This window comes from Erpetoichthys calabaricus, chromosome 12, assembly GCF_900747795.2.
Source record: "Erpetoichthys calabaricus chromosome 12, fErpCal1.3, whole genome shotgun sequence".
NCBI lineage: Eukaryota > Metazoa > Chordata > Cladistia > Polypteriformes > Polypteridae > Erpetoichthys > Erpetoichthys calabaricus.
In genome coordinates, this window is record NC_041405.2 from 5,955,879 (window position 1) to 6,091,396 (window position 135,518).

The 135,518-nt window shown below is 41.3% G+C and overlaps 5 protein-coding genes across 7 annotated transcripts; 4 read left to right on the forward strand and 1 right to left on the reverse strand.

Annotated features, from left to right (window-relative positions):
- The first annotated feature begins 6,738 nt into the window (after positions 1 to 6,738).
- phkg2 (phosphorylase kinase, gamma 2 (testis)) lies at positions 6,739 to 11,962 on the forward strand. The gene is made up of 11 exons (XM_028814972.2): positions 6,739 to 7,097; positions 7,226 to 7,559; positions 8,827 to 8,942; positions 9,043 to 9,218; positions 9,517 to 9,571; positions 9,678 to 9,743; positions 10,478 to 10,641; positions 10,732 to 10,822; positions 10,898 to 11,051; positions 11,151 to 11,276; positions 11,371 to 11,962. Exons 3-11 carry the CDS (start codon positions 8,851 to 8,853, stop codon positions 11,701 to 11,703), a joined length of 1,257 nt encoding a protein of 418 aa, XP_028670805.1. The 5' UTR covers positions 6,739 to 7,097; positions 7,226 to 7,559; positions 8,827 to 8,850; the 3' UTR covers positions 11,704 to 11,962.
- A 78-nt stretch (positions 11,963 to 12,040) lies between these two features.
- cfap119 (cilia and flagella associated protein 119) lies at positions 12,041 to 89,555 on the reverse strand. 2 transcript variants are annotated; one of them, XM_051934719.1, is made up of 11 exons: positions 89,477 to 89,555; positions 84,748 to 84,834; positions 15,925 to 15,956; positions 15,784 to 15,849; positions 14,441 to 14,604; positions 13,750 to 13,820; positions 13,543 to 13,659; positions 13,208 to 13,268; positions 12,990 to 13,079; positions 12,834 to 12,902; positions 12,041 to 12,750 (listed from the first exon to the last, which is right to left on the reverse strand). In XM_051934719.1, exons 4-11 carry the CDS (start codon positions 15,825 to 15,827, stop codon positions 12,563 to 12,565), a joined length of 804 nt encoding a protein of 267 aa, XP_051790679.1. In that variant the 5' UTR covers positions 15,828 to 15,849; positions 15,925 to 15,956; positions 84,748 to 84,834; positions 89,477 to 89,555; the 3' UTR covers positions 12,041 to 12,562. The 2 variants fall into 2 exon arrangements, with proteins under 2 accessions (XP_051790679.1, XP_028670809.1); XM_028814976.2 differs by lacking the exons at positions 84,748 to 84,834; positions 89,477 to 89,555 and adding an exon at positions 17,289 to 17,607.
- LOC114661774 (E3 ubiquitin-protein ligase BRE1B-like) lies at positions 23,750 to 44,991 on the forward strand. 2 transcript variants are annotated; one of them, XM_028814970.2, is made up of 20 exons: positions 23,750 to 23,844; positions 28,561 to 28,791; positions 28,878 to 29,045; positions 29,215 to 29,404; positions 29,496 to 29,699; positions 29,781 to 29,902; positions 29,984 to 30,130; positions 32,007 to 32,081; positions 34,276 to 34,395; positions 34,569 to 34,748; positions 34,832 to 34,967; positions 35,120 to 35,298; positions 36,588 to 37,078; positions 37,192 to 37,309; positions 41,024 to 41,173; positions 42,471 to 42,683; positions 43,457 to 43,582; positions 43,674 to 43,814; positions 43,895 to 43,996; positions 44,093 to 44,991. In XM_028814970.2, exons 2-20 carry the CDS (start codon positions 28,651 to 28,653, stop codon positions 44,267 to 44,269), a joined length of 3,180 nt encoding a protein of 1,059 aa, XP_028670803.1. In that variant the 5' UTR covers positions 23,750 to 23,844; positions 28,561 to 28,650; the 3' UTR covers positions 44,270 to 44,991. The 2 variants fall into 2 exon arrangements, with proteins under 2 accessions (XP_028670803.1, XP_028670804.1); XM_028814971.2 differs by having other exon boundaries at positions 35,120 to 35,241.
- Positions 56,862 to 119,087, forward strand: LOC114661778 (interferon-induced very large GTPase 1-like). The gene is made up of 3 exons (XM_051934705.1): positions 56,862 to 61,696; positions 115,954 to 118,151; positions 118,307 to 119,087. Exons 1-2 carry the CDS (start codon positions 56,997 to 56,999, stop codon positions 118,061 to 118,063), a joined length of 6,810 nt encoding a protein of 2,269 aa, XP_051790665.1. The 5' UTR covers positions 56,862 to 56,996; the 3' UTR covers positions 118,064 to 118,151; positions 118,307 to 119,087.
- On the forward strand, positions 69,887 to 78,631 carry LOC114661771 (interferon-induced very large GTPase 1-like). The gene has a single exon (XM_028814968.2). It carries the CDS (start codon positions 69,924 to 69,926, stop codon positions 76,746 to 76,748), a length of 6,825 nt encoding a protein of 2,274 aa, XP_028670801.1. The 5' UTR covers positions 69,887 to 69,923; the 3' UTR covers positions 76,749 to 78,631.
- Positions 119,088 to 135,518: the final 16,431 nt, after the last annotated feature.

A 135,518-nucleotide genomic window follows, 5' to 3' on the forward strand; every position in this document is an offset into this window, starting at 1 on the left:
CCCCCCGCGAAAGGTGAAAATCCGCAAAGTAAAAACCCTATGTTTATATGGTTAATTTTTATATATATTAAGCCCTTATAAACATTTCCCACAGTTATACAGCATAAACCCTTTGTATTCTTAGATATTAGGTAAGACTCGTTGAAATTATGTATGTAAACACAGTTTATATACAGTAAAACCTAAATATTTTAAAGATACCAAGCGTCTCTGATATCATATGTTACAGCCATTACGATAGACAGGCCGCCAGCAGTAAATACGTACAATGCAAGAAAAATTGTATACAGTAAAATGTGTACAGTGACACTAAAAGTATGTACATGTAATAAGTACAGTGGGGCAAAAAAGTATTTAGTCAGCCACCAATTGTGCAAGTTCTCCCACTTAAGAAGATGAGAGAGGCCTGTAATTTTCATCATAAGTTTACCTCAACTATGAGAGACAAAATGAGAACAAAAAATCCAGAAAATCACATTGTCTGATTTTTGAAGAATTTATTTGCAAATTATGGTGGAATATAAGTATTTGGTCAATAACAAAAGTTCATCTCAATACTTTGTCATTGCCAACAAAGGGTATATAACAGAGGTCAAACGTTTTCTCTAAGTCTTCACAAGGTTTTCACACACTGTTGCTGGTATTTTGGCCCAGTCCTCCATGCAGATCTCCTCTAGAGCAGTGATGTTTTGGGGCTGTCGCTGGGCAACACGGACTTTCAACTCCCTCCAAAGATTGTCTGTGGGGTTGAGATGTGGAGACTGGCTAGGCCACTGCAGGACCTTGAAATGCTTCTTATGAAGCCACTCCTTCGTTACCTGGGCGGTGTGTTTGGGATCATTGTCATGCTGAAAGACCCAGCCACGTTTCATCTTCAATGCCCTTGCTGATGGAAGGAGGTTTTCACTCCAAATCTGACTATACATGGCCCCATTCATTCTTTCCTTTACACGGATCAGTCATCCTGGTCCCTTCGCAGAAAAACAGCCCCAAAGCCTGATGTGTCCACCACCATGCTTTACAGTAGGTATGGTGTTTCTTTCTCCTCCAAACACGACGAGTAGAGTTTTTACCAAAAGACCATATGACATTCTCCCAATCCTCTTCTGGATCATCCAAATGCTCCCTAGCAAACTTCAGACGGGCCTGCACATGTACTGGCTTAAGCAGGGGGACACATCTGGCACTGCAGGATTTGAGTCCCTGGCGGCGTAGTGTGTCACTGATGGTAGCCTTTGTTACTTTGGTCCCAGCTCTCTGCAGGTCATTCACTAGGTCCCCCCGTGTGGTTCTGGGATTTTTGCTCACCGTTCTTGTGATCATTTTGACCCCACAGGGTGAGATCTTGCGTGGAGCCCCAGACCGAGGGAGATTATCAGTGGTCTTGTGTGTTTTCCATTTTCTAATAATTGCTCCCACAGTTGATTTCTTCACACCAAGCTGCTTACCTATTGCAGATTCAGTCTCCCCAGCCTGGTGCAGGTCTACAATTTTGTTTCTGGTGTCCTTTGACAGCTCTTTGGTCTTGGCCATAGTGGAGTTTGGAGTGTGACTGTTTGAGGTTGTGGACATTGATAACGAGTTCAAACAGGTGCCATTAATACAGGTAACGAGTGGAGGACAGAGGAGCCTCTTACAGAAGAAGTTACAGGTCTGTGAGAGCCAGAAATCTGGTTTGTTTGTAGGTGACCAAATACTTATTTTTCCACCATAATTTGCAAATAAATTCTTTAAAAATCAGACAATGTGATGTGAAATCGGTAAACCAGCAAAAAATCTGCGTTATATATTTGGATATACTTGCATATAAAATCCGTGAAAGTCAAAGCACGATATAGTGAGGGATTACTGTACTTTGATTTCGGCCCGTCTGAAACTGGTAGCAGAACTTTACCACCTTAATAAGTGTCTATGTGACCCTCTGCTTGCAATGTCGAATTCTAAAAGATGACACACAACGTATTTTTTATTCTAGCAGATGGTACATCCACAAACATAGGCACTGCTGTTGTGGCCCCCATACCAGCACTGGGTGGTGCGCTGCGAACGTTAATGCTGAGGTCAGTGTTGATCTCTGAGATGGCTTCAGTGGGTAACGCAGCTAGTGGCCACATAACAAATCAACATCTGTTAACTGGAATAAGGGAAGCTGTAGAATTTATGAATCTGGGTTTATGTGAATAAGTAAGTTCTCAAAGTGCATTTAAACACACTTGGTGGGCTTCTGGAGAAGGTGCTGATGTCACTGGCCCCGAAACCCTCTGGCTGCAGTTTCCTGATCCCCAAGGACACAGGTCTAGAAATTTGATTGAGGGATATTAGATAGATAAATCATCACTTGTCCAAAGGGGGTATTTGGGTATTTATTATTTATTGACCTTCTGTAAAAAGCTGAACATCAAACCCCCTCCCAAATACACACCAGTGTGACTAAAGTGACAGAAGACACGTAAACGTCACATTCCACATCTGCCCGATGTATGTTCACGGAAGAGGTGGAGCAGCCCATCTCGTGTGTCGTCATGTCTGTGTGTCACAGGCACCTCACTGCCTGTTGGTGTCACTCTGTCTCTGTCCATCCGTTATATAGGGTCACATAGTGCCTTTCGCTAGTGTGCCAAGCATCAGTAGGTTAAAGGCAGGAGCAAGGTGGCACTCTGTTACCATATCTTTACTTTTCACACAGAATCTCTCTGGTGCCACCAATGCATAAAAAAAAATCCTATTGGCATAGTCGGAAGATGGCAAGGAAAGACCACAACCATAAAAACACAAAACGGGCAGGGGGTGGCAGTGGGGTATTTTCCGCACATGTTTTGAGTGAAGTGGGCCGCCACATTCACATATAGCAGTTTGGAGTGGTGGGAGCGTCGCCATAGCAATGATGGAGTCAGAAGTCTGCCAGAACATACCATCTGCTGTCGCCTGCTAAAGGAGGACACAAAACACCCCGTGACCATTAATACACATAGTATAGCTTGAAGATCGGTTGGTTTTCACGGTGCAGTCCTGAACCCCTTTCCCCCACCTTGCTAAAGAAGCCAATAACCCTGGAGTAACGCCTCTGCTTTTTCCTGCCAGTTCACGTGTGGCGTACACATATTTTTGCAGTGCATTTAGAGCGTACTCTGCCCACTTTTTCCTTGTTTTGTTCTGTTGCAGTATCGTGCTGAAATCATTTAAATTCATTCAAAATCCCAGAACGACAAAGCGACAACAGGAAAAATCATTTAAAAAATAAACCAAAATATCCCACTAACACAAGTATTCTGACTCCGTACTTCGTTGAAGCCCCTGTGGTGACCATGCCAGCCTGCAGTCCGAGCGTCACACACCTGCATTGGCAGGTTTCCTGCCTTTCGAGCTCTGCTGTCAGAGTCAATGGGTTACGCAACTATTGTCAGGTCTCCCCAGAGATGTCCAATTAGGTCCACCTTCAGGCTGCGGCTGGGCCACTTGAGGAGGAACCAAGAGCTGACCCCAACTCACTCCTGTGTTGCCTTTTCTTTGTCCTGGTGAAAGGGGAATCGTCGGCCTAGTCTGCAGTCCAGAGTGCTCTGAGCAGGTTTTTGTTGAGGATATCTCCAAACTTGACTCCATATTGTATTCCCCTCAGCCCTGCCTAATCTCCAAGTCCCTAATATGGCCACCACCATGGGACAGTGCAGGTGAGGAGCAGTGTGCGAGTTTCTCCAGGTATGATGCCTAAAATCGAGGCCATACAGTTCAATCTTGGTTTCATCAGACCAGAGAAGTCTCATTTCTCACAGACGACGTCAATCCTTCAGGTACCTTTTTGCAGGTGGGCAAAGGTGGGCTTCACTGTATTTATTTTTAATGAGGAGAGCGTTCTCTCTGGCCCCTGTGTCATAAAGCATAGATCAGTGGAGAGTTGCAGTCGTGGCTGTCCTGGAAATTTCTCCCATCTCCCCAAGGGTTCGCTGGTGCTCAGCCAGAATGCCCATCGCATCCTTGGTCACCACTCATACCAAGGCTGTTCTCCCCTGATTGCTCAGTTTAGATGGACAGTCTGCTCTAAGTATAATCCTGGTTGTTATTTAAGAATTCTGGAGAAGACTGTGCCCCTGGGAACCTTCAATGCTGCTGACGTTTCGATTGTTGGTTTCGTTTTTGTAGCCTTCTCCATATCTGTCCTTCACCACAATCCTGTCTCTGAGCTCTGCAGGCAATTCATTTGACTTCATGGCTTGGCTTCTGCTCACCTGTGGAACCTTCTCTAGACAAGTGTGGACTTTAGCCAGTGATGTCCAGTCACTTGAATTGACCACAGCTGGACTCCAAACAAGTTGTAGCAACATCTCAACGATGGCCCAAAGAACGGGACGTGCAGGAGTCAAATCTCCATTGTCAAAGCAAAGTGTCTGAACACTCGTGTCGATGGGATATTTTAGTGTTTTTTCTATCATTTTACGACAGTCTTAGTTTCGTGTTGCCATGGAAGTTATTGAGCATTGCTTGATATCAGAAAAATGAATTTAAATGACTTTAGTATGTAACAAAATGTGAAAAAGGGAAGGGCCTGACTTGTGAATGCGATGTTTATTTATATTTCAGGAAGTTTTTCCTCCTTTGTAAAGTCAAGTGGGCTCCAATTAGTCCTGGTGTCCAGTCCAATATGAACCTTGTGGAGGCCAAATCTCATTTTCTTAACAGCCCTTCCTGTTGGAGACCACTGCGGCAGAAGGTCAGCTTGGACTTCCTTGTCCCCAGCTACCGATTCCTGGCATTCCGAAGCCACCTATGAAACACAATCCTCCAGCATAGCCTGTGACCCTAAATACTTGGATCGACAACGTCAGGAAACAGAAGGTTGGGTAAGTGGACCGTGTGCCCAATTAAAGATGATCAGTCGGCTGCTCGTTGTTTCCTGCTACAGACCATAAGAGTCATTTGGAGTGGAGTGGGACAAGTGCGAAGGTCAAGGTGGCCGTATCTAAACTGACGTCTACTGGCTACACCCCTCACCTTCTAATGTGTTACCAGTGTTAATAAGAGCTGGTAACTGGGGTGGCATACATTCTGGTAGAGAACCACACTGCGACCACTTGTGGTTTTCTGTTTGAAGATCTTAGTCACACTAAACGTCACGGTCAAGACAATTCAGTGTTGGTAACAAAAATGAGGTGCAGTACAGTGAGACTGGAATGGAGGATACCATGAAGACAAGTCCAAGGGGCGAAAGATAAGTAGCGGAAGATACCATGAAGACGCTCTCTCGTTCTTTTATACAAATTTCATTGGGCCGGCGCTTATTAACATTTTGTCTCTTAAGCTAATCTCACTTTACCCAACGTCTTGTTGCAGGGTTTGTCAGATTTGCACATCACAGTTGATGTTGTCGCTGCACCTCGTCAATACACACGACTGAACATTGTGGCCCACGTCACAGTTACTGATTGAACGTGATGCGGCCCAGCTATGGCCAGCCACAGCTCCACCAATTGGATTGCAGGATTTTGTTACTTGGTTTACTTGACTTAAGCCATATAACCCCCCGCAAGGCCCTAATCTTAACTATTGTGTAACCACTGATGTATAATATAAAGTGAGAAGACAATCTCCTCAGTGGAGTGGCGCTCTGGTGGGCCGCAGCTAAGAGACTATTGGACTGCGCCCCAATCTTCTGCTCAGTCGTGCTCGCCCCTTTCTGTAGCAGCCAATTGCTAACTTCCTGATGGAGTCAGCAGTGTTTGAAGGGTTAACTGCTGCAGTGAGGTCAGCAGCAATCTCGGCCCTTTTATATTATTAGTTGTAAAATACGAGACGTCAGAGATAAATGTGTGCTATGTGAATTTCCCCTTGGGATTAATAAAGTATCTATAAGAGCTTCACCTCTGTTTGTGGGGTCCTCAGCCCCCATGCTATCTGACGGAGCTCAGCCACAGTGTGCGCCACCACATCATTCTGTCCTGCTACCTTAAACATCAGACAGACAGACTGATGAGCTCCTCTTCTATGTGCGAGGCTCGACCTCCCCGTGTTCATCATTCCTTGTCACTGCATTAGATGAATTGTACTTTCGGATGCGCACCCATTGCTCGTCAGGTCTCATGCACACAACGCCCACCTCCACCACTAAAGACAAAATTAAATCAGGTTCTTGGTCTCCGTCATCAGGTAGGTCTCATTAGTCCAGTGTGTCTCCACCCCTTTAGTGTCGTCACTCACTTTAACACATTTACACGTCTGAACGACCACCAAAAGGGAAAGTGGGGGTTGACAGACAGAGCACGACATCAGTGGTGGTCTCCCTTTGGTGGATCGAGCACAATAGTCGGAGTGGCGAAACCACCGGTTATGAAACGCCATTTTAGGCGATCGTCGCCCTCGCTGACATTATGTACATGAAGGCTAAGACGGAAAAGTCGCATAATGTGACACGGGCTTTAGATGTCGCATTGCGTCTGCCCGTTAGACAGCGAGACTCCACCAACACACACAGACCCTACCGCTGGTGGTCGAACGCTGTCTTTTTAGCGACCGTCTCTTCCTCTAAATTGACTCAGCCTCGGCTACCCCCGCCCCTCGATTGTAATTCTTTAATGCGTTTGGCTACAGCTTTCACAGCCGGACTATGTTTGTTGTTTCTATTGGTCAAGTACGCTGCCTATCTTGTTCATTCACAAGCTCTTCGTCTACCCGTTTACAATCCTCCCCTACAATTGGATGCTCCCTTTGACGCGTGCCCCCTTTACTTTCTGTAATTGGTCGAGTCTGCGCTTGATCCGCCTTGTCACGGCAAAAACAATTTCACTCAACTTTATAGACAGCGCCTAAGAAGAACAAACAGACGTGCCGAAGGGCACCCCTGCGCTAGAAATCTGCATTTTGATTTTGAAAGGAGCCCGGAAAATGAGCGCTGAATAACGCTGGACGATAAAGGCCGGCACACAGCAGACATGACTGTGTCGTAGTCGCGTATCGGCGTGCCCTCGATTCCTCCCATTTCATCTGTACGCCTGTGGCGCTGACATTCTACGATCGAGGAGACGGCGGAACACTTGGCCTTAGGGCGATCCCCCCCCTATCCAGCCGTCAACCTCCTAGATTGTCTTCGTGAAGGGCGGCTGTGCGAGGTGAGGTGCAGTGCCGGAAGATACACTCGGCCGGCTTGGAGGTTTCTGTAAAGTATGACATGGCCGGGCTTCTAGATGTCGCCCCAAAGTTGATCGAGTTGAGCTGTTTTTGTTGATTTTTGTTTTAGGCCGTCATCGAGGAAAAACAAAAAGAGATGCATATTAAGGTCCGATCGAATGGAGAAGCACTGGAGATGAACGGAGCGCAGAGCGCCTAAGCTGCGGGGCAGAATAAATCGGAAAACAAAAACGGAAGAGAAGATCCGTGACAGTCCAAGCCTGAGGAAGTCGTCGCCTTCGATTTGCGTGTCGTCGCGCGCCAGGGCTCCATCGTTTAGGGCGAAAAAGATACATCGGGAGATGCGGCGCCAGTAGATAAGTGAACGGCAGCAGAAGAAAGAAGAAACTCGAACACCCCCAACCACACCTTGGCAGACCACCGGACGGAGGACACCTGAGCAGGTGAGACAAACCCAGGGGTCTGGAAGGGGCGGAGCTTCCGAAGGCTGTAATGGTTTTCACAATGTTTAAAATCTTGGGCGACGGTCTAATATTTCTTTTGTTTGCCTCCTCATCCTCTTATCGTTCATTTGCCTTCCCTTATATCTATGAAATACCGACTACTCGTGCAGAACCCGAGGTTCTGGTGTCTCTGCACTCCGGAGTCTCCACCGTGGGGCTCCAAGTCGCTGGAGTTGGCTTCATGGACACTCGTCATTATTTCTGAAAGGCAGCTCTGCAAATTAAGAACACCTCTGAAGAGCCTGTTTGATTGCACGTTTATGTCACTTGGTGTATTCGACCGTTGTCATTGAGTCTGGCAACCATCCCACATCCATGATCTTAACCACAGTGTAACTGGACACATCCCATAACGTCCCCGTCGTTTAATGCAAACCAATAACCTCCTTAAAGGACCGGAACTGTGCTGTGCGTGATTTGAGTCAGGTGACCCCCAAACTGTAATCTTGACCAGTGTAACTGGTGCAGCTCAGGGGGTCTGCATCTGGTCTCAATGGGCGCCCATTGGAGTCGGCTCCACCTACTTGAAGCTCCACAGTGGAGGCTCCAGGCTAAAGAGGACGAGTAACAGAGAAGTATGAGGGCAGCGCCCCAAGCAGAGACAAATGTGGCTGTGACGTGGATTTGCTCCAAGGTGGTACGGGTGTTGTGAGGCCGAGGGAGGGTCTGTCACTACATAAGAGGCAACTGCATACTTAGCAACTCAAATGGCTATTGAGCTGTGGCTTACCTGCTCAGAGGTCCTGAGTTTGTGGCTGGCCTCTCCACGCGAGCAGTTCCTTGGGTGATGGGCCCGATGTTCTCAACTCATTTCCAAATGTGTCTCCTGCTGTTTGTGTCACAAGGTGGTCTTGAGGACATAATTATTGTTGAAGTGTCTGACTTGAAAGTCTTCCAGGTGGTGAATGGTGGCCACTTGAGGCTTCAGGGTGCGGTTTGTGAATCCTGCTTTTAAATGCTGAACACAATAATCGGACAGCAAACGGTGGTCTGCCTGTTCTGCAGTGGTTCCTTGATGTTTGTTTGGGTCTGTAGAGGTTTTAATCAACTTCTACCTGCTCTTCTTTTCAGGTTTATTTCAGCATTGGGGGCACCCCAATGTGTTGTTCATTCTGCTGTTAACGTGTATGGCGGTCGTGTTGGGACATTGTGTTTTTGTCACATCTTGCTACTCATCCATGACTTATCTGGGTAATTCCTTTTCCAGGTTTCCATCAACGTGACCGCCAAGATGACCCGCGACCTTCAGCTGGACGACCTGCCAGACTGGGCAGGCGCCAAAGAGTTCTACCAGAAGTACGAGCCGAAGGAGGTGATTGGCAGGTGAGAGCCTTCAGATGAAGCACAGAAGGGCGACAGCCCAATGTTGCGTCTGTGTCGGTCTCTAGTGTGTCTTTTTCACCGAGAATGTCCAATACTGCAGGGGGGTGAGCAGCGTGGTGCGGCGCTGTGTGAACAAGCAGAATGGCCGCGAGTACGCTGTAAAGATCATTGAGATCACTCCCGAGAGGATGACTGCCCAGCAGCTTCATGAAGTCAGGGAGTCCACCATGAAGGAGATTGACGTCCTCAGGAAGGTGTCAGGGCATCCGTCCATCAGTGAGTGAAGCCACCAGTGACCCCTCCTTCATTTTCTCATGGACTCCTCTATCACTGCTACACTCTTCCTTTCATTCTTTCCCTCTGCACCGTGTACTAAACTGTTTAATTTTTCTTCTCATCCCGTTTTTTTCTGACGACATGGTGTCGTCCTCACTTGGCCTTCCTCTACTCTTGGTTTCTCATCTGTACTGTTTGACTCCTGTGGTCACTCCTTGTCCATGCGTCTCTGATCATGAAGGTCTGACATTTAACTGACTGACTGACTTGCCCTCTCTCTCTCTTTCTCTTTCTCCAGTCACACTAATCGACTGCTATGAGTCGTCCACCTTCATATTCCTCGTCTTTGACCTGTAAGTCGATGCAAAGCTGTAGTGTTTTATGAGCTGGTAGACTTAGGTGGTGCCTACTGCTGCCCTGATTTTCTCACGATGGTCGTTTCTTTCTCTTGGTGCCCAGGATGCGAAGGGGAGAACTGTTTGACTACCTGACAGAGAAGGTGACGTTAAGTGAGAAGGAAACAAGGTGAGCCCCTCGTTCGTCTCACACAGAACATAAGTAATCTCACAAATGTCAGGAGACCGTTCAGTCCATCAAGCCTGTGTGTTTAGCTAACAGTTCAGCTGTCACAAAGTCTCATCCAGTTCCTCCTTAAAGGTTGTCAAGATCTCTTCTTCAACTCCTTGTCTTGGTAGCTTGTTCCAGATTCCCACAATTCTTGGTGCAGTGCTCCCTGATTTAGTCCTAAACACACTTCTCCCTAATGTCCACTGGTGTCCTCGAGTACATGATTTACCGTTAAGTTGAAAGATGTCTACTGGATCTACTTTATCAAGGCCTATTGAGAATTCAAAGACTAGACCTGGATGAGGTTCCCACTCTGTCTTCTCTGCTCATTGCTTGACAGGTTTAATTCGTGGATTCTGTCGGAGTAAATCTTCCGTTTTTAGTGATGAATGTGCAGGTACAGGTGTCATATCGATCTTGACAAGTCGTGGCCTAAACAGAAAAACCGAGATTGAATAAAATCATAACAAGCAAGATTAGCTAATCTGATTAATTCCCATGTCTAAAACACACAAAGACTTTCTGGACTGACTCAAAGTAGAACTAGAAAATAATTTTTAATTTTGTTATTAATGAAGTTGATGGAAAAATACAAACCTGCAGACAAAGGTTTCCCCAAGTCCAAGTTCGAGAGCCACCCGTTTATTCTAATGACGCACTTTACTGTCCGTTTCTTTGCCTTTGACCCTCAGGAATGTCATGCAAGCTCTCCTCCAGGCTGTTCTGTACCTCCACTCGCAGCGCATTGTGCACCGAGATCTCAAACCCGAGAACATCCTACTGGATAACGATGGCAATGTCAAGCTCTCGGACTTTGGATTTTCTTGTCAGCTGCAACCAGGCCAGCGCCTCCGAGGTGAGTTTGTATGCCTAGTGGGGCCTGTGGATTCAGGGACCCTTCGAAACACCTCCATGATTAACTAACTATCTGACCGGTTACTTTTAGAGCTGTGTGGGACCCCTGGATATCTGGCCCCTGAGATCCTAAAGTGTTCCATGGATGAGACTCATTCTGGCTATAGTGAAGAGGTGGACCTGTGAGTACCCATCAGTTGTACCCCTCTGCTCCGTCAAGTAAGGCACACACTGACCTCCTGTTTGCTTCTCCGTAGCTGGGCCTGCGGCGTTATCATGTTTACTCTTTTGGCGGGATCCCCCCCATTCTGGCACCGTAAACAAATGCTAATGCTACGAATGATCATGGAGGGCCGTTATCAGTTTAGCTCTCCAGAGTGGGATGACCGTTCAGACACCGTGAAGGATTTGGTAAGTTGTGGCACTAGTGCCGAGTTAGGGTGAGGAACTGATTGTCCAGTTCTGGTGAGTTAGGGAGAGGAACTGATTGACCTTTGACCCCCTGTACAGATCAGTCGCCTCCTAGTGGTGGATCCTATACAGCGTCTCACTGCCGAGCAGGCCCTGGCTCATCCTTTCTTTCAGCGTTATGAACTAGAGGAGGTCCGTCATTTTAGCCCATACCGCAAGTTTAGGGTAAGTCCAGGTTGCAGTAGAATTGCCCACTCTTAACACCAACTGATCTTTGCCACTGAATGTCCTGGCGGTTTATTCTCATTTGTCTCCCCAGGTGATGATCTTGACAGTTCTGGCTTCTATCCGAATTTACCTCAACTACCGCCGGGCCAAACCTCTTACCAAGGAAGTGCTTATGCGGGACCCTTATGCAATTAAGGGGGTCCGCAAGCTGATCGACGCTTGTGCCTTCCGTATCTATGGGCATTGGGTAAAGAAAGGAGAGCAGCAAAACCGAGCGGCCCTGTTTGAAAATAGCCCAAAGGTGGCACACCTAGCCATTGGCTTAGAGGAAGAGGAGGGACATCTAGTGCCATCGACCATGGGTAGTGGCTGCTTAAGCCCCCTGGACATTGGTGGGATGGGAGGTGGGTTTTGGGGTATATAGGGTGTAGTTGTTTCAAGCAGGTTTACAATTTGTGACTTTCTGGGACCTTTATGTTAGACCCATGGGGACAAATGTTGGCTCCCAAGGCACAACTCTTCACAGTACTGTAACTCAGCGGACCAGCAGTAGTGCAGGGTTCTCATTTCACTGAATGTTCATTTCTCTTATCGACTGCAAGTGATGGCATATGCAGGTAACCATCTGTCACCCGCTATTGTATATTTTATAATATATTAATAAATTTTAACAATCCGCGCCTGCTGAAACTTAGTTTGATGTTTTTGCATGCCAGATGAACCATTTACAATGAACGTGTCTTCTGTTATGTGTATTCATGTGGCAGCCATCAATGCCAAGAACAAGCCATGACCTTCTAAGCGTGAATGTAACTTTGTGTTTTTTTTTATTTTGGTCACAAACAGTGCATGAAATGAATCCATTCCAGTCATATCTGCAATAAAATCCTGGGACCTAATCAGGTCCAGCCAATAAAACCCAACAGCACTGAGCGGATATCATGGCTAACTAGGTTACTCTTGTTATGAACCCACAGACGACGACATAACCAGATGGTGAGTGATGTGGTGATTGGGGGGGCCCTTTTCCAAAAGTACAGCCAAATGCAGAGCCTATCACATGGTCTAATGCTCTCATTGATACTGTATATATACAAGGTGGTCAGATGCTGTTATTTTTAGATCTTCTGGTCAAAAAGGCAAAATGTCAGTTGACCCAAACAGTAAGAACATTCAAAGCAGGAAGAAAGAAGATGGTTTAGCTGGGGATGTAAGGATCAGTTTTGTGGAAAAAGGTCCTCCATGGACCTCCCCTCATTGCTTGCAGTCGAGTGCACTTGCTTCTATTTCTTGCGTGCGGATTTCTGGTTTTTCTCCTTCTGCTTCCCATTGTCCTCCAACTGAGCCAGCTTGGAATTCAGCATCTCGGCACTTAGCTTGAGCTTCTCTTCCATGTTTTCTCGTAACTTTGCCACCTCCACATCAAGCTGTGACTGGATGAATTGTTGGAGCTCCGCTTTGGGTGACGTGGCTGTAGGAGAAGACAAGTAAATTGCATGTGTTAAGGTGAGGTGAGAAAATGAATGCCATGAAAAGCAAGTGCCTTTCAAGTACCTGGACGTTCATCTGTGGCAGAACTTTGTAGGGGAGTTGAAGCTGCTGCTTCTCCGGTGGCATCCGCACCTGCAATGCCATTTACAACTCCTTTTATCTATCTATTCACAGTATCAGTGTGTGTATAAAGCAGACATCATTACAACTCTTGTGTACCTTGCTGCTTTTCAGTCTCTGATGGGGTCACCTCCCCTTGGTGGTCCTCAGCTTTTCCTGTCTCTTCAGTTGGCAGCTCTGTGGTACTTTCTAGCAGAAGAGACATTTGAGTATTCATATTAGAATGCCTAGACTTTTGTGAAGAGCTCTGCAGCATCTCCTGCCTACAGTGGTGGTGTAGTATGGTGGTGCAGTCTGTCAAACCAGTTCTAACTTACCATCTCCTGGCAATGGCTCCTCTTGCAGTCCAGTGTAGGTCAATGTCAGGTCAAGCCGCACCTGTAAGAGAAACGATCATGGCAGACAGCAGGTGCCAGTCCTCTGCCCCATCTCTCTTAGGTGAGGCGGTCTGATGAACACTAATCAACATGGCAGAATCAGAAACTGAGCCCTCAAGCTAAATGACTCCATCCCATGGCACAGTTGCCAAAAAAGCTTGGAGGCTCTTTTTCAGACTGCAAAGGTCCGGGTCAATAAAAGAAAAGCACAGTAGGCAGAATTTGTCCTTAAGCTGGCAGAAGCTGACCACGCAGCGTACTGTAGGTGGACTCACCTGAGCAGTGAAGGCATATTTGTAGAGTTTGAAGTGACGGAAGTAAGTGTTGACCACGTATTCAGATACCAGCCTCACTTGGTGCATATCAAACAAGTCCACGCTGAAAGGGGGACGCTGGTAAGATGGAAAGGGCAGCGCCTTTTAACTACCAAAAGTCAGGAGTTTTCAAAACCATTTGTCCTAGTACATCCACATCTTACTTACCCGCACAGAGTGACAGAGGACCAGTTCTCGGAGGAGCTCAAAACACTGTGACACGTTCCCGAGGGGCGTTTCTGAAACACATAGGAGGGCGCACACCTTGACTACATGAAACACAAAAAGTCATCGCTCCAACACCCCCAATCAATGGCCGCAGAGTCGTCAGGACTGGGTGGCCGCTTACTGTTGTTTTGTGTTGACAGGTTGGTAGATGGGGCAGCCAAACCCAAAGTGATGAAAAATGAGTTGGATTACACAAACTGTAAAACAGATAACCGTTAGCTGGTTTGCCTTTCTAAGACAGCAAGTGTTGTGTGCGTCATGAACGGCGGGCAGCTCGGTGGCAGAGAGTCGTTAGTCAACCAGCCATGGGATTAAAATCGGGATGTTGGATCTGTAAGGCAACTGTGTAGCCCACGTCAAGTTAATTAGACACTATACATTGTCCCCAGTGAGGGTAAAATACACAGGCGCCCCTCCTTGTACTGTTGGCATCATCTCTGACTTCCATATTTCTGTATTAGACTAAGTGGTCTTAGAAAAGGGATTGATGGATGGTGGCAAATATGGTATTCTGCAGAATTATGAAGGATGGATAGATAGATATTTTAGTGTAGTTGACGGGATTAGATAGCTAGATACCGTAGTTAGATAAAACTTTATTTGTCCTCAAGTGAGACTCAACCCCACTTACCCATGCAAGCCTCATGCACCAGCTTAACAATAGAGAAAAAAGCTGACGTCTGCTCTTTGTTGAAGTGGTGGTCCCGGCAGAACAGCACGTTGTATACGTACAAGTCCAGTAGGATGCCATCTCGGGGATTTGAGGGCTGCAGATGAAACAGCTTGGCCAAAACCCTGGGATATGAAAGAGGCAAGAGCAAAGTCAGGAAAGCTACTGTGTAGGACAAAGGGGACATTGCCCATTCTGTTAGGCTTTAGTGGCACACCAGGCCTGTTAAGGCAGCAGATATAGCAGACATCCAGCCATGTCTTCTCACATTTACATTCCAAAGTCAGTGACTGAACTCCAGCTTGTACTAGGATCTACCTGGACTTCATCTGATATCAAAGGTGCAAATCAGACTTGAACTGATATCTTTCCATTTCCAGAGGCCCCCTCAGCAAAGTTCATGAACCAGAAGGTGTAAAATGGAGTCAAGCCAGAACAAAGAGCTGTAAATCAATGAACGACAACTCTGATGGACAAAATAATACACCTATGTGAGGGCATTGGTTTTGTAACTGGAAGTGACTTTAACCCAATTAGGAGAGGTTAGAATTCCTTCTTAAAAACCAGCTGCACCCATTCTCTAGACACACTCACAGATTCTCTGGAGAATTCTGAGGTAATTTGGGGGATTCTCACTCCTGAGCTCACTCTCCAAAATGGCTGAAAATCTTTGAAGCCACTCTCTTTCATCAGAGAACTGAAAGCTCGGACAATCTCTCCTCTTTGAGACCAGGAAGCTGAGATTCCCCCTGTCAAGTCCAGTCCTGTCCCAGTTGTCTCAGAAGACTGAGAAGCAGCCATTACTTCAAGAAGAGGAATTCAGCATCTTAAACTCTTATACCAGAAAGAGCAGTGCATTTTGTCAATGACATTGCAGATGACACACCAAAGAGCCAAACTGAGAAAAGCACAGAACACCACAGACAAAGAATCACACAGCAAAGTGAAAGAGTGCACTCCAACGTGAGGAGAATCTGCTACTTGAACCCAGAACAGCAACAAAGTAACTATTCCACACAACATCAGACTGCATCTTCAAAGACAATGTATTCTAAAACTATCAATCTGTGCCAAGATAAATTAGAACTCTGAATAACAAGTAAACAGCCAGTCAGTATGTTATACAGTAGGTTTGTCTAGTCTGTCTGTGAAGCACCAGTTTACAGACCAGTTTTGTAGACCAGGGCATCAGTCTTGGGGACAAGTCAGGGTATTAGCTGTACAGTTTGGCTGTGTATGTGCAGATGTGCCACAGCAAGGCCAAAGCAAGGAAGAGGCAGGCAGATGCTGTAAACTGAACTCACGCTTGGAGCTGCTCCATAGTCCTGGCATCTTCAACAAGGTCCATGTCACTGAAGGTGAGGTCAGCCCTAAATGAGACGACACAGGCACACTTAGCATGTGACTTAAAATTAGAGAAGTAAAAAAAAATCAATATAACTTACCAGAGAAGCACTTTGGCTTTGTGAAGCTGGGGCTGAAAGCAGACGAATACATAAGGTGAGAATTTGAGAGGTGGAATCCAATAAAAAATGAGACTGCCATCCTGATGTGACAGCACTGAATGTCAAATTAAGAAAAGGGAATTATAACTTGGATGAAACATCTCCACAGAAGAGAGAATATGGAGAAATGGAAGGAGTTTCAAAGACAGATGATAGATAGATAGATAGATAGATAGATAGATAAAACTTTATTTGTCCCCAGGGGGAATTTTGACTTTTTACAGGAGCTCAATAAATAAATAAATAGGTATATAAATAAGTAAATGAATAAACACACACACGGTCCATATATGAAACATAACATTTTCAAACCTGCTTCATTTAATTAATGGTCAGGGATAAGGGTGGGGTGGTGTTGTGGGTTTGTGCTGAAATCATCCTAGATGGCCCCGCTTTATATATTGCCTTTACTTAAAGTGAGGTATCTCAACAATGCAATGAATAGAATAAGCTAATTGATATAAACACACCATCTTTCTCCATACAACACCTTCTGACGAAAGAACACCTGAACCTAAAACTCCTGAATGAAACAGCAACCCATTAAACTGAAATACTGACACTCAAACAGAATCCTCTTTGGAGTTTCATAATGAACCATCTGACGATACTTAGCGCATCGCACTTCGTTTTTATTACTATTTACTTTTTGACATTTTTATTGAAAGTATTAGCTTGTGTGCCCTGGGACAGACTGGCACACTGTCCAGGTACATTTCCTCTTTTGTTACGCACACAAGCCAGCTGGGTAGAAGTGAGAAAGTGATAAACTGGCTGCCATGCTGACGATGTATTCTTCCTTTTCCCATACCCTACAACAACACAGAGCATCTTCAGATTTGTTCAGTGTATCAGTCATACTATTAGAAGTATCATTTCTTAAGCATCATATTTCAGACTAGCAGAAACATTCATTCATATATCCATTCACGCACTCGTGCATTTCTAATGTTACGGTGACACACTCCACAGATAACAATCAGGTGCAGGTCACAAACCAAGAGCAGTGAATCCCTGAAGCAGGTAGCAGCGCATTCTGTGCCACTGCAGCACCCATAAAAATACAATAATCATTAGTAGTGAAACAGTTACCTGTGCAATTCACATTCAGCAATCAAATTAAATATTAAAAACGAAAGGTTAGAGCTGCAGCTTTTAAAACCTCTTTAAATTGTGCCGTAGTAAAACACAAAAACTGGCATAACCAACCCCAGCTCCTCATGATCGCTGTATTCAGACACGGTGTTTGTCCGTCCCCGCATTGCCCCCCTCGTCCTCCTCATTACGGTCACTTAATTTGTTACCTTCTCCAATTTGCAGCTCTTCATCTCTGCTGTGACGCTCGCCAATCGATAGTTCGGAATCTCAGGACTCTTTCCGGCCTCGGCGAGTGACTGCCGACCCGCTTCGTCTCCTAGCAACTAGACGCTGCGTTTAAGAGTTTCTACACTTCCTGCTTGTGTCTATGTGTCAAAATAAAAGTTTATTCAAAAATAGTTATTTTCTTTCTATTAGAGTTCTAAAAGTACAATGTGTTTAATTAGACTCGTTAGCATGCACAGGTAATACTAACTTTGTCTGCCCAACTGTTTGAGCGCAGGTCGTAGAAACAGAAGTATCGCTGACATCTGAAACTTTTTTGTTCATCCATTCCACAGCACGAGGGAGGTAGGCGGAGCTAATCATGAAGCCTCTTGTATCGCGATTCTTTTCAATTTATTATCGCAAGCCCCTGTCCCTACTCAGGACATAGCAGTTTTAGGAAATGGATGGATGGATGGATGAATGTTATTCGGACTCTTGTCTGTGCGGATTGTGTCTTTTCTCCGTATCTGTGTGGGGTTTTCTGCATTTAAGAAACTGAGCGGTATGTATCAATATGTTCTGCAGCGTCGCATTTCTAAAATGGACAGGAGGGCTGGATACCGAAAGGACGGAATTGTAGATGTGTAATTACCATATAATGCTTGATTTAATAGAGTCTTCGATAAATATGAAAAAAAAACTAAGTCAGTGATGTAGACAAAGGGAATTGTTTCTTTACAAATTCACACAAAACATACTTTTCGGTTTTTAGTCTGAGAGCAGTTTGAATAAATTCAAATTCAGAAATCATATTCAACGGGCAAGAAAACCTTTATTTTATATAGCGCCAAACAGTAAATGCTATCCCATAGCATTTCAGAAGTACAGGACATTATTAAAATGGTTTAATTTATCTGTGCAAGAAAAAATTCAAACCAAAATAAATTGTAAGGAACGAAGTATTGTTAATGTGTTAGTTTTCAACATTGTTTAATCTAAGGCAGGGTTGCGGGGATGAAAACCTATAATTGCAGTATTGGGAGCAACGGAGAAACCACCTAAAACCGTGGCCCCTTCTGCAAGTATAAAAGATCACTGGACATCTTGTGCAGTGAGTACACTGCATCCATATGAAGGTTCCAGAAAGATCTTTTATTTATTTAGATCAGTAATAATAAACAGATAATGACAGATTTATGAAATAACGAGTTCCTGATATGAAAAGGTCTCTCGCTTCCAGGGCTAGTTCAAGTTTTCTTGATCTGTTGTATCCAGCTAGGTATTGTACTGGACATTAAAGATTTCTGTTATGTCCAAATATTAGGAACCTTTTCAAAATCCAAAGATACAATTTAATATGCAGCAATCTCTTCACAGAATGAAATGGTTCTTTGTCAGGCTCTAGTTCTCTGAAGAACCACAAAACCCAGTAAAGTCCTATTACAGAACATTTAGTTGTTCTAAGTGTGCAGGGTGTACCCCCAATGTCCTGGCTAAACTGCCCATCATGGCCCTGACCATTCGGACCCTAATTGTCCACCGTGTCTAATTGGCTCTCTCTTACAATTTCACCACCTAATAGCTAATGTGTGGTGAGTGTACTGCTGTAAAAATGGTTGCTGTCACATCATTGATGGGGGTTGAAGTGGCACCCCATTGTCTATTTAAAGCAACTCAAATGTCTAGAAAAGTGCTTTGTAAATGTAACTATCTGTTTAACCCTGGTGCTAGTAATCACATTCACCCATATTTGTCAGCATATAGATACCAATTAACCTAATCGGAGTATCTGCGGGAAACGTAAGAAAAATGGAAAAGACACAGGGAGAACATGCACTCTTCAAACAGAGTGCCAGAACTGGGATTGGAACTAAAGTAACTGAGGCAGAAGAGTCACTTTGGTGCCCATCACAAATATTCAACTTCTGCAATCTTTCCATTTATCCCCCATTAATTTTGCTTTTTCATGGACTTTTATGGGCACTTTTGTGTCAATATGGAGACCAATCACTTCACATTCCAGATGAGGCCTCACCAGTGTATTGTGCAGTATGTCAGACTTTACTCCACAACGTGTGAGTTCTGTATAACCATGCAGCCTCCTAGAAATGTACTGTCCTGAAAAAGGAGAAATACATACAATGAGTGCAGTGTGGTAATGGAGCTGTGAACACAATGCAGGCTTTCTGGGAAGTCACCAGTGCAACCTGGTGGCCAGGCAGTGGATTTCTGATGTTGCTTGTCTTGACTTTTTTCTCCTCCTCCTTTCTTTCTTTCTCTGACCTTTTACTGAACTTAAAAAGTTAATCTAGGTATGAGGTGGTCATCCAACCTCCAAGACATCATTGCTTTTTTTTTTTTTTTTTAAATTAAATTTGTCACCAAAAATTCTATCAGGGTTCATATGCTTCTGCCATTAGAGTCAGGAGGCTATAGTGAGGACTACTTGTGTAACTTAGAAACAGACGTTAGAAGAAGCACATCAGAAAATCATGAAACTAAATTCATAGTTTTAAAATCAGCTGCTTTAGCTCATGCTTCTGACATCATAAATGGGAGCCAACAGCAGCTTGCTTGTATAACTGATACAGAGCTTATGAAACCATACAGGTGTTACAGTATCAGTTTTATATCATAGACAGCAGCAAAACATGCATAGCGAAGCAATACTTTAAATTTACAATGCTGCAGAGCTTTTACACTTTAACCTAATTATCCAACCATTCAGATCATTTTTAAGCAAACGCAAAAGCATTACCAGACAAGGTTTAATTTCAGTAATTCAGCACAGCATCCTAGGTCAGTGCAGAAAAGGAATAACCTTTATTTGTAAATAGACCACTTTTAAAATGTTACACAAAAAGTTTTACTCTTTCCTCCAACACTAGTTTCAAAGAATGGATTTATTCATTAATATTAGTGTTGAGCTATGGACGATTGACATTTGTAGATTCAGATTTTCAAATGTATGTAAATAGAATAAAATATAGTTCATTTCAGCAAAATTACAAACTTATAATAAATGCCTCTCTCTCTCTCTATAAGCATATAGTGTGGACCACCAGGGGGCATACAGCTCCCCAAACACCCGGACACGGCAGACACAGGGATAAGTGTTGTCCAGAACAAGACTTTTATTTCAGTCCTACACCAAGCCGAGTCCCAAACACAGTATAACATATCAACCCTTGGTTTTTACTCCTCACTTGTCCTTCTGACTCCACAAGCTTCATCTTTTTCCTCCTGACACAGGCTCCCAAATGAAGTGAGGCTGCTCCTTACAGTATATTCTGCATCTCAGGAGTACTTCCAGTGTTGTGTCCTTGTGACCCGAGAATACTTCTGGGTAAGATGGGAGCCCTATACACAAGGGCTCAACAATCCCTGCAGCAGCCCCTGGTGGTCCCCACAGAAGCCAACAGGGCTGGAGTGTACTCCAACTCCCAGTGTGCTCAGTGGGAATCTGTGGAACCGTGGCAACCCAGGGTGATGACAACTAATTGTTCGGGAGAGGCAGTGCCCTTCATAAGCTACCTCTCCTGTCCTTCCATTCAGGAGGCGTCCTGGCCAGGCAACAATGCTGGCTGCCTCTTACTATATATATATATTAGTGTCTGCAGTTCCAAAATAACAATTACTCCTCCAGGATGACTATTTATGATCTTTATCTTTCTCTGATATTAGCTATGTGGCTGGAGATAGACAAAATTCTTTTTAATGTCTTTACAAATATGATTAAGTCCCTTAATGCAGATTAGCATTAGCATAAATTTAGTTAATTAGGCATTTTTGCCATGGAAAATACCTAAAAACTGCTAAAACATTGTGAAAAATATCCTAAAAATAGCACTCTGCCTAAGCCCTTCACCTGCACTGGTCCACTTGGCAACAAATGACTGGTGATTCTATGCCACTGAGATTAAGTTTTAAATTACGAACTCCAATTAAATATTTTCATTGTTAGAAACAGACAGCCTATTTGTGGGCTTTGCCTCATCTTCAGTTAAATCATCCTAAAATATTTGTGTAAAGGCAGGGACTGTGGGGGCAACAGTGGAGCACCTCAAGGATCAGGCCTGTCTCCTTTTGTCTTCACTGTGTACACCTCTTGACTATAAATATAACAGTACGTCAAGTCACTTGTAGAAATTTTCAGATGATTCTGCACTTATGTGGTGCACTGATAAAGGAGATAAGACAGAGGAGAGGAGTCAAGTGGGGGACTTTGTTTCTTGGTGCAAAGAGAATTGTATGCAACTTAACATCAGCAAAATCAAAGAATTGGTTATTGCCTTTCACCTCACCGAAGAGCCTCTATGTCCTGTCACTATTCCGGGAGTGGATGTACAGTTGGTCCACTCCTACAAGTATTTGGGAGTCCACATCAATGACAGACTGGATTGGTTCCATGACATCGGGGAACTTCATGAGAGAGGGAAGAGCAGACTCATGTTTATCCTAATATTGTGCTCCATTAATGTGGGTAGAGACATCCTTCATATATTCCACAACCCTGTGATGTCCAATGCAATATTCTACCCTGTGGGGTGGTGGGCTGGTAACATCACTTCAAGAAAGGCCCACTGAATCAACAAACCAATTAAAAGAACAGGCTTAGTTATGGGACACACTTTGGACCCCCTGGAGGTCACAGCTAAGGAGAGAGAGAGAATTGCCATTATGAACAATGCTGCACATCCTCTCCATGACTGGGGGTTCTTTATACCAACAGCAATACGCCTGTATAGCAGATCACTGCTATAATTGTTTTTATAATTATAATAACTTTATAGGACTCTCTTAATGACTGATGATTTTTAGCTAGGAAAGCAAAACTGAAGGTAAAATTATTAGACATGGATATATTTCTGCACTGCAATAATATAACAGTGACAAAAAAAACCCACTTTGTTAATAATATACGGGAGATTTCATACTCGTAAGAAAATTGAGCAGAAGAAATTAGAGATCGCCTCGTCTTACAATATTGAAGTTTGACATGCCTCACTGTGACTGTGATTGCCAAGTCAGAAGTTTTTGTAATTAGGGTGTTGATGAACCCATGGAAAAGGTGGGTGCTGCACACACCACATTGTATATCAGTGTGGTGGAGATGGGAATATTGAAAACCTTTAAATTTCTCTGCGCTTGTATTAGTGAGGATCTTACCTGGTCTCACAACACTGTTCAATTAGTTGAGAGATTTCAAGGGTGTTTGTACTTCCTGAGAAAGCTAAAGAAATTTGGCATGGCAGCCAGAATCGTTGGTGGTTTTTACAAGGCTACTACTATTGACAGCATTCTTACCAATGCCATCACAGTCTTGTCTGGTAACTGATCTGCACAGGGTCACCAAGCCCTAGAGCAGGTGGTCAGGAATGCCTAGACCATTTCTCTTCCATCTCTGGAGGACATTTACTTTACTAGAGTTATCAGGGGGCCCACAGCATTATAAAGGCCAGCACCCAACCCTGATACATCTACTCACACTCTGAACTTCAGACAGATGCTATAGGAGTGTGAAATTGAGGACCACAAGACCAATAGTTCCTGTCCATTACCTCTTTCCTTCACAATATCTGACTTTACTAGCACACACTGAAGCTCTAGTCACTAATTTATCTGTTCCATTTACCTTTTACATAAAAATTATTACATAATCTTAAATGTTTACATAACACTCATAGAATTTGCACTATATATGCTTTTATTGCACTGCTGTATTTATTTAGGGATTTTTCTTCTTCTTATCTATTGTTTACATTATAAGTGACCCTGTTGTTTATTGACAATTATTCCATCCATCATCCAACCTGCTATATCCTAACTACTGGGTCACGGGGGTCTGCTGGAGCCAATCCCAGCCAACACAGGGCGCAAGACAGGAAACAAACCCAGGGCAGGGCACGCACGCACACACACACACACACACCAGGGTCAATGTAGATTCGCCAATGCACCTAACCTGCATGTCTTTGGACTGTGGGAGGAAACCGGAGCACCCAGAGGGAACCCACGCAGACACGGGGAGAACATGCAAACTCCACGCAGGGAGGACCCAGGAAGCGAACCCACCTCTCCTAACTGCGAGGCAGCAGTGCTAGCCACTGCGCCACCATGACAATTATTAGCACGTTAAAAGTATAGTTTTGTGATTAATTTGTGTATTGACTGACTGTCTACTGTGCATTACAATACATTCTTAACTCATCTGAAAATGTAATGTTATTCATGTTGTTTCTTAATTGTCACTACATTGATTTGAATACAAACCCCGAAAGTGGATCACTTATAATGTAAATCTCACCCATTCTATGTCCATTTTAAGATTTGTGTTATCCGTGACGCAATTTATTCCCTGCCATTCTCTCTAACATTCCAGCCTTATCCCCATATCGCTTTTTCGCCGTCAGCTTTTTGCCGCCAGGTTTCCTTGACTACGGCCACTTCCGCCTTGCTAACTTCCTGTCTCGGGCTCTTCCGCTCTGCGACGGTTTAGTTCCGGGTATAGGCTGGACGTCGATGGCTGTTGCTTTTGATTATCCTGCAGCGCAGGTTTGTATGACCACTTTTTTAGTTACTTCACTTAAAATGTTTAAAATTCCTGTTGAGATCGACCACCGCTTGCATTTTCGGCAGTGCTAGGTAATTCACAAGGCGCCTGAAATGCCTGCGAGTTAGCAAGGGCTTAAGTAGGCCCGGCAGCTTTGAGGCGGACTGCCGAGGAAGCCCAGACGGTAGCGCAAAGCGGCCAAGGGGATGTGCCCTTCAGCCGGCCGGGTGTCTAGATAGTAAAGGTAATAACCATAGCCAACTGCAAAAGGAACATTCATTTCACAAATGTCCGTCAGTGCGGATGATAATCATTTATGCTAAAACGACTTTAGGTAATTAAAACGAGCTAAATCTGCCTCATATTTGCCATAATGTCATCATCAGTTAAGGAATAAAAGGAGAGGAACCGAGGTATTAACTGCATCAGTAGGGCGATAAGTGTCGGACTGCAAGAGAAAGTAAGGGATGGAAGTGGAACAAGTGCACTTAGTCTGTTGTACTTCACAAGGGGGTGCGTGCGGTAGAGCTGCATTAAACTGACACAAGGTGTAGCCCACCAGTGCCCATGCCAGCGGCCAAGCTAGCTTGTGTTCACGTATAGCAAGGATGGGTACATTATAGGGTTATTAGCGTCAAGAGTACAGATGGTGACCTTCCCAAAGTGGCACCCGGTACTCCAGCTGAAAGGAATAAACAGAATTTTAAAATAAACGGGCTGTGATTGTGCCACCTTTAAACCTGGTGAGGGTGCTACAGAGGAAAGATGAGCGGCCCTCAATTTAAGTTTTGTGAAAGCGTGGAGAAATAAAATTACATATTTAGGTATTAATTATTTCCTCACTGTAAAGGAGAAAAGCTTAAAGATGCAGTGTTTGCGACTGTACTGCCATCATTAGGTGTGCAACTGAAAAGGAAAGAGTAGGTAACATATTGGAAGGGAAGGAGGGCACAAAGGTAGGACACAGAGTATAAGAAATTTGACAGACGAGAGGAGACCATTCAGTCTACATCAAATCCATTTGTTTAGCTAATAGCTAAGCTGTCCCAATATCCATCCATCCTCTTCCACTTATCCGAGGTTGGGTCGCGGGGGCAGCATCTTGAGCAGAGATGCCCAGACTTCCCTCTCTCCAGCCACTTCTTCTAGCTCTTCCGGGAGAATCCCAAGGCGTTCCCAGGCCAGCCGTGAGACATAGTCCCTCCAGCGTGTCCTGGGTCTTCCTCGGGGCCTCCTCCCGGTTGGACGTGCCCGGAACACCTCACCAGGGAGGCGTCCAGGAGGCATCCTGATCAGATGTCCGAGCCACCTCATCTGACTCCTCTCGATACAGAGGAACAGCAGTGGCTCTACTCTGAGCCCCTCCCGGATGACTGAGCTTCTCACCTTATCTTTAAGGGAGAGCCCAGACACCCTGCAGAGGAAACTAATTTCAGCCGCTTGTATTCGCGATCTTGTCATTGATTGATTGATTGCTGTCCCAATATCCCATCCATATTCTTGAAGATTGTCAAAGTTTCTGTTTAAACTCCACATCTTGGTAGTTTGTTCCAGATTCCCACAAGTCTTTATGCAGAGTAGTGTTTCTGGGCTTCAGTCCTGAATGCACTTCCCTTTAGTTTCTACTGATCTCCTTGACTACATGGTTCACCCTTCAATTGAAAGAATTCTGCTGAATTTACTGCATAAATGCCTTTGAGGGTGTTAAATACCTTGATTATGTCCTCACACGGTCTCCTCTGCTTGAGACTAATCATGTTTAATTTTCTGAGTCTGTCACAATAGGACATATCCTTAAGTCCTGGGATACACTTGGTTGCATGTATATTTACTCACAAGTTGAATTCATGTAGTGTTTTGAATTTGTTTGGCAGAGTGCTGATACACGTGCACTAGGCAAAAGCATACAAACTGTAAAAGTGCTTAATTTACGTGACGTTCTGCTCCTTTCAAACTCGCTGTTTGTCTCTTAACTGAATATATTTAAGACTTCACCTTAATCTGTTACAGCCGTATACCTTTTAAATATCAGTCGTATGCATATGAAATATGTTGCTGCATCTGTAAGCAGTTTGTGGCAAATACCCGTAGAAGATTGTCATATTTTACAGTGTTTCACTGTTTTCTTTATGTTATCAGTTGGTAAGAGCATTGAAGAAGCCACCATCCATAAGGTAGTGAATCTCTACAAAAGACAGATAGATATACACAAAAAACAGAGCATTTGGCAAGAGAGAGGAAGGAAACAAAAGTCCACCAATGACTATTCGAAACAACTTAAAAATGAAGACTACCACTATTATTGTATTAATACCAGACAGTCTTGTGGTTCTCCTTTATTATGTCATTTCTTTTGTTAGTTTAGTATGGTGGAATACACTAGAATGGTGGGGGAAAGAACCTGTTAAGCCAGACGTGTGTGTGTCTGAGTGCAGAGAAGAGAACTGCTTTAGAAGAAATGATAATTAAGACAGTTGTGGAAATTTAAGATAGAAATGACCAACAGGTTGGTGCAGGTTATCTGTCATTTAATTACTGACTGGTGGGAATTGTACCACTGTTATACTGGTAATGGAAAAGTACTGTAAAACCCAAATTTTAAAAGGTATGATAACCAACATTTCTGCAATTTTGGTACTGGAAGTATTTAGTACCGGGAATAATGTTGGCTTTCTTCCAAACCCAGCCCCGATACAGTGTAGATGTGGGGAAACATCTGCTTTGCAGACTTCATGACACAAAACCACAGGCTTCAACACCATCGTGACTTCACGGGTGACAACCACCAACACTCGTTAATTCTTGGACATGATCTGACTACCAAGAGGGAGTCGGTGCATATTTTGATCCAATGGTGGTGGCACACCAGGGAGGCTGTAGTAAGACCGGGTTGGGAGTTATTTGCTTCGGAACCGTTTTGGTTCCAGTACTGAGGTCCGAAAGCTGGTAACGATACTGTCAAAATTTTAGTATCAGTCTTACACTAGTCGGGGAGGATTTAGCAATGTAAAGGCAGTAGTATGTAGTGGATATGGCTCACTAGGATGTCATGCTGAGGCATGATGGGAAAATTATGTTGCAGTTTTTCTCTCTTCTGGTCTGTGAACACTAATTGGAAAGTGCTGTATAATAGAATTATAATGATATCTTCTAAAAATCTGACACAATATGTTTCTCCCTTACCTCTCTGTTTATACAGTTTATTCTGACTTTTCTGTGTGAAATTTCATATTGATTCAAATTGGTTAAAATTTTCTGCATTAGAGGTAATGTGTTTTTAATTTTATGCATGTAGTGGCATTTAAGATACTCTAGTACCATAACAATAACAGTCATGTGGATATTGATTTGACAAAGCTCACAAAAATAAAACCTCAACAGTGTTGTTTCTGACATGAAATGGTTGTGGGGCCTTGCCAGAATTGTGCAGACTTCTCTACAGTTAGACATTATTATTTTAGTAAGTAAATTGCTGATGACTAGGTCACACACCTTTTAATGTCCCCAAAAAAAGAAAAATCAAAACAGTGGGATGCTGGCACCTGCTATGTACCGGACACTGTCCTCCTCTGACAAAATACAGACATAAAGATTTAAATACTGTATAAAAGGTGAGAGCCTTACTACCAGTCAGTGCTAAGAAAAACAGATGTGTTGCTATTTCAGTTTAAATAATTCAACACCAGTATAAGTGTTAGAATCGGATGGTTTTGAGGTGAAAAAGGACAGGCTGCAGTATCATTAAAAAAATATGCAGACTACACCCACTGCACATCAGTAGGTCAAGTGTTTGCTTGTTAGGGCCAGGCCAGCAAACAGTTAAAGATAATTTTCTACATAAATACTTCTTTAAACACCAGAATTCCGTGCTTTTTTGAAACAAGAGTAAAAGTACCACTCACAGTCTTCTTTCATGGCCATTTTTCAAATTTAGCACTGCCTTTCTTCTCGGTGATGGGTGAAAATTTAGATGCAAAATAATGCCTCGTGAAGAGTAAATTTCTGATATTAATCTCCTTTCTTTTTTAAAATTATTGTGGCTACTTTTAAGGAAGCAAATAAAATTGGGCTTTTCCTACCTCTTGGCTGATATGCACTGCATGGCCTACACTGGGAAAAGTTTGAACCAGAAGTGCAAGCATGTAATTTAAAGAAAGATAATTGGCTATCATTTTAGTATGGGTGACCTTTGAGCCACATCCCTACACCTGAAAGTTCAAGTTACACATGCGCACGCATAACGTAGGGTATAGAGAGCATGGCAAGGCCAATTAGTCAGTCCAACCCTCAACCAGAAACAGGTGTTTCACATACTACAAGAACCAATATCTTTAGAGAAATAATTATATTGGAGATGTGATATAAAATTGGAAAACAATTTGCATAATTAGAATGTTTATAGCAGCCCTCAGCTTTGTCTAAGTTAAGTTGCTGAGCTAGGCTTATGACTTATTTAGGGTCCTTATTTCAGAAATGTAATAACCTTATTTGCTGGCATCTTTGACATCTATTTTTTCATGTGCAAGATATCTATCCCTTCTCAGTTTTGGAGCCATTATGCTAATAAAACATGACTACTGTTTACTGGTTATCCAAACAATATTTTTCTCATAGATCTGCTTCTATTATGGGACTCTGTCATGTGCTTTGTTAAATCTCAACTCCCTGCTCTTAATTCTTCATGAATTCTTTAATAGTACTAATTTTCTGTGTTTTAGCCACCTTGCTAGTGAAAGAGCATTTGGGTGCCCAGAGGAGCTTGGCTCTCAGAAGCTACACAGGGTGGCGTCAACTTTGTTAGAGGTGCTATGTCGGGGGCGGGAGGAGGAAAGCGTGCTGCCGTTGGGGGGGACAGCCCCTCTGGCCCCCCCGAGAAGAAAGGCAAGAGAGAAGAAAAGACAACTACTACCTTGATTGAACCCATTCGACTGGGAGGTATCTCATCCACAGTGAGTATAAGGTGCACGCATTGCCATTCAGAACTGTATTGCTCAGCTCTCTCGCTTTTCTAAACACGTTTCACCCCTCTTCTCAGGAAGAAATGGACTTGAAAGTGCTGCAGTTCAAAAACAAGAAGCTAGCAGAACGGTTGGAGCAGCGGCAAGCCATTGAGGATGAGCTGAGAGAACGTATTGAGAAGCTAGAAAAAAGGCAGGCAACAGATGATGCCACACTTCTTATCGTGAACAGATACTGGAGGCAGGTATGTGTCTTCATGCCGTGATGGGTAATTTCTTTATTATGTCGACACTATATTTGTAGGGTTTACCCTGCCCCTGGACAGTGTGCTTGGTGTTGGGCTTTTTGCCTGTTGTCTCCATTACAGATTTGCAGTGTTTGGTACCTACTGTATGTTAATTTTTTCTGTTCAGCTGGATGAGAATGTTAAGGTTTTGCTACGACGGTATGATACAGAAGAGTCTAGCACTCAGCCACAAGTCCAAGCTGCTGAGGAGACAAAGCCAGCTCAAGAAATCCCTGAGCCACCACCTGAGGGTCTGGATGGCCAGAGTGAATCAGAAGAAAGGAGTGAGGATGTAGCCGGTCCAAAAAGCACAGAAGGTAAACATCTTTTACCGGGTGTAACTTATTGCAAACTGTACTATTGAACTAGTTGTGCTGAACTAAACCCAACCCTCACTCCTTTCCCCAGCACCCCCTGTTTCCCCAGCTGTGGAACTGAACGAGCCAGCTTTGTCTTTCCTGGCTACTTTGGCCAGCAGCAGCAATGAAGAAATTGAACTACAGCTCCAGGAACGCATGGAGTTCTCAAAGAGGGCTGTGTCAAGGATTGTTAAAGTGTTTGACCGGCTGCACAGGAGGATCGAGGCCTTGTGTTTAAAGATCCAGATGGCAGGTAAATCCAGGAGATTATGTGAAGATTCTTCCATTTTGTATTCCCACCCAAGCCCATTAATCAAATTTTGTTTGTATGCAGTGGGTGCAGATGATGCAAATAAGCAGACCTTAACTTTGAACAAGAATCTAATGGAGGAAAACCGACGCTTGCAAGATCTGGCCACTCAGTTGCAGGAAAAACACCACAGGATATCCCTGGAGGTGAGTAGGATGTGTCTGCATTGAGGATTGCAGTGTTGCATGGATTGATCCATCTATTTTCTTTATTTGGCTTCTCCTTAGTATAATGAGCTAGTGGACAAAGTTACGTCATCAGAGACTAAAGTGTCTGAAATGGAAACGACCATTGAAGACCTACAGTGGGACATAGAGAAGCTACGCAAAAGAGAACAGAAGCTAAATAAGCACTTGGCTGAGGCCCTGGAGCAGGTGAGTGCCTGACTAGCTGAGATCCCTGTCACCATCAGTTATGCTGGAGACTGGATCTTCACCGTTGATGCCTTACATTCCACTCCAATAACACCCCCTCCAAAAAAAGGCTCTTGGTTTTTGGCCTCTATTAATCATATGTTCCTTGTTAACCCCATCTGATCCAATGTTAAATCAATCCTACTTTATTTTATATAGCAATTTTCCTAATCAACAGCATAAAGTGCTTTACAAATCAAAGAAGTCTACCATATATGCAGGTGTGATAATTAAAAAAGAAAATACTGAGGCAGTCCAGTGGTCGGTCTTGTAATAGGGTGAAGAATGTGAAAGGTGCTGAATAAAAGTAAGAGATTCATTCTTGTTTTAATTTTGTGATTACCAGATCAAAAACACCTTATTGTTTACTAGCCAAGCCTGTCTTTATCTGGCACATTCTTGAATTATTAGCACTTTTCCCCAGAGAAATGTTTTAGACTTCTGGGGAAAAAAAAAAAAAAGGATTTTCACTTGACCAAAATGAAAGTAGTTTCATATGGCATGGATTCCATTTTTAACTAAGGTGTGCATTTTGGAAGAAAAAGATTTTGGAAAATTCAAATACAGCAATACCTTGTTTAATGAAATACATCAGTTCATGAGTAACTTCACTTTTAGATGTAAAGTTAAAAAGAACATAACAAGGATGTTTCTTTACACTACGAAAATAACACATGTATGTAATGAACAAAAAATAAAATGTATTCTCAATGAAGCAAATAATACTAATATACTATTAAAATAATACATACTGTATATACAATGAAAGAAAACTAAAATTCATTCTAAACTAAGCAAACAACATTAATTTTTGAAACATTTACCTATTGTTCTTTATTTTGGGCTTTTGTTTTCTTTCATATCATAACCATGTTATATGGATTAATTGCATTTAGCCCAGATTGCTTTACCATAACATTTCTCTGCAAATTTGGGTAATTTTCACTTAAAACATTTAGAGCATTATTTGTTTTACACTTTTCAAGGCCTTTTGTTGTTAACACTTTTTCTACAACTTCTTCGTCTTCCTCTCCTTCATGTTCAGTGGTGGTTGGGTGGATTAATTTTTTGAAGTCCTCAATTGAAAGGCCTTCAGTTACATAGGGCTACCTTCAAAATTATTTTATCAACTTTTCTGTGCTCTGTGAATTATTTCCGTAAAACATTAAATATGTCAACACATATTGCGTATTGTTGAGACACAGTGCGTAAAATACACAAAACGTGTTATTTATACAGTATATTGCAACATTGCCCTTGAGTTGAATGACGCTGCACAAATTTAGCAATAGTCAGAAGTTATATTCATTGTACTAAAATTTTGAGGCAGGATGATTCCTTAAGTGAGAGTAATTAAAGAAAAACTAACCAGTTAAAGATGACTTAATAAGAAACTACCAATATACATTGATCATTTTCACACCCGAGATAATTGGTCTGTTCTACCTAGTTATCATTGTCTTTATCTGTAGTATTATACAGCTGTATATTCTGTATTAAGGTTTTCTGTATTTGATGTGATTGAATGTATTGCCAAGCTTTCAGTTGTGGAAATTGAGGGGAGAAAAACATAAATTTGCAGGTACTCAGAAATGGAAAACAAGTATCTAAAGTATGTTTGCATGCTAACCAGCTGATATAAAATCTTCTATCTATTGAATTCCTTTCGAAGGATCTCAGACATGAAATGTGGAGAGTCATCCATTCCAGTGAATTCCTTCATAAGAAGCTGACCGTCATGGACTTACCACATACATTTTTTGGAGCGGTTTACACCACTAAAGATGCAGAACTGCATATTTCACTGTTTTTACCTTTTTTTTAAATCTTTTTATAGCTGAATTCTGGATATCATGCCTCAGGGAGCTCTGGAGGTCTTCAGGGAGGCCAGATCACTCTTAATATACAGAAGGTATGGATGAGGATGTCATTTTGGCTGGCTTTTTCTTTATCCTTTTTTCTAAGTTGTGGGGTTGTTTGACTGCAGATGTTGCCACACATTTAGCTCCAGCCTGCTCTGCATTTTGTGGACTGCTTTCTCTGGGCTGTAGCTGAACATCCTATTAGCTAGCCTATTATCATACTGATGGCTAGTGTCTGGTATTTTCTGAGTTGTGCATTTTATAAGCTTCTGATCCCAGCATGTTGTTGCATTCTTGTATTAGATATTTCAGAGTAATGTTTCAGGTGATCTTTTCCTTTTAATTTCATGTTTCACCACAAAATGGATTAGGTTTGAACATCCTAACTATACCTTCAAAAATACTGAAATGGACTCTTGCTCAAACGAAAACCCACATACATAAGAGTATGGTCTAATGCAATAATAATCCTATACTGCAATTTCCTATAATGCAGACATTTTAAAAAGAGGATAAAGCCCAAAGTGATAATACATCAATGAGTAAAGACTATCATAAATGGATACACAAGTAAAACAATATCAGAACTGTACCTCAGCAAAACTCAGGTGCAGGCATAATCATTTATCTTTTTGTTATACATTAGACCAGCATTGACATGCAATGATTGCACCTTGTAATACCCCCATTCCCAAATAATCAAAACTCGGATGCATTCACACCACCTCCAAGTGGAGTATAATGTGTAAGGAAGGTGAAACATGACATGGTCGTTAAAATGTATAACATAGGTTTCCATGTTAGTGCTTCAATTCACCATTTTAAGAAGTACTTAGTGGTAACAGGCCTCATCAATCGTAGGACTGTATCACTAATAAAGCACTTGATATCTCTGTTGCTCTGCTCAGGACCAGCATCCTCTCTCTTGGTCACTATTGTTATCCTACCATAGTCACTATTATTAATCACAGTCTCTGGTTCATCTCTGGCTTCAGATTTCTAAATTCCTTCATTTAGTCTAAATTATTTTATAAAGACTTGATATATTACAGGATGAAAATTGTGTCAAATTGTTTTATATATTTGTCTTTTGTGCTGTATAATTTTTCTTTACTACAGTATTATTGTTGGGATGGTGTCATGCATTGTATATTGTGCTGTGTTAATGCAATTAATGTAACAACAAGAGAAATCCATAGCCACTGTTCACCTCCAGTTCTCCCAGGTGTTTCAGAACCAGTCCGGTCCCTATAACAAAGGGCAATGTCAAATAGCAAGCAGCACACTGTAGCTTAAACATAATCACTTAGGAATTATTCTAGATATACTAACAGATTCTTATGTGTATACTGTAGTTGGTAAAACCTAAATACACATGTATGTACTAAACAAGAGATAATTAACAAAAACGGGATATAGCTGGGATCCAAAGTCTAAGGCAAATAACAGTAGTAATGATACTGCTAGTATTTTTTTTAATATTATTAAAATATTCCATCCATCCATTTTCCAACCCGCTGAATCAGAACACAGGGTCACGGGTGTCTGCTGGAGCCAATCCCAGCCAACACAGGGCACAAGGCAGGAACCAATCCTGGGCAGGGTGCCAACCCACCGCAGGACACACACAAACACAGCACAAACCAGGGCCAATTTAGAATCACCAATCCACCTAACCTGCATGTCTTTGGACTGTGGGAGGAAACCGGAGTGCCCGGAGGAAACCCACGCAGACACGGGGAGAACGTGCAGATATTAAAATCATAATATGTAACTTACTAATGTTAAGAACATTATACATGTACATACTGAATAATAAAGCAGGATGTATATACATCTGTGAAGAGATTCAAACAAAATCATTAAGAAAGGGGTATTTCAGTAATTACTGAGTTTTGTGAATTAACACTTGGCACAGAAAGTCCATCTTGCACCGAAGCAAAATCAAGAAGCACACAATATGTAAATTTCAAAGGTAACATCCCAACTTAGTGAGTCATTTAAATCAATAGGGTTGAGTATCTAAGTTAAAAATCCAAAGAGCTTGAACAGTACCGGCTCAGATCTCAAAACCAGTAATGGCAAAATGATTACAGTTGATTTGCACCATTTGATGAGAGCCTGTTGTGCTAGGAAATGCATATTCTTCAAATGTCTTTGGACCAACTTGTGAACAATTCTTTGTTCATTGAAGATGCCCTGTCAACTATTTGAAACCACTGTTGCATGTCTTTTTTTGAACAGTTTGAGATGCTTAATAATGAGCTGGAGCAGAATCAGGAATTGGCCAACAGTCGTATGGCAGAACTGGAAAAGCTGCAACTGGAGCTCCAGGAAGCTGTCCGACAGAATGAAAAACTAAAGGTGAGGGGATCAGGCCTTGGTAGAGGAGTTGAGAAACAAGGATCATGGTGTCTATGGTTTATTTTGGGAAGTCTCAAAACCAACAGAAGCTTTCTTTTTAACCAGTGTTCTCTAATATGATGCTTTTGTTTTTTTCCTACACTCCTTGTGTCTTACTTATACTTTACTTGAAGATGGACCTGCGAAACATTCCCGAAGAGGTAGTAAAAGAAACACCAGAGTACAAATGCCTACAGTCTCAGTTCTCCCTTCTGTACAACGAGAGTCTCCAAGTGAAGACACAGTTGGATGAGGCCCGTGCCCTACTACTGACTACTAAGAATGCTCATCTGCGCCAAATTGAGCACATGGAGGTAAGAATGCAGTCTGCTGCTTGTCTGAGGCTTAGCTGGCACTACCTGGTGTAATGCATAATGCTGGTCCACCACAATTGCAGAGTGATGAGCTGAACCTACAGAAGAAGCTCCGAACGGAGGTCATCCAGTTGGAGGACACTTTGGCACAAGTGAGAAAAGAGTATGAGATGCTGAGGATAGAGTTTGAACAGAACCTCGCTGCCAATGAGCAAGCTGGTATGTCTGCCCAATTTGAATGTTGCTCACTCTTTTGCTGACTAGTTATTAGGGCTAGAGTTTAGGGAGAGCCAATTGTCCATAATCAATACAGAATAATTAGCCAAGACTTTTTTTTTGATTTTCTTCACATTTATGCCTCTTATTATTAGGGCCTATAAACCGAGAGATGCGTCACCTGATTAGCAGCCTGCAGAATCACAACCACCAGCTGAAAGGAGATGTGCAGCGGTACAAGAGAAAGCTGCGGGAAACGCAGGCTGAAATCATGAAGGTGAGGGGCCGGCCTGCTGCTGCCTCTGAGGTGTCCCACGGCCAGCAGCAGCACAAGGTGCCGTATGCCGATTTTTACAAATGGGGGTATTTTTGGGTGTTTGAAACAAAGACAGTGTGTTGTTATCATGTCATTAAAAATGATTAATACTAGTATTGCAAACAATTAAGCTTCATTTTTTTTTATCATACCTTTGTATATTAAACATCATCCCGAGTTGCGTTACAAGTAGAAATGTTTTAATATATTTTTAAACTAGACAAAGAGCCTGTTTCGACAACATAAGATGAAACGGGCACGAGTTTATGTCAGCAGTGTATGAAGAACAAATGCTAAGTAACGAAGAAGTTGCTTTGTAATGATTGTAGTCCGCTTTACTCATTACTGTACAGGCTTGTACTGTTAGTTGATGAATTTTCCAAGCCTATAGTATAATATTGAATGATGAATGTTCCAGTACAATATGGAATAGTAATAAGTATAAGCACCACAAACCTGATATAGGTGTATTGAATGAATGCGTAATTGAATCAGAATGCGTAATTAGGCCTCGAGCTGTTGTCGAAATCGCCTTTCAGGCCTCTAGAGCTTTAATCGAAGTCGCCTTTCTCTTTGAATTTTTGCGGCTGTAAATCCGCCGCCTGCCGCAATGTTGGTGTTGGATGTCGGTCTCGTAAGGTTTTTCGGGCAGCTGCGCAGAAGGCGACTGCGCATTCGGCTTCGGACGGACGTGAGTGAGGAGGCAGGCGAATTATGTATTAAGATTGTGGACACCACAGATTAACTTGTTCATGGAGAGTTGCAAACACTCAGTTAAGTGGTGTCTGAGTATTCACCAGAGTGTTATAAGTATGACACCTTGATACTAGTGCCGTAGTAAAATAATTGAGCAGATAAAGGGAGGATAAAGTAGTAACAATATTTTTAGAAAAATGTGGGCAATTAACATCTTTAATGCTTTTCTCGAAGATGATGTTCATCCTTAACATTTTCAAATATTGTGATAACCTTTTATCAGGTGTGTATCTCATTATTTTGGAGTTCCTGTTGTTTCTTAATAACCTTGTGACTGGTTGCTGTAACTGTGTGGTGGCTCTTACCATTCCCTATCCTTCTATAACATTCATAATAGTCCATTTTAAAATAAAGATAAGGAGTTCCTGCCATTATTGACATATTTTTATTTTCTTTGCATATATCAGTACAACTCTTTGTTATCCCAGGTCTGTAAATTCTGTAGAAGAGATGTTCTACCCAAGGTTTAATCTTGGGGCCTAACAGTGCATACATGCTGGTTGAAATTTTTCAAAATATGAATGTGATACTCATTTATTATTTACTTTTAGTTACGACAGCAAAACAGTGGTCCTGCCAATGTTACAGCCAGCTCCAGCAGCACCAGCACCACTCCCACCTCAACTACCCCAACTAGTTTGGTGCCACCTGAGGAGATTAAGAAGGAAGAAGAAGGTGCTCCTGAACTGAAGAAGGAGATTAAGAAGGAGCCAGTGGAGGAGGCAGTTGCCACTATGGAAGTGAAAAAAGAAAAGGAGGAGGAAGGGGAAGTGGTAGTGATGCCAGTCGAAGTCAAGAAGGAACCAGATAAGCCTCCACCACCACAGCAGCATCACCAGCAGCAGCAGCGCACACGAGAAAGAGAAAAAGAGGCAGAGAGAGATCGGGAGAGGGAGAGGGAAAGAGAGAGAGACCGTGAGCGGGAAAAAGAAAAGGAGAAAGAACGGGAGAGGGAGCGGGAAAAGGAACGTGAACGACAGAGAAGTGAGGAGATAAAGAAGAAGGACTCTGATGCTCTTAAACAATTGCGCGTAGAGCTCAAGTGAGTATAAGAACCTTTTAGTTGTAAACCTTTGGTGCTGCCTCCCTGTTCCCATCCCTGTCTCCCGAGATGCTAGAGCCTGAGTGTTGCTGACTAAATGTGCTGTCTTTCAGGAAAGCTCAGGAGAGTCAAAAGGAGATGAAGCTTCTGTTGGATATGTACAAGTCAGCCCCCAAGGAACAGAGGGATAAAGTGCAGCTAATGGCAGCTGAGCGCAAATCCAAAGCAGAGGTGAGTGAGTAGGCAGGGCATAGGCATTATTACGGGGTGGGGACACTAATATCTGAAACATTTCACTATGTTCAGAGGCTGGCAAGGTGGAAGTGAGGAGAGGTTTTCATTCAAGTTACCAGTTTACAATACTGTGTGAAGGCTCTGTGTACTAATTCTAGGGGAGCATCAAAAATGATTGCAATGAGGGATGCAAATTTAGATCACATTTCCTTATTAATAGTTGATCCTTTTTGATCAATTTTATAACTGTTAATCATTAAAGAGAGAAATAGAGTAAGGATAAAGTTCCCACAAAAGGTTTAATTTATGCACTAATGTGTGTAAGAATTTGTTTTAGTGTTACTTAAAAGTATGTCAGATTATATCTTTACATTAGTAAAAATATTTTATGCTTTTTTAAAAAAAAAAAGGAATAGGAGCAAGTTAGGGTCAGTCGAGTGTGCAGCCTACTAACTGTCAGGCCAGCAGCCAAGACCACCCAATCTATTGGCACCAGTCCTGCGGCTGTGCTCATGTAGCTTATCGCCACCATTCTAATAACATTTATTTCTATAGCATGTTTTCATACACAGAAGGTAGCTCAAAGTGCTTTACAAGATATCAAAGAAATGGTTACAAGAAAAGAAAAACAAGTTAAATTGGGCAAGAATAATAATAATAAAAATAAATCAATATGAGCTTACATAACACGGATATATAATTAATAGAAGAGTAGAGTCCTTATATATAATAGTGTAGTCTAAGTCTCTAAAAAGAAGTATGATGATAAGGTCAGATGGCCGGCAGGACACAAAAAAAAAACTAAGGAAAATAAATAAATAAAACTGCAGGGGTTTCAAGGCCAAGAAACCACTCGGCCCTTACTTGGGACCTAACATAAATATTGTTAAGTCATTCCTCATTGTTTCCAAGCTCTGTCCCAGAAGCATGTTAGGTATGTTAAATCCATCGTTGATTGCAATATGCAGTCTAAATGTGAAACAAGCTACTCAACGTCTAGTTCAAGGAACTTTTTTTTTCTTCCCCCAAACACTTTGCCTTCAACTGCCATTGTCTACGAGCAATTAACTTCCTATAAAGGCTGTCAGATGTGGAAATTTGGTGTCTGTAGTATCATACTGTATACTTCATCTTATTATTGTAATAGTGGTTATTAAAATCCTTCGTTTAGTTGAGCGCAAGTTTTTCAGATCAGTGTTTTTCCAGTAAAATGTTTTTTGATGCTGCTAGTAACAGTGCATAGATGGAATGTGGTACCTTTGAGAAAATTGGTTAACTGTTTTTCCCATCATCCATAATGATTGGTATTGCGTCTTTTTATACCACTGTACACACCCTCAGTGTAGTCTTTTCTAATCAGTGGTCACCACAGTTTTTTCTTGCCAGTGCTACTGATAGAGCATGTTACTGCAGTCCAGCCTCATAAATGTTTTACTTATTTATTTTGTATGTGGTAAATCATTATAGATGTACTGTTTTTTGTATTAGTTAAGTACCATTCACTCAAAATGCTCCCAAACTGAGATGTGTTTAGTACCCTTCATTTTCACTGGACGTGTCAATTCCATTCTGATGTCTAAAATTATCTGGTGATTAGCTCAAATAGTGTCCCTCATTTGTCCAAGTATTAACAACATGTTTCAAAATAAGTCTCTCTCAGATGTTGCAATGCAGCAAGCCAGTTAGATTTCTCAACCCAGATTAAATAAATTGTTTAATAGGTAAGATTAACCATTTGAACTCTTAATGTAAGTTAACCAAATAGTGGTTAATCATGAACATCCCTAATTACAACAGCAATTGTGTCCATCACTGTGCAAAGACTTGATCCCTTTTATTTGGACCCCAAGCTAAGGCTGCTGTGGTCTTTATAACCCTCACTGTTTTTGTAAATGACCAAAATTAACTAAGGGAACAGTGAAAACAATCAGTGACTCTATTGCCAGTGTTTCTATGGATGTTTTAGTGCTCAGTTTGAAAAGAGTTTAAGAATATGTTTTTACTGAAGAGAGTTGACCATTCAGCTACGATCTTTGATTATATTTGGCCCAGTGTATCCAAAATAACATGAAAGATAAAAGGATAAAATAGAAGGATGTGTTCTTCTAGAATTCTGCTTCCCATTTCTCACTTTTAATTGTCTAGACAATAAATGTCATGTTGGAGTAATATATAATAATTGTAACACAGTAAAATGAGAATGTTGACATTATAAGGAAGAATTCAAAAGGTGTCAAAGATAGAGGATTCGTACACATTGTATAATTTACCATTTTATTAATTATGTCCCAACTGTCCTGGCATATCAAGCAGTAGAAACAGAAAAATGGATAGTTCTTAGCAGAAGGAGTTGATAGGACAGACATTTGCTGCAGCTGAACAATGTTTTTAAATGGCTGAACCTGCACAGATAGCCAGGATCGAGTCAAAATGTTGAATAGCAGTTACAGTGGAACCTCGGTTCACGAACGTCTCGGTACACATACAAATCGGTTTACGACCAAAAAGTTCGCCAAACTTTTGACTCTGTTCACGACCACACACTCAGTATATGAACAAGCCAGTTTCCCTTTCGGTTTGTGCGCACTGATGATTTCCGCACGTGTTGCATTGTTCTCGGTCAGACGTGTGTGCTTTCGCTGTGAACTCTTTGTGCTCTATTTCATTTCCCTTCCGGTTCGTACACGCCAATTACTGTATTTAAGCACGTGTTCAGCCTCTCCCTGTTCATTGTTCTCAGTCAGATATGCGTGCTTTACCTGTGAACTCTTTGTGCTCTACAGTATTTTGTACGCTTTTGCAGTTAACCATGGCTTCTAAGCACTGTAACCTCCTCTCCACCCAGTTCCTCCTCACTTTATGCCAGAACTCGACTCATGCAAGGTTAGTTTTCTTGGTGGTTTATGGTTAGTTTTTGTATTACGGATTTTTCAAATGTTCATTTTTCGGTTCGTAGCGTGAATTGTTGCAATGTTACTTTTCTTGGTTGTTTATTAAGTTACGGATTTTTCAAATGTTCATTTTTTTCCCTGCGATCGAGTTGTAAGGCTATTAGCGTGAATTCTTGCAATATTACTTTCTTGGTTGCTTGTGGTTGGTTTTTAAATAAAGTTCAGATTTGTTCAAATGTTCCTTTTTTTTCCCCCCTATGCTTAAAACTCATTTAAAAAGTGTTTATACAGCGATTGGGTCATAAGGCTATAGCGCAAACTCTTGCAATGTTAGTTTTCTCTGTTGTTCAAGGTTTTCTCAGTGTTACTCAATGTTTTTACATTTAGTTTACTATTACGATGTGCATTCTATGGTGTGATTAACTAGATTTGTGCTTAAAAATCTTTAAAAAAAATATATATTTACATACAGTTCGTACCGTCTGGAATAATTGTATGGATTAATTGTATTTACATACAATCCTATGGGGGAAATTGCTTCGGTTCACGACCAAATTGGTTTACGACCAGAGTTTTGTAACAAATTATGGTCGTGAACCGAGGTTCCACTGTATAGGCAAATTAAAATACAAGCTTAACAGAATCAATTAAGAATTCTAGCCATTTTGAGATGGTGCCCATTTAAAATTGAGGCTGAACTACAAATTCAAAAGGAGTTGATTTTGCTGTTCTTGGTACTGATCATTCCATTTACAATATGCCTGGATTGGTTGTTTCAGTGGTATGATGGAGAATATGTTGGTGTACTCTGTGTTCACAGGCTGAAGAACTAAGGCAACGCATCAGAGAAATGGAAGAGAAGGAACGCAAGGAGAGTAAAAAGATGGCAGATGAGGATGCCCTGAGGAAGATCAAAGCAGCAGAGGAGCAGATTGAACATTTGCAGAAGAAGCTCACAGCCACAAAGCAGGTACTTTGACTTGATTGGTCAGAATTATGGCGATGCTGAGTGGAGATACATAACATAGTCATTTGTGTTTGGCTACACTCAGTGACACACTCTTGCATTTACCCTTCAAGGTTTCGCTCCTTCCTGGAAAAAGTTGATTCTTGCTGTCAAAACACTGATAAAGCAAAAATAAAGCTCAGTTTCCCACAGGCCCCGCTTTACTTTAAAGTCATGACCCAATAATTCACAAACTCCCAAGTGTTCAGACATGTGTAAAGCTGTTCCGATTCAGCATGCACATTGAAGGTAAATACTGGTGTAGGTAGTAAGTGTTGTATTTAAGAAGCAATTCATTTGACATTATTTGACTGTGTTAAGCTTTTGTTTGAAGATTCACACATCAGATCCCATTTCAGTATAATATCCAACTTTTAACTTCACCATGGCCTGATTATACACATTTATCTTTGAAGCCTGTCTGTCACTCACTATTTTCATTAACTGCATTCTGGAAAATTCATCTGCTTGTCACCCACATATGTGGATATTGAACAGTATGAGCATTTTTCAGCTGGTGACATCTATGTTTGTAACTAAATGTGTAGCATTACAAGGAGTAGGGGGACATGGGGTTTTCCCATTTACCTGTCTGAGGTGTATAATAACACTAGTTGGCAGTATAATGTTTAGGCTTGTCTATCTTGGGCCTGAATGAGTCCGGTAAGTGGCGCCTCTTGTGATATTGCAGTTGATGCCAGAGTTTTTAGGTCCTTTACTCTCTGGTAGCAGTTTACAGGCTAATTCCTATGTCACTTCCAATATGGCAAATATTAATAGGCCAATTGTGCACAGTTGCCACAGAGGTTACAGCTACTGCTGCAGCCTAATAGCTTCAGAGTTCAGATCCTTGCTTGGGCTTTGTCCGTTTGAAGTTGGCATGCAAGCTTAAAAAAAGGTTTGTTCTGATGTTGAAAAATAGTTAACTACAGTAAACAATAAATGTCATTGCTGTTGGTTCAGTTGCTGACTCTGACTTAACATTCCTGAGGTCCATTCCTGAAAAATATATTTAAACACTTGTAACTCCTAAGGGTACATGTCATCTTGGTAAAGACGTCTGTCATGTATAGTTATATGAATATGCTAGATCAACTACGTAAAATAATGTGAAAAATTTTGCAAACTGCTTAATCTACTTCATGGGCACCAGGGGGAGGAAACTATTGTATAAGCCCGCGGTCCAGGTAGCACTCATAGTTGTGCTATTGTGTCCCTATCAGCTTATGTTGTTATTATTTTCTCTCATCTTATCATTCAGGAGGAAGAGGCTCTGTTGTCTGAGATGGATGTCACAGGTCAGGCTTTTGAGGACATGCAAGAGCAAAACATCCGATTGATGCAACAGCTCAGAGAGAAAGATGATGCCAACTTCAAGCTGATGAGTGAAAGAATTAAATCAAATCAGATCTACAAGTTGCTCAGAGAAGAGAAGGACGAATTAGCTGACCAGGTCCTGGCACTCAAAACAAAGGTAATTTAGGCCTCTTGTAGCAAGGCAGAAAGAAGACCTGTATTCCTGGACTTGACATTAATATTAAAATGACGTCTAAGCCTTTGTTTTCCAACCTCGGTCCTGTGGCCCCCCTGTGGCTGCAGGTTTTTGTTCCAACCAGCTTCTGTTTTTAATTGGACTCCTGAGCTAATTAAGTGATGTGTTATTTCCCAAGTTCTGTGTTTTGGGAACAATATACAAATCAGAAAACCAAGGTTGGTAATATATTAAAATATACCAAGCAGTTATATGGGAATAAGGTATTTTTTTCTTTTTAACAATATTTTCATCTTGATTTATTCTACTTTTCTAGGTGTTCTAATTGTTTAATTAATCCATTATTTACTAATTACTTGGTCTGATGCTAAAGTACTTGCAGCTTTTGATCATTCAGTGTTGTTTGCCAGTGTGTCGTCTCTGCTTATTTTTAATTGGCATTAATAAGATTACAACGAAGGGGAAAAACTGCACAGAGGGCAAAATATAATGAAATCAACAAGAGTTAAACATTTAAATCTATAGCAAAAGCAGAAATAGTTCTAAATGTCTTATAAATGTAAAAACCATGCTGCTGTGCTTTTCTGAATGTATAATAAACGAAAAATAATACCAGCTAATTAAATGACATCAGTGCTATCAGGTTTTGTCACTGATTAGGAATCTGGTTGGAACAAAAACCTGCAATCATAGGGGTTTCCCCAGGACCGAGGTTGGGAAACACTGGTCTAAGCAGTCTGCATTCTTTTTCTCAGGTGGATTCCCAGCTTTTAGTAGTCCAGAAGCTTGAAGAGAAGGAAGGGATCCTCCAGAACAACCTCAACGGCATTGAAAAAGAGCTGGCATTACGGACACAAGGTCTAGAGCTGAATAAGCGGAAGGTAAAATGCCTGTCTTTCTGTCTCTGTTGGCTGAGTGTTGCTGTATCTTTCCAGTGAAATCATCTGTATGGTTTTCTGTATGCCCGTTCAGGCAGTAGAAGCAGCTCAGCTGGCTGAAGACTTGAAGGTGCAGCTGGAACACACCCAAAGCAAGCTGAAGGAGATCCAGTCCTCCGTGTCAGACAACCGCATGGCCCGTGAAAAGGAGTCATTCAACCTGAAAAAAGCTCAGGTTGGCAGATATCTGTGTGTTTTCATAAATTAATCCGGTCCCTGTGGTACTTGTCTTTGACTCACTGACATTACTTTTAGGAGGACCTTTCCCGGCTACGCAGGAAGCTAGAGAAACAAAAGAAGGTTGAGGTATATACAGATGCAGATGAGATCTTGCAGGAGGAAATTAATCAATATAAGGTTAGTGCTGTGGTTTCTGTTGTAACATGGTAGAGGAATTGGTGGTCAGGGGGAGAACGAAGCAGTCACACTGACATGTCTGTTTTCTTCTTTCAGGCCAAGCTAAGGTGCCCTTGCTGTAACACACGGGACAAGGAAACCGTGCTCATCAAGTGTTTCCATGTCTTCTGTTATGAGTGCCTGAAGACCCGCTATGATACTCGCCAACGTAAATGTCCCAAATGCAATGCTGCCTTCGGGGCCAATGACTTTCACCGCATTTACATCAACTGACCATCTGAGGAAGAAGACTTCCTTTGCCAGAAAGAGGGTTTGAACTCTGGCAAAGTGGACCAGGCTGCAATGTGGAACCTGCATCCAAAGGCCAGCACCTGCTCTACACCATGCTCGTCCTCTGTTGGTGTGGTGAATTGTGAGCGTAGGTGGCTTGTGGGTATTTGTGAAGGGGTGTTGGAACTAAGCTTACAGGTTGACGAGTGCTCTGAGAAGACTGAGTTTACATGCCTTTCGGAGCAGCACAGTTTACATACCCTGTCCTCTACTCTTGGCATACATTTATGGAGACAAGACTCTAGTCATTTCAAAACGTTTGTGCACTGTAGCTCCCTGGCAGAAGCCCCTTATTCTTATAACCCCTGGTCATTCCATTTGCATAGCTGTCAGCAAGTATGGTGTTGCAAACAAGATCTGGGCAGGTCTGTGGCCAAGGCAGCGGGACAGGAGCAGGTCAGATGCCAGTGAGAAGGCGTCTGGGGATGCAGCGGTGCAAGTGGCATTATGGAAACTGTTCCCTACAAATGGTGGGAGACGCACACGATCCTTAATGCCTTTGGACCACACGACTCCTGTGTGTGTATAATGCTGTGAAACCTTTTTGGTTTTGATTTAATGGATTTGTTCATTTTGTTTACTGGTCTTTTTTTTTTTTTTTTTTGGCCTCTTAATTTGTAATGATACTGCCGCTGTATGTAAATTAAAAACCTGTAAAGAAGAAACCTGTGTGCGAGCATGAAGTTGGCGTTAATGTTTTGAACCTGGGTTCAGTTTGACCCACTGACTGTTAGTCAGGATGCCAGCTCTACATTTTATCTCGTATGAAGAGCTAAGCAGCCTTAATTAGTGGATATTTTGCTTGTACTGTACTATGTTGCTTTTGGGTTTTACAGTTGCAGAGTACTAAGTGCTCCCACATCATGAATACAGGATTTTATTTGAATTGCACATTTTCCATGTGGAGATGGCATCTTTTTTCGTGTCTTTGTGGGTTTTTCTCCCATATATCCTCAAAGATATGCAGATTAGGTTAATAGGCAGTTAAATTTCCAGAGTGTGAGTGGTGCTGTGTAGTGATGCACCGATACGGAAATTCTGGGCAATACCGATGGCCTATATATTTTTTTTTTTTACTTCAGGTATGAATGTTTTAGATAATGCATAATATATTTTCAGCATATCAAAGAAACAACACTAGCATGTGAAACAGAGATTAACTTTTTATTAACTTGCTGAATTTTATGCTCTTCTTTGCTATATAAGCAGCCAGTACTTTATGCGGGGGGAGAAAGAGCAAGATATGGCTCCTCTCTATAGAAAAATACTCCAGGTCATGTACAAAAATCTACTTAACATACACATTCTGAATAACTTAAGCACATCAAGACACCATGCCATTACATAACATGGCATTGGGTATATTAACAAAAAAATGAATGCATATTCTTTGTGATATAATCAGACATATTACTATATTATATATATATATATATATATTACTTTAAGTAAAACTAAAATAAAGGGTACAATAAGGCCAGTAACCCTGTGCTTAAGGTGGCTTATTTAAAAGTACAAATGGTAGGGTTTTTCTTAACAAAAAGGAGCATTTCTGCCTTTTCAGCAGCAAGCCTGTTTCTCTTTTCATTTACTATATTTGACACAGCTGAAAAAAGCTGTTCACTGTCTACACTGGTACAAGGTGCCGATAGATACTTGATCACTGCCTTGGCCAAGGTTGGGAAACGGGCTGCATTGCTTTTCCAGTACTGGAGGGCGCAGTTATTTCTGAAGATAGGGGACTTACTGAGATAGGTTTACAAACGTTTACCTATATTATAATAAAATAATTTATTATTAGGTTGATCAGATTTGTGGTAAAGAAAAACAGGATAACCACCTTATGATGTTAAAAGCTTGATGCATAATGATTTGGGTCATATAAAGGGCATTCTTGTTGACAAGTCTGAATTATATCGGTTGGCTGTATCGGTTAAAATGTACACATCTGACTGATTTCGATGTCGTAATTTTTACTGAACATCGGCCGATAATAATGCAGTTCCCAATATATCGTGCATCTCTAGTGCTGTGTTCATATGCTGGCCCTGTGTTAGACTGCAGTCCTTTAGAAGGTTGGACCCCTCCCCATAAACCTTAAATTGGATTAAGTGGGTTAAATAATCTCGTGAGTACAGTCTGCTCATTAAAAGAATACTCCATAAAGTATTTTTTTAATGTATGTACTTTTGTAGTTTTAATTAACAGGACTCTTGATCAACGAATCGATTCCAAAATGTAATCCCATAAGGCTTTAGTTTCTCATTTATGATGTGTTCTAATTTTCCTGGAGGTACAACAGCTCAGCAAGGAAGGTGAAGCTCAGTCGCAAATGGGTCTTGAAATGGAGAAGAACCTCTAGCATACCTCCATAATTGTGGCAAAATGGCTTAAAGCACAACAAGGTTAAGGTATTGGAGTGACCCTCACAGAGTCCTGACCTCAATCAAACTGAAAAAGTGAGTTTGAGCAAGGAGGCCTACGAACCTGTCCCAGTTACACCAGTTCTGTCTGGACGAATGGGCCAAAATTCCAGCAACTTCTTGTTAGAAGCTTGTGGAAGACAACCCAAAACATTTGGCTCAAGTTAAACAATTTAAAGGCAATGAGACCAAATAAGACCATGTAAACTTGTTTGTGATCTAGTCAAGAAAAAATGAAAATCAAAATTGTGAAGCCTGTGAACACTGTTTGAAAAAATGACTTGTGCTCTGCACAGAGCAGACGTCTTGAACTATATGCCAAATTTATAGTTTGTTTGTATAAAATCTGTGGCGGGGTTCTAAAGTGAGTTTTAAAGAATTCACGCTAAGTGTATGGAAACTTCTGACTTACCATGTCATGTAAAATGACAAATATACAACCAACTACACTAAAATTATTACATATAGGTTACTTCATTATTTATCCATCTCATCCAGCTCTCACAGTACCACGTCCTAAAGCATAAGATCACCTGGGCCATACCATATGATGCCACTGTTTGTATTTTCCCTTTCATGCACAGATGGGTGATGACACTGCAGACATGACCTCCAGCACAGGCTCAGTTACTAAATAAAAATGCTTAATGATCTAAATATGTTTAATTATGGTTTAAGATTTTTCGTTGATTGGTGCTTCTAAATGAACATGCTTTAAGTAAGTGTGGCACTGGATACGAGTACATCCTGCAGAGGACTGACTCGCCATCCTGGTTTGATTCTTGCTTTGTGTGTTTTGCTGAGGGTATAGGGGCACCCATTAACTGGAATTAGAATAAGGGGGTCCTGAAAAAGGATGGTTTGATTAAATGCAATGGGATGGATGGCAGGGATGGACAGGCATCCCAGCTAGAATTAATCCATTTCCAGTCTCCTGGGTGGACAAAAGTAGCTGGGAGACAGCCTTTCAAGACAGTATGCTCCCTGGATACGCTAGGTGGCAGACCCCACCCACGCACACACCTGCAGGGCATACTGGGGACTGAAGTCTCATTGGGCAGCCCTTCTGGGTTCCATGGGTGCCACCAGGAGTAGCTGAAGGGAGAGACTCACTTTCAGAAGCTTCCACCCGATGCAGAAATACTTCCTTGAGGCAATGTCATGGCACTGGAAGTACTCCCAGGGTACTATAATATTTAAGGGGTCTCCTCATCTCACTAGGGGTGCTGAAGTTGGCTGGAAGAGGATACTTGCCTACAGGAGTAAAAGAAGAAGCATGGAAAAGAAAAGCTGGTTAATCCGAGACCTATAATAAAGTATTGTGTTAATTAAAAAAAAACATCTGAACCTGGGACTGGAGTTGGTGCAAATTGTATTGGGACTTGGGAGGTCTGCAATGCCCACTAGTGGCCACAGTAGTAATATAGTTGGATTTTCTAGGATCAGATTTATATCCTTATAACAGTAAATGAAATATTTTGTCCTAAGCTGCACTTTGTTCTTTAGTCCTGCATAAATCAATATTCATACAGATGCAAAACAAACTATATTTATATTGTTATATTTATGTTGTTTGTAGAGGTTATGTGTTACACTGTGTAAATAAGAGTAAAAAAATTTCTGTGAGTTACTCTCAAGCTATAAAATTGAAAAATTGTTAAAGGGTGTGAGCACTCTCTATAGAGTGTAATACTGCAGATATATATTGAAATAACATTTTCAGAAAATATGTAAGTTTGCTTAAAAATGTGTTCAGTATATCTAGTTTCCAATATGTTATTTTAATAATGCCCCTGGTGTGCAGCAGTGCACTTCATTTTGGCCACAGCTGCCCAGTCAAACTAATCTAAGCAGATTAAACTCACATTCAGTTTTAAGCAGGTTCAGCATGTTAAAAATGTTTTGTATGGTATTTGGGTAGAGACAACATAACAACAGAACAAGAAATGTAAACCATGTTGATTGCTTTCATTCCAGGTGAAACTTGTGGTGAAGTTTTATAAAAGGTTTTGGCTTGCCACTAAAGTCAGCATTGATTATTTGACATACTGTATACCTTAATAGCATGGGTAGGGCTTCATAATCTTCAGCAAAATAAATATTCATTTGCTGCCATCTGCGGTGGGTTGGCACCCTGCCCAGGATTGGTTCCTGCCTTGTGCCCTGTGTTGGCTGGGATTGGCTCCAGCAGACCCCCATGACCCTGTGTTTGGATTCAGCAGGTTGGAAAATGTATGGATGGATTTGCTGCCATATTCATATATATGTCATGCAAAATAGCAGACATGTCAGGATCATGGAATCCTGTTCTCTATATACTCTATAGTATATTCAAGTCAAGTTTGTTGTCATGTATACCGAGTACAATGAAATTCTTACTTCCATGTCCCCTCAGAGCAGTTGACAAAATACAACAAATAATTAAACAAAAAGAGAATAAAGTGGGTTAAGAGTCCAAAGATATGTGGTTAAGGAGTCGTTATCCACTGTAAACTGGCAATGACTATCTGTGGGATATTGATGTAATCAGTCTGGAGGTAGAGGTCGCTGTGAGGAAAAGAAGGGGAACGAGGAGGAGTGAATAAAGTAAGGAAGAACTGACTACATTGCGTGGTCCATTTATTTCAACAATATATAACACTATCAAATACACATAATTGTACCCTGCAATGGACTGGTATTGTTGTTGGTCCTGATTGCTGCCTGGATAGACACAAATCCAGAAACTGGAGAAAAATGAATGGATGAACTGAAAAATACTAAGCTACTTAATTTGAATTATTGTCTTAACAATTTTTGAAGCTGAAAATGTATTTTGCCACATGATGTAGTTTGACTTTAATGCATGTTAGGGTCAAATAAGCACTCCTAAGATTTAAATTACTATAACATTAAAAATATACATTTGCCTAAAACCTTTTGTGACACAATTGCTTACTGGTATTTTAAAGGGAATCAAATCAGACAGCTGAAAGAAAGAAAAAAAGAAAGAAAAAGAAAATTCCCACCGAGCCTGCACCCAGAAGGGCGGGGGTTGTTGCGTTTCACACCGCTGTGATGGGGCGTTCCTCCGAAGGTCCCTAACAAGCAGAACCACCAAGCTTTCACTTGCAGCCGGCCTTTTCCGAAGGAGCTGAAGATGTGCTTTGTGGTCGTCTATCAGATGCAGTAAGAAGTGCTGGAGTCAGCAAAGGTAATTTAAGCATAAATCTTGCAGGATGACTTCCGAAAACATTCTTGTTATATATTTTTGTTACAAATAATAATAACTTGAATCATTTCTGATTATGCAGTTGTCCGTTTTCTTTTTTCAGATTGTCATCTTATAAATAGACTTTTGCCGGTTTATAAAATCTCGAGAAGAGGATTCATTAAAAGGCAAGTAATTAGTGGAAGTTAGACTTTGGTGTGCTCACTTATATTTTATTTATTGGAGTTTCTGTAAAATTTAGATTTTCCCTTGGGGGCAAGTATTATCTATGTATCATATAGTGCGTTTCACATCTAATAATAATGCATTTTATTTATGTAGCGCATTTCCCACGCTCAAGTGTCATTCCTATTTATTTTACAGTACCTTTCATATCTATCTATCTATCTATATATCTAATTGTAAATATTCTCAACAATGCTTGAACAGAAGGTATTTACACGATTTGCAAAAATAAATGTAGTGTAGAGGCGGCGCGGAACCATAGTTTGCGTGGGTTGGCTGCTCACTTGTTCTCCGAAACAATGAACTGAGAAAAACGTGTTACACGATGGACAAATGTATTTATTTTATAGATGCACCCAATGTCCCGAGTTGCAAACAGCGGATCAAGTGTGTCTACACTCGTTCGTGCTCCTTTTGACACGACAAAAGGTTGTTTGGATTGTTAGACTTCTTCTTCAGTTCCATCCCCGCGCAATTATAAATCAAGGTTTCGACACACACGCGTTTTATTAGGCTAGTTTTCGAGGTCCTAAAAAGGAAGGAGGGCAAAGCGCACGGGAACTCGAAAAATAAATTATGTGATATTTATTGAAAATATCCGTCCTCTGCATTGCAAACGGCACAATGCATCTTTACGCTGTCGACTAATGTGGGGAAAAAACAAAACATATACGAGCTTTCGCCGTGGACATTTGGTGGCTTTGCTGTTAGCAGGTATATGCTAATTTCTCGGCTGAAAGGCATTTCAAATGACTTCTCATTTTTCTTGTTTTTCTGTTGACTTGCACATTATACTTTCACTTTATATGTTGTACGTGTGGCAAATTAATATTTCATTTTATAAGTAATAATTTATCACATTGAAATATTCGATATTCTGATGGAAGTACGTGCGCTTGTGAAATAAGATAAATGAGAAAAAGGCAACTAGAAATGTGAGTGTGTACTCATGGCAATTTTTACGTACAGTAAAGTTCAATGTCCACTAATGGAATTTAAATTACGTTTATAAAATACGGGACGCATATTACAAGCACATAATATTGTGAACCAAGTACAATAAGCATTCTGCAATGCAGGGGTTGGCGACAAGGTACGAAATACGGGGGTCCGAAATATTCTAAAAACTTCAAAATCAAACCTGTAGGGTGTCTGTGAAAATGAATTTGAAAAATACATCATGGTGTTAAAAAAAAAAACACTCAGTGCCCAACATTGGGAGTGTGATCAAATAAGCTCAAATAAGAATTCGCAAGAAGTACATTGTTAGGAGGAGTCTTTTTATTTTACCCAGCCTTACCCTTAATGTTATGTGTTTTTGCAGTGCTGTTTGTAGTCTACTCTGACCAGGGGGTTAGCTTTCCGAAAGCATATCTGTAAATTAACAATGCCTTAAACTCGATGGTAAGACCAACTGTTAATTTACGTGGGTTCTGTTGGTCAGTTTTTGGATTTACTCTTTAAAAGAACCGAACAGAATAATGTAAACGTCGCAGACGAGGGAATCATAGCTAAAAGTTTGCGGAGAGCGAGACTGGTGGCTTCTGCTCTCGCGCACAGAATTGCGCGTGCGTTCGGAAAGTGGCCGAGTCTGCGCTATTCTGGTCAGAAGTATGAGAGGGCGTGGCTTTCGTCTGCAGACTGCGTATTCGTTTATGTGGCGATTAGTCCTTTTAAGATCTTAGCATATGCGATTCAGCATTGTATATATGTTCCGCTGTGCGAGAGAGTTGCATTTTAGTGTTAAAACCCACAATTGAGTACCATCTGGACAACCGGATTATCACGGGGTATTTCGCCTATTGCTTGGCAGCTGTGCCATAGCTGCTTGCATTATATGCGGCCTTGGTAGACTATGAAAGCATGGAAATAGGTGCAGTTCTGCATGGAAAAATCAGGTGTCTGAAAGACAGTGTTATACTGTTGGAAGTGCCATCGTTAAACATGGATGCAGATGCAGATTATGTATGGTCAGTTAAGTAGTCTTGTGCTTCTGGGAGACACCAGGTGACACAAATTAAAATACTATAGCTTAAGAAACAACTCTGGCATCAATTGACAACAGTCTATAAACATGAACTGTTTATCAGTAGCGAATGTATGCCACAGGTGAGTGCAGGAAAACAAATAAATAACACTGGAGTAGCAGTATAGGACAGAACAGGACATCCGCCTATTTTAAGGCATATATAAGCATATCCAACTGCCCAGACAGTGGACTCAGTCAGCACTTGAATTGCAGACCAACAGGGAACAAATCACAAAACAAGGCAATATGTGAAAATCTGAATTTGTGAAATGTGGGTGTGGGAAAAGAAATAAAACATCACCCCTAATTAAGCACGTAGTTCAGCAAAGGGTGTGAACCTTTGTCTGATTAATTAATAAAATGGAATGAAATCAGTCAGTTGGCTTGCAATTGAAGATTTGGTCCAACACCTTGTTTCAGCTTCAAAACACAGGAATGTCATGTCATGCATGGCTTTTACTGGCAACTTTGATTTTTTTTCTTTTTGACATGTTTAAAAAAGGATGATTGTTTGCACAGGGGTGAGACCTAGAACAAAACAAGAAATTGTGTCAACAGGGTGTGACTAACTGTTTAAGAAGCACGCGTTCCCTTAGTTAGAAAATGTTATGTATGTCATTCAGGAATGTGTTTTGTACAACTACAATTCTTTCACTTTTACTTTTCATGTGTATTTGTACTTCAGACCCTTAATATATTTTGGAACTAATATTAATTTCAGCATGAAAGTTCATAAAAAGCTTCTCATTGTTAATAGTTATATTTTTTGCATTTTGAAAATTATTTACAAATTGAACATTATTACATGCTACAAATTCAACTATATTTGAGACTGCAACAAAATGTAAGAATGTCAATCCTAAAATAAAGGTTTGAAAAAGATCATATTTTCTAAATTTCTTTTAAGAGTAATTTAAAAACAATTGACTTCTTGCTCCATTTTCAAGGTAATCCACTACATCATTTATTTTAGAATTTTTTTTTTTGTTGTTTGTTTACATAGTGTAGGTGCCAAGCTGGACGTACAGGCATTTTTTAGGATAGAAAATTTCCCTCTGTCCATCCACTATTGTTTTCCGGCCAAGTAAGGTGTCCTCAACCAGCCTGGCCAGGAGGCCATAGTTGATGGACAAGGAGAAATTGCCTGTCCAAAACAATTTCTCCCCCAGTACAATAAAAGGCAGTGCTCCTCTGGCAAAGACCCATCTGACTCCTCCAGTTGAGTCAGGAGGCAGAAGGCGAAACTCACTGGAGGACTGGAAGGAGGGAAAGAAACATTATAGAATTGGTGGCTGTAAAAGCGGATCTTCTCCATGTGTAAAGGTACTGTGTTAATCAACAATAGACTGGTTTCTCATTCAGGAAGAGCTGTTTACATGCATAAATGAAGGTCTAAAAACTGGAAATTATTACGCCAAGGCACAATACATACAGTTACAGTAAATCCATTAGTATTTGGACAGTGATACCATTTTCATAAACTGGGCTCAGTGAATCAACACAATGAATCTGAAATGAAGCAATCAAGATGTGATTGAAGTATTGAAATGTAGACTTACAATGTTTTTGTTAAACCCCTTCAACTAAAACTGTACGTGCCATTTAGAAAAGACAGCCATTTTGTACATGGTCCCCCCTGCTTTCAGGGCTCAAAAGTATTTGTACAAACTAACAATCATAAATATAATGATAATTTTCAATACCTGGTTGAAAGTCAATGACTGCCTGAAGTCTGAACCCACAGCCATCTCTAAGTGCCAGGCTTAACCTCTATTGATGCTTTGCCAGGCTGTCTTCAAGAGCCAGTTTTGTCTTCAGTAAGTGACATGCATGTCCAGTTAGGTTGAGATCACTTGATTGACTTGGTCATTGAAGAATATCCCACTTCTGTGCGTTGAAAAGCACTTGGTTTGTTTTCACTTTGTTTTGTCTATTTATCCATCTGTACTATGAATCCTTGTCCTACCGGTTTTTCAGCATTTGTCTGGATCTGAGCAGACATATAGCACCCTGTTCACTTCAGAATTCATCCATTGGAAGCCATGCATGATCAGGCCATAACACTGCCTCCACCATGTTTCACAGATCATGATCCGATCCTTCTCTGCTCTATATTCTTCTCTATCCATAATTCTGGTGCATATTGATCTTCATTTCCTTTATCCAAAGAAAACTGTTCCAAAACTGGACTGGTTTTTAAAAGTACTTTCTGGTAAAGTCTAATCTGTCTTTCCTGTGCTTAAGGTTTACCTGTGGTTTTCACCCTCTGTCTTGACTTTCATGAAATCTTCTCTTGATTGTAGACTTTGGCAATGATAGATCTACCTCACAAAGAGTATTCTTGGTGTGGCTAAACATTGTGAAGGGGTTATACTTTGCCGAAGAAAGAATTTTGTGATCATCCAGCGCATGGACACCTCTTTGGACCTCATATTAAGTATGCACAGTGACAACTTCCAAATGCAAATTCAATACTTAGAAACAATTCCACACCTATTACCTGCTTAATTGTTAATAAAATAATGAGGGACCTGCTCACACATGGCTATGGAACAGCTTGTCAGTCAATTGTCCAAATACTTTTGAGCCCCAATGAAATGGGGGGACCATGTATAAAAACAGCTGTCATTCCTAAACCATGCATACAATATTTTTGCTAGTCCTTTGACTTAATACTGAAAGCCTACTCTTCAATCATGTAACGATTTCATCATTTCAAATTCATTATTGTGGCATACAGAGCCAAAACTATGAAAATTGTGTCATTGTCCAAATACTCCTAGACCTAACTGTAAACCAAAACTCAAAGTTGAAAATAACAATCAAAGATTCCTGGCTACCTACTGTAAAGACTTGAAGACTACAAAGAAGATTTGTTTTTCAAAATCCACATTGTGTTGAATGGCAGAGTTGACAGTAAATACTGAAAAGAAGCACAGGGGACGGATGAAAACAAAGATCAAGACTGGAGAATTGTTCAAGGTCTAACGCTGGGATGTCCGACGATAGTGTACCAAAACATAATCTAAAATCAAAGTCAAGAGCGTACACACACACACACACACACACACACACACACACAGACAGACTAGTTAGCACTAATTGAAAAAAGCACCACAAAAGTCTTTTAGAAAGAATTTAAATTTTGAGCTTTTGCTTAATTTTCATCATTATTTTGTTATCCTTTACATGCCACCATTTTGAGTGTTTTGTTGATAGCAACGCCGAGTTATTGCTTCTTTGCAATGCTAAAAGTTGTGACTTGTGACATCAGAGATCTGCCGGTATATAAGATGGCAGCAAGCTACAATCAGGATCGCTGCAGATGGTACTATATGCATTCTTATGATCAGGTTTTGGTTTTATGAATTTTTTTATAAATTCCCCTTAATGTCAAAAAATATGTAGACCTTGTTTTAGGGGTTTTGGAGGTCAAGGAATCTGTTTAGTGTTTGATATGTTTTAATGATGTATTCAAATAAGTAAGAATTACCAGCAACACTCACAACACAGTCCAAACCACAGTCCAGTTTCACAGACACAAACATGGATAGATGTAATGTCCCCAGTGAGCAGCCTTCTGAAAAAGATTATCTTGCTGTGCTCCTGAATGTCTGATGATGATTTACAGATGACCAGACTGTGCCCTATAGACAACAACTTCCAAGCCAGACGAAAAACACACAAACAAGCTGGCACAGGACAAGAACACGTATCGAGTGAAAACTAATCCACAGGGTATGAATAGATCTAATCCGAATGATTTACTGTAGTGAAGATAACAACAGAAGCACAAAAGACAATTGTGATCTGTCCGCTTTTTACAGCTCCCTTTATGCAAGTTGCTATGTAATTGCTAGGAAAGGTCAACTGGAAGGCTTTGGTGTGTAAAAGTCACGTAATGTTGTGCTTGATTGGATGTAGCTCAAATCTTCAATTATTCCCTGTTTTCTTTAAAAAATTCTGATTAACAAATTATGGCTCAGCTTTCTGACTACAATTTAAGAATACTGTTTTGGCTCTGGTTACATGTTTGTTGGTTTTTGAATGTTTGCCCTCTTTGTTTCACTTGAATTTTTATTACACATATTGAGCCTCAGTTATTTATTTATTGACTTCTCTATTACAATTTTATGGTTGTTAATTTGATTACTTTGATTTACCTCCCAGTTCCTTTTCTAACTAATTTCTGCTGCTTACTCATGCAGTCAGCACATATGCCTTGTAATAGGGATCACCTCACTTTATTGAAGGAAAATCTAATGGTGTAATAGATGGATATAAAAGAAAAAAATGCTTGGGACCTTCTATGATTTCTGCCTAGCACACTCATACAATGTGTGATGTTTACACTGGGCCTACTATATCGATGTCTTCCTCCCGCTATGGATATTTGACGCTTCAATTCGTAATTCACAATTCTTCTATTGTTAATGAACATTGACCAGTGATTGATAGATGTCCTGTCTAGGGTAGGTTTCTGTTTAGCACGTGCTGCTTTCAGGATAAGGTTTATTTTCTTGACTTTTAAAAAGCTTGTAATGTAAATGGGTGGATATGATGAATAGATGTTTGATTGAATGTAAGCAGATCATGGTTAATTATGTGAGAAGGCAGTAAAAATGATCAATTTTGAGCAAAGTACACTGAAAGAGAAATGGAATTTTGTAAAGCTCTTTGAATCTCTTTTGGAGATGACAGTGGCATCCTTTTAAATCCACAGGTAATAAAGTCACATGTTTGAAGTTGAGTCAGATCAAAGTAAAATACCGAAAAATCAGCATGCCACTTCCACACGGGAATGAACATGCCATTGATCTGACTGAATCTCCTGAAACATGGACTGAAGTGCTGGAAGGCTCATCTGATGGACTGGCACTCCAGGGAATTTTTTTGACAGGCAAGCCTGAACACCTATTGAAGAGACGATTAAAAATGATAAATGTACCCAACAAATGCAGGTGGTCATATCATGAAAATGAAGCATTTGATTTGTTTAAATTTTTTGACTCTCACACCCAGGAACAAATGGCTGCCAAGCTGATTGAGAATGGAGGATACAGCGTTTATCAGGAAATGGTAGCAGATTTAGACGCTGCTAGTTCTCCTTCCTATTATGAGGACCTCAGGTCAGGTTCCACAAAGGAGGAAGATATGTCATACATGTGTGAGTGGAAGAGATGTTTCATCCCAGTTGCAACATGCACCTTCACGTGGCACAACCTCTTTCTTTCTAGCACAGTGATAACTGACCTGAAGAAGCTGGAATCACTAATCGGAGAAGAGCAAAACAAGCAATGCAAGACAATCTTGAAAAAGTATGGCTCACATGCCAACACAACATGCACATTTGGAGGGGCTACCTGGATGAAAGTAGAAAGTACTCAATTCTCAGAAGAGGAGATAGAAATGCAGAGGCAGCTGGTGGAGGAAATAATAGATGGGGAGGATTATTTCTTGCATAACACGAATCTTTCCAAGGATCCATCAACATATGAAAATCAACTTGTTAGCAAGTATGATGAGCACATTCTGAAAAATCTGACATTCTATTTTCAGACAGAGGGTGGGCCATCAGACTCACCCTCACTGGACCACTGGCGAGCTGAACTCTTGTCCACAAGCAGATCCTGGAAGCTGATTGACCGTGGGCGTCAACATCATTTTATTCCCATGTGGACTATTATGGTATGGAACCACAGGGAAGATTTTAAAGACTATGAAAAAGTAGCCAACACAATCAAAAGATACTGGGAAAAAGAAACCGGCTTAGAAGATAGGGGCCTTGAAGTGGAGAGTCTGATGAAAGCAGAAACGATTGTTCATGATATACTTGAAAGAGCTAAAGAATGGACTGGGAATTTTAGTGAAACCTTCAGTGAGAAGTGCACAGAGTACATTACTGAATGCCTGAAAGCATACTTTCAAGTGAAAATGCTCCAGGGCACAGATTCTGACTATTATTGGTACCAAAATGTTATCTGTAACAAGGACATGCAAGCGTTTCTTAAATGGCTAGCATACAGCATTGAAAACTCACAATTGACATCATCCCATAAGACTGCCCTATTAGAGCAGGTGCTCAATCTATTTGGGAAGCACCCCATGTCAGACAGGTCAAGCTTTCCGGGTATCGATGTAGTTCTGTCCATAATTACAAAATACTTATCTCAGTCAATTCCAGGAGAGCTTGAAAGCTTCCAAAGTGTAAAGCTCCTATTTTCCAAAATCCGAAAACAGGCTTCTGAAGTTGATCCTCAAAAAAAAGGTGCCCAGGAGATGTTCATGTATGTTGCCTGCATTTTGCTTCTGAGGCTCAAGGAACTTGTTGAAGGGATAGGTCAGCAATCCCTTAAGCCTCTAATCACTGCTCTTTTTTACCCTTATATTGCAAGTGGTGAGGTTCTTCAGAAGAAGGGACTATCACAAAGTGAGTGGCAATCAATTGCCGAGAGATTCCAAAAACTTGGCAGCTATCTAGATGAGCACGAGACAAATGAACAAATTCAGACTCTTGTCTTTGTAACAGCTCTAACTGGTGCTGGGGAGGATTTGAATTCACCTGACAAAAGAGAGGAGATGACAGGTCTTCTAAAAGCTTTGGTGGAAGAGATGGGACCAGACCTGTGTCCTACACTTCATAAAGTGGTCCTTGATGCAAATGGAAACGTAAACCAGGATTATAAGGGGCTGTTAGAAAATATCACATCAATTAGGGAAGAGAACAGTGTCAGAAAAGAGATGTGGCAGAGGAAATCAAATGAAATTGTGCAGCTGGTTTTTCAATCTAAACACAAAGCACCTCAAATACAGCAACAAAGAGTGGTGAAGAAAAACAACATTATAGAATGTCTAGATTTAGAAAAATACTGTGAAACAAAGCTCTCCATTACTGACATTAAGATGGTGGGTTCACTCACTTTGCTCTCAAGCAGACCTTCAAGATTCAGTGATGTACCCTGGTATTTTATTCAAAAGTTAACAATGGTGCATTCAGATGCTATCAAAGTGAAATGTGAAGAAGGTGAAACATCTGCTAAATTAGCATCGCAAACACAGCCTTCTGAAAGAGATCTGGAAGACTTGTTTCTAACTGAATCAGAAAACCTTACTGTGCTCAACCCACTGGATGTGATACTGGCTGTGTTCATGTGTTCTGACATGTTTGTGCAGCAGGAGCTTGCTTTAAAAATGTCAATGTGCCAATATGCTGTGCCCATACTGCTTCCAAGTTGTGGGAAACAGGGTTTATTTCTCCTCTGGGGACTGAGATCTATTGTGAAAAAATGGCACCAGAAGTCACTCAATGGATCCAGTTGTACTATTGAACAGGGCATAGCAACACACCCAATGCACACAGTGACATTTATCAGATTTGGAAAGCTTCAGTCTTCAAAGTCAGCCTTCCTCAATTGTCTTTTGAGCACTTCTCATAATTCTCACAGTTTCTTTGTACATTCAGAAATGGAAGGTGGAGAAATCAGTAGGCAGATTTCCAATGGTTTGGTTGAGCTTAGCTGGTATTTGCCAAGTGGAAATGAAAATCTTGATGTTTTCCATGTTCCTTTTGCAATTATGAATCTCCGAGGTGATGCTATGTCTTTTCCCATGCATGTTAAGCTACTTGCAAGTGTATCATCTGTGCTGTTTGTTTTTGTGGACAACATTGGAGATGAAGAGGAGGAAATGATTGCCAACCTAACTTCAAAGGTAAAATTGTTTCTGTTGCTAAACCCACAAACAGACAAGATGGCTGCAATCAAGCAAAGGCTTGTCCATTTAAATTCAACATACAATATGAAAGCAAGTCAAATTTTGCTGCGGATGAAGAAAAATAAAAATGAATATGTCTCTGAGGTACATTCAAAGATAACCAACATACAGGCTTCAGAACAAAACTGCATGAGTCTAGAAGAAATGTCCAGGTTTGCACGGGAACATGGATTTGAAGTGGATGAAGACTATGGTCCATGTCAGGGTGGACGAAAGAAGGCAGAGGAGGTTCTTGCTGACTTAAGTTGTCACAATATCACAGAATTCAAACAAGTGATGTTCCCATTTCAAGGGCCAGCTTGGCAAGAGTATTCAAAAATTGAAAAAGAAAGTCTGCGATTAAAAGATATTGGTTGCAAGAACACACTAGACTATTCTAGGGAATTAAATGAGAAAAAGAAGCAGATTCGTTTAAAATATAAAAATGACATTACACCTGCAATGAAAATATTTGTGGAAACAATCCTGGGCTGTGCCAAGGAGGAGCAGCTCTTCTTTCTGCAGTGGATGAAGCTGAAGCTGGACTCTCTCTCATCAACAGCTCTACCTGAACTGCGAGAACAGCTAAAAATGGCAGACAAGGACCTAAATGAGCAAAATCAACTCCTTGAAAAGCTAACAAGCAGCTCTCTTGGGCTGGAACATTTTTTGCGTGAAATCGGGCAGATTTATGAGGCTTTCCTTATGTGTGATTCCAGATTAAAAGAGGACCTGCACCACTTGCCTGCCACAGTTGCAGAAATACTGCTTGCTGGCTTCCCAGTGGAACTCATTGATGGCAACGTCTGTAACATACCCATGAGGTGGGTGTCTGACATTCTGAATGAAGTGAACAAAAGAACACACCCAGACACTCGCATATTTGTCCTTTCTGTACTGGGAGTGCAAAGCTCAGGGAAATCCACTCTTCTCAACACCCTCTTCGGCCTTCAGTTTGCCGTCAGTGCTGGAAGGTGCACACAGGGGGCCTTTATGCAGCTGATCCACGTGGACCCAGATGTTAAGCCAGAACTTGGATGTGATTACATCATGGTGATCGACACAGAGGGATTAAAGTCTCAGGAATTAATGTCTCTGACTGACAACTATGAACGTGACAATGAAATGGCCACCATGATAGCTGCATTAAGTGATATCACACTAGTAAATCTGGCATCTGAGTCCAGTGCCGAAATGCAAGACGTTCTGCAGATTGTCATCCATGCATTAATAAGGATGAAAGAAACAGGAAAGAAGCCCAGCATTTACTTTATCCACCAGAACGTTGCTGACATTTCTGCTAAGGAAATGAATTTGCTTGGCACCACTCAGCTTCTGAACAGACTGAATGCTGTTACTCAAGCTGCGGCAAAACAGGAAAAGAAAGAAGGCGTCTACTGTGAATTCTCTGATGTGATTCAGTGTGACCCGGGCAGTGCAAATAAATATATAGCTGGCCTCTGGCATGGCGTTCCACCAATGGCAGCGGTAAATGTTGGTTACAGTGAAAGCGTATTTCAACTCAAAAAAGAGCTCCTCAATTATATCAAAGAGCAGAAAAAGAAACAAAAGCCTTCAACAATTTCAGACTTTGTTAAGTGGATGGAAGATGTTTCTGTTGCTGTGAAATCAGAAGACTTTTTATTCAGTTTCCAGAACAGTCTTGAGGCGGCTGCATTTGCTAAACTTGACACTCACTATCGAAACTGGATATGGGAGATACAGCAGAGGTTCATGGAATGGTGGGAAAGGGAGGAAGTGAAAATTAAGAACTGTGAGGAGCCAGATGACCTCCTTTCAAAATTATCAATAGAAGTCGAGGAGTTGCGGCAAGAGCAGGAGGACAAAGCTCTTGATAATCTCCAGAGTTATTTTAAGAAGGATATAGATAATAAACAGTTTATAGAAAATCGCAAGCACTATTTTGAGACCAACATTAAAACCACCTGCCAGCAGCTTAAAGATGACAGCATTAAAAAGTGTGAAGGATTTGTTGAAAACTTGAAAAGGCAGGATAGTTTTCGTAAAATCCATAAAGAATGTGACAAAAACATTCAAACCAGAGTAAAGAAACTACTGAAGAAGTGCAAAGAAGAGAAGAAAGAACTTTCTGATAGAGAGCTAACTCAGATATTTGATGAGATGTGGAAAGAAACCGTCTGTTTCTTCAAATGTCCGGAGGATAAAGTGGATGTTCACCAGGATATGGAAAAATGCCTTCTGAATGATGCTAGTCAGAGGAAGGATTTAAAGTGCAAACTGAAAGATGGAGAGCATTATTCAACAGGAGGTGATGAGTTCAAAGTTCTTCCAGTGCACAGTAAAATGTTAAGTACATATGGTTTCTATTCAGTATCAGGAGCCAAAATGGCAAATGTTCAGGAAACTGCTAATTCCATCATAAAACAATGTAAAAAATATATTGAAGAGCTGGTCGATAAAGACACCGATTATGACAAAAATTACTGCAGTGGTGTAATAGTGGTCATTGATAAAGAAATCGAGAAATTTTATGATGAAAAGAGAAAGCTCACTGACCAGTTCTGTGTTGACCTGAAACTTCATATTTGTGCGATTGCTGAACGTCAGTTTCAGGAAATGCATAACAGATTTATTCAAAAGAATAATATACTGGCCAGACTTGAAGAAGAGAAGGCTGCATACTGTGAGATTCTCAAAGACCTCTTCCAGGAAGGAGATCTCAGTCAAAAGTTAGCAAAACGCTTCTGTTCTTTGTGTCTGAAGCCATCTCTGGAGGGCACGGTCTTGCGGCAGCTCTCAAAACAGGTCACCACAAATATGAGGGAGAAGTGGACACCTTACATTTTTGAAAATATCAGTTACTTCCAGCTCACCCTTCTAATAGACGTTTACAAAAGAGACAGCTTTGATGCTTACAAGAACTTTATCACAGATTATGATGAATACGCACTTGATTGGCTAGAGAAGCAAGCAAATGAATATTGCAGAACTGTAATGAATGGTAAAGTACGGATTTTGTCACTGGCAGAGGAGATGGTACATGATCTTTGTAGCACAGTTACGATGACCTTGTCTGATATCTTAACAATGAATCTGGACACTGCAGAAGAGTTTCTACAAAAACTGATCTCAGAGCTAGAATTGCAAATGGTTATTCAGAAAGATAAAGCAGACATAGCTAAGTTTGGTTATGAAGTGAATGCTGCAGAGTTTGGAAAAAATCTACAAAAAGCAATGGAATCTTTAGCAGGAGAGATGTTAAGTGAATTTGGCTGCTGGAACATGGAATTTGAAGTAAGAAATCTCCCCAGTCCTCCTCCTCACAAACAGCTGTTTACATTATTAAGAGGCTGTGGAGAGAAATGTCCATTCTGTGGTGTGCCTTGTGAGCTTGAAGGATCTGACCATCAGCACTACGCTCGATACCACAGAGTACTGGGTGTAAGCCATACACCCCCTGACATGCTGCCATTCAAAACTACAATGAAAAAGCATTACTCCCATATGTTTGAGAACTCTGATGAACGGGCCATGAACTGCATCTCACCAACTGTACAAATGAAAAGACACCAAGGAAGGCTATCAAAAAGACATAAGTGGGGCAATCTGTATAAAGGGTACACATCAATCTACTGGCGGTTTGTGCTCAAAAAGTATAACCAGCAATTTGCTGAACTTTATAAAACCAAACCAGTGAATCTGGATGACATATTTCAAGTGACATGGAATGACGTGAGAAAACATCTTGAAAAGGTGTACCAGATAAAACTTAGTCTGAGCCCAGAATCATCTTGAATAGCTTGTTCTAAAACACTAGTAACTCAGAGAAATCTGGATAGATTTGAACGAGCCCCTTCTTTCCATAAAGATTAAAAAAATGTCAGAAATGTTTTTCAGGACTGTAAGATAATGTTGCACCTGCCATTCATTTTCAAACTAATTTTCTGGAGGTGCATGTCAAATTAAGCAAACATTAAGTAGACCAGGGATTCCCAAACTCAGTCCTGGGGACCCACCGTGGCTGCAGGTTTTTGTTCCAGCTAGCTTCTGTTTTAAATTGGACTCCTGGGCTAATTATATGAACTGTTATTTTGTAAATTCTGTTTTGGGAACAGTATAGAAATTAGAAAACTAAGTTTGGTTAAAAAAAAAAAAAAACAACAACATTAAAATGTACTAAGAAGTTATTTGGGAAAATGTATTTTTCTTTCTTTTTAACATTTTCATCTCTTTTTTTATTCTACTTTTCCAGGTGTTCTAATTATTTAATTAATTCATCATTTACTAATTAGTGAGGCTGACACTAAAGTGTTGCAGCATTTCATGATTCAGTGTTATTTGCCTGAGTGTCTGCTCTGCTAGTTTTTAATTATCATTATTAAGACACAATGAATGGAGCAAACTGCACAGAGAAAGGGCGAAATATAATAATATCAACAAAAGAAAGTTATGCATTTAAATCTAAAGCAAAAATAGAAATATTTCTAAATGTCTTATAAATGTAAAAATCATGCTGTGGTGCTTTTCTGAATGTAGAATAAGTGATTAATATCACAACTTCTTGACTGATCATAAAAATGTTTTATTTTCTTATGGTAAAGGAAAGGGAGCAGGGGGAATGATTTCAAGTTCTCTTTTACGTTGTGTATTGTGTTTGCTGGTGTTAACCTGTAATTAATAAAGATTCAAAATTTCTAACCTACTGATATTGTGTAGTATCAATGTTCATGTGGGTCAGTCTTATATATACACATCAGCTTGTCTTCATTTTGATGTTGTGCGTTTACTATAATAACAACAACATGGCAGCATGGCAACAGAGTGTTCAGCACTGATGTCTCACATAGCCAGAGGCCAGCGGTTCAATTCTCTGCACTGCCTGTGTGGTGTTTGCAGATTCTCTTGGATTCCATGTTGGTTTTTATCGTGATACTCCTGTGTTTTCCTCAGAACCTAAAGATATGCATGTTAGATTACCTTGAAGCTCTACATTGGTCTTATACGAGTGAGTGCAGGTTCAAGTGTGAGTAAGAGTGCTCTGTGATAGACTGTCCAGGGTTGGTTCCCACATTCTACTGAACACTGCTGGGATTATGGGAAAGGATGCAGGCCCACAACCTTGACATAAATAAACAGACCGTAAAAAGGAAAGAATGGATGGATGAATAATAATAAGAGAACAAATATAATCAATTCATAATAATAGACAAACAGTATTAGAAACGAGGGGTTGAAAATATATCCCCTCCTTCTTCACCTCTTCTCACTTCAAGCTGGGGGTCGATGTGTTTGATCAAACCTGTCTATAAAGATTTGTCCTGCACTTCCTCCCGTCGGACCCTTTTCAGTCAAAACATGCTTTTACTTTATCCATACATCTCCGCTTTGGCCTCCCTTGCTTTCTCCTCCTGTGTACTTACATTCCCATGACTCTTATGCCCACATATTGTCTCTACTCATCACATGTCCATATCACTTAAACCTACTTTCCTGTAATTTCTTTGATGTCTCCTACTTTTGTTATACCTATAATTTTCATAAATGTATCTCCAAAATAAAGAACATTTTATTCAAATATAACCAATATTTGTCTAGTGCAATGGTTCTCAAACTTAGTCCTAGGAACCCCCTATGGCTACAGGTTTTCAGTCTAACCAGTTTCACAGTCAATGAGTCATTTTCCCTTGATACAGTCATATGAAAAAGTTTGGGAACCCCTCTCAGCCTGCATAATAATTTACTTCCAACAAAAAAGATAACAGTGGTATGTCTTTCATTTCCTAGGAACATCTGTGTACTGGGGTGTTTTCCAAACAAAGATTTTTAGTGAAGCAGTATTGTATGAAATTAAATCAAATGTGAAAAACTGGCTGTGCAAAAATGTGGGTCCCCTTGTAATTTTGCTGATTTGAATGCCTGTCACTGCTCAATGTTGATTACTTGCAACACCAAATTAGTTGGATGAGCTCATTAAGCGTTGAACTTCATAGACAGGTGTGTCCCATCATGAGAAAAGGTATTTAAGGTGGTCAATTGCAAGTTGTGCTTCCCTTTGACTCTCCTATGAAGAGTGACAACATGGGATCCTCAAATCAACTCTCAAAAGATTTGAAAACAAAGATTGTTCAGTCTCATGGTTTAGGGGAAGGCTACAAAAAGCTATCTCAGAGGTTTAAACTGTCAGTTTCAACTGTAAGGAATGGAATCAGGAAATGGAAGGCCACAGGCACAGTTGCGGTTAAACCCAGCAGGTCTGGCAGGCTGTGGTGTTATGGGTCCACAGCTCTCTCAGCAAAGGCCAGTTTTTTAAATAAATAATCACTGCGCTCACGGCTTAACGGGGGGGGCGTGGTGGCTGTAGCGGGTCTCAGGGCGATCTGCGGTGTGGGCGTTTCTCACCTAAGTGCACAGGTGAGGGACTGCCCACATCCGTGATTGTTCCTGGGGCTACTAATGTGCTGCAGCTGCTATGGCCTCTCAATATATGGAAGCGCGAGTCAGCTAGAAAGGGGAACTAAAGAAAGAAAGACAGACAGACAGACAGAGGTGGCTGGAAAAAGCAGGATGTGAGAGAGAGAGAGCCAGTGAGGGTGAGTGAGCGAGCGAGCGAATGCTCGTAGGCTGCTGTATGGAAGCCTGGGTGTTAGGCCGACACCCGGGAGTTGTAGTAGTGGTCGCTCCCGCTGAGTGATCGAGTAACGGGAGTGACCAGTGAAGGGTGACTGGCTGCGTAAGGCCAGGAAGGCAGCGGGAGTCGGGAGGCTTGGTGGTGAAGTCCTTGGTGTGAGCGTCCTGGACATCAAGGACTCCAAGTCTCAGGCCTGGGATGAATTCCAGACCGAAGCCAGGATTGGGAGGCCTCCAGACCTGTGTTGAGGAAAGAAAGGACAGCTGCAGAGAGAGCGTCTCGTCTGCTGCAGGGCCCAAACGGGAGAAGCAGGCGAGACGCTAGTGTAAAAGAAGCACTGGGCTTATTGTTTTAAAGGACTGCTTCCAGCAACGTTTTAACCTCGTCTTTTAATGGATTCTGTTTTTTCTATTGTTTTAAACCTCCACGTTTGTTTTAATGGATTATTTATTTAATGAAGATTTTTTTTTGATAAAGCACTGCACTTTGTGGACACTTTGCGTTGATTGTTTTAAATAAAAGCACGTTTGCACATTTGTACCATCCCCTTGCAATGTTGCCTCACTGCTTAGCTCATCTCGGTTATAACTATCGATGGTGATGGGTTCAAGGGCTCCCAGAGGCAAGATGGGAGCATAGAGCCGAACCCACATCGTAACACAGGCCAAGAAAAATAAAGGAGCCCCATATGCGCAGAATTGTGAGGTTACAGACAACCCACAGATCACCTCCAAAGACCTGCAAGAACATCTTGCTGCAGATGGTGTATCTGTACATCATTCTACAATTCAGCTCAATTTGCACAAAGAACATCTGTATGGCAGGGTGATGAGAAAGAAGCCCTTTCTGCACTCACGCCACAAACAGAGTCGCTTGTTGTACTCACATGCTCATTTAGACAAGCCAGATTCAATTTGGTACAAAGTGCTTTGGACTGATGAGACAAAAATTGAGTTATTTGGTCATAACAAAAAGCGCTTTGCATGGCGGAAGAAGAACACTGCATTCCAAGAAAAACACCTGCTACCTACTGTCAAATTTGGTGGAGGTTCCATCATACTGTGTGGCTAGTTCAGGGACTGGGGCTCTTGTTAAAGTCAAGGGTCAGATGAATTCAACCCAATATCAACAAATTCTTCAGGATAATGTTCAAGCATCAGTCACAAAGTTGATGTTACACAGGGGTTGGATATTCCAACAAGACAATGACCCAAAACACAGTTTGAAATCTACAAAGACATTCATGCAGAGGGAGAAGTACAATGTTCTGGAATGGCCGTCACAGTCCCCTGACTTGAATATCATCGAAAATCTATGGGATGATTTGAAACAGGCTGTCCATCAAATTGAACTGAACTGGAGAGATTTTGTATGGAAGAGTGGTCAACAATACCTCCATACAGAAACCAGACACTCAAAGGCTATAGGATGTATATTTTCAAAAGGAGGCTCAACTAAGTATTGATGTCATATCTCTGTTGGGGTGCCCAAATTTATGCACCTAATTTTGTTATGATGCATATTGCATATTTTCTGTTAATTCAATAAACTTAATGTCACTGCTGAAATAGTACTGTTTCCATAAGGCATGTCATATATTAAAAGGAAGTTGCTACTTTGAAAGCTCAGCCAATCTTCTTCTTCTTTCTGCTGCTCCCGTTAGGGGTGGATGGATTTGGCAAAATTTTACACCGGATGCCCTTTCTGACGCAACCCTCCTCATTTATCCGGGCTTGGGACCGGCACAAAGAAACACATTGGTTTGTGCATCCGCTGTGGCTGGTCTGAAAGCTCAGCCAATGATAAACAAAAATCCAAAGAATTAAGAGGGGTTCCTAAACTTTTTCATATGACTGTATGATCTCATTTAATTAGCTAGTCTTTTTTCTTTTCTTATTCTTATTCTGCTATCAGAAAAGCACAACGGTATGATTTTTTTTTCATTAATAGATAGATACTTAATTAATCCCCAAGGGGAAATTCACATACTCCAGCAGCAGCATACTGATAAAAATAATAACACCACATTCAGAAGTATTTGCAGTTATTCTATAGCTTTAAATGCTTAACTGTTTTTTATTGTTTCCTGTTGGTGTATGCTTTCTCTTTTTAATTTTATTCCCTTAATTGTGTCCTAATAATGACAATTAACAATGGGCACAGCAGGAATCTGGGCAGGCAACACCAGATGCTGAAAGGCTGCAGCTACTTCAGTGTCAGGACATAAAAAAGCACACATTAGTAAATAATGGATAAAATACCCAGAACACCTGGAAAAGATGAATGAAAGGTAATGAGGGTGAAAACCTTAAAAAATAAAATATACCCATGTAACTTATATAAATACTTATAAAAAATTACTAAGTTCAGTTTTTGTAATTTCTACATTAACCCCAAAACCCAGAGACTGAGAAAGAACAGTTTGCTTAATTAGGCTAGGCTTTCTGTTTAGAAAGATATTTATACACACACACACATTTTGATGTTGAGACTTTACTATAATAACGAGATGACAACTTGGCAACAGAGTAGTGAGCCCTGCTGCATCACAAGTCTATAGACAGATGGATATGAAAGGCACTATATAACAGACAGATAGCAGTAGTATTAGTAGCATTGTCATGTGTACAATGTGTAGTGAAATTATAATGGATTACTGGATCAAAACTAATCACACTCGTACTTGCAGTACTTTAAGAAGAATCTCACATTCTGTGATGATATGCCTTTCTTTAAATCATTTATTGTCAGTTGCTTATTTGCAATCACATAAAAGTGTTTACAAATATTTACTTACCTGTACTTAACCACCCCTCTCTCAAATACCTTAATTTACAAAGATTAAGGAAGCTATTAAGTGGAATATGAGGTTAATCTAGGTGTCGAATGAGAGACAAACAAAATGTTGTTCCAGAGCTACTATGCTTTACTGCATCATAGGATCAAAGAAAATAAATTATACAGTTGCTTTAAATCAACCATGATGAAGACTGAAAAATTCCAAACCCTGCATTTTGCTCTTTATATCCTACATGAAAGGTAATTTGTTAAGCTTGTCTTGAATAAAAACAACACCTTTACCTTACCCATTTAGTCTGATTACATTAAAATCTAGCAGTGTTATACGATGCTCTCCAAGCCTTTAGAAAAGGAGATAAGGCCAACGAGTTCACACACAAAAGCCATGATGTGCTCATATGCTCATATTCAAAATGTCTTTAGGTATGTGACATACAATAGAACATTTTATATATACATAAAGCATGTGCAGCATATTTCTTATATTATTTCTTTTAAAACCTGCAGGGAAGAGGACTGATGCCCTGGCCCCCTTTTTTTTTTACAATATGCATAATACAAAAATGACTCAATCTCTGGTGGTGGAATCTTCTTCAGATGGACTGGCTCTTCAGGGAGTTCTCTACTCAAACAGTCTAAGTGACTTATTTAAGAAAAGATCAAGAATGATAGAGACACCAAAAAAGCCGAAATGTTTTTTAATACCTGAAGAATACTGGGAAATAAATGAAGAATTTGAATCTTTTAGCCAGGAGAAACATACTAAGACACTGATTGAAATGGGTGAATACAGTATTTTGCAAGAAATAAAAGATGACTTGGGGAAAACCAACATCAACAACGAAACAATAAGCTGTAACTCTTCGGATGAAGGGTGTAATGAAACATTCTTCTGTGTGTGGGACATATATTTGTGTCCCAAAGCCATTTGTACCTTTAGTTTGGAAGATCTCACTCTTTCAGACTCAGTAATATCTAGTTTAAAGAAATTAGAATCCTGCAGAAGTCAGGAAGAGAAGGATAAGCAATGCAAGTCCATTCTGGAAACATATGGTTCTCACATTAGCACAAGCAATGTATTTGGAGGAATATTTTGGCTTAAAATGGAAAGTGTAAAGTTTCCAGAAGAACTCAGACCAACAAGAAGGGAACTGATAGAAGAATTAATTAATTCTCAGCTTGACTTTGAGAATTCTACACAACTATTCAGTGATGTAACAGTATATAAACACTTGCTAAGAAGGGAATATGATGAGAGCCATTTAAAAAATACCATTGTTTCCATTCAAACAAGTGGTGGCCCCAATGACTCCACCACATTTAGCCACTGGATAACAGGACTTCACTCAGACAGCCGTAATTGGAAAGTAATTGACCGCGGATTGAGGGATCGCCTTCTGCCCATTTGGAAGATTATGACATTGAACCATAAAAAAGATTTTCAAGACAGTGAATCACTTGCAAATATAATGAAAATGTATTGGGAACAGAACACTGGGTTGCAAGACAACAGTGTGGAATTGGAGAAAATAATAAAAACTGAAGAAATTATTAAGAGATTGACTGAAGGAGCAATAGAATGGAACAAAGTCTTAGATTCAGAGTTTGAAGAGAAATGTGCTGATTATGTGGCCGAATATACCAAAGTGCACTTTCAGGTCCACCAGCTTTATAGTGATTGGACAAATTACACGCAGCAAGAAATACTAACTTCTCACAGAGAGGTCCAGAAATTTCTTATCAGGGCAGTAAACCACTTAGATTCCAAGCCAGGCCCACCTCCACTATACAAATTTTTGTTAGAACAGATATCTAATCTAACTGGCCAGCGAGAGGTTTTAGAAACTGAAGACTTTTCAGAGTATGGTAATGCATTGTGTATTTTGAGGAAATACCATAAAATATCATATATGGAGACATTCCAGAATTTTGAAGCAGCAAAAGAATTTTTTCTCAACACAAAGAAGCAAACCACAGAAGCTCACTTTCAGATACCAGGAGCTCAGGCGATATTTGCTTACAACATTTACATTTCACTTCTACAGTTAAAGACACTGATTGAAAAAATGGGTCAGCGATTTCATCGAGGTTTGGTGTCAGCCTGCTTCTATCCCTTCCTCGGAAGGCAGGAAAAAATACCAAGAACAGACTTGTCTCAAGCTGAATGGCAGTCCATTGTGGACTTGATTTATGAGATGGAAAATTATGTGCAGCAGTTAATGGACATGACCACAGAAATGGGACAGGCCTTTGTCTTTTCAGTAGCCCTTAGAAGTGAAGGCTATTTCCCCAGTTTAGACAGCAAGAAAGGAGAGACAATTGAGCTCCTTGAGGTTCTGCTCGAGGAAATGGGGTCTGAATTATCTCCTGTGATTAAAAATATGATTGAAAAAAAATGTAAAGAAAGAAACCCTGATTTCAAGCAGTTAAAAGAGGAGTTAACAATATTAAAAAAGAAATCTATCTCTGAAAAAGAGAAACTGGAAAGTCAGTTTGGTAAAATCCACAAATTGATTTGCAACAGCACTGGTAATGACTCTAAAGTGCAAGATAAAAAATCACCAATACTTGCAAAGGTAAAAAATGAAGTTGTACAAATACTTGGTTTAGAAAAGTACTGGGAAAAGAAATTCTCATCTACTGATCTAAAGTCAATAGACTCCGTAGCATTAGAATTGAACAAACCTCACAGACCTGAGGATATCCCCTGGTACTTCATCCAGAAGCTCCTGATGTCACATTCAGATGCAGTCAAAGTGAAATGTGCACAGAGTGAAAGTTCTACAAATGCTTCAGATGACAATGATGACAATTTTGATGCATTGTTTTTACTTGAATCTGACAACAAAACTTGTCTAAATCCTCTGGATGTCATAGTCACTGTTTTGATGTGTTCAGATCCATTTGTGCAACAAGAGCTTGTGCTAAACATGTCAATGTGTCAGTTTGCAGTGCCATTACTACTTCCTAATTCAGATGGAGGGCCAATATTTCTACTCTGGGCTATGAGGTCCATCATAAAAAAGTGGTACCAGAGGTCTCATAAGGACAGTAGCTCCATTGTGGAGTGCAGCATTGCTACTTACCCCATGCATGTGATCACATTTATTAGAATAGGGGAGAATCGACATTCTAAGTCAGCTTTCCTCAACTGTCTCCTTAGCGCTTCTCAGTACCACCACAGCTTTTTTCTCCATCATGATATGGAAGGTGGAAACAGCCCTCGGAAAATCTCTAATGGACTTGTCGAAATGACTTGGTATTTGCCAACAGGCAGGGAAATCTTGGATGTGTTTCTGGAGCCATTTGCTGCAATAAATGTAAGGGGTGATGCAAAATCTTTTCTCAAGGAGGTACAGTTTCTTGCTGAAGTATCCTCAGCCATCTTCATATTTGTAGGAAATATTGGCGAGGAGCAGAAGAATATGACACAGTCTCTTCAGAGATCTACAGCAAAGATCTTCTGTTTGTTAGACCCTCCAAATTATGGTCAAGCAACAGTCAAAAAATCCATTGATGAATGGAGTGCACAGTTACATATTCCAAAAGATCAAATTATCATAAGAGCCAGAAAAAAAGATGCTGAACTTATTTGTGATGTGCGCTCTGCAATCACCAAAATCCAAGCCTCTAAGGAAAATGTAATATCTTTGGAAGCAATGTCTCATATTGCCAGAGATCATGGTTTTCAAATTGACGAAGACTATAGTCCATGCCAAACTGGAAAACATAAAGCTGCAAAAGTTCTTGCTGGGCTAAGCATGGGAAATATTGCTGAATTCAAAGACAAAATGCTTCCATTTCAAGGGCCAACCTGGAAAGAATATTCAGAAATTGAAAAAGAGAGTCTAAGACTAAAGAACATTGGGCACAAAAGCCAACTGGAGTACTCCAGGGAATTAGAGCAGAAAAAGACAGCAATTCGTCACAAACAAATGAAAAACGACATGTCATCTGCTATGGAGATATTCATTGAAACTGTTCTCAGAAGCACAAAAGAAGAAAAGCTCTTTTTCCTACACTGGATGAAGCTGAAACTGGATTCCCTTTCTTCGGCCTCCTTACCCAGTATCCGAGAAAAACTGAAGCGGCACCAGAATGAGAGCAGTGAACAGAAAAATCTGGTGAAAATGCTCTCTAGTAGCTCACTGGGATTAGAACACTTTGTACGTGAAATCGGACAGGTTTATGAGGCGTTTGTAGTGAGTGGATCAAAGTTAAATTCAGACTTGTCTCGGTTACCAGAAATGGCTGCTGAGATGCTCCTGAATGGTTTCCCAGTAGAGATCATTGATGGCAATGTCTCCAACATACCCCTGACATGGGTGTCAAATATTTTACAAGAAGTTAAGAAAAAAACTCGGTCCACTACCAGAATATTTGTCCTTTCCGTTTTAGGGGTACAAAGTACGGGGAAATCCACTCTATTGAATACTCTGTTTGGCCTGCAATTTGCAGTTGGAGCTGGCAGGTGCACTTGTGGGGCTTTCATGCAGCTCATTCACATCGATGGAAATCTCAAACAAGAACTCGGTTGCGACTACATTCTTGTTATTGACACAGAGGGTCTAAGGGCCCCAGAATTGATAGGCATCACAAACAAGTATGAGCATGACAATGAGATAGCAACTCTAATAATTGGACTAAGTGATGTCACCCTAGTGAATGTGTCATCTGAATCCACTGCAGAAATGCAGGACATTCTTCAAATAGTTGTACATGCATTAATAAGAATGAAGGAGGTTGGGAAAAAGCCAACCATCTATTTCATCCACCAGAATGTATCTGACATTTCTGTGAGAGATAAGGATTTACTTGGAGTTACACAACTCCTGACTCGTCTGGATGCGGTGACTCAAGCTGCAGCCAAGCAGGAACATAAGGAAGCTACCTATTTCAAATTTTCTGACGTGATTCAGTACGATCCTGCAAAAAGAACAAAGTACATACCTAGTCTGTGGCATGGCATACCTCCCATGGCAGCTGTGAGCACTGGGTACAGTGAATATGCATTTGAGTTGAAAAAGGACCTGGTTGATTTCATTAGGGAACAAAGGAAGTCTTACATCCCATCAACAATTGACAGCTTCATCATGTTGATGGAAGAACTTTCTAATGCCGTTAAGTCAGAGGACTTTATATTCAGTTTCAGGAACAGTATTGCAGCAGATGCATTTGCAAAGCTCTTCTCTCAATGCAGCGATTGGACATGGGAAATCCAGCAGCGCTTCATTGAGTGGACGGAGAAGGTACAAGTGAGGATTAAGAACTGCCAAAAGACAGACTGTTTACTAGATGAGCTAAAGCAGGAGGTTACAGTGTTAGCAAATGAAGAAGAAAGCAAAGTCCTTGAAAAACTCGCTAGTTATTATTTAAAGGATATTGATAATAAACAATTAATTCAGCCCTACAAGCTATATTTTGAACAGAACCTTCAGGCTGTCTGTCAACAGCTTAAGAACAATGCACACTCAAAATGTGAAATTTACATGCATACCTGGTTAAGCCAAAATATTTTTCAAAAAGTGCTCATTGAATATGAAGATAAAATCCAAGAAAAGGTTGACAAGCTGGTAAAGGAAATTAACAACAGTGGAAAACAACTCAATGAGGGGGAACTTCACAAGGCATTTGAGGAAATGTGGAGCAGCACTGTTACGTCCATAAAATGTCCAGAAAACCAAGTTAATATCATGGGTGACATGGAGAAGTGTTTGCTGGGGAATGACGTGAAAAGAAAATTTTTTAAAATCAATTTAGGAGAGAAAGTTCTAAGAGGAATGGGAAGCCAAACTTTTTATGTCTCAGAGAAACATGTGAAACACAGCATGCCATGGATTTCTAAAGCCCATATAAAGCAGGTACAGAAAATAAGTAGCAACTTCATAAACTACTCAATTTTAAATTTTCATTCTGGAGAAGATAAATCCAGAGGACAGCTTGCCAGAAATCAGTCACAGACCCGTTTGAAAAAAGAACAGAAGCTGGCAGATACAATCATACAAGAGTGTGAAAAGTATATTCATAGAATGATCAGCAAAAAAGATGTGGATTACGATCCAAATTACTGTACAGGGGTAGTCAGAGAAATTGAAAAGCAAATCAATAAACTGGGAGAACAAAGCAGGAGGCTTACTGAACAATTTCACACCGACCTTAAACTTCACATTTGTGTTATGGCAGTGAAGAAGTTTCAAGAAAAACATGACATGTTCAATCAGCAAAATGATCCAGCACTTATACTTAATGCGAAAAAGAAAGATTACTGGAAGGCTTTCAGTGACCTATGTGACAAGAGAGACCAGAGCCAAAAGGCAGCAAAGAGCTTCTGTAATTTGTGCCTGAAACCATCATTGATTAAAGAAATCCAATGGCATCTATCCCTCAGCATTGTCACTTATCTGAGGAACATTTGTGCACCTTTAATACTTAAAAACACCCTCTACTTCCAACTAGCTCTATTGTTAGATCTACACAGGAGAGACACCTTTAAAGACTATATAAGTTACATCAAAGATTATGATCAGTTTGCATTGGACTTCCTTCAACAGATAGTGGAGAAGTCTTGCCGTCATGAGCTTAATGGGAAATCACGGTTTCATGTCATGGCCCAAGATATTGCAGCTGATGTTTTAGATAAGGCAAAGAAATGCATGGATAAAGTAAATGCAGAGAAAGCCAACACAGCAAAGCAGCTCATCGAGCTATTTTTAACAGCACTGGAGGGTAATCTGGTGATTCAGAAAGAGAAGATTCATGATATTTTGCCCAGAAACATTCTAAATGTGGCACAGTTCAGAACAGACCTTTTTGATGCCATCCTTTCATTGGAGAAAGAGCTTCTGAAGGAAATAGAGGACTGGGAAATTCAGGTTCAGGATTTACCTGTTGTACCCCATCAACAGCTATACAGCATTCTGGGAACATGCACAGAGAAATGCCCATTCTGTGGCGTGCCTTGTGAACACCAGGGGGAAAACCATCAGCATTTCTCCAGATACCACAGGGCACTGGCTGTCAACAACACCCCCCCTGAAATGCTGCCATTCAAGACAACATTAAAGAAGATTTCAGCATTATTAACCTTTAATTTAGATCAGAGCACAATGAACTGTATGTCGAGAAATATCCATGTGAAAAGCTGCAGTGCAAGTCCTTTGGAAAGTAATAACTGGGGAGAATTGTACAAAGATCAGTCCTCAGTATACTGGCGCTTCGTACTTAAAAGATACCAAAAGCAGTTTGCCCAGTACTACTACTCTAAACCAGCAGAAGTCAAAGAAAAAATTACATGGAAAGAAGTAGAGGCAGATCTCCAAAAGGTATATAAATTAAATGTGGAAGACATATGGCTAGAACTAGGCAAACAATAACTGGTTATTCTGGTGTTTACCTCTTTGGAACAAAATTTATTCCTGTTGGGAATGATTCATCATATGTCAGAATCATACAATTGTTACAAAAATTGTCCATCAATTTTCTAAAGCATCAGCTCATTTAACAGCATAAAATTTAACATTCATACACTGTATCATATAAAAAAGAACAGTAGGATGGCATGGTTTAGTAACAGTTTCCCAAAAACATGAGGGAGAAGAAGCAAATGCAGCATAATGAAATACAAGGGTAAATCAAAATGCATCTTCTGTGTGGGTATTTACTCTGCAAAACATGAAAATAAACCAATAATAGAGATTAAAATTTCTTTTTCTGCATGATCTGGGGTAACATAGTGGATCCAGGATCTGGTCGTCACCTGTGTGTGGTTTGTAAACTCTCCCCGAATCTGTGCAAGTTTTTCGTTTTCCCTCTGAGTACTCCCCTGTATCCCAAAGATGTGCATATAATGTCAACTGTTGATTTCAAATTGGCCTAACGTTAAGTGTGAGTGTGGAGGTTTATGTGTGAACGCTCAGAGATAATGGCCTGGCACACCTTTCAGGACTGAGTTCTGCATTGCATTCTATGCTGATGGGACAGACTCTGCCCCGCCTAAATCAGCAGTGACTATGTTAAGTGATTTTAAGAATGCTGGATATGTTATGCAAGGACTTCCCTGCTTTTCACAACTCTAGGATTTTGTTTTAAGGCTTTGGCATATCCTTAGAAAGGATAGATGCTGAGATATTCTGTTACTGATTACCTATCCTGAACCTGCTGGAGCAAATTATTTGTATATTGTAAAAGAATATGGACAGAAGTACTACTCAGAAAAACTTCACCTACCTCTTCACAACCCTGTGATGGAAGGAGATTTTATATATTCTTTTATATTTTTATAATTCATTGTGTTAAACATGACAAAATAGTTCATCTGTATCTATACTGTTTATGCACTGTATGTTGCACATAAACACCGTGTTACAACTATATACTCTCCATCATTCATTTACCACAGTTGCCCCAAAATCCTTTCCAGATTTTTTCTAAAAGGTGCTTCAACTGAATGACTCAAAGTTTCCAGTGGTGTTTCTGAAAATAAGTCAAAATTTAAATTAATTTTCTTTAATAACCTTATTGTTAGCCTTGAGTATGTTCACCTGTATTGCTTTTTGTGTTCACTAATCTTTATTATTAAAATATATGATTTTATTGCATTAACCCAGGGGGAGAAACAGTAAAGATTATAAATTCAGAACAAAAAGCCAGATTTAGCTTCAACACAATATGTGGAAGACATTTGTGTTTTGGAGAAATGCAAGAACTGCAGTATCAAATCAAACATAGCACATGCACATCTTTGTGAATTTTCTAGGTGTTATTTTGGGAAATAGGTTTTTCATGTAATAATCATAGTAATAAAGCATTAAGTGGACAATGTTTTTTTTTTTTTTTGAGTGTCGGGGGAATCAGGCCTGGGACAACTCATTTGGGACATTTTCATTGAAAGTTTATTTTTTTAATATTCCTGTAATCTCTTTAGAAGACATCTTTCAATAATGGAAAAAAAAAAAATCTTAAATGCCTGAAAATAGCTCCTTTTGGATGTCTTGACTATTCTTTTCATGAAAAATATATTTTGGTTTATATAATAAACAGAATTGTATAATATTACTACAAGAAACCAAATGATATATAAAAAATAAGCTCCATTTCAAAGACACAACCCAAGTTTTGCCCTCCTACCTGTTATGATTTCTATAAAGCATCTAATATTTTAAAATGCTCATTTTATGTTATGTTACATGATGTATTTTATTAGGCTGTTGTTCTATAATTTGTGTGTGCTTTTAATCCAATAAAGAAAGAAGGTTGTTCTGTGCCTCCTCAGTTGTTGGCTGCTTTACTGAACATAGTTACTGTAACAGCATCGTTCATTCCATTTTAAAGATGATGGTGTCCTAGACTTAACAGCACCCCCCAATGTACAATTAACACTGTTTATGCAGGTAAGCAGATATAGTATAAATTCAAAAGGGTGATTTGTGATAATCTTACTAGGCTACTGTCAGGTTATGACAATGGCCATAAATAAAGATAAACCGTAAAAAACTCTCTATAGTGTTCTTGACTAATAGACTAACTCAATTCAATTTAATGATGTTTAACCAAACGTCTTGAAAAGGCATTTTAAAACTATGCCCCTGTCATAAATCAGGAGAGCTACGGTTATACCCAGAGAAAACCTTCTGGAATACAAAGGTGCAGAAACCAAGAACCGGGTCCCACTAGTTGTAACTTATCATCCACATCTGGAAACACTTCGCAAAATTATGAAAGAGCTTCAACCCATGGAACAGAAAGACAATAAATTAAAGGATATATTCCCAGAACCTCCCCTCCTTGCATACAGACAACCACCAAACCTCAAACAACTGATTGTCCGAAACTCTATGTGTGGCTCAGCAGCAAGTGGCACATCTCCCTGCCTACAGAACAGGTGTGGCACCTGTGCACATATCTACACGACAGATCAGGTAGTTATACCACATTGCCAGCAGAAGCATAAAATAAAGGGTTTGTTCACATGCAAATCTGCTAATGTGGTCTACCTAAACATGTGCATAAGGAGCCCCAACACTGGACTATATGGAGGGGAAACTGGTCAGACACTGCGGCAGAAAATGAACTCACATAGATTTCATATTAATCAGAACAGTGCTGATCTTCCAGTGGCAGCACACTTTAACAGTAATGGCCACAGCATAAAGGATCTGAGGGTCACTGGGCTTATGGGTCATTTCAAGACCCAACAGGAGCGGAGAGAATGGGAATACAAACTTCTGATTAAATTCAATACTCTAAAAAATGGTCTGAATAGAGACAAGTTTTTTGACCAGATATGTGGATTAACAGACTGATTGACCAGCTGACTACATCAGAGGCCTATCTTACAGACAATGCACTTTAAAAAAAAAAAAAAAAAAAACTTACAGGACTTTCTCTAGTGATGGTTATCTTATCTCTACATTTTATTAGTTCATTGTTCTCTTTTTCCAGGGTTAATTCATCTAAGGTTTATTAATTTTGCTAACATTTGAACAAAAAGGTTGTTAAGATGAAAGAAAAAAATCACTTTGCTGTCCCAATATAAGCTAGAGTATTTTTCAGTTTCTTTGTTACACCTTAATAATTCTTTGCATTTATATAGCGCTTTTCTCACTACTCAAAGCGCTCAGCAATTGCAGGTTAAGGGCCTTGCTTAAGGGCCCAACAGAGCAGAGTCTCTATTGGCATTTACGGGATTCGAACCGGCAACCTTCCGATTGCCAGTGCAGATCCCTAGCCTCAGAGCCACCACTCCGCCTTGCCTGATGAAGGGGCCTTAGCTGCCTCGAAAGCTTGCATTTGTAATCTATTTAGTTAGCCAATAAAAAGGTGTCATTTCACCCTACTTTCTCCTGTATCGATGTATGGCTAACACGGTTAAACGCTCTACTGCTATAAATACCAACACACAGTATGAAAAAATCTATGCCTACATTGTGTTCTTTCACGATTCAGACGCACTGTGCAGCATTTCATACTAGTCATGTGACAAACATGCAACATCAAAGACTATAACTCAAATTAGTAACAGTAACAAGAAGTGACAGAAATTAAATCCATATGATTACTTTCTCACCGCTCCCAGTGATTTTATAATGAAACAGTTTGAAAGTGGAGTTTGAAACTGAAATATTGCAGCATACTAAAGTGGTGTGATAATTGACCTGTGAAACTGTTTTTGTTTAGTGCCATCCCTGCCCAACAGAGGCAACACATCATGCAATCTTCATACTTCAAATCTGGCAGATGCAGTTAAATTAAAAACAACAATGGAATAAGACTTTCTTTGTTGAATAAGGATAAAAACATTACAGGAATCTGATTAGACATGATTACGTTGAACTTTAACAAAGCATTCGTTTGTGAACTAAAAATACTCAATGTACAGTTTGGCTTGTTCTATTACATTCCTTACTTAAATCGCACATATCTCATGATATGGTGCTGTGGTTAAATCTGTTATTTCATATTCATGGTGACCATGCTAAAAGCTGAAAAACTTATAAAGCTTCATGAAATACCAGGGCATTTTATTCAAAAGCTGATGATGCTGCTATTGCATCTTATATATTATAAATGACCCAGACAAAGGTGCACAACATAAAGCTCTATTTCCCTCCTTTCCTCCTTCTTTCCCATCTCCTGTGCCCCTTCTCTAGCCCATAATTCCCATTCTCTTAAACCTCAGACACCACATCTGCATCCTAAAATAGGGATAGCATACGGTGTCAAAGGTGATGATAAGCCTTATATACAGTACATCCACAGGATGTCATGATGGTGGTTATCATGTGCTCAGATATGTTTGTACAAGAGCAGCTTATCCTAAGAATGTCATTCTGCCAGTTTGCTGTGCTACTTTAGGTGCCGCAAGCAGATGGTGCAGGTTCCTTCTGCCTTTAAGGTCCATCAGGAAAAAGTGGCTCTTAAAACTGGAAAAAGTTGTAAATGCCTTATGGAAAAAGAAATTGTTAATGTTGCTATGCATATGATCACCTTTATCTGAAGTGGAGAATGCTGGGGCTCAAAATCTGTGTTTCAAAATGCACTTTTCTCTAACTCTCAGCACTATCACAATTTTTATCCATCTTTAATAGAAGAGGGAGACACTACGAGACAAATCTCTAGGGGCCTGGTTGAGCTAAGCTGGTATCTGCCAAAAGGAAATAAGAATTTTAATCTTTATCATGAGCCTCTTTGCAACAATACCAAATCTTTTCCCAGGCTTGGGCTCCTTGCTAAGGTGCCTTCAGCAGTCTTTACTTTTATGGACAGTATTGGAGACAAAGAGGAGGACGTGATCACCACTCTCTGGAGATCAAATATAAAATTCTTCCTATTATTAAACCCACAATGCAATGAGGTAGTACACATTAAAAAAATTCTGATGTTGATCCATCTGAGAAAAAATGAAAGTGAATATGTATCTGATGTCCGCTCAGAAACAGCCATCAGTCAGGTTTCCAGTAATAAGCGTATGAGTCTAGAAAGAATGTCTCAAGTTGCCAGAGAGCATGGTTTTGAGGTGGATAAAGATTATGTGCCATGTCAGATTGGAAGAATAAAACCACATTAAATGCTTGCTAATTTGAGATGTGACAACATTTCAGAATTTAAAGATGCAAATCTTCCATTTCAATGGACTTTCTGCTAAGAGTTTTCTAAAATTAACAAAGAAAGTAAGCAGCTAAAGAATATTGGATACAACACCCTGCTGGAGTACTCTAAAGAAATAGAAAAGAAAAAGCAAGACATTTGTTGGAAGCAGAGTGACAATGACTTCTCATCTACCATTTAGATTTTTCCTGAAATGATATTAGGAAGGAATTTTTTTTTTCTGCAATGGCTGAAGCTCAAGCTGTTTTTACTTTTTACTCACTCAAATTACCTCAACTTCTCTTACAGCATCCACCATTGCATTTTATGACTCCAGAACAGCATTCGTCAGCACACAGCCAGATGATTGCCAGCGGTTTCTGAGGCAGAGGTGTATGCATAGCCAGTGCCCGAAGATGTGCCAGGAAGAGCAGCACCATCACCGCGTAGAGATGCGTCCTCAACACGGGGCCCAGCTTTTGTGATATTGTTTGACACAAACAGATGGTGGGCTGCAACTCATTTTTCATGTCGACTTTGATATCCGACCACTTCTTTTTTATTTCTGGCACTGTGCGACTTTCCAAACTTGAACCTTTGAGTGTCTCTGGCACGTATCATTCCATCAACATACTTTTGTTGTTTATCCCACTGCTTAAGCCAACAAATAGTATGTTTTTCCTTTCCTTCACTTTGCATTCGCTGAAATTCTTTTTTTCCCCACATGCTTTTGCCATTGTCTTTTAACAAAACACTGAACGAAAGGAGCCATTTATATTGATCAACAAATTCTGGGAGGAGTTGGGATGGGGCTGTAGGCATGTGCATGTGTGTTAAATTTCACATTCATTGGGATTTATAAAGGGGAAGCGTGTGGAACTTGGTGTACACACAGTTTTATGCATCTGCATATTTTTGTACACACACACATTTCCAATTTTGTTCGTACTCCATGTTTTAGTGTGAATTCTACGCACTGAGTTATATATGAGGCCCCAGATTATTTCATGTTTAACTAAATCTAATTTTATCTGAATGGTAATTCTAGAAACATTATTTTTATATATTACACAGCAAAATAACCAATATTAAATTAACAAAGTGTTGGAAAATGACTGGCTGACTGACTTTATACATGCTAGCACATTTTTCATATACAGATTTTAAGGGTATATATAATGGTTTAGAGTGGCACAGTGGGTAGCACTGCTGCCTCCCTGTTAGAAGACCCGGGTTCGCTTCCCAGGTCCTCCCTGCGTGGAGTTTGCATATTCTCCCCGTGTCTGCGTGGGTTTCCTCCGGGTGCTCCGGTTTCCTCCCACAATCCAAACACATGCAGGTTAGGTGCATTGGCGATTCTAAATTGTCCCTACTGTGTGTGCGTGTGTGAATACTTATGTACATGGGATTTCTCAGTTTTTTTATTTTTAATAAATTTGCAAAAACCTCAAGTAAACTTTTTTCACGTTGTCATTATGGGGTGTTGTGTGTAGAATTCTGAAGAAAAAAATGAATTTAATCCATTTTGGAATAAGGCTGTAACATAAGAAAATGTGGAAAAAGTGATGTGCTGTGAATACTTTCCGGATGCACTGTAAAGGTTTAATAAACACTAAGATAATTTAATGCTGTTGATTTTGTGGTGTACCTTAGTGACATTTATTTTTAAAGACATGAAAAGAACCTTTCTGCTAAATGCTTCTAATCCACCTTACTAAAAAGGTAAGTCTGTGTCTGAGTATCTGTGTGACCATCTGATTGTTACATCTCTGTCATATCAACAGATGGCACATCACAAACATTTGAAGTAATAAAAAGCACTGCATTTATCATTCCAGCATTTAGTGCATCACAAACATTGGTACTGCTTTTACAAATTCCATATCAAATGGCATGTAACAGAGACATACGCATTGCATTTGTCATTCCAACAGATGGCACATGACAAACATTTGTAGTAAATAAAAGCACTGATTTATCATTCCAACACATAATGCATCACAAACATTGACACTGTTTTTACGAATCCCAAACCAAATGGCATATAACAGAGACATATGCATTATATTTCCAACAGAAGTCACATGACAAACATTTATAGTAAATAAAAGCACTGCATTTATCATTCCAACACATAATGCATTACAAACATTGGCACTGCTTTGACAAATCCCATATCAAATGGCATGTAACAGAGACATATGCATTGCTTTTGTCATTCCAAGAGATGGCACATGATAAACATTTGAAGTAAATAAAAGCACTGCATTTATCATTCCAACACATAGTATATCACAAACATTGACACTGTTTTTACAAATCCCATAGCAAATAACATATAACAGAGACATATGCATTGTATTTGCCATTCCAACAAATGGCACATGACAAACATTTATAGTAAATAAAAGCACAACATTTATCATTCCAACACATAGTGCATTACAAACATTGGCACTGATTTTACGAATCTCATATGAAATGGCATGTAACAGAGACATATGCATTGCATTTGTCATTCCAACAAATGATGCATTACAAACATTTGTAGTAATGCATTTGTTTACTACAAATGTTTGTGATGTGCCATCATTACTACATGAATGACAAAATACATTCCAATTGAGGCTGCTCTGCAAAAGTTGATGCTGAGGTCTAAGTTGATTCTTAGATTTTAACACATCTCAGATAAGTAGGGCAACCAAGTTTGTATTTCAAAGCACAAGAAACCTTCTACATACTGGATTTTGCAATGAAAAATGATTCAACAATGAAATATATCAGTACCTACTATGAGGTGGCACTCTGTCCAGAGCCTCTTTCTGTGTTCTGCCTGCTGAGTGCTGCTAGGATATGCTGTGGCCTGCTGCATTCCTGAAATGAATTAAGCCAGTTTGAGAATGACAGATTAAGTATATATGCATTTTTCTTGTTTTGCAGAAAGGGTCTGTTAAGGAAAAAAATAAACATTCAAGTATAACCTGAACAAAAAAAGGACTGCTACTTATATTTCACTTCATTACCTACTATTAAATAATCATGATTCTGTAAACTAAGACTTATAAACCTACAAATGAAGACTACTGAATTTATTCTATAATTACAATGAATTTTTATTCACTTTAAATAACACATTCAGACAGTTGAAAGGGGCATTTGAACTGGGCTTATAACCATAATTAGTTATATATCCTTCTTAATTAAGAATGCAATTTGAGCAGGACAGCATTGAGTGAGAGGAACTTTATTCAGACATTTGGCAGACAGGTTACCAGACTTGCCCCAGTTGATGAGCTCAGACTTCATATTTCAAATGAATTCTCAACAACAAATCTATATAACAGTCAAAGTCTGGTCATATCTTACTTGAAATAAAAGGGGGTTCACTATAGCTGAAACCATGCAACTACATGACAGATGAATGGGCTCCTCGGTAGATGCCAGTTGTCATTTCTGCCCTTACATTTAATCAAACCATTTATTTTAGATCTTTGCTGCAACACAGATGCCACCTTGTGGTTAAAGAGGTGTACAGCAACACTCAGGGCTTCAGTTCATCTTTCACCATATACTTCTGACATGAAACACTGAACCTCTACAAATATATTGAACAATTGCTCTTGATTCATGTTACCTATGACTTGCTCACTGGAACACCGTTTTTATTTTGCTACAGGGATTTCAGTTTCCATGTGTTATTGGTGTAGTTTTCATACAAAGAACTTACCAATTCTTTGAATGTAACTTTTACTTATTTTTTTCCAAGATTTTTTCTTTTAACTGATGAAACTTTAAAACATCTTACTAATAATAATGACACTCATTTGCACATGGAAGAAACTATTTCTATTTAATTTTCAGTTTTCCTTTTATATGCTGGACTTTATGCACACACAAAACAAGGACAATGCAAGGGAGTGAATTTAAACAAGAGGCGCAAACAAACGAAGCTTTGTGTCCACAAGGATTGTTTAAGCAAGTAATTCTTTGAGGGCTAAGTATTTTTTCCAGAAAACTCACTTTTTTGAAAAGTACACAAAGCAATGGTTTTACACATAAATCAACATAAAATGCTAGTGGCAAGATCTGTAATCTGTTCAGTTAGCCAAGAAAAGGTGTCATTTTTCTTGCCTTCTCATTATATCCATAATAACCAACATGGTACAGCACCCAACTATAACAAATTGAAATAATGTATTATATTTTACTGTGAAACTAATACTAGAGAATTATAACAAGTGCAACACACAATGACTCTGGTCACCTCTATTTTTTTTTATGTTGTTGCATAAATGAATGAAACAGTCAAAATGATTTAATTTGATATATGGTTGAAAATTTTGTGCGTTTCCATAATTTGGAATTGAAATGAGGCTCATCCAGATGAGGGGTTACATGGATTTTGTTGAATAAACTAAAATGCCGAAATGAAATGACTGCAATTGCTTAACTTGGTTAAGGTTTAACAATGGGACTTTATTGGGCTTTGTTGTTTGACTTAAATAGTTTTTCCAAAAAAAAACTGTTTTTTGAAAAGCACACAAAGGCAATGGCTTTACACGTAAATTAACATCAAATGTCAGTGGCAAGATCTGTAATCTGTTCAGTTAGCCAATAAAAGGTGTCATTTTGCTTGACTTCTCATTATACAGTATCCATAATGGCTAAAATCGTACAGCACCCTGGTATGACAAACTGAAATAATCTCTCTATTATAGAAGAAAATCTTGAGACAAGACTATTGCCAAGAGATTTTTTCAAGTCCCGCTCTCCTCTCAACCATTTTCAACCAAGCCCACGGTCCTCTCACCTCTCAGTTGTGTGAATGTTTTGTCAAACACAGTTCCTGCGCTCTCAGCTCTTATAAATTTTCACATTTTCCTCACTTTAACTTCCTAATAAAGGAAGACTTATTATGTCCAAATCTTATTGAAGAATTTCATCCTGAAGGGTTATCAATAGAAGAATTGAGTACACGGGCAATCCTAGCACGGAGAAAAATGATGAAGTTAAACAAATTAATGCGAAAATTGTCAATCTGTTACACGGCAAATTGGTTAAATGGATATCAACAGACTGTGCTGAAACAGTTGGTGGTGATGGTGCGGAAGATGAAAACGTCAAATATCATGAAGAATATCTACAACCATTAACACCATCCGAATTACTGTAGAAAGAAGGATACATAGTAATGTTATTGCGTAATTTATGTCTAAGTGATGGGCTTTGCAATAGGACAAGTCTGGGTGAACAAGTCTGACATGTAAAATTTTAACAGGCGACAAGAAAGGAAATGTGGTAAATCTTAACATTAGACACCAAAGGAGATCTTGATATGCCATGCGTATTAAAACGTTTACAGTTTCCCGTTAGAATAGCTTTTGCAATGACAATTAACAAATCACAGGGACAAACATTTGAAAAAGTCGGTTTATTTATTAGAGAGAAAGAAATGATATTCACTCACGGGCAATTATACGTTGTGTTGTCACGACACAGAAAACAAAATCAAAATTCAATGCGATCTTGAAGAAAAGTTAATTCCAAAAATTGTTTTTACTGAAGTTTTACAGTAAAAGTGTAAGTTTAAAAAGGATTTGCGTATTAATTTCAAAGCCAAACAGAACAAAAACATATAACATGAAACATAATTGTCTTTCAATTTATTACGTTTTACTATTTTTTGCTATGGTTAATTATTCGCAGTAATGTAAAATAGTTCTATTATGCATTTGTAACAATTCCCATGATAATAACAATCTGTTTAAATTGCACATCCGCTTCTCCATACACGAGTGGCAGATCTGTGAAGTGGCTAGCATGTAGCGCCTGCCTGGGGGTTGGCGAGCAAAGCGGGCAGGGGGCAGAGCCCCCTAGTATATTATACAAGGGGGGACCCAAAAATAACCGGAAATATTTTTAAAACGTGTTTAATTTAATTTTCTGTACAAACTACAATTAGTCTCCTTCAAAGTACTCTCTATTGGCGGAAATACACTTATCTAACCGTTTGTTCCATTGTTCGAAACATTTTTTAAATTCGTCTGAAGTAATGCCCATTAATGCTCTGGTCGTTTCTTGTTTTAACTCTTCGACGTCAGCAAAACGCCTTCCTTTCAAGTCTTTTTTCATCCGAGGGAACAAAAAGAAATCACACGGAGCTAAATCCGGTGAGTAGGGTGGGTGGTTCAGGGTTGTCATACCGTTTCTAACAATAGTTTCTGCAACACATTTTTCAAGAAGAAAACAAAATTTCACTGCCGTGCGTTGCTCACAATAATCGACCATTGTAAAAAAACGACGCTTGCACAAAACTACTTTTACAAAAAAATTCATTGAACACAAGCACAACCTTCCAGACTGATGGCACTTGGCAGACTGACTTGTGAGGAGTGTAACTAGATCGCCCTAGCGGCCCAACCACGTACTACAGGTACCAACCTAACAACAACAAAATTCTGGTTATTTTTGGGTCCCCACTCGTATATATTTTTTTTTAAGTAGATAGTCTGTGCATAGTGTGGTCTTTGGGTAAAGAATTAAATGTATAGTATTTATTTCTGGATGATGTTAACGGTGTGGGTAGTGTAATGGTTAGTTCCACTGCCTCAGCACTCTAAGAGACTGGGCTCAAACCCCACCCTGGTCACTCTCTGTATGGTCTTTGCGCATTCAATGAGGAATTACTCCGACATCTCAATGTGTGTGTGTGTGTGTGTGTGTGTGTGTGTATATATATATATATATATATATATATATATATATATATATATATATATATATATATATGAGTTATATACTTTGTTCTGACAGCTGCTGGGAGAGGTTCTTATTTGAATTTCGCAAATTTCAAAATTAATGCATGGATGATTTGTACTTGCATTTGCTCAGAGTGGCCTGGTGATATTAGCAGTCATTTCAAATTTAAATGAGGCCTTATTGAATGCTTTCACTCTTTGTCTTAACAGCCTTATAGGCCCCGGGGCAAAGCAGTGCACTGGGGTCCCTACCTACACAACCACTCAGCAAGTCACAACATATAGGGTGGTCCAGATCTAATTATGCAATTTTCATTACGCTATAACTTTATTAAGTTTATTACATAGAGAATTCACAGCACCTGCCCGGCACAGAGATTTCACTTAAAATTATTTTTGTTGCCGATAGATGGCAGCACCAGCCCTGCATTCCAAAATGGCGGGGAGACGGTTGTCAGTCGAACAGTTAGATTAGATCTGGAACACTCTTGTACATAGATTAACACGGGGCACCTATGCTTGCGTGCCCCCAACCTGAGCAACTGCCCAGTGTGCCCATGCGTTAAGACGGCCCTGTCTTTGTGTCATCCACATACAAACAACCCCTGGGCCTTGCTTGCTTTTTAAGAAAACTTGTGAGATTCAGTCAGTAAAAGAATCTGTCACAAAGTGGTCCTAAGGTTAATTAAGTAAAAAATGGTATGACTTATGAATTTTTCAACAATTGATATACACAGTAAAATGTTGAATGACAATACCTGTTTCGCAGTGTTCTTAGTATAGAGCAGGACTGATTTACAATGGATGCTCTCCCGTCTGCGCGTGATGGCGGCCCTCGGATAATGAGCGCCCAGTAAATACCCCATGTTTAAAAAACGCTGACGGACTGCGGAACTGGAAAATAGCCATAATGATCATTTTAAAAGTCTTAACATTGTAAGAAAACTTCCTAAATCTCAGACGCGGTTCACCAACTCGCTGTTATCCAGATTGACCGCCAATAAACTCGAGCGCGTAGCCTCGGCGACTCCAAGCGTCTTTGCCGCCTCTTTTTAAATGACGTGACCGCTAAGTGATATGCGAGCGCTGATTGGTCAATCCTCGCATAATTTATCGACGAATCATCAGGTGGGATGTCTCCGATTCAGTGAGCTGCTGTCTGACTGTCAGTGGACGGATATTGGAGTAGCCGCTAAAGTTAGGAGCATGCGCTCCTACCCCACAACGGATCCCAGATTAGGACTCGAGTGCAGCTGGGCAACGATTGGAATGGGGTGATTTTTTTTTTTTTTTTTTAAATATAATTGTGTCTGGAGTGTGGGCATACATACATGGTCCTCAGCCGGAAAAGGGTGGAGTGCCCTCTCAGGGTTGGGAGCGAGATCCTGACCCAAGTGGAGGAGTTCAAGTATTTCGGGGTCTTGTTCACGAGCGAGGGAAGAATGGAGCGTGAGATCAACAGGCGGATCGGTGCGGCGTCCGCAGTGATGCGGGCTCTGCATCGGTCTGTCGTGGTGAAAAAGGAGCTGAGCCGTAAGGCAAAGTTCTCAATTTACCAGTCGATCTATGTTCCTACTCTCAGATATGGTCATGAGCTATGGGTAGTGACTGAAAGAACGAGATCGCGAATACAAGCGGCTGAAATGAGTTTTCTCCGCAGGGTGTCTGGGCTCTCCCTTAAAGATAGGGTGAGAAGCTCAGTCATCCGGGAGGGGCTCAGAGTAGAGCCGCTGCTCCTCCGCATCGAGAGGAGTCAGATGAGGTGGCTCGGGCATCTGATCAGGATGCCTCCTGGACGCCTCCCTGGTGAGGTGTTCCGGGCACGTCCAACCGGGAGGAGGCCCCGGGGAAGACTCAGGACACGCTGGAGGGACTGGGAACGCCTCGGGATTCTCCCGGAAGAGTTAGAAGTGGCCGGGGAGAGGGAAGTCTGGGCATCTCTGCTCAAGCTGCTGCCTCCGCGACCCGACCTCGGATAAGCGGAAGAGGATGGATGGATGTCTGGAGTGCCAATCCTTCCACCAGCCTCCGAAGTTTCCCTTGTAAATTGGAGGAGCTGCTTGAAGGGCTGGATTTCCAACACGCGTTCAAGCGTATTCACTTTCCTGGAGCAGCTGTGTATGTTGCTTTCGCTGGATTTAAATTACTATGAAGGTACTGTATTTAATCTTTTACTGTGCACCCCATATGTAAACAAAATGTAAACATAATCCAATTAAAAAGCAAACTATGGGTTGATCTGTATGTGAATTTCCCCTTGGGGTTAATAAAGTGTCTATCTGCCAGCTTTTTGTCATATGGATCAAAATGCGAAGTGCTGTCTTCATCCCAACAACGGGTATGACGTTGTAGTGATGTAAACGAAAACGTTCTTTCTATGTCACGTTATAGAAGTTACATGCACATACAACAAATTACCACGGAGTATCCTGTATGAGTAGATTTGTCTTGCTGTAGTTGACTAGAAGCATGAAGCAATAATGCGCATGCTGCATTGGAATTAAAGAGGGCCGTCTCTCCGGGTCATGTATTTTGTACTTGAGATAAAGCCGTACTAGCAGACTATGCGGTGCGGTACTAAGAAGCGATGATGTTCAGATCTAAGTGCTGTGTCGGTGAACAGCGGAACAAGATTAATGCCAAGTCCACATTGTCGCTGTCCGATCCGCACGTACATGCGCAGAACTTTTACTGTTACCACACTGGCTGATGACGCTGCCCGATCCACGCGCGCATGTGCACAATGCCTGCCCGGTCCGCTCACGCTCACTCAATTAACTATGCGCTCATTCCTCACCTTTTTAAAGCAGTGGTTTCCAAACTCGGTCTCCCAGTTGCTGCAGGTTTTTGCCCCAACCTGATTCACAGTCATTGATAATAATCGATAACAACTGATTTACTTAGCTGTTTTTTTTCTCTCTTCTCTTATTCCGCATTCAGAAAAGCACATCAGTATGTTTTTTTTTTTTAATTTTTACAATATTTCAGTGTTTTCTAAAGCTTTCAATGTTTAACTCTTTTGTTGGTTTCCTGCAGTATTAGTTTCCCCTTTTTCTGTGCAGTTTTCGCCCTTCATTTAATAATACATTTTATTTTTTTATTTATACCCTAATAGTGACAATTAACAAGCAGAGCAGACACCTGGGATGATAAAGCTGCAACTACTCCAGAACAAGGGTCTCCAGCTCCGGTCCTGGAGGACCACCATGGCTGCAGGTTTTCATTCAAACCCTTTTCTTAATGTGTGACCTGTTTTTGCTGCCAATTAACCTCTTCTGAATTAATTTTAATTGACTTGCTCTTGAAGAATCAGACCCCTTAATTGTTTCTTTTTCCTTAATTAGCTGCGAAACAATAATGAGATATAAAATGAGCCAAAACAACTGGTGTCCATCATACAATATCTGAAAATAAAGAATGATGAATGTCGATCTGCTCAGGTCCCCAAAACATTTTTGGTGCTTGTGTAGTAAATGGATGGCATGACAAAGAAAAACAAAAGTGTTTTGCAGAACGAATAACATATTTATTAGGATAAAAAATGTAGAAATTTACAGAAATTGGAATATTATAGAAATACATAAGTACAATTGGAAGTTTTTATTACGTTTCAATTTTCAGGCTAATGCACTGCCGTCCGTTTAGTACACAAGTACCACATTTGACCAGTGCTGTTCTTAGACAGAGAAAAGCAACAATTTTGGAAATGTCTGCTAATACACCCCAGGAGCAGCAAGAAGACACAGAATTAAAGAACAGGTTTAATTAACGACAAGAATCGGCACCTCATTAAGCAGCTGGTTGGAGTTTGAGGCCCTGACTTTGTTGGTCTTCTGTTGGCTCCCTCACTTCACATTTCATTTCTGTTTGGGTGCCATTTAAGACAAGATGAAGCAATTCAGAGGAGCAATGAAGAAATTCAGGGGAGCAAATCTTAAAAAAGCAATTCAATTAAAATGAATTCACAAGTTAATTAGCAGCACAAACAGGGTTAGAATGAAAACCTGCAGCCATGGTGGTCCTCCAGGACTGGAGTAAGACCCACTAATTAGTAAATAATGAATTGCATAACCAAGAAAAGCAAAATGAAAATCAGGATGAAAATACTGTTAACAAGTACCCCATATAACTGCTTAGTACATTTTAATAAAAATTTACCAAACTTAGTTTTGCAATTTCTGCATTGACCCCAAAACACAGAAACTGGGAAATAATAACTTGCTTAATTAGGGTAGGAGTCCAATGAAAAACCAAAGTTGTTTGGAACAAAAATATGTAGCCAGAGAGGTTTCCCCAGGACCGAGTTTGGGAATCACTGTTTTAAAGGTACAGAGCACTGGGAAAAAGTCTGTCCTCGTGTAAACTGGAGAAAAAAAAATTAAATTTTTAAGCTACATTAGATAGAAATGTTATTCACTTCCAGCATATGGAAAAGCTCTGAAAAAAATGATGATGAGCGATGCTTGTTTATAGAATTGTATCTGAAGCATTGTTGTCTTACTGCAACCCATAATACAGAAGAGTTTATATTTGTCTAATAAATTAATCCTACAGTCACTAAAATGTAATAGCTACCTAGTGAGAGCAGTAGCTGAAGCAGGATGGGCCTAAATTTGTCACGAGTGGGCCTAATGCTATTTGTATTACTGTTAAATATACAGTACAGTCATTTTTAGAAAACATTTCAGAAGGTCACTCGTACCCAGAGGTGGCCTTAGGGGTGTGCAGGGCCTAGGGCTGACCAAACCCCACGCGGGGCCGGTTACATCAAACGCTGTTACCGGTATGTGTGGACTTTATAAACTTTAATTTAATAATAAATAATGTTAACATACAATGGATTTTGTCATTACAGTATTCAGCTAATTTTTTTGCAACATATCACGCGGATTTTATCAAAATATAACGATATAATCTATTAAAAAGTGCAATTCATAACTCATGACAATACCACGACAGTGCGAAATGTGATGCGGAAATTAGCGGGGCCTCTTCTAGAAAAACACCCAAATTACAAGTATACTCTGACATGTGCAGAATTTGACCGTGAAGTGGGATTTTAAAAGGGTTCAAGCATCTCAAATATATACATATACTGAAGAGTATAACTTGACAAATCCGCTCGAACGGGACACACGGACATCAAAAGCGGGGCCTAGGGCAGTTGCCCCACTTGCTACCCCCAAACGCCACTCTTGCTCATACCAACGTTAACTGTGTCATCATCTTTTTCTTTCTTTTTTTTTTTTTTTGCTCGTGATTTTGTATTTTTTATGATTTTTGTTTATACAAGTTTAAGTCCACCAAATATTAAACGTAAACTGACTAGCTACCTTTTGATGATACATGAAACATAGCAGCTGATCACAAGGCCGCTGAAGTAGAATTACATAACAGCAAACCGCCAGATTACTGTTTTGCCATTCCTTGTAATTAGTGTATGCATACCTGATGGATGCATTTCCGGTCTCTGAATACACAAGTAAATTTGTCTTCAATTAGATTATTACAAAAATGCCAAAATTGCATCTTTCAATATCTTGTATTCCAGCCATGCACTGTTATCTGTCCCCATCAATGAATCCCTCAGAGCTGTGTGCCTTACCGAGCTATAAAACAGATGTTGAAAACTTTAGTAGTAATTGAGTTGGTGGTTTGCGAATATCAAACAAATCCATGACCTGGCTGATACTTTGACATTTGGTGCCTGGGTGTCTTGACAAAGATGATCAGCAGAATCTTTCCAGTTAAATAATAAAAAGGATACCATTATGTATCTGCTCAAAAAGATTGGACAAAGATGGCTGCCCTGTGAGGATTCTGTTTTTTTTTTTTTATTATTTCTCCAGAGCCTTCAATACCATCCAGGCATCTGTTAAGGGGTAAACTTGGAGATATGCAGGTGGATGAGCCGGTGGTGTCCTGATGATGGACTCTCTGTTGGGTAGACCGCAGTTTGTGAGACTCAATGACTGTGTGAGCAACACTGGAGTACCACATAAACAGGCCTGTCTCCTTTTCTCTTCACTCTGCACACCTCTGACTAGAAATATCACAGCAGGTCAGGACACCTGCAGAAATTCTCAGATGATTCTCCTTTTCTGGGGGGTGTATTGGTAAGGGGGATGAGACAGAGGAGTTAGATAGAGAACTGGAGAAAGAAAATTGTCTGCACCATAACATCTGCAAAACCAAGGAACTGCTAATTGACTTTCACTGCTCCAAAGAGCCTCTATGTCCTGTCTCTGTTCATGGAGAGGTGGTGACTCCTACAAGTACTTGGGGGTCCACATCGATGACAGGTTGGACTGGTCACATAACACAGAGGAACGATAGAAGGAAGGGCAGAGCAGGCTCTTCTTCCTTAGGAGACTGCGTTCCCTTATTGGGGGTAGTAACGTGCTTCACATTTTCTACAACTCTGTGATGGCCAGTGTGATTTTTGCACGCTGTGGTATACTGGGCTGGTAACATCATTTCCAGAGAGGCCCACTAAATCAACAAGCAAACTGAAAGGGCAGGCTCAGTTATGGGATGCACCCTGGAGGAAGTGGAGGACGAGAGAATGCCATTATGAACAATGCTGCACATCCTCTCTGTGACGCACCAACACTGAGGACTATTCAGATAAAGTGTATCAGGAAATGCAACTGTGATATAGCGGGTCCGCGGCTTCAAAAATATTGGCCACTTTTAAATCCAGATAGCTGTGTCAGTCTCCGTGGGTGCGATTGCGCGACTGCGGGGAGTTAATGAGGTAATTGGGGCGAGTCGCACCGGCACGTGTGGGTGCGGTCATTCTCAATTGCATCATCAGCTTCCTGTGGCATGTGGTTAAGGTGCTGTGCCCATGGAGACATATGTACGGGCCGGCACAGGGGGATCAGGAGGAAAAAAGAGAGAGAGAGACTGTGTGTGTGTGTGTGTATTAAAGGACAATCTGGCCACCTGGAAGGAGAAGGCAGTACAAGCTGAGGCCCAGCGAAAGAGCGTAGGCTGTGGCGCTCTAGGGGCAGCCAGGCGGTCCAAGGTCGGCTCTCCACCCGTCTTCCTTCGCGCTCACTCAGTCGCTCCTTGGATGCCTAGGGAGGCAGGGCAGATGACCTCCCTAGGCATCCAAGGAGCGACTGAGTGAGCGCGAAGGAAGACGGGTGGAGAGCCAAATTCGGACCATCTGGCTGCGCAGTTTTGTAGGCAGCCAAGATGGGGGTCGGCAGAAAAGAGTTTGTGGCTGCTAAGACTCCACCAGCTACGTGAGTGATGGGTGAGCCGGGTAGGCAAAGATGGAGGTGTGCTTGAGATCGGGAGGATTTAGAAACTGCAGGGGAGTCTGGAGGGGACTGGCACCGTCACACCTACCATAAGTAATATGCCTGTATAGTGCCTCATTGCGACTGCCAAGTCAGAAGTTTTCTTTTTAAATTTTTCTTCCTTTTTAGTCATTCAGGTGTGTGTTTGGACCATAGTGTGTGTGTGTATTTATATTTATCTATCTGCTTATATATTCATTTACTTAAAGAACTTCTTTAAAAAAAAAACAAATTTCCCCCTACAGACAAATAAAGTTTTAACTATAATTACTTTGCATCAGGAAGCAACCTGAGTCCTTATATTGGCATTTGTACAATAAGATTTTTAAAATCTTGTTTATGTAATTTAACACATCCTGTCCAATATACATTTTATCCCTTTTCATTGTTTCTGTGACAGGTAGCCTTCTCCATTCTTTTTATAGCATCCAGGGAATGTTGCTAAAAATGCACAGAAGTGACACGGAGCATGTAGCGAGAGCAAGATGTATTTGTTATAAATAATAATAATAATCCATTATATTTTATATAGCGCTTTTCTCAGTACTTAAAGCGCTATCCACACAGGGAGGAACCGGGAAGCGCACCCACAATCTTCCACAGTCTCCTTCTGCAAAGCAGCAGCACTATCGCTGCGCCACCTGTGATTAATATTATGAATATTTTGTTGCTCGTTTTGCTTGCAGATATTTTGGGAGGGATACAATAATGATAAAACAAAAAAATGCAGACCATGCTGAATGCTTTCATTCCAATCATTCTTTTTTTTTCCTGCCCGTTTATGATGAACGTACTCTGCGACCACAAGCCCTGCTTCAGACAAACTGGTTATTCCACAACTTTGAGCATTATGGGTGTGACTTGATATTTTTAGTCTGATCCCATCAGTATTAATGAGCTGCTATGATTGTATGCAGCAGGGTTTTAAAGTCCATTGGCTGGTACACGTCATTATGTGCCTCTTCGTTGAGTGGACATCTTGGGGCTCATTGGACTTCGCTCTACACTTACTCTGCTTATTTACAGCAACGCTGGGGGCCTGGGAGGCTCATCTTGTAAAGCTGCAAATAATGGTGTTTTAAGATGCTGAGAAGAGGATAGATTATCACAGGTATTCCCACTTCTGTGTGGGGTTGATGTGCCTGATCAACCTTCTCTATACAGCTCAGTCCTGGACCTTCTCCACAGTCTTCCTTTTCCTTCAGATCCTTTTTGACTTTATACATCCCCCCTCTGCTTTGACCTCCCTTGCTTTCTCTTCCCAGGTACTTCCATTCCCATCCCTCTTTTGCCTACATTTTCATGGTCTCTCTCCTCATCACATGTCCATACCACTTTACCTTCCGGAGTTAACTAAGAAGTTGACTAAGAAGATAACTTTCTTAGTTATCTCTCCCACTTTTGTTGTACCTCTGATTGCCTCATTCCTTATTCTGTCCTTCTTTGTAACTCCACACGTCCATCTCCACATTCTCATTTCTGCCACATTCAACTTCTCCTGCACTTTGAATCAAATTTCTTTTTCATTTTGTATGTGACAGAAATATTCTTAATTATATTTTTTATTGAGTTCATGAATGCAAATAAAAATAATTACAATTTAAACATTTTTTTAATTAGTTTAATTTTGCACACTTACAGTTGTGAAGGCACTACAAAGAACTTCAAAGGGAAGTAAATGAGTCTGGTGATATTACCTAAAGGGGGAATGAGAACTTCACTGTAGTCAAGATATCTATTCATCCATCCATCCATCCATCAGCCTATCAGTCATGGAGCACCAGGGTCTATTCCTACAGCAGTGGGAAAAAAGCAGATATCACCCCTTGGAAAGGACGCACTTGTGCACACCAACCCATAATCATCATAATGGGCCAGTTTAGAGCTGTGGGATACAAAATGGAGTATCTCTCTATTATAAAAAAAATCTTGGAGGGCTTGGAAGGAGATGATACGTGATTTTCTAAGAGACACTTTAACGTCCTGCGAGATAAAAGGACAGTTGCTGTACAGGCTTTTAAATGATCAACGTGCAGAGCGACAAGCACCCTAACCCTAACCCTAACCTCTCCTCTCACAACGCGACCGGCAGAGACACGAAGTGGCTGATGTAGCGCGCCCCCAGTGGGGGGAGTTTTGGGTGACCGAAGTGAGCAACAACAACAGCATTTATTTATATAGCACATTTTCATACAAATAATGCAGCTCAAAGTGCTTTACATGATGAAAAAAGAGAAAAAAGACAAAATAAATAAGAATTAAAATAAGGGAACACTAATTAACAAAGAATAAAAGTAAGGTCTGCTGGCCAGGGAGGACAGAAAAAAACAAAAAAAAAAAAAAACTCCAGACGGCTGGAAAAAAAAATAAAATTTACAGGGGTTCAGAGGCCACGAGACCACCCAGCTCCCTCTAGGCCAGCGTTTCTCAACCTTTAAGTATTTGTGACCCGAGTTTTCATAACAGTTTTAATCGCGCCCCCCTAACGTTTTTTTGAAACCCTAATAAAATTTATTCCTATATTTTTTGCTGCCGATACACCGCTACAAGTTTAAACTTTTCCTATGAATAGCGAAATTACACCACATATGGCAACATTTGCACCCCCTTTTTTGTTGGGTGCGCCCCACAATTTGGGCTACGCTGCTCTAGGCATTCTACCTCACATCAATGACCTCAATCTGTCCTCATTGTATTCAGGGTTCTCATGGAAGAACTTGATGATGACGGTCATGTGGACTTCTGGCCTTTAATCCATCAATGGAAGGACATCATGGTGCTTTGATCAGGTGGTGGTGGCACAGGTCGCCACCACAGAAAACTAGAAAAAGAACAAGAGAAAATAGGGGTTGGTACGGATTTTGGAGCCACCACGAATAATAATGATAATTAATTGAATATACAGAGCATCAGGATTAAACTAAGATGAAGCTATGAGAAAGCCATGTTACAGTAATGTGTTTTCAGCAGTGTCTTAAAGTGCTCCACTGTATTAGCCTGGTGAATTCCTATTGGCAAGCTATTCCCGATTTTAGGTGCATAACAGCAGAAGGCCGCCCGCCTCACCACTTCTTTTAAGTTTAGCTCTTGGAATTCTAAGCAGACACTCATTTGAAGATCTAAGGTTACAATTTGGAGTGTAAAGCTGGGGTTTTCCAGATGGAGTATCACCACGACTGCTGAAGGCCTGTGTGCTGGAGCTGGGGAGTCCTCTACAGCGCATCTTCAACCTGAGCCTGGAACAGGGGAGAGTCCCGAGGCTTTGGAAAACATCTTGCATTACCCCCGTCCCAAAAATATCACATCCTAGTGAGCTGAACGACTTCCGGCCTGTCGCTCTGACGTCACATGTGATGAAGACCATGGAGCAGTTGCTGCTTCACCACCTAAGGCCACAGGTCCGCCACGCCCTCGACCCTCTGCAGTTCGCATACCAGGAGAAGGTGGGAGCGGAGGATGCCATCATCTACATGCTACACCAATCCCTCTCCCACTTGGACAGAGTCAGTGGTGCAGTAAGAATTATGTTTCTAGACTTCTCTAACACCTTCAGCACCATCCAACCTCTGCTCCTTAGTGACAAGCTGACAGAGATGGGAGTAGATTCATACCTGGTGGCATGGATCGTGGACTATCTTAAAGACAGACCTCAGTATGTGCGTCTTGGGAACTGCAGGTCTAACATTGTGGTCAGCAACACAGGCGCGCCGCAGGGGACTGTACTTTCTCCGGTCCTGTTCAGCCTATATACATCAGACTTCCAATACAACTTGGAGTCCTGCCAAGTGCAAAAGTTCGCTGACGACACTGCTATCGTGGGCTGCATCAGGAGTGGGCAGGAGGAGGAGTATAGGAACCTAATCAAGGACTTTGTTAAATGGTGCAACTCAAACAACCTACACCTGAACACCAGCAAAACCAAGGAGCTGGTGGTGGATTTTAGGAGGACCAGGCCCCTCATGGACCGCGTGATCATCAGAGGTGACTGTGTGCAGAGGGTGCAGACCTAGAAATACCTGGGAGTGCAGCTGGATGATAAATTAGACTGGACTGCCAATACTGATGCTCTGTGCAAGAAAGGACAGAGCCGACTATATTTCCTTAGAAGGCTGGCGTCCTTCAACATCTGCAATAAAATGCTGCAGATGTTCTATCAGACGGTTGTGGCGAGCGCCCTCTTCTACGTGGTGGTGTGCTGGGGAGGCAGCATTAAGAAGAAAGATGCCTCATGCCTGGACAAACTGGTGAGGAAGGCAGGATCTACTGTAGGCACGGAGCTGGACAGTTTGACATCCGTGGCATAGTGACGGGCACTGAGCAGACTCCTGTCAATCATGGAGAATCCACTGCATCTACTGAACAGGATCATCTCCAGACAGAGGAGCGGCTTCAGTAACAGACTGCTGTCACCGTCCTGCTCCACTGACAGACTGAGGAAATCGTTCCTCCCCCACACTGTGCGACTCTTCAATTCCACCCGGGGGGGGGGGGGGGGGGGGGGGTAAATGTTAACATTATACAAAGTTATTGTCTGTCTGTATACCTGCATTGTTATCACTCTTTAATTTAATATTGTTATTATCAGTATGCTGCTGCTGGAGTATGTATCTATCTATCTATCTATCTATCTATCTATCTATCTATCTATCTATCTATCTATCTATCTATCTATCTATCTATCTATCTATCTATCTATCTATCTATCTATCTATCTATCGATCGAATCCTGCCTAGTATATCAAATTCTATCTATCTATCTATCTATCTATCTATCTATCTATCTATCTATCTATCTATCTATCTATCTATCTATCTATCTATCTATCTATCTATGCCCCCTAGTCTGATAAAAAAAAAGCCAAACACATACACGTGGAGACCATGCAAACTCTACATAGCCTGTAAACTACGAACCTGTCAAGTCCACTGTAAGGATTGCAGAGAGTGCGGCATAAAAGCAAGAAGCTTTAAGGACAAGGTGCTAATGCCTAGGAGGACGTCTCTGAGCATGCGCCGGATCACTAACGCTGGGCCAGTTTAGCTACACAAGACGTCTTTATGCACCTCGCTATTAGTAGCTGAAGTGACTCACCAGTGCAGTAAGTCTGATGGGAGCAAGAAGCCTGCCATCTCACCAACCGTCTGCCCTTACATACTGAAAGTTCAAGTTCTGTGCCTGCGGTATTCTTACCTGTTCTGCAGCTGTGCACATTTATTTTTTTTTATTTTTTGGCAGGAGTTTTTAAAGGCAGTTTGAATTCCGACACTCCCATCCACCTGTAACTTTCAGCAGCAGCGCGTTTCTCAAAGCCCAGGACGATAAACTGCTGAAGTCCGTGTCAGACCCAGAGACGTGGAGAGACAACGAACAGAGGTAGAGTAATTAATAGCACGTCTTATACGGGATCGGTGAGGCGCACTTGGAATACTCTAACCGGGACTGCGTTTGCGCGAGAGCCCTTAGCCCTTTTCTTGGCCAGCTTAGTCTAAAAGAAAAGTTACGGAGAGCCGATGAGCTAGCTAACATCACGTCTAATGTATGACGTTGTATTGTGTAACATGTTTAACATATTGCGCGTGCGAAGGTAGCCTAGTATAGATTCTGTCAAAACCCTCATATTCTGGTCTCGTTTTGATTCAGCTTCGATGACATTCCTGTTTCCATTTCAGAGGTACGACGCATGTCAAACGTCAAGCTAAGGTTACTTCGGTTCAAACAACGCTGCATTTTCTGCGAGGCTTCTTGCTCTTGTGATTCTCCCTAATAGGACCACAAGGGTTTAATACCTCTGAATCACTCCGCATACTGAGCAGAGCCATTACTGTCGCAATGTCCTCGGGCTCCCCTCCCGAACACCTGCGGCCCGACATAACCAGCCCACAGTTTGTCTGCACGCGCACGACCACCGGGGTTCTCTGCAATAGCGCTCGGTGAAGGTGTGTTGCTATGCGGTCAGATTCAAGATGAATTGATACTAAGGGGGTGTGTGTACAGGTTCACGACTCGATACCTAAAGTGGGGATTACGTGCATGGCGTGAAGCACTGATTACGGAATAAAAACCTATAAAACTGTAACTGTATTAAAATATATAAAGTGCTGACACGCGTACTGTGTTTAAAATTAAGTGAATGAGAGTCCCGCATTTACGTCGTATTTGGCCGATCTGAACAGAGCAGTGCCACCCCTCACAAGGCCAGTGTCCGCGTGCACGGCCGGACCCGTCCCCCTCCAACTTAAAGTTTAGTCTCGGGCGCCCTCTTGTGGCTGTAGGTGTTCACTCCAACCAAAACGGCTTCAGACTGGAGATGTTTTTGAGAAGGCCGGTCCCTGTAGACACCCGCGAATTGGGCGTACACTCTTAAAAAATCAAGGTGCCATGTTGATTCTTCAGAGCGATGTCACGGGAAAACCATTTTTGGCTCTCAAAAGACCCATCCACATGAAAGGATCTGGATAGATAGATTGATAGACAGATAGATACAGTAGATATGAAGTTAAGTATAGTATGCAGGATAACAGACAGACAGATAGATAGATAGATAGATAGATAGATAGATAGATAGATAGATAGATAGATAGATAGATAGATAGATAGATAGATAGATAGATACTTTATTAATCCCAAGGGGAAATTCACATACCCCAGCAGCAGCATACTGGTTTGAAAGAACTCTTATTAATTTAGATCCATAATAGACTCCATACAGTAACATAATTATGAAATACCAATGAGCATGACTTTAAAGGACTTTTGCACCATACAATAACACAGGCTTAGTTTTATTAATCTGTTGGTGTCCTGCAGCCTACTACACATTAAAGATTTCTGTTTTTTTTTTCTCTTCATATTAGGAAGCTTTTCAAAGCACAAAGAGCCCATCCCAGAATGGAATAGTGCTTGGACAGAGTTAAAAGTGTAGCCCAATGCATGATGTGCTGAACATATGGTTGTTTAGGTGGGCAGGATCAGACGTGGGATGTGCAGGGGGAAAGGTGGGCAGAGCTAAATCTTTAACTCTTTACCTATACGCCTCATTCCAAAGGCTGCAGTGAGGGTACTTGATGCCAATCCCCATTTTCTTTGCTTTCTTGTGTTACTCTTGAACATTTTAAAATCACTTCAGAGTCTTTTTTTTCTTTGTCCAGTGCTTCCTGACTCATTGGTACAAGAAGACCCCCCCCCACACACACACATATTATACCATTCAACTTGCCATCCCGTTTAGTTATGCAAGACATGGAGCCTTTTGAGTCCCATCCATTCTTGCTGTCTAAAAAGCCTTCATTTGTAGACCATACATTGTGGTAGAAGTTACATCCTCAAGATCAAAAGTAAAACAACTGGCGTCTTCAACTGAAAGAATCAGAAGGAGTTCAAGCTGTGCATGTCCACTGACCCCGGGGGTTTCACCTCCTAATACAATACAGTTTATTTTTGTATAGCCCAAAATCACACAAGAAGTGCCGCAATGGGCTTTAACAGGCCTTGCCTCTTGACAGCCCCCCAGCTATGACTCTCTAAGAAGTCAAGGAAAAACTCCCAATAAACCTCGGGAAATGCAGTTCAAAAAGAGACCCCTTTTCAGGTAGGTTGGGCGTGCAGTGGGTGTCAAAAAGAAGGGGGTCAATACAATACAATACACAAAACAGAACAAATCCTCAATACAGTATTAAAATAAAAATTTTACAAGTATGGAGCAGAATTTAACAGTAGATGATATCCCATAATATGATTTGGATTTATTTAGAGTCCTGGAGACCTCAGCCATCAAGCTGCCTCCCCCATTTGGCCAGCGCTGGGCCAGCCAATCCGATGAAAGGACCCCTCTTTCCCACGATTCCTGCGATCCTCCATCAGAGATGACTTTATCTTAGGCAGACAAAACAACTTGGCAGGCGGGCCGTAGCATCAAGTGCCACATTTGACTACCGAGAAGAGAAACAGAATAGGTGAGGGTTAGTATCCAATTCTAACTATCATGTTACTTATGTTTTAGTGCTAATGACTAACAACAGAGATGCAGTCTGTACAGTTAATCAGCAGCTCTAGTCAGGGTGTGCTAAACTGAAGTAGTGAGTCTTCAGCCGGGATTTAAAAGCTGAGACCGAAGGGGCATCTCTTATAGTGGCAGGCAGACCAGTCCACAGTTTAGGGGCCCTGTAACTAAAAGCTCGACCTCCCATTGTTATTTTATTAATCCTTGGAATCATAAGCAGACCGGCATCTTGAGATCTTAATGTGCGCTCTGGTTTGTAAGTCATGATAAGTTCAGACAAGTAAGCCGGACCTTGGCCATTTAATGCTTTATATGTTAAAAGGAGGATTTTGAAATCTGCCCTAAACTTAACCGGGAGCCAGTGTAACGACTCTAGGACTGGAGTGATGTGTTCATATTTTCTTGTTCTTGTAATAATTCTTGCAGCAGAATTTTGGATTAACTGGAGGCTGTATAAAGAACAGTTTTAACATCCAGTGAACACCGCATTGCAGTAATCAATCCTACTAGAAATAAATGCATGAATTAATTTCTCAGAATCCTGTTTATTTAGAAAGCGCCTTAATTTCCCAACATTTTTCAGATGGTAGAAACATGATTTGGACAACTTTGTAATATGCGCTTTAAATGACCTGCTAGAGTCAAAGATAACTCTAAGATTGCAGGCTGATTCAGTAAAATTAATGGGAATTCAAACTGAGTTAAATGATGACAGAATATTGTTGTGATCAGCGTCATTCCCTCCAGCAGTTAACATTGGTGTTTAAAGACAAGTAGTTCTCATCCATCCATTCCTTTAATTCACTAACACAACTAATTAAACAGAACATTGGAGAAACTTGATTTGAAAGGTATAACTGGGTGTCGTCTGCGTACGAGTGAAAATTAACATGATGTTTCCTAATGAGAGATCCCAGTGGAAGCATGTAAAGTGAAAACAGTGAAGGTCCCAGTACTGAGCCCTGCGGGGCACCATATTGAACTTCTGTGTATAATGATGGAGTACTGACTAATGACTAATGACATACGAGGCATCAAAGTTGCTCCTTTTTAAAACTTTGAAAAAAAGGTGATAATACAGACATGTGACGTGTCATTTTATGATATTTCAAGGTTGCTGGTCATGAATAGGACCATATGGGTGTTAATGTTCGGGTTATTTAAGTCATCTTTTACTTGTACTCTATGAAGAAATGCTGATTCTTTAATGGCACTTTATTGTTCTGATGTGGTTCCTCGTAGCTCTGTTGTTTGACATAGCACCAGTTCATTCTGGGAATGGGGTTCTCTGCATCTGAAGCTGGTCCTTAGGGCTTTGTAAAACCTCCTAATATTTCTCTATTATAAAAAAAAATCTTGTAACGAGACTTGTTTCTGGCAATGAGACTTGATCTTTTGAAGAGAGACAGAGAGACACTTTCACGTCTCGCGAGATGGTCAAGTTATGTCATACTTACAACCTTTCGAAGCAAGTCCCGTGATATACAGAGCAAGTTAGAGAAAACAGAAGTAGGAAAATTCGAAAGTCTCATAAAAAATGAGAGTAAAGATCACATTAGTGCAAACAAACGGAAAATATTACTCGGTGAAATAATGGAACAACGAAAAGAGATCGAATAGTGTTTGAGGATGCCTGGGGGAGAAAGGAAACAAGGCAGTGAGAGAAAATGACAGTTGCTGTACAGGCTTTTAAACATTTGAACTGTTGCACAAAATGCAGATCACGCGGCATGGCAGCAGCAGCAAGTCATCAGTTAAAAAAAAGCAACCGTTATTTGTTTCCCATTGTATCACCGTTTAAGAGGGGGTTTTGGAGGAGCGACCGCGTCTCATTGGGGTCCGTTCAGCCCCCCTTTTCACAATGGCACATAGTGCTGGCGGGGGGGGGAAGGGGTTGGCGAGCAAAACTCCCCTAGTGTAGAAAAATAAAAAACACAGAAATCTTTATTGCAATGGCTAAAAGTGCCCCACAAGAACACAATTTTTCATGATAGCATCCGATTTTTCCCCCCATCCTCTTTTCCACAACAGCTTCCAGTGTGTCCAGGGTTCGCCCTGCGATGGTGCTAGCTTTCCTGATACATTTGTTCAGGTGTTGTGCTTCTTTTGAGAGCAGGTTGCTTCTCCAGGAGACCACAGCGCAGAGCACCACACTGGCTACTATGAACTGGTATATTATTTCCTGCAGCTTCCTGTATAAATCTAAAGATCTGAGTCTCCTCGAAGTTCAGTCTGCTCAGGCCGCTCTTGTCCGGCGCCACTGTATTGTTGTTCCAGTTTGATGTTCACGTGGACTCCCCAGGTACTTGTAGCTCTGCAGCCCTTCCTTAGCCTCCTTCCACATCCTCAGCTCTTTGGTCTCGCTGATGTTGAGTTGCAAGTTGTTGTCCCTGCACCACAATATGAAGTTCTTCACATCCGTCCTGTACTCGGACTCATCTCCATTATTAACGCAAGATGGACAAGTCATCTGAGAATCTCTGTAGGTGGCAAATGCTGGTACTGTTTTGGAGGTCTGTTGTGTGGAGGGGTGAACAGGAATGGAGACAGGACAGTTTTCTGTGGTGCTCCAGTATTACACAACACCACTTTTAACACATAGTCCCCCAGGGCCTGACAAACTGGTGCATCCTGCTCTCAGAATAATCGGGTCCAAGCAGGGTTATCCATGGTTATCCATAAAGAAGTAGCAAACAACAACAAAGACAAACAAACAGGGAGCTGCTGTTGCAGGCGGTCGCTTGTGGTCAATTATGCTTGTGTTATTGTATGCAGTGAGAGTCTTTTTACAATCAGGAACCATTGGTATTTCACAAATCTTTATCATTTATTCATTGTTACTTACTGTATGGAGCCTGTTGTGGATATACAGTGGTGTGAAAAACTATTTGCCCCCTTCCTGATTTCTTATTCTTTTGCATGTTTGTCACACAAAATGTTTCTGATCATCAAACACACTTAACCATTAGTCAAATATAACACAAGTAAACACAAAATGCAGTTTTTAAATGATGGTGTTTATTATTTAGGGAGAAAAAAAATCCAAACCTATATGGCCCTGTGTGAAAAAGTAATTGCCCCCTTGTTAAAAAATAACCTAACTGTGGTGTATCACACCTGAGTTCAATTTCCGTAGCCACCCCCAGGCCTGATTATTGCCACACCTGTTTCAATCAAGAAATCACTTAAATAGGAGCTGCCTGACACAGAGAAGTAGACCAAAAGCACCTCAAAAGCTAGACATCATGCCAAGATCTAAAGAAATTCAGGAACAAATGAGAACAGAAGTAATTGAGATCTATCTGTCTGGTAAAGGTTATAAAGCCATTTCTAAAGCTTTGGGACTCCAGCGAACCACAGTGAGAGCCATTATCCACAAATGGCAAAAACATGGAACAGTGGTGAACCTTCCCAGGAGTGGCCGGCCGACCAAAATTACCCCTAAAGCGCAGAGACGACTCATCCGAGAGGTCACAAAAGACCCCAGGACAACGTCTAAAGAACTGCATGCCTCACTTGCCTCAATTAAGGTCAGTGTTCACGACTCCACCATAAGAAAGAGACTGGGCAAAAACGGCCTGCATGGCAGATTTCCAAGACGCAAACCACTGTTAAGCAAAAAGAACATTAGGGCTCGTCTCAATTTTGCTAAGAAACATCTCAATGATTGCCAAGACTTTTGGGAAAATACCTTGTGGACTGATGAGTCAAAAGTTGAACTTTTTGGAAGGCAAATGTCCCGTTACATCTGGTGTAAAAGGAACACAGCATTTCAGAAAAAGAACATCATACCAACAGTAAAATATGGTGGTGGTAGTGTGATGGTCTGGGATTGTTTTGCTGCTTCAGGACCTGGAAGGTTTGCTGTGATAGATGGAACCATGAATTCTACTATCTACCAAAAAATCCTGAAGGAGAATGTCCGGCCATCTGTTCGTCAACTCAAGCTGAAGCGATCTTGGGTGCTGCAACAGGACAATGACCCAAAACACACCAGCAAATCCACCTCTGAATGGCTGAAGAAAAACAAAATGAAGACTTTGGAGTGGCCTAGTCAAAGTCCTGACCTGAATCCAATTGAGATGCTATGGCATGACCTTAAAAAGGCGGTTCATGCTAGAAAACCCTCAAATAAAGCTGAATTACAACAATTTTGCAAAGATGAGTGGGCCAAAATTCCTCCAGAGCGCTGTAAAAGACTCATTGCAAGTTATCGCAAACGCTTGATTGCAGTTATTGCTGCTAAGGGTGGCCCAACCAGTTATTAGGTTCAGGGGGCAATTACTTTTTCACACAGGGCCATGTAGGTTTGGATTTTTTTTTCTCCCTAAATAATAAAAACCACCATTTACAAACTGCATTTTGTGTTTACTTGTGTTATATTTGACTAATGGTTAAATGTGTTTGATGATCAGAAACATTTTGTGTGACAAACATGGAAAAGAATAAGAAATCAGGAAGGGGGCAAATAGTTTTTCACACCACTGTAAATAAATAAATCTTCCTTCTGGAACATTCATGTGGTCAGGCCTTTTGGAAACTAAAAATGTATATATAAATATATAAATGTATATTGACCACAAGAGAGCACCAGAGAGTCCTGAACCAAAGACCCAGCAATACGCCCCCACTGAGTTTTGCCCGCTGCCACATATGGACAAGTCAGAGTCGGGAGGCAGCAGGTAAAACTCAGCAGGGGTGAAGGAGGATGAATGGTTGGTTATTGATCATTTATTATGAATTTGTGGCTTATTTATGAAAGAGGACTGTGGAAAGTGCCTGGAAGAAGAATAAAAATCCTTTATTTAATTCTATTAACGTGTGTTGTATTGTTATTGGGCTTACTTTTATTGCCGGACCCAGGAATGCTCTGGCACCATTCTGTCTCCTCTAGGAAGCACTAACAGGCCATAGACAGTAGAGTAGAGTGGTCCTCTCCCTGACAGTGCCCTCTGTCAATCCCAAGGGACCCCAAAAGGGCTGCACTTCCGGAATCTATTTCCCTAGCACCCTTGCAAGTGTCCCCGCTGGGTTCTCACTTCCAGGCTGCCACTTAGCACATGGGGGAAAGAACTACTCCCAAGTTCCAGCTTGTCTTTCTGTTCAGACGGCCAGTCTGTACAACATTCCTCTCAGGCCTCCCGCCCAGATACTAGTCTGTCCTCCTCCCTGGCTGAGATGCCAGTTCTTATCTGTATACAAGGGGGCTCAGCCCCCTGCTTGCTTCACTCACCCACCCCTGAGTTTGGTTAACTGGATATACAATTTTAAGAGATTGTTATTTTCATGGGAATTGTTACGTATGCATTATTTTCATGTTTACTTTAAAACTTTAGTAAAAACAATATCTGGAATTAACCTTTCTTCAGGATCGCATTGAATTTTTATTCCGTGTTTGGACTTACATCATGACAGCGCAACACCTGTGAGTGAATATTGTTTCTTTCTCTCTAATAAATAAAACAACTTTTTTGTATGTTTGTCCATGCTTTTTCTTCTTTGCTTCCTCGTTGACGTGTCATCTAGAACGTAAAAAAGTATTGTCCTGACAAAATTTATAAGAGCTGAGAGCACAGGAACTGTGTCTGACAAAAGCATTCACACGACTGAGAGGTTAGATGACTGCGGTCTTGTTTGAAAATAGTTGTAAGTATGGCGTGACTTTAAAGAATCTCATGTTAAAAGTCTCTATCTCACGGGACTTCATACGGTGCCAGCGTTTTTGGAATCTTTTAATTCTCACTGGCAACACGAATTAGACGATCTACAAGTCTCCGACTTAAAGTTTAAATCCAAACAATATATTTGATCTGTTTTCGCTGTTCCGTTATTTCACCAAGTAATAATTTCCGTTTGTTTGCGTTGATGTGATCTTTTTGTGAGACTTTTGAATTTTCATGCTTCCATTATCTCTACCCTGCTCTGCATGTGTATGATGCCGACGTTCTACTTTGTCATCTACTCTTTGTCCTTTATTTCTGGCCCCAGGTGTGGACTCGTCTCGCAGGACGTATAAGTGTCTCTCCGAGGAAATCGCGTTTTGTCTCCTTCCAAGATTTTTTTTATAATAGAGAGATATATAAAATCCAGCTTCTCTCTGTCTGTCTGTCTGCTTTTCTCGAGAGAACTAGTTAACAGATTTAGATTGAGTTTTTTTTTTCTATAATTTGGTTGAACGTTCCGGTCGAGTTTGTGACTTCTCACTAAGTATAATAGTTTGCTTGCAGTATCGATTTATATGCACGCATCCGAGAGAGACGCAGTGGATCGAGGGGAAGGGGGTGGGGCTCTCCTCACCAGCGCCAGTCCCAGGGCATATCTTACCTCCACTTAGCGAGTGAACGAGAGAACTACTTAACGGATTTAAATCAGGATTTTTTCTATAATTAGCTTGAACATTCCGATTGATTTTGCCATTTCTTTTAATACACTCTAAGAATCATAGTTCGCTTGCAGGAGCGATATATTCACAGTAATTCGAGAGAGGCTGTGGGCCGAGGAGGGGGGAGAAGCGTGACATTAGGAGTAGGGAGCTGTGCGGGGTCCTCCTCACTCATGCTTAAGTAGCGATACCTGTTTGTTTATTGATTTTTAAAGTTTGTCCTGTTTCACTACTACGCGGGCGTTTTCACACAGAAATCGAGTTCAGATCCCAGTCTTGTCAGTACCATGGAGCTGTGAGGCTACCACACCAATCACAGTGCCATTGTGAGCCCCCCAAGCTATGCTGCTGATTAACGGGTGAGTATAAATTAGTCTGTAAAAAGTAAAAAGCCCTGGTGTATCCCGTCCATGGTGGCATCCTGTCTTGCACCCCATAGGCTCTGGTTAGCTGTTATTTTCTTACAAAATGGGTGAAGTAAATAAAAGGGTGGATGGAGGAATGATAAAATTGTAACTGAACATTTAGGAAGTTCCCTGAAGGCAGGTTTTTCTTAATGTACATTGCTAGAAGGTAAAGATTTTGAAACATTCACTATGTGACAAACCTCTACTGCAAATTGTCTTTGTATGATATTCGACTCAGCTTAAAACAATACACCTGAAAAAGTGACATCTTGTAAAACCTTTCTGTGGTTCTGCTTGCTTACTGAGCTTCTCTAAGTATTCTGCTGATGAACATGGTGTCCTTTTCATTTGCAGGTATCAAAGACGGCCACTTTGGCGTAGTGGGAAGTAACATTTTTCGGACAGGAGAAGCATCATGCCCCTTCGGCGACAAAAAGAATGTGACTGGGATCCAATGGCTCCTCCAGAAAAATGGACACAAGTTCTGCAGAACTCATCTGGTGGACTTGCGCTTCAGGGAATTCTTTTCTCTGACAATCCCAAAGATATGCTGAAGAAACGATTGAAAATGATCGATGTGCCTGTGAAATGTAGGTGGTCGTATCATGAAAATGAAGTGTTGGATCTGTTTCAGTTTTTTGAGTCTCGCACCCAGGAAGAAATATCCGCAAAGTTACTTGAAATTGGAGGATACAGCATTTACCAGGAAATGACAGCAGATGTAGACATCACTAGTTCGGTTTGCTATGATGAGGACCCTGGGTCAGGTTCCATGAAGAAGGCAGATGTATCGTACATGTGTGAGTGGAAGAGATCTTTCATCCCAGTTGCAACATGCACCTTCATATGGCACAACCTCTTTCTTTCTAGTGCAGTGGTATCTGACTTGAAGAAGCTGGAATCACTAATTGGAGAAGAGCAGAATGAGCAATGCAAGATAATCCTGGAAAGGTATGGCTCGCATGCCAACACTATGTGCACCTTTGGAGGGTCCACGAGGATGAAAGTAGATAGTTCTCAATTCTCAGAAGAACAGAGAGAGACACGGCGGGAGCTGGTGGAAAAAATCATAGATGAGGAGAATTATTTTTTGTGGAAGTCCCACTCTTCCAAAGACCCTTCAACCTTTGAAAATATGGTAATAAGGAAATATGATGAGCAGAATCAGAAACATCTTGCAATCGTCTTTCAGGTAGATGGTGGACCACCAGACTCAGATTCTCTGGACCAATGGCAAAACGAACTCTTGTCCAAAAGTGGTATGTGGAGGATAATTGACCGTGGACATAAAAATCGTTTCATTCCTATGTGGAATATCGTGCTATGGAACCACAAGAAAGATTTTGAAGACTATGAATCAGTAGCCAACACAATCAAAATATATTGGGAAATGGAAACTGGCTTAGAAGATATGGACCTTGAAGTGGAGAAACTGATGAAAGCAGAAGTGATTGTTCATGATCTACTTGAAGAAAGCAGAGAATGGCCTGGGAACTCTAGTGAAACTTTTGGCGAAAAGTGCACCGAACATATTTGTGAATGCCTGAAGGTATACTTTCAAGTGAAAATGCTCCAGGGCAGAAACGCCAACCACTTTTGGTACCAAAATGTCATCCGTAACAAGGACATGCAGGCATTCCTTAAATGGGTAGCATATGGCATTGGTAATTCACAGCTGACAGCATTCCATAAGACTGCCCTGTTAGATCGAGTGTCTAGCCTTCTTGGACAACGCTCTATTTTGGATAAGTCCAGCTTCCCAGGTATTGATGAACTTCTGTCCGTAGTCACTAAATATACAGATCCATCCACCCAAAAGGAGCTGACAGATTTTCAAAGTGTGCATTCCCTATTTTCCAAAATCAGGAGTCAGGCTTCAGGAGTCAATCCTTTGATTAAAGGTGCCCAAGAGATGTTCATGTATGCTGCTTGCATCGAGCTCCTTAGACTCAAGGAATCGGTTGCACAGTTGGGCCATCAAAGGCATAAGGCTCTGGTCAATGCTCTTTTTTACCCATATGTTGCAAGTGGAAATGTCCTGCAGAAGAATTGCTTTTCACAAAGTGAGTGGCAACTTATTGAAAATAAAATCCTAAAGCTGGACAAGTATGTTACTGAGCAAGGAGACCAGACAGATGAACAAGCTCAGGCCATGATCTTTGAAATACTACTCACCAAAGACATGGAAGGGGACATGGATTCAGACAGCAAAAGGGAAGAAATAGCAAGGATTTTGGGAACTGCGGTGGAGGAGTTAGGACCAGACATGTGTCCCTCACTTCATCAAGTTGTCTTTAGCACAAATGGAGAGGTCAACCAGGATTATGGGGGGATGCTGGACAAAATCAAATCAATTATAAAAGACAACACAGCTAGAAAAGACTCATGGAAGAGGAAGTCAAATGAACTTGTACAGTTGGTTCTGCAGTGCGCCCAAAAAGCATCTGAACAGCAGCAAGAGAAGACCCACCTGGTGATGAAAAATGCCATTATAGAAAGTTTGGGTTTAGAGAAATTCTGTGCAACAAAGCTCTCCCTCAAAGAAATTAAGATGTTTAGTCCACTTACTCTCCTTTCAGGTAGGCCTTCGAGTTTTAGTGACATACCATGGTATTTTATTCAAAAGTTAATGATGGTACATTCAGATGCCATGAAAATGAAATGCAAAGCAGATGAAACATCAGCAAAATTAGCGTCTACTAGCGAGTGTTCTGATTGTGATCTAGGAGACTTGTTTCCCACCGAACTGGATAACATGATTCTCCTTAATCCACTGGATGTGGTTCTGGCGGTTTTCATGTGTTCCGACATGTTTGTCCAACAGGAGCTTGTGCTAAGAATGTCAATGTGCCAATTTGCAGTGCCCATACTGATTCCAAGTTGTGAGAAGCAGGGTGTGTTTCTCCTCTGGGGACTGAGATCTATCATGAAGAAATGGCACCAGAAATCAATCGAGGGTTCCAGTTTTACTACTGAATGTGGCGTAGCAACCCAACCATTGCACACGGTGACATTCATCAGGCTAGGGAAACTTCAGTCTTCAAAGTCAGCCTTCCTCAACTGTCTTTTGAGCAGTTCCCAAAATTCTTACAATTTCTTTGTACATTCAGAAATGGAAGGTGGAGATGTCGCCAGGGAAATTTCTAACGGTCTGGTTGAACTAATTTGGTATTTGCCAAGCGGAAATGAAAGCCTTGATGTTTTTCAGGAGCCTTTTGCTCTTATGAACCTTCGAGGAGATGCTTTGTCTTTTCCCACGCAGGTTACACTACTCTCTGACGTGTCTTCTGCCATTTTTGTTTTTGTGGACAACATTGGAGATGAAGAGGAGGAAGTTATCGTGAACCTCTCAAGATCAAAAGCAAAACTTTTCCTGTTGGTAAACCCACAAACCAACAAACAAGAAGTACTAAAAAAACGTCTGCAAGGATTGATTATAACACACAAAATTACCAAAAGTCAGATACTGACCCAGCAAATGAGAAATAAAAATGAATGCATCTCTGAGATTCGAACGAAGATAACCAACATCCAGGCATCAAGACAAAACTGCATGAGTCTAGAAGAAATGTCCAAGCTTGCAAGGGAGCATGGATTTGAAGTGGATGAAGACTATGGTCCATGTCAGGCCGGACGAAAGAAGGCAGAGGAGGTTCTTGCTGACTTGCATTGTCACAATATCACAGAATTCAAACAAGTGATGTTCCCATTTCAAGGGCCAGCTTGGCACGAGTATTCAAAAATCGAAAAGGAAAGTCTACGGTTAAGGGAGATTGGACAGAAGAACACACTGGACTATTATAGGGAATTAGATCAAAAAAAGAGGCAGATTCACCTTAAATATTCTGAAAATGACATTACACCTGCAATGAAAACATTTCTGGAAACAAGCCTGGGCTGTGCCAAGGAGGAGCGGCTCTTCTTTCTGCAGTGGATGAAGCTGAAGCTGGACTCTCTCTCATCAACAGCTCTACCTGAACTGCGAGAACAGCTAAAAATGGCAGGCAAGGACCTAAATGAGCAAAAGCAACTCCTTGAAAAGCTAACAAGCAGCTCTCTTGGGCTGGAACATTTTTTGCGTGAAATCGGGCAGATTTATGAGACTTTCCTTATGTGTGATTCCAGATTAAAAGAGGACCTGCTCCACTTGCCTGCCACCGTTGCAGAAATACTGCTTGCTGGCTTCCCAGTGGAACTCATTGATGGCAACGTCTGTAACATACCCATGAGGTGGGTGTCTGACATTCTGAATGAAGTGAACAAAAGAACACACCCAGACACTCGCATATTTGTCCTTTCTGTACTGGGAGTGCAAAGCTCAGGGAAATCCACTCTTCTCAACACCCTCTTTGGCCTTCAGTTTGCCGTCAGTGCTGGAAGGTGTACACAGGGGGCCTTTATGCAGCTGATCCACGTGGCCCCAGATATTAAGCCAGAACTTGGATGTGATTACATCATGGTGATCGACACGGAGGGATTAAAGTCTCAGGAATTAATGTCTCTGACTGACAACTATGAACATGACAATGAAATGGCCACCATGATAGCTGCATTAAGTGATGTCACACTAGTAAATCTGGCATCTGAGTCCAGTGCCGAAATGCAAGACGTTCTGCAGATTGTCATCCATGCATTAATAAGGATGAAAGAAACCGGAAAGAAGCCCAGCATTTACTTTATCCACCAGAACGTTGCTGACATTTCTGCTAAGGAAATGAATTTGCTTGGCACCACTCAGCTTCTGAACAGACTGAATGCTGTTACTCAAGCTGCGGCAAAACAGGAAAAGAAAGAAGGCGTCTACTGTGAATTCTCTGATGTGATTCAGTGTGACCCGGGCAGTGCAAATAAATATATAGCTGGCCTCTGGCATGGCGTTCCACCAATGGCAGCAGTAAATGTTGGTTACAGTGAAAGCGTATTTGAACTCAAAAAAGAGCTCCTCAATTATATCAAAGAGCAGAAAAAGAAACAAAAGCCATCAAAGATTGGGGACTTCATTGTGTGGATGGAAGATGTTTCTGTTGCTGTGAAATCAGAAGACTTTCTATTCAGCTTCCAGAACAGTCTTGAGGCAGCTGCATTTGCTAAACTTGACACTCACTATCGAAACTGGATATGGGAGATACAGCAAAGGTTCATGGAATGGTGGGAAAGGGAGGAAGTGAAAATTAAGAACTGTGAGGAGCTGGATGACCTCCTTTCAAAATTATCAATAGAAGTGGAGGAGTTGCGGAAAGAGCAGGAGAACAAAGCTCTTGATAATCTCCAGAGTTATTTTAAGAAGGATATAGATAATAAACAGTTTATAGAGAACCACAGGCACTATTTTGAGACCAACATCAAAATCTCCTGCCAGCAGCTTAAAGATGACAGTTTGAAGAAGTTGGAAACGTCAGCTGAAAACTGGGAAAGGCAGAACAGCGTTCGCAAAATCCGTAAATCCTGCGACGCGAACATCCAACATAAAGTAAAGGAACTAGTGAAGAAGTGCAAAGAAGAGAAGAAAGAACTTTCTGATGCAGAGCTCACTCGGATATTTGATGAGATGTGGAAGGAAACTGTTGGTTTCTTCAAATATCCGGAGGATAAAGTGGACATTCAGCGAGATATGGAAAAAAGCCTTCTGAATAATGCTAGTCAGAGGAAGGATTTGAAGTGGAAACTGAAAGATAGAAAATGTGAGCCAATAGGAGATGATGGGTTCAAAGTTCTCCCAGTGCATTTTAAAACATTAGATAAATCTGGATTTTCGCTAACATTGGGATTCACATCGACCAGCGTCCAGGAGACAGCCAATAGCATTATAAGAGAATGCAAAAAATACATTGAAGATCTGGTCGATAGAGACACAGATTACGACCCGCATTACTGCACTGGTGTAATAATGATCATCGATAAACAAATCGAGAAACTTTATGATGAAAGGAGGAAGCTCACTGACCAGTTCTACGTTGACCTGAAACTTCATATTTGTGCGATTGCTGTTCATCATTTCCAGGAAATGCACAACAGATTTCTTCAGAACAATAATCTACTGGACAGACTTGAAGAAGAGAAGGCTGCATACTGCGAGACTCTCAAAGACCTCTACCGGGAAGGAGATCTCAGTCAAAAGTTAGCAAAACGCTTCTGTTCTTTGTGTCTGAAGCCATCTCTGAAGAGTGCGGTCCAGCGGCAGCTTTCAAAACAGGTCACCACAAATATGAGGGAGAAGTGGATGCCTTACGTTTTTGACAATATCAGTTACTTCCAGCTCGCCCTCCTAGTAAACGTTTACAAAAGAGACAGCTTTGATGCTTACAAGCACTACATCACAGATTATGACCAATACGCACTTAACTGGCTAGAGAAACAAGCAAATGTGTATTGCAGAACTGTAATGAATGGTAAAGTAAGGATTTTGTCACTGGCAGAGGAGACAACACAGCGTCTTTGTAGTGCAGTTAAGATGACCCTGACACAAGTCGCAAAAATAAATCTGAATACTGCAGATGAGTTCCTGCAGAAGTTCATTTCAGAGCTCGAGTTGATAATAGTTATCCTGAAAGAAAAGCTGGAAGTGGCTAAATTTGGATATGAAGTAAATGCTGCTGAGTTTAGCAAAGATCTACAACAAGTAATGGACACCCTGGAGAAAGAGCTTCTGCATGAGTTTAGTTCTTGGGACGTGAGCTTTGAAATAAGGAGTCTCCCCAATCCCCCTCACAAACAGCTGTTTAGATTATTGAGAGGCTGCGGGGAAAAATGTCCAGCCTGTGGAGCTCCTTGTGAACTGGAAGGATCCAACCATGAGCACTACTCTCGATACCACAGAGTGTTTGCAGTAAATCATATGCCACCAAGAATGCTGCCTTTCAAAACGCAGTTTAAAAAGCGTTACTCACAAATCTTTATGAACTTCGACGAGAGGGCCATGAACTGCATCTCATCGAAAACCCAAGCGACAAGCCGCCAAGGAAGACTGTTAAGAAGATACAAGTGGGGCAACCTCTACAAGGGGTACACGTCAATGTACTGGCGATTTGTGCTCAAAAAGTATAACCAGCAGTTTGCTGAATTCTACAACACCAAACCAGTGTACCTGGACAGTATATTTGAGATCACGTGGAATGATGTGAGGAAACATCTTCAGAAGGTGTACCGGGTAAATCTTGGTGCATCTGGTTTAGCTCGTTTAAGAAGTATGAAATCTCAGAGAACTTTGGACAATTATGAACGAGCACCTTCTTTTCAACAGGATTAAATAACGACAGAGGTGGCTTTGGGTCTCTGAATGAGATAATCTCACTCCTGCATTTTTATAATTAAATTATGGTACCAGGAATGCATATGTCCTCACAGGTGGCGCAGTGGTAGTGCTGCTTTGTAGTAAGGAGACTGTGGAAGATTGTGGGTTTGCTTTCTGGTTCCTCCCTGTGGATAGCACTTTGAGTACTGAGAAAAGCGCTATATAAATGTAATGAATTATTATTATTATTATTATTAGAATCGGATGGAAGTATTGAGTAGAACATGGAAACTTAAACTTATCTGTCCGTATCCAAATGCCCCAGGTTTAGGACTACCCTGTTAGTTACTGCTCATTGATTTACCCACAGACCAGATCTCATGGCACCCATATGTGAAGCTTCACTGTGTCACCTTTTCCTCAAGACTCAGAATAGCTTCTTAATCTGTGCTAATCACTTTCATTCTTTCTATTCTGATTTGGCCAGTTAATCATACCTCTGTGTTTGACAGAACTGCATCACGCACAGACCTCTCTGCCAGACTGGCAGCCTCCACTGTTCCTGATGTTAACAACTTTGTGTAACAATGTTAATATAGCTAGTGGATTCTTGACCGGCCAATAGGCCATAATGCATGGACCGGGCAAAAGGGTTTAACCAGAAGCAGTTCATTTCCGAACAAGACAGGTGGCAGTGGTGTTCAGGCCTGAACCCGATTAGGACACTTGCAGGGTGGCACGGGAGCTGGAGTCCGGAAATGGGGCCCTGTCTGGGTCTTTGGGGACCACCAGAGGGTGCTGCCTCTGATTTTTGTACGATCTGGAAATGCTCCAGACGACTTGGTCATGAGACCGCAAGCAGTTCCTGGGTCGACTTTAAAAGAGAGCCTGCCGCCTTACTTAAATGAGTCAGAGTCGGGAGGCAACGAACAACGCTCTCTTGGAGATGGAAGGAGAGGATTGTGTCTTGATGTATTTTTACTAGTGTTGTGGAGAGAAAGGTGTTGATGACAAATTAAATCCTTTATTTGAAACTGGAGTTGGGTTTGATATTACTGTACCTGTGGTTTGGGGCCCAGTGGTGCCCCCTTGGGGTTACACTAGTAATGTTGTGTAGGAGACAAACATCAGCCTTTCAGTCCAGATTGATCCTTGAAAAGGAATGCAGGAGTCTTCTAGTGAGGTGAGGGTTACATGTTAGACATTCAAAGTCATATGATATTCTTCAAGTGTTAAAGACACACAAAAAAGCATTCTATGTACCTGATCATTTGAACACTATACTGTAAGTCATCTGAAGAATAAAAGAAGAAAATGAGTTTTGTCATGTATCAGTCATTGTCCTCAGTATTTGATGGTACCTTATAATATTTGCTAGCATGTTACCTTTCATTTGTTATCGTTAAAAATTCTAATATTGCGATTGCATGGAATGTTTGTGTTGTACCCTTGTCACTGTTTTTGTTGCACTGCGCTATACACTGTAATAAGGACACAAAACAGGTTTGGGGATGGCCACCATGTATAGTTGAAAAAGACTGAGGTAAAAACATCAACAGGTCTTTACAGAGAAGAGTCCAAAACAGAACTGACTAACATGTGGATGCTGAATGGAGGACGAGGGGGAGTCAGTGAGACCAGAACAGGAATTGACGTGACAGGAAGATGGGTTCTGGGTACCAGATATGGCGTCATCAGAGGGGGACCAGACTGGTGGTGATGTCATTAAGTGGCCGTTTCTTCAGCTGGTTTGCAGAGGGACAAAAGCAGAAAGCATCAGGTGACAGCGCCAACCCCTGGTCGGACTGAGAAATAACATTATTTGAGCCTGTAAACTATGCGCACGTATGAGACAACACTCATTGACCAGCTTTCATTACTCTGTAGCACACCTTTATTTTTGTATGTACTGATGGGAAAAAATAAATGCAACATTCTCCAGAATGGATTGACTTGAGTTTTAATTTGCATACTTGCACTTTCTGTAAAAATTGACAGTTTCCTTTAGCCTTCTGACTAGCAATGCAGCTGCCACGACTCCTTCACTGACTTGTGTTTTTAGTTTCAAGTGATGGGGTCAAAAATTTGCTATCACGTTAAGTTCAGATTCTGATTCTGCAATGTTCCAAATGCTGAGAAAACTTGATGTGTGTCTGTGGAAAACTGAAATTGATTTTCACTTTTTAAAATTACAAATGTGTTGGAAAATTATGCATATTTTTGTGTTGTGTGTGATGGCAGTAGAACGGTCACCAGGTCCTTTGCCGGCTACAGTAAGCCAGAAAAACCAGTAGGCACTGGTGTTTAGCCAAATATAACCCAGTCTAGAGTGTTAAATGAATACCCCAAGACGATTAATGCTAAGGCGTCCTATCAGTAACAATTAGATTTTTAGATTTTATACAATGCCTTCACTTACTGGCTTAGAAGAGTCCTCTTTTTTAGATGGCTAGACATGTTAATGGCCAGTTGACAGTCAGTTTTCATTCTGTGCAGCTGATTCACAAAAGTCGAGAGTAACAAAATGGGAAGCAGTCGCCGAGGGAAAAAAGAGGGAAGCAGTCACAGTGCGGGATGGTAGTAGTTTTACCTTACTTCTTTGTGGAGTTTATATTTTGTTGTTGTGTAAGAATTTAGAAGTAATTCCTGGGGATGTGTAAAATGTAGGGAAGAAAATTTATGCATAGGAACAAGGTGAGGATAAGGGGGTGAATCCCCACCTCTATTAGAATGGTATGAGCCCATTGCCTTGGGTGAGTGGGTATGAAATATTTATAAGACCTCCGTGCAAGTCAAGTCAAGTCAAGTTGGGGAGCCTGCACCGGTACAGCACGTTGCCGCACCCACTACATGACAAAACAGCTCGGGATCCCAGGCAGACATGCGGTCCAGTCCCACCCTCCAGAAATGACTGTCTATCAGCCACAGCTAAGTGTTACATGGGCGACCCCTTGGCCTGGTCCAGCCACTTGGGTCCCCAACAATGAGGATCTTATGAGCTGATCACCCTCGGGTAAACACTCCACATGGCCGTAGTGCCGTAACTGGCGCTCCCTCACAATGCAGGTAATGTGCCTCATTTGGGACTCCATGAGCAACACAAAGTCAAACCAACGGTACCCAATGATTTTCTGGAGAGACACAGTACCAAAGGAGTCCAGTCTTCGTCTCAGGTCACTGGATAGCATCCATATCTCACAACCATATAGCAAGACAGGAAGCACCAGGACTGTAAAGACTTGGACCTTCGTCCTTTTGCATAGATATCGGGAGCGCCACACACCCCTTTCCAGTGACCTCATGACCCCCCATGCTCTCCCAATCCATTTACTGACTTGATAAGAAGAGTCACCAGACACATGAATGTCACTGCCAAGGTGAGTAAACCTCTCAATGACGAGGTCGACACTCTCTTCGCAGACAGACACACTGCTGATGGTTGTGCCCAAGAGGTCATTTAAGGCCTGGCTCTTTAGTTTTATCAGGACCCTTGCAAGGCCAGACATTCAGACTCCTCACTCAGTCTCTCGAGCGCCCCGATCAGAGCCTCCATTGACTCTGTGAAGATCACAGCATCATCAGCAAAGTCAAGATCTCTGAATCTTTCTTCTCCAACAGATGCCCCACCGCCGCTGGACCCCATGATCCTGCCCAACACCCAGTCCATACAAGCATTGAACAGAGTAGGAGCAGAACAGACCCCTGTGTTTCGTCATTACCTCTGTGCTGTTAGTTCAAAAGGTCAGTGATGAGGATAGTTGACGCTGTTGTGCGCATTGCAAAGTTTCTACCCCCCCCACCCATTCTGTTGGTTGTTTTAAAGGAATTCGTTTCAATCTTTTTAAATTTTGGGAGAGCTTCAGCACAGGGATGAGAGATACTTTTTGGCTGCTACAGAGCCCTTGGACCAATTCTTCAGCCTTTTTCTTTCAGCTTTGGACTGTGTACATTTGATGAGCCCTTGCCTGTAACGACTCTGCATGAATGTTTTCAATAATTTATCAAATTTGTCCTGTTTGTTGGAAACGACTATTTGGTTTTGCTTGATTGTTGCGTATTATTTTTATGGATTGTTCACCTCTTTATGAAACATGTTTGTTTCTCTATTGTGAATTTTTGTTTTTTATCTCACCAACAAATACTGAAATAGGATTTTTCCTGCAATAAACATCGGTGACTTTGGGTTCAAAATACTTTTGTGCTTTATTTCTTTTGGGGAACCTTCAGCACCATCCGGCTATGAAATACAAGTGTGCACTGACTTAAGACAGTGTATCCTGACATTGTGTAGAGCTCCAGAAGGACTACATCGCAGCAAAGATAGAACAATCTAGAAACAGTGGTTTCTGAGATATCTGCCCTGAACACCTAGCCAAATCTACAAGGATAACTTCCCCAAAAAACGGAGCCCTCTTTATCAAACGTCATGTGGGTCTCATTACTGGCTCCAGGCCTGTTGTTTCTGGTCCACTATGGTCCAGTACTTATCTTTCTGCACTTCCAAAACAGTTTGATGTACACTCTTAGAAATCAAGGTGCCAGAGTGGTTCTTCAGAGTGATGCCATAGAGGAACCATTTTTAGTTCCCAAAAGACTCATCCACATGAAAGTTCAAGAAAGAATCATTTATTCATTTAGGTCTGTAACAGACTCCACACAGTAAATAACCATGAAGAGATGGGAACAGGTTTGTGAAATACCAATGGGTCATGAGTTTAGAAGGACACTTACTGCAAACGTCCACTAACACAGAAAGAAACTCAGGTTTCTTTAATCTGTTCATGTCCTGCTAGAGAGTCTACCATACAATAAAGATTTCATTTCTTCTAAATATTAGGAGAGAACTATCTGCATATGCAGAGAGCCCGTCCCACAGTGAAGTGGTGCTTTGTCAAACAAAGGCTCTACGAGGAACCACACAACTCAAGAAAGAATCATAAAGTGCCATTGAAGAACTGATATTTTTAAGAGTGTATGTCCAGCTATAACTGCTGTAGAAAGTTTTAATGTAACCAGGGTTTTTGTAGTCTGATCTATTTACTCATAGCCTACTGATCTGCAGAATTTTTGTGTGAGTAGTTTCTAAGATACAAAATCTATTTAAATATACTGTACATATACACACACACACATGTACACACTCACAAACTCAAAGAAATGTATAGGTGAAGATCGCTGACATCTTGATTGCCCTACCAGAGCATATGGTGACTGATGAAGAGAAAGAAATGAACACCCAAGCACACACAAACACACCAAAATATGTAAAGGTTGATGTTGACTGAGGCATCAAGACGCCCCGTGTCTGTCTGTCTGTCTGTCTGTGCAGCTCGGTTCCCCTTGTGTTTATATTTTGACTTGTTCCTTCTGTTTTTGAGTACGATCCATAGGTACGATTTCGTTTTGATGCTTTCCCTCTCTGTTTTCTGGTTAACAGCTCTCTGCCTGTTTTAATGACTCTCTTTGCCATTCCATTCAACTTTGTTATATCCAGTGCTACCTTCACAGATCAGGTATAAGCTATGCAGATGAATTACTTCTGGATGTTTGAAAATCACTTCAGTTCTTTTTGTCCAGCGCCTGTTGACTCTCTGTTACAAGAAAACAGTCACATGATATGCCGTTTGGTGTATCTAGACCCAATTTTGTTATGATAAAGTGTAAAGCAAATAGGTGTCTTCAGCAAAAATGATTGGAAGGACTTGAAGTAGTGCAGGCCACATCAACCGATCCCAGGATACGAGGGGCCAAAGTTACTACTCCCTTTTACAAAACTTTTTAAAAAATGGGTGGTGATAATATGGGCATGTACACTCTTTAAGATAATGGCATTGCATGGCACTTTATTGTGGCTTTGTGGTTCCTGAATCATTGCTTTACCAAGCACCATTTCATTTTGGGAAAGGTTCTTTGCATATGAAGTTGGGTCCTTGTGCTTTGAAAAACTTCCAAGAATGTGGAAGAATCCTGAAATCTCTAATGTACAGTGCATCCGGAAAGTATTCACAGCGCATTACTTTTTCCACATTTTGTTATGTTACAGCCTTATTCCAAAATGGATTAAATTCATTTTTTTCCTCAGAATTCTACACACAACACCCCATAATGACAACGTAAAAAAAGTTTACTTGAGGTTTTTGCAAATTTTTAAAAAATAAAAAAACTGGGAAATCCCATGTACATAAGTATTCACAGCCTTTGCTCAATACTTTGTCGATGCACCTTTGGCAGCAATTCCAGCTTCAAGTCTTTTTGAATATGATGCCACAAGCTTGGCACACCTATCCTTGGCCAGTTTCGCCCATTCCTCTTTGCAGCACCTCTCAAGCTCCATCAGGTTGGATGGGAAGCGTCGGTGCACAGCCATTTTAAGATCTCTCCAGAGATGTTCAATCGGATTCAAGTCTGGGCTCTGGCGGGGCCACTCAAGGACATTCACAGAGTTGTCCTGAAGCCACTCCTTTGATATCTTGGCTGTGTGCTTAGGGTCGTTGTCCTGCTGAAAGATAAACTGTCGACCCAGTCTGAGGTCAAGAGCGCTCTGGAGCAGGTTTTCATCCAGGATGTCTCTGTATATTGCTGCAGTCATCTTTCCCTTTATCCTGACTAGTCTCCCAGTTCCCCACAGCATGATGCTGCCACCACCATGCTTCACTGTAGGGATGGTATTGCCCTGGTGATTAGCGGTGCCTGGTTTCCTCCAAACGTGACGCCTGGCATTCACACCAAAGAGTTCAATCTTTGTCTCATCAGACCAGAGGATTTTCTTTCTCATGGTCTGAGAGTCCTTCAGGTGCCTTTTGGCAAACTCCAGGCGGGCTGCCATGTGTCTTTTACTAAGGAGTGGCTTCCGTCTGGCCACTCTACCATACAGGCCTGATTGGTGGACTGCTGCAGAGATGGTTGTCCTTCTGGAATGTTCTCTCTCCACAGAGGACCTCTGGAGCTCTGACAGAGTGACCATCAGGTTCTTGGTCACCTCCCTGACTTAAGGCCCTTCTCCCCCGATCGCTCAGTTTAGATGACCAGCCAGCTCTAGGAAGAGTCCTGGTGGTTTCGAACTTCTTCCACTTATGGATGGTGGAGGCCACTGTGCTCATTGGGACCTTCAAAGCAGCAGAAATTTTTCTGTAACCTTCCCCAGATTTGTGCCTCGAGACAATCCTGTCTCGGAGGGCTACAGACAATTCCTTTGACTTCATGCTTGGTTTGTGCTCTGACATGAACTGTCAACTGTGGGACCTTCTATAGACAGGTGTGTGCCTTTCCAAATCATGTCCAGTCAACTGAATTTACCACAGGTGGACTCCAATGAAGCTGCAGAAACATCTCAAGGATGATCAGGGGAAACAGGATGCACCTGAGCTCAATTTGGAGCTTCATGGCAAAGGCTGTGAATACTTATGGACATGTGCTTTCTCAATTTTTTTATTTTTAATAAATTTGCAAAAACTTTTTTCACGTTGTCATTATGGGGTGTTGTGTGTAGAATTCTGAGGAAAAAAATGAATTTAATCCATTTTGGAATAAGGCTGTAACATAACAAAATGTGGAAAAAGTGATGTGCTGTGAAAACTTTCCAGATGCACTTTATGTTAGGCTACCTAGCAGAACACCAACAGGTTTAGTGGCGCAGTGGTAGCGCTGCTGCCTTGCAGTAAGGAGACCCGGGTTCGTTTCCTCCCTGTGTGGAGTTTGCATGTTCTCCCATTTCCTCCTGGTGCTCTGGTTTCCTCCCACAGTCCAAAGACATGCAGGTTAAGTGCATTGGTGATCCTACATTGTTCCTGGTGTGTGCTGGGTGTGTGTGTGCGCCCTTAGGTGGGCTGGAACCCTGCCCGGAGTTTGTTTCTGTCTTGCGCCCTGTGTTGGCTGGGATTGGCTCTAGCAGACCCCCATGACCCTGTGTTAGGATATAGCAGGTTGGATAATGATTGACTGACTAAACTTAGCCTTGTTTTATTGAATGTAGTGAGAGTCCTTCTAAACTCACGATCCATTGGTATTTCACAAATTTGTGACCACCTCTTCATGGTTGTTTACTGAGCATGGAGTCTCTTACGGATCTAAATAAATAAAAGGTCCTTTCCAGATCCTTCATATGGATGGGGCTTTTGTGAACAAAAAATGGTTCCCCTATGGCATCGCTCTGAAAGACCGCTCTGGCACTTTCATTTTTTTTTTAATGCTACTTTGAGGTTGCTGATCAGGAATGTCCTGATATGTTTGATTTATACTCCACTCCCAGAATACTAAAAATAATAAATTTGAAACATTATCGTGTGGCATATCATTTTAGAGAATTTCAAGGTCAGTGATAATGAATTTCAGGGTATTTTTGATCCTTTACTAGGGATCTAGTACCCACAATTACAGCAGCCCAGGTGAGCAGAGAGCTGAGAAGACGTTGTGCCAGCAAAGCAGCGGGTCCAGATGGAGTATCGCCACGACTGCTGAAGGCCTGTGCATTGGAGCTGGGGGGTCCTCTACAGCGCATCTTCAACCTGAGCCTGGAACAGGGGAGAGTCCCGAAGCTTTGGAAAACATCTTGCATCACCCCAGTCCCAAAGGTATCACGTCCTAGTGAGCTGAATGACTTCCGGCCTGTCGCCCTGACGTCACATGTGATGAAGACCATGGAGCAGCTGCTGCTTCACCACCTGAGGCCACAGGTCCGCCACACCCTCGACCCTCTGCAGTTTGCATACCAGGAGAAGGTGGGAGCGGAGGATGCCATCATCTATATGCTACACCGATCCCTCTCTCACTTGGACAGAGGCAGTGGTGCTGTAAGAATTATGTTTCTAGACTTCTCTAGCGCCTTCAACACCATCCAACCTCTGCTCCTCAGGGACAAGCTGACAGAGATGGGAGTAGATTCATACCTGGTGGCATGGATCGTGGACTATCTTACAGACAGACCTCAGTATGTGCGTCTCGGGAACTGCACGTCTGACATTGTGGTCAGCAGCACAGGAGCACCGCAGGGGACTGTACTTTCTCCGGTCCTGTTCAGCCTATATACATCAGACTTCCAATACAACTCGGAGTCCTGCCACGTGCAAAAGTTCACTGACGACACTGCTATGGTGGGCTGCATCAGTAGTGGGCAGGAGGAGGAGTATAGGAACCTAATCAATGACTTTGTTAAATGGTGCGACTCAAACCACCTACACCTGAACACCAGCAAAACCAAAGAGCTGGTGGTGGATTTGAGGAGGCCCAGGCCCCTCATGGATCCCGTCATCATCAGAGGTGACTGTGTGCAGATGGTGCAGACCTAGAAATACCTGGGAGTGCAACTGGATGATAAATTGGACTGGACTGCCAATACTGATGCTCTGTGCAAGAGAGGACAGAGCCGACTATACTTCTTTAGAAGGCTGGCTGTCCTTCAACATCTGCAATAAGATGCTGCAGATGTTCTATCAAACAGTTGTGGCGAGTGCCCTCTTCTACGCGGTGGTGTGCTGGGGAGAGCAGCATAAAGAAGAGGGACGCCTCACGCCTGGACAAACTGGTGAGGAAGGCAGGCTCTATTATAGGCACGGAGCTGGACAGTTTGATATCCATGGTAGAGCGACGGGCGCTGAGCAGACTCCTGTCAATCATGGAGAATCCACTGCATCCACTGATCAGGATCATCTCCAGACAGAGGAGCAGCTTCAGAGACAGACTGCTGTCACCGTCCTGCTCCACTGACAGACTGAGGAGATCGTTCCTCCGTCACACTATGCGACTCTTCAATTCCACCGGGGGGGTAAACGTTAACATTATATAAAGTTACTGTCTGTCTGTATACCTGCATTGTTATCACTCTTTAATTTAATATTGTTATTATCAGTATGCTGCTGCTGGAGTATGGGAATTTCCCCTTAGGATTAATAAAGTATCTATCTATCTATCTATCTATCTATCTATCTATCTATCTATCTATCTATCTATCTATCTATCTATCTATCTATCTATCTATCTATCTATCTATCTATCTATCTATCTATCTATCTAGTCACCTATGGATCTCAATTAGAGGGGTGGGAGAGAATAATACTTTTCTATTACAATTGAGAAAATTAAAACCATAAATGTTTAATTTGAAGCACACATTTTAATATTTTAAATATATGACACAACTATTCTTGTTTGTCTCATGAATTAAATTGCTTCTTATGAACACCCCAAATTAGGGCAGCTTATGCCAATTCAGATTTTTAAAAATTTTCATTAAACATTAATTTCTTTTTACAACACTTTTGATTGTTTATGTGTAAATTAGTTTACTGAATTGCATCTTAGCTCTTTAGCTAAGCAACTGTAAGTATAAGACGGCAGCACTAACCACGGTGCCACCATAAGATTCTTCACTATTAGCATTTTTGATGCTCAATAAGACCTTCTCTGTATCAGCATTGTCATTACAAGGTTTCCATCTGGTTCAGCAATGCCTGACAGCAGAGTTTGAGTTTCAGCTGCCTGAAGCTTCAGCAGTAAAGTGCGATTCACTCGACCAAACACTAGAGAGCTGCAAACAAATGAAATTGTGTTTAGTGCCAAAGCAGCGAATCAAACACACAAGGTGGATCAAAAGGCTTGTCTGGATTACCTGAGCTCTGGCACAACGTGGCTGCTGCTCCTGCACTGTTTCTTTTCTCTTTTACAATCATCAATTTTGCATTTCTTTACCTGCAGCTGCTGGTTCAGGATGCTGGTCAAGCCTTGGCTGGTTTCTGTTTGTATGCATTTTATTTTTTCAATTGTGCAAGCCAAAAGTAACATGGCACTATAACTCTGCTTCTCTTTTTAGTTCCTGTTTTTTGTCTTCTAAAACAGACATTTGGTTTGTTTTAGTTTTGTGTCAGCACTTACGGTTCTTGATGTCTTCTGCTAGCTGTGCCACAATGGAAAACCAAAGCTGACAAAACCTGTCTTCATGGCATTGCACTTCCTACTGCTATAAAAACTGAAAGTGCCCTGCTTCGGCCTTGTGCTGTCAGTCAAGTCATCTGTGTGATTTCTCTTGTTCTGGGCCTGACAACTGTGTCTGTGTTAAGTTTTCCCATCCTCTGCTGATGTGTGGATTTCTTTTTACTAATTTTATTAGCTTTATTGTTTGGCCAATATTTTCCATCTTCTGATAATTCGACCTGTCATTTTAAGTTCTTCTGCCTTATGGTGGCACTGTGGGTAGTTCTGCTGTCTTATACTGTACTTCCAGTTGGACAACATATCTGTGCATATACTAAGAGCTAAAGAGCAGAGATGTGAGTCAGTAAACTAATTTACACATAAACATCAAAGTGTTGTTAAAATAAAATGAATGTTTAATGAAAATCTTTCAAAATCTAAATTAGCATAAGCTGCCCTAATTTGGGGTGTTAATAAGAAACAATTTAATTCATGAGACAGAATCACATAACAAACAAGAATAGTTGTGTCATATATTTAAAATATTAAAATGTGTGCTTCAAATTAAACATTTATGGTCTTAATATTCTCAATTGTAATAGAAAAGTACAAGGGGGCTCTGCCCCCTGCTCGCTTCGCTTGCCTACCCCCGGCGTTTTGAACCCGTGCCCGCTGGGCAGCCACGTGTGAGGATGAAGCACGTTTAATACGGAGCGTTTGCCCGTGTCACTCTGGGGCCCCCCCACTGTTAATACGGAGCGCCGTCCGTACTATTATGCGGCGCATTGTGGACTACTGCGGACCCCATAGTGTTCCCCGTTTCAGTTTGTATCTCGGTCAGTCAATCTTTTGTTTTTGAAGCTTTTGAATTCCGGTCTTCATTATCTGTAACCTGCTGTCCATGTGTTTGGCCCCCTCATTTAACCTGTTTATGACATTGTACTTTGCTTTCCAGTCTGTCTTTCATTTCTGATCTTGCTTTATTCTGCTTTTGTTTCAATGACACCTGGTCCGTGGTGAATATATTTTCCCTTTTTCGAGTAATAATTTTTATTTGTTTGCGATACTGTGATGTTTACCGTACTGTTAATAATGCATTACTGTAATGTGATTTACCTAGGCTGTATAGTTTGGACGTGTGAGGATGAGGTATGTTTAATACGGAGCGTTCGCCCGTGTCACTCTGGGTCTCCCCAGTTACTACGAAGCTCTTTCCGAACTATTACGCGGTGCATTGTGGAGCACTGTGGATTCTGAAGTGTTTCCCGTTTCACTTCGTATCTCGTTTAGTCGAGCTCTTTCTTTTTGGAGCAGTGCCTGTCTGGTCTGCGGCATTTCAGACGCACGTTGTAGGCGCCTGCGTTCATTAATTATATCCAGGCAGGCGCGTGTTGGTATCTCGGTCACTCGAGCTGTGTCGTGTTGAATTCGTGCCTGCTTTGCCTACGCAGTTTGAGACGCGCGTTGTAGGATGTGTGGTGTGGACGTTTAACTGTCGTTGTTTCTGCATTTATATTCTGTATCTCGGTGTGCATGTGTTTAATTCCATAGGTTTTTTTGAAGCTGTTGCATTCCAGTTTTCATCATCTGTAACCCGCTCTCCATGTGTTCGTCCCCGTTCTTTAATCCCTTTATAAAGTTTTACTTTGTTTCCTACTCTGTGTTTTATTTCTGACCTCGCTTTATCCTGCTTGCGGCATGTCAGACGGTTCGTAGTCTCTGTCGTTTTACTCTGGGGAGGGGGGCTTTGTTCTGTAACCTGCTCTCCATGTGTTTGTCCTTGTTCTTTAACCTCTTTATGACGTTTTACTTTGTTTCCTACTCCGACGGTTCGTAGTCGTTTTGCTCTGGTGTGGGGGGGGCGGGTGGGGTTTGTTGGCTTTGTGTGGCGCCTGCGCACGTGCGTAGTCTCTCTCGTTTCACTCCTTGGGGGCTTTGTGTGGCACTTGCGCACTATGTCTTTTGCGTCCACGGGCAGGTTCCTGCGTCCATATCCGGTTTACCATTCTCATTTAGTAATATGGATTATTCTCTCCCACCCCTCTAATTAAGATCCAGAGGCAACTAGATCCCTAGTCAAGTTGGGGACCATGCACTGGTACAGTGCGTTGCCGCACCCACTACAAAACGAAACAGTTCGGGATCCCGGTTGACAACCCCCCAGGGAGACACGCGGTCCAGTCCCACCCTCTGGAAATGACCCTCTATCTGCTGTAGCCAGGTGTTACATGGGCGGCCCCTTGTCGCCCAGTCACTCGGGTCCCCAACAATGAGGCTCTTATGAGCCGGGTCACCCTCGGGGAAACACGCCACATGGCTGTAGTGCTGTAACTGATGCTCCCTTACAATGCAGGTCATGTGCCTCATTTGGGACTCCATGAGCAATACAAAGTCAAACCAGCGGGACCCAAGGATTGTCTGGAGAGACACAGTACCAAAGGAGTCCAGTCTTCGTCTCAGCTCACTGGATAGCATCCATGTCTCGCAAACCATATAGCAAGACAGGAAGCACCAGGACTCTAAAGACTTGGACCTTTATCCTTTTTTAGATATCAGGAGCACCACACACCCCTTTCCAGCGACCTCATGACCCCCCATGCTCTCCCAATCCGTCTACTGCCTTCATAGGAAGAGTCACCAGAGACATGAATGTCACTGCCAAGGTAAGTAAACCTCTCAATGACGAGACTGACACTCTCTCCACAGACAGACACACTGCTGATGGCCGTGCCCAAGAGGTGTTTATTTTTATCAGGACACTCGCAAGCCCAGACACTCAGACTCCTCGCTCAGTCTCTTGAGTGCCCCAATCAGAGCCTCCATTGACTCTACAAAGATCACAGCATCATCAGTAAAGTCAAGATATGTGAATCTTTCTTCACCAACAGATGCCCCACAGCCGCTGGACCCCACAACCCCACTGAACAGAGTAAGAGCAGAACAGACCCCTGTGTTTCGTCATTACCTCTGTGCCATTAGTTCAAAAGGTCAGTGATGAGGATAGGTGACGCTATTGTGCGTATTGTAAAGTTTCTTCCGCCCCCAGCCATGCTGTTGGCTGTCTTAAAGGTATTTGTTGCATCAATCCTTGGGTACCGTTGGTTTGACTTTGTGTTGCTCATGGAGTCCCAAATGAGGCACATTATCTGCATTGTGGGGGAGCGTCAGTTACGGCACTGCGGCCATGTGGCACGTTTCCCCAAGGGTGATCCTTCTCATAAGATCCTCATTGTTGGGGACCCGAGTGACTGGGCAACAAGGGGTCGCCCACGTAACACCTGGCTGTGGCAGATAGAGGGTCATTTTCGGAGGGTGGGACTGCACTGCGTGTCTGCCTGGGGGTTGCCAACCGGGATCCTGAGTTATTTCGTCATGTAGTGGGTGCGGCAACGCTCTGTACCAGTGCATGATCCCCAACTTGACTTGACTTGACTTGACTTGCATGGAGGCCTTTTAAACATTTCATACCCACTCACCCAAGGCAATGGTCTCATACCATTCTAATAGAGGTGGGGATTCACCCCCTTATCCTCACCTTGTTCCTATGCATAAATTATCTTCCCTACATTTCACACATACCCAGGGATTATTTCTAAACTCTTACACAACAACAAAATATAAACTCCACAAACAAGTGAGGTAAAACTACTACCATCCCTGCACTGCAACTGATTTCCCTCTTTCCCATTTTGCTACTCTCGACTTTTGCGAATCAACTGCACAGAATGAAAACTGCCCATCAACTGACCATTAACGTCGCTAGCCCTCTAAAAAAGAGGACTCTGCCAAGCCGGTAAGTGAAGGCAGTGTATAAAATCTAAAAATCTAATTGTTACTGGAAGGACGCCCTTGCATTAAGCGTCTTGGGGTATTCATGTAACATTCAGCACTGCCCCTGTCGACTCTAGACTGGGTTATATTTGGCTAAACACCAGTGGCTACTGGTTCTTCCAGCTCACCGTAGCCACAGGCGCGGATTAATGCACAAGCTGGCCTAGACTGCAGCCTAGGGGCCCCACGTGTGCAGGGGCCTGAGATTGGCCAAACTATTTTTAATTATTTTTTTAATTTACTAAAAGAAAACCGCCTCCCTGATGCCCATTGGCCAATAAGAATCATTTTAAATTTAAACAGCTGATAATGTAGATGTGACCCGGTTAAAGTTAATTTTGTTTTGAGTTCATACCACACCACTGTGTTATTCTGGGTAACTGGACAGCATATCGGCAAAATGCCCAAAAAAAAATATGATGGTGGAGCACAAAAACGAAAAGCACAACGAATGAAAGAACAATGTAGCCAAGAACTGCTAATGAAAATCCCTGAATTGACTGGATATTTCAAGGCTGTCGAATCTTCATCCAGTCAGCAACAAAATGCTGATCCACAGGATAGAGGCTTTGAAAGGCTTTTCAGACACGAGATGGTCGGAACACGCACTAGCATTAAAAGCACTGCATTAGAACTACGCCAGTCACTGCAAAAGTTAGCTGATGACCCGAACCAAACCCTTACTGCTCGGGATGATGCCAATACACTCTACGCAAATACGGAAAAACTAGAGATTGCCTTTTTGTGTAACATGTAGCACCGCATAGTGCAACGCTTTTACAAGACTAGCACTGCTCTGCAGGCAGTTGATTTGGATTTATGTAACGCTGTTGATCTCTTTAGCTCATTGAGGAATTATGTAGCTGGCCTGCAAGATGATTTTGACAACTTTGAGAGTGGTGCAAAGAACATGTCACCAACTGTGTCCCAACACTACAAAGTGGACACACCGAGGCACAGAAAAAGGAAAAAACAAACAGATGAAGCCACTGAACCTGACTGTGAGCGATCAGGCCGAGACCAATTCAAAACAGTTTTTATCTCCATCATAGACCGACTCGTTGCCGAACTGGATCGGAGGTATCACTCCTACAAAGACACTGAGCAGACGTTTGGAGCTTTGATCAATATTTCCTCCATCTCTGTAGAAGATCTTCGAACTTATCTTCAGAAGAAATATCCTGGTGATCTGGAGGAAGAGTTTCTGGAAGAAATTAAACAATTCAGAGAATTTATTAAAGAAAACAAGGACATCTCAGCAAGGTCACTGCTGCAACTTATACAAGAAAGAAAATTATGATCCATTTTTCCAAATGTTGATATAGTAGTCCGGATATTTATGACTTTGCCTGTAGCAAATGCTAGCATGGAGCATTTATTTTCAAAACAGGGACTAGTTAAAAACAGACTGAGATCCACAATGGGCCAAAACAGACTGAATCACCAGTCTCTGATGTCCATTGAAAGTGATATTTTGCGCAAACTGGATTTTACCAGCCTCATCAAGGACTTCTCTTTCAGGAAAACAATGAAGAAAGGAAAATGTATATTTGCCATGTGATTGTGATGCTGTTGTGTTATTACTTTGTGTTACTGTACAGTATTGTATTTTTATGGGTCTTGTTTTATTTGATATGTATGATTTTGTCTCAGTAATATAGTGTGGCCTGTATACTACTGCCATTATTGCACCTCTTGGTTTAGAAAACTAAAAGCGGTTATTAACTTGCAGATCCACTGTTAACACTAGAATTACCGGAATCCGGCCCACCTTAAATCCGTTCGCACCTCTCCCTCAGTGTCTTTTGTCCTGTAAATGTGCTGAAATGGCTGCGTTTCCGTGCCACTCTGCAAGTGTCCTAATCGGGTTCAGGCCTGAACACCACTGCCACCTGTTTTGTTGGGAAATGAACTGCTTCTGGTTAAACCTGTTTGCCGGGTCCATCCATTATGGCCTATTGGCCGGGCAAGAATCCACTATCCATCCATCCATTTTCTAACCCGCTGAATCCGAACACAGGGTCACGGGGGTCTGCTGGAGCCAATCCCAGCCAACACAGGGCACAAGGCAGGAAACAATCCTGGGCAGGGTGCCAACCCACCGCAGGACACACACACACACACCCACACACCAAGTACACACTAGGGCCAATTTTAGAATCGCCAATCCACCTAACCTGCATGTCTTTGGACTGTGGGAGGAAACCGGAGCGCCCGGAGGAAACCCACGCAGACACGGGGAGAACATGTAAACTCCACGCAGGGAGGACCTGGGAAGCGAACCCGGGCCTCCTAACTGCAAGGCAGCAGTGCTACCACTGCGCCACCGTGCCGCCCGAAGAATCCACTAGCTACACTGATATTGTTACACAAAGTTGTTAACATCAGGAACAGTGGAGGATGCCAGTCTGGCAGAGAGGTCTGAGCGTGATGCAGTTCTGCGATGTAAGAGTTAAACACAGAGGTGTCTCGATGCATGCTCAATAATCCAGATAAGGAAATCCTAGAAATTTGATTCTGTTCATCTGAACAAAGTTTTTAAGTGGGAGAAATATTTCGAGACTTATCCAAGTCTCTTCCTCAGTCTCAATTGACTGCAGGTTTCCCCAACCTTATAAACAGTACCTTTGCTTAATCACAGAGACTAGCACCATTGACAAAGGGCCAGTTGATCAGTGATATGCAAATTGTCCACTGATTAGTAGACGTGTGAACCATTCATAGAGGGTTGAGG

Coding starts and splice junctions, on each gene's coding strand:
- LOC114661771 (XM_028814968.2), top strand. CDS start 69,924: ATGCATAATACAAAAATGACTCAATCTCTGGTGGTGGAATCTTCTTCA.
- cfap119 (XM_028814976.2), bottom strand. CDS start 17,312: ATGAAGAGCTGCAAATTGGAGAAG. Junction 15,957..17,288: donor AGAGCTGCAAATTGGAGAAG/GTAACAAATTAA, acceptor GTCTGCTTTCAG/CCCCAGCTTCACAAAGCCAA. Junction 12,751..12,833: donor TGCCACAGATGAACGTCCAG/GTACTTGAAAGG, acceptor CTTCTCCTACAG/CCACGTCACCCAAAGCGGAG.
- LOC114661778 (XM_051934705.1), top strand. CDS start 56,997: ATGCCACTTCCACACGGGAATGAACATGCCATTGATCTGACTGAATCT. Junction 61,697..115,953: donor ATATGGGAGATACAGCAGAG/GTTCATGGAATG, acceptor GATACAGCAAAG/GTTCATGGAATGGTGGGAAA.
- LOC114661774 (XM_028814970.2), top strand. CDS start 28,651: ATGTCGGGGGCGGGAGGAGGAAAGCGTGCTGCCGTTGGGGGGGACAGC. Junction 29,700..29,780: donor TTTAAAGATCCAGATGGCAG/GTAAATCCAGGA, acceptor GTTTGTATGCAG/TGGGTGCAGATGATGCAAAT. Junction 35,299..36,587: donor ACGGCCAGCAGCAGCACAAG/GTGCCGTATGCC, acceptor ATTTACTTTTAG/TTACGACAGCAAAACAGTGG.
- phkg2 (XM_028814972.2), top strand. CDS start 8,851: ATGACCCGCGACCTTCAGCTGGACGACCTGCCAGACTGGGCAGGCGCC. Junction 10,823..10,897: donor TATAGTGAAGAGGTGGACCT/GTGAGTACCCAT, acceptor GCTTCTCCGTAG/CTGGGCCTGCGGCGTTATCA. Junction 11,277..11,370: donor GCCCATACCGCAAGTTTAGG/GTAAGTCCAGGT, acceptor TTGTCTCCCCAG/GTGATGATCTTGACAGTTCT.